Genomic DNA, 144179 nt, shown 5'->3' with positions numbered 1-144179 from the left:
ATTCTGCAGGCCATCTTTTCACTACCTTGATGATGTCCTTTGAACCACAAAAGTCGTTAATTTTAAAGCACAATCTATCTCTTTTATGACTTCCACTTTAGGTGCCATATCTAAGAGATTGTTGCCAAACGCAGTTTTGTATACATTTTCTAAAGCACGAAAAAACCCCTATGTAAGCATGTGTTTTTTCTTTTCTAAAGATTCACAAAAATGTTAATAGTGGTTAACTTTGTGAAGAAGGATAAGGGGAAGGAGAGAGAATTTTATGCTTTACATTATTCATGTGTATGGTAGAAATATTTTATTTATTTATTTTTTAAATGTGAGAACTTAGTCTTTAATTTTTTTAAGATTTTATTTATTTATTCATAACAGACACACACAGAGAGAGAGAGAGGCAGAGACACAGGCAGAGGGAGAAGCAAGCTCCATGCAGGGAGCCCGACGCAGGATTCGATCCTGGGTCTCCAGGATTGCGCCCTGGGCCAAAGGCAGGCATCAAACCGCTGCTGCCACCCAGGGATCCCTGGTAGAAATATTTTATCATATTTATGTATCACTTCTATTTTAAAGACTTTTTTTAAAAATTGAGATTGAATACTAATAAATAGCAATTGACTACTGTCGACACTTTAGAAGGACTAATAAATGACAATCCTGTTCTTCTGCCTAAATTCAGAACTGACTGAGATACAGATACAGTCATTAGATAAATGGAAGTCATAATGTCAACCTGATTTCTAATAAAGCAGTGGCTTACTGTAAGAACCAACTGTTAAAACATCCTGCCCCAACCTTCCCCCTGGTTTATATCATGAAACAGCCTACCTAAGAACAAGTTTGAGTCGGGGGTCCTGGATGGGTGGCTCAGTTGGTTAAGCATCCAACTCTTGATTTCAGCTCAGGTCATGATCTCAGGGTTGTGAGATGGAGCCCTGCATCATACTCCATGCATGCATGGAGCCAGCTTAAGATTCTCTTTCTCTCTCTCCCTCTGCTCCTTCCCCAACTCTCTCTCTAAAAAAACAAACAAACAAACAAACAAACAAACAAAAAACAGAGGCACCTGGGTGGCTCAGTGGTTAAGCATCTGCCTTGGTTCAAACCGTGATCCGGGGGTCATGGGATAGAGTCCCACATCGGGCTCCCTGTAAGGGAGCCTGCTTCTTCCTCTCCCTGTGTCTCTACCTCTCTCTGTGTGTCTCTCATGAATAAATAAATAAATAAAATCTCTCAAAAACAGAAGCAAAAGAACAATGGCAAAGAGTTTGAATCTAAGAATATATACACGTCATCAGGATCACTGCCTAGCACTCTTCAGGAGGAAAGAGAATAGCAACAAGAGAAAGCACCCTCCGTGCCTAAGAACTTTTTATATTAGTTTGACCCAATAGAAAGTTGTGAATTGATGCCTTTTATCTACCAAGTACTTAGCTCATCCCACCCACATGGCAAAAATTAATGTTTGAGGTAAGAGGCTTCAATACTTAAGAAAAGCCCTCTCCATAAACTACAGAGAATCAGGAAAATAGGCATCTCTCTTTAACAATTATCATAAAATTTTAAGCTATGGTAGATAGAACTTTGTACCTTGATATTGTGTATCCTTATATCTTGCTCCTGATGATCCCATTATAAAGTTGTTATGTACATGTAAGTAATTGGTAATTAGGTAGCAAACTGAGGAGCTAAACCACTTCGGAAACCCCAAGGCATCTGCACAGGCATCACATTTCCTGTGGAGGAAGTTTTTGGAAAGAAGCTTAAGATTTCAGAAGACTTAAAAAATAAATAAATAAATAAATAAATAAATAAATAAATAAATAAATAAATAAAATAAAAATAAAAATAAAAATAAAAACATTTCAGAAGACTTACACTCAAAAAACAAAAAGCAGAAAAAAAGCATTTAAATTTTAGAGCACAAGAATAGAGCTGGGAGGAGAAGTCTTTTCAATACAGGGGGTGAAAAATCAGCAGAACAGTTACTGACTATTCTCTGCTTATCGCCATGATGAGCCCTGAGTGAGGCCAGAGCTTTCCAACCTACTTGCTACCATATCTGGTGCTCTGAGAGATTGATGCTCTCAGCCCTCAGGAAAGATGGACAGAGCATGGAGTCTTTAGAACTCATTGGTTGGCCACTTCCAGACAAATTAGGCTTTTTCATTTCCGTGGTGTGTCACTGGAGGATCAGGATTCGTGGTGTTTGTCTTGACGTGAACAATGATGGGAAGCACTGTGACGTTAAGATACAGTTAAGACTAAGGTTTTTAGAAACCTCACCATTGAGTAAGTGAGAGAGACATTTAAGCAAATAACTATAGTTACTAAAGTACAATTTAATAAGTACTAATAAAAAATATGAACAGATGGCATTTGAGATCCCACAATAATAGTTTATCTTTGTTGAGAAATTACTATGTGTGAAACACTGTGGTAAGCAGTTTACAGACATCTTCATTGTGCATAAGAACCCTACTAGGTAGGTTCTATTATAATTTCCTTTTAAAGATGAAAAGATCAAGACACAGAAAGGTTAAGTAGCTTAGTTTCTATGTTCCTAAATATAGCAAGTAGGATGTGAACCCTGCTGTTTGAACCTGGAACCTATGTCCTTAAGCACTGACATAGACAACTTTGACCATCTGGTCATGGTCAAGAGGTATTTAATTTTTTTTAATTTTATTTATTCATGAGAGACACAGAGAGAGAGAGAGGCAGAGACACAGGCAGAGAGAGAAGCTGGCTCCATGCAGAGAGCCCGACGTGGGACTTGGTCCCAGGTCTCCAGGCTCAAGCCCTGGGCTGAAGGTGGCACTAAACCACTGAGCCACCAGGGGCTGCCCCAAGAGGTATTTAAACACAGTACTGAATGATGTCTTTCAAATGCCTTCTCACTGAATTCTTGGGACATCTGGTTTGAGTTGATCCTTGCTTAAAACCATCCACATGAATAAATAACACTATATTTTAAGGGTCTAAATAATGAATAAACAAGATAAAGTATCATATACATTTAAGTATATGGTTCACGGTTGAGCAGACCCCCATCTTCATGAGGACAAGGCAGGTACAGTGGCTTTCTCACTTCGGGTTCTTAGCACAGTATCTAGTGTAGATGAGGAATTCAATAATTCTTGTTGAAGAAATGAACAAATAAACAAATGAAAGCATAAATTAAAATAGTCGAGGGACACGCACCAAAAAATGACAACAGTACAGAGGAAATGACAACAGTACAGAGGAAAAATAAGGACATCTCATTATCCAAACAGAAATAGTAGTGCCTTCATGATCTCCAATGGAGACATATTTTTTATGTACCAGAAAGATGCTTAATACAATAGCTTTAAATACACAGTTTAACACAGTCAGTTTTGTTCAAATTAATTTCATGTTACAAAGAACCAAGAAGCGTGGAGGGGACCACTGCTGAGGTCAAAAGTAAGTCCCTAACCAGACTGGAAGGACACGGACTTCAAGGCCTCTCTCCATCCCACCTTCGGGAGCGGCCACACCTCTGGACGCTTAACACCAGTTAGGCACCTCCACACAGAAGGCAGCAGCATGGAGCCAGGGCCAAGGCCATCCAAGGGTCAGGATTCTGCGTCCCTACCCAAGGAGGACCCAGCCAAAAGGCACTGGAGCTCAGAACACAGGGAACTCTGTCACGGACAGGGTGGGGATGGTAGCCCTGGAGAACCAGCTCCACAGGCTGCTCTGGGTTCTAGTTTCCCCCTTACCCACCCACCCCCACGAGCTCAGTCTATGTTTATATACTCAACAAACACAACAAAATAATGCAACATGATCCTAAGTGTTTACTGTGAAACTTCTTAAAGAAAAGTCAAGCTTCCAGGAATATCCATCCCTCAGCCAGCCAATAATTCAGGTCTGGCTAAGTTTCATTCCTACATACCCAGATTTTTTTTTTTTTCTCATTTTTTCTCTCTCTCATCCTAATTCCCTTTCTCTGGTCTTAAGTTTTCCCATACTCAGTTTTCCATTCCAGGAGAACGAAGGGCCCCACACACCATAGGCTTAATCAGTACTATTGTAGAAAAATCAATCCAGGCTCAGAATATAAAAACAAGACTTTGCTATTTATATGAATTGCCCTGCAGGAAGTAAGAAGCAATGAAAGAAGGGACAGTGCTCCAGTTCCCTAACACTTCTACATGACAGGCTTTGGTTGATACTGAGCACAGATTTGCTTTGTGATCAGTATAGGAGTGGGGGGTGACATGACATTCAGTTAAGAAAAATGAGATCTCACGACATTCAATAGGAAAAGAAAGGCCAGGACACGTACAAAAGGACATTGCAGATTCTTAAAGGGGTCTCAATATCTGTCTAGGAGGATAAAATATTAAAGATCCCTGTTAGTTGAGAATTTTATCCTTTTGAAAATAAGACAAGAGTTTGTAGCTTGTAAATCCTATTTCTCTCTTCAATATGGAATAGGCTGTGAGTCTCATTTCTAAAGGGCAGCTTGTTCCTTTACCTCTCCCTAGAGGAGAAGATGTCAATGTGCACTACATTTGGAGCTGTTTTGTTCATGGTCTCAAGCTCCCCCCACTTTCCAGCCACAGGGGACTTTTAATGTTTTAATGTGGTCAGAGAGTCGTTTCAAACTGTCATGACTGAACTAAGGTCCTATTAAAAAACTTTTTCTATATATTTAATCTGGCTCTTTAAATTAAAATTGCTAAGGAATTGCTTCTCTAAGAAGTCATTTTTTGCCATTTAGTAATGAAACATAATGGCATGAATCATGTTAATTTATAACAATGAAACAATAAAATATTGATGAAATAAAAAGCCCCAGACTTCAGACATGAAAACAGGCATTTAAATCAATTCTCCACACAGCACCGAAGCAATCTTTCTAAAACACTAACCAGTTTGTAGTTCTTGCTTAAAACCCTTCACTAGCTTCCTGTCATTTGTAAAATAAAGTCCAAACTCATTAGTATGATAAAATATTTCCTTCTGTAGTTAGTTGATTCTTGCTTTTTGCTTATATCCCACCATGCAGATGCCATCTCTTTTGTTTCATACTACGGCAATACTAAGCTGCTCACGGTTCTCCAAATATACCAAACTATTTTATGCCTCCTTGCTTGCATGTTTATCATTCTAATGGGATTCCCTTCTGCAATGTCCACCCAGTAAAATCCCATTCATCCTTCACAATCCAGCCCAGATTTTACCTACTCCAAGAAATCCTTGTATTAGTGCTTCCCTGAATGTATCCATCACTCTTTCCTCTCTCTGCCAGTTTGGCATTTCATCCATATTTCTATATTTCTGTTGTTTTATTTAACCACAATGTCTTGTATATTCTTTGGGAACAAACTAATTTTTGTGTCACAGTACATAGGAACTCTATTGATACAAGCACTCCATAAAAATTTCAAATTGGACGACAGTTTAGATTATTTGATAAAAATAATCAAATTCATAGACTCTCCAAAATGGAAGCCAACACTAGTACTTCAGTGTTATATAGCTCAGCCTTGATCCTCACAGTAATCTTGTGAAGTGAGCAAAATAAATAGTTTTGCATCATCAACATGGAACAGCTAGTATGTGGAAATGCTAGAATCAGAATCTAAGACTTTTGACTCCTACATTGCCCAATGCTCTGCATACTACCTACTTTGACAGCAAAAAATTCATTCTCAGAGACTGGTCATTCTGCTCAGGTAGCCTGATGAAAGGGATTCCCCTGGGATGAATCTCTAACTATAGTGAGGAAATGAAGACAGAAAAGAGTATATACCATATGATACCATTTACATAAAATTCTAGAACAATGGGTCTCAGTCACAGTGAGTTTTGCCCCCTACGGGACATTTGGCAGTGTCTGGTGATATGTCTGTCTGTTGCCATGGGGGTAAGGGTGCTACACACAGTTGGTGGATGGAGACAAGGGATGCTGATAAACTCAATGCAATGCACATGACAGTCTTCTACAACAAAGAATTATCTGCTCCCAAATATCCATAGCACTGAGGCTGAGGTCGAGGTCATCTGCTACAGAAAATGCAAACTAGTCTATAATGACAGAAAGGAAATTAGTAGTTGCTTAGGGATGGGGGGGAGGTGGGAGCAAACAAGAATCGGAGGAAGAGATTACAAAAGACTACCAGGGGTGATGGATATATTCACTATCTTGATTTTATTTTTTTTAATTTTTTATTTATTTATGATAGTCACAGAGAGAGAGAGAGAGAGGCAGAGACACAGGCAGAAGGAGAAGCAGGCTCCATGCAGGGAGCCTGATGTGGGACCCCATCCCAGGTCTGCAGGATCAGGCCCTGGACTGAAGGTGACGCTAAACCGCCGAGCCACCCGGGCTGCCCACTATCTTGATTTTAGTGATCATTTCATGTGCATAAACACAGGTTAGCAATAATGAGTTTGTACACTTAAACACTACTTATCTATTCTGCCTCAATAAAGCTGCTCTTTAAAAAAGTTAAAAAGTTAAGTAATAGAACAACAATAAGAAAAAGTCTTCTCCTACATTGTACAGGTGCTGGTCTGTGTAACCAATCAAATACAGAAATTATGGAATGTCATTTTCAAGATTAATTATAAAAGGCATTCTGGCTTATATCATAGCCTCTCTCTCTCTCTCACTCTCTGTCTTTGATATGCTCCCTGGAGTAAGCCAGCTGCCACTTCATGTCCAGCATTACAGAGCACCCCATGTGGTAAGAAACTGAGGCTGATCCCCAAGAGCCAGCAAGAAACTGAGGCCTGACTACAGCCATGTGAGTGAGGATCCACCTGCCCCAGTCAAGCCTTCACATGATAACTACAACCTCATGAGAGATCCTGAGCCTGAACCACTCAGCTAAACTATTTCCTGAATTCCTGAGCCTCAGAAACTGAGTGAGATAACAATAAATGTTTGTTGTTTCAAGCTGATAAGTTGTGGAATAATCTTTTATACAGTAATAGGTAACTACTATACCAACCTTCTCCTCCAAGATGGGAGTTAGACATAAACTGACATTCAGTATGTATGTCTTAGGACGCCCACACCCTAACATAACAGTACCTTTAGAATGCCATCCCAGAGCCTACAAATGATCCAATATGTTCTTTGGACAATGGAAAGAAAGGAAAAGGATGTAGAGTGGTCAAGGGAGCAGATGTAATCTGATCTGGTCTCTCTGGGTCTATGTAAAGGAGCTGGAAAAAAGAAGGACATCTCTCTAATCCAAAACAATTACCTGAAGCTGCTTGGGAAGCACAACACGGAGATCTGAACAGAGGTCTTTCTAACCTGCCTGTTCCAGCAAACAGAGTAAGGGCTAGAATGTGATTCACAAATTAAGTAGAGACTTTGCAGCCAAACAATTCACTTAAAATCCGCCCTATTAAACCCACAGCTTTGGAGAGGAAAAAAGGCATTGTCTCCAGAAAACACTAATTAAAACATCACATGGCAGAAAAGCAAAAGCCCTCTTCCATTAATATTATAGTAGAAGAGGGGTTGATTAATAGTGGTTTTTTTTTTTCCAAAAAGTACAAAGAGGGGAAAATAAAGTAAAATAGGGACCAAGGTTGTTTCAACTGGAGTGCTATCAAGGGCTGTTGATTAAAAAAATAAACAATTACAATAACAAAACCACAAAAGCGATTCACAACCTTAGCTGCATAGAGGAATTACACAGAGGGCTTTAAAAAAACACTGATGCGCAGAACACACTCTAGATCTATTACTTCAGTATCTTTGAGGATGAGAAGCACTCAGCCATGTTATTTTTAAAAGCTCCCTGGATGATCCCAATATGTAGCCACGTTTAAGAACCACTGAGCTGTAGGATGTGAGACATCCAAGAACACTGAAAGAGTGAGAAGAGAAAGAAAAGCAGACCACTGAGTTCAATGCATTGGGCCCACCCCTTTCAAAGGCTAGTCTCCATGCTCTAGCTGCCACTACTTACTTGACGACATAAACTCATCAAGCTATCTCAGTATCGTATTCCTCATTTTTCACAGCACCCAGCATGCTGTTAACATTCCATAAATGTTAAATAATAACAATGGTTTGCTGTCAGATCTCTCTTTATAGTTGTCATTACTGCAGAGCTGGATGTCAGGCGAGAGGTTTTGTTCAGCACGTTCCAATTATTTGGACATCACAGCACTGGTCAAATCATAGTCTAGCATGGACCCCAGTCAGTGAAGGTTACACGTGGAATGTCAACAGAAGCAGGTCCTGGAATGTCACCTTATTTTTCCTACAGCCACGTGGCTCCATCGGCGTTCCAGAAAAATCTGGGTCTCTCTCATCCCTCATTTTGTAGCCATGCTCTATTTCTCCCCATAGGTAAGATGTGTTGTGACCTGGACCCAAAATCCAGCGGACTGTCTCCCAGAGAACTGGCCCTATGGGTCGGTCTTCTCTCTCTTCACAAAACATTTCCACAATCACCTGCTTTCAACATTCTGGGTAGTTGTTATAAAGAAACACTGAAGTATATTAAATCTGGGGAACCCTCCAGGTGTTGATAAGGAAAAAAACAATTAAGGATCAAAGCCTTAAGAAAATTACATTTTCAATGTCATAGTAAATGACCTTTAATTGTGAGTCGTTAAGAATTATTCCACATCCAGGCTCTCATGTGTCTATCTAGTATCTTTACATTACAAAATCCAAACTTCTGCTTTGTTTTAATAATGTCTTAAGCTTCCACTGGGAATTTCTTCAATACACAAAGTTGTTAATTGGTGAACAAGAAAAGTATTTGAAGGACTTCATGACCTACAATTATTCTTTGGGAGAGTCAGATTTTCGTTTTAACATATGAAAGAATATTTGTGCCTCCTCTTCTTAGGGAAAACCTGTAGCCATAATTCTATCAGCATGTGGCTATCATATGTTTTAGAATTATGAACAGGAGTTTCCTCTGTCAGAGGTAGCATTCTAAGACAACTTAATGAGAAAGTAAAGCAAGACAAATGCAATTCTCTTCTGAATGCAAATACCTAATTCAATGAATTACACAGTAGACGAAAAATGAGGAAAATGAAAACAAGATTCTGGATCTTCATTTATATGAGGAATTTTATTTATTTGTTTGCCTGCATGCATGCACGTGCACACACACACACACACACACACACAGGCTCAAAGGTTGAAGCTTTCTTTTTTTTTTTTCCTAATTGAGAGACCAAAGAAGTTCAAGAATCTAATTTATTTTCTTAGTAAAAAGTACTTTTACCATAATAATGCCATACATTATTATACAGAGCCCACTGAGAAGAGGTAAGGGTGTATTACAAAGCAGTGTTAATGTTTGGGGGTAATTTGTGTGTATGAAGTTTTTTTTATTATAATACTTTGAACCCAGGAGATGCAATTATTATATAGCAATAAAGGACAATTGCATTGAAGGCTTACTTGTTCATTACCTGGGTTTCGGGTACATTTTTATTGCTGCTTTGTGCAATTATATGATGGAACCGTGGCACATGAAAGCACAATGACATATATCCAAGGCTCTTGATTATAGCACTGTTTATAACTGTAAATAACTGGGAAAAAACTAAATATACATCAATAGGAAATATTTTAAATAAATGATGCTATATCTTTTCAGTAAAATGATGCTATATCTTTTCAGAAAAAATACTTTTCAGTAAGCAGCTGTTAAAACAATGTGATGATTTATGAAATTCTCTTTAATTAATTAATTTTAATTCTCTTTAAATTCTCTTTATACTTACATGAAAGTAAAAGGTGTGGTTTAGTATACATAATATGCAATCATTTGTGGGACTAAAGGAGGATTAGACATGTATATTTAACTCATATATGCATAGGCGAATAAGAAAAAATAATAATTATTATGGAGAAGAGGATTGAAAGAATAGGAATTAAGGGCAGAAAGAAATTTTTTACATTTTTGTTCTGTGCTGTATGTTATGTGTACTTTATTATTTTTAAAGATATTTATTTTTATTTATTTATTTATTTATTTATTTGGGACAGAGAGAGAGAGAGCACAAGTGGGGAGAAGGGTCAGAGGGAGAGGGAGAAGCAGACTCTTTGCTGAGCAAGGAGCCCAATGTAGGGCCCCCCATCTCAGGACCCAGAGATCATGACCTGAGCCAAAGGCAGAGGCTTAACCAACTGAGCCTCCCAGGCACCACTGTGCTTTTCCTTAAAAGACTTTAACATACATAATGTGACATATATGTGCACACTCACTATTTTAACTTATTCCTGTACCCGGGATGGGGAGGGGTTAGTTAATATTTGAAGTTCCTTAGCATTTAAATAATTATTAGTAATAGTTTTTAAAAGTGCTAATCAAAAAAATATATTTAAAAAAAAAAACAGTGCTAATCAAAAGCTCACAGTCCATAAATAGGCTAATACAGTCACATCATTAGCTTTTTTTTTGATCAATAACAAAGGTCATATTAGTTTAAAAATAGATTATATTGATTTATTCATGTATTTAACAAATATTTAGTGAGCAATTCTGTGAATACTAGTATTTGCAGCACTTTCTCTATATCAATGAACAAAAACAAATATCTGTATTCTTCTAGTGATCTAATACATTTTTTAAAGATTGTTTTCATTAATAAGATTAGTGGTTTTGACTTCTTTTTTCCAGCTATGATAGGTTAAATAGTCTGACTTTCCCCACAACACAATGAAGTAATTGTCGGCAGACACTGAAAAACAGAGAGGCCAGGAAAAACAGGGAGTCCAGGGAAACAAATAAAATGATTCCTACTTGTTGCCCTGATTTTCTGCCTAGAGACACCTTCCAGAAAGTAGTACAGAAATGGGGATCCCAAACAAACCATTGGTCTTGCTGATCACAGCTATGGAGGAATGAAATTTGCAGGAACTATGTTGAACTAAATTTCCAGTATATGCATACATTTCCATACCTTAATTTTCACCATGTTTAACAATGTATTATTGGAATTTTGTGTTGTTACACAGAGGCCTGCCGCCTTCTTTTTCACGTCTTCGTAGTCTTTCGTTTTAACACATGTTCCAAAATACGTAATTTATTCCGTCTTGACAGATATTTAAATAACCAACTGGCTAGTCTCTGTTTGCCTTTCTCACAGATTATGCTCTGTTCTTAACCTGATGTTCTCTATCCACGGAGGCTGACCCTTAACCAGCACCACCAGTGCTTAGCCAGTGGATTTGGGTGTGTGGAAAGAAATCATGGTCTTACTTTCCACTCCTTTCCTCTCTGAACTGCATGTTCTGGAAGTGACTGAACTCTTCCATAAAGATCGTTCCCCATGGATGGCTCTTTTCGCCAAGCCTCTGCCCCTGTTCTGCTAACATTACCTTCCTCTGCCTAAGGGTGATAATGGCTTCATGCTGTTGCTAATCTGCTGCCTCACCATCCCTTGCTGTTCCCCCAAACCAGTCGTGGGCTAAGAAATGTTTGGTGTTTGGCAATTTCTCTGGGTATAAATACTTCCACGACAACTGATTTCAAGATACCAACTTGAAATCGTTATTTATTTATTTGAGAAAGTGGGAGAGAGAGAGCTCATGCACACCAGCAGCTGATGGGCAGTGGGGGCCGCAGGGCAGACGGACAAGCAGACCTCCACTGAGTGCCCAATGTAGGGCTTGATCCCAGGACCCTAAGATCATGGCCTGAGGTGAAGTCAAATACTTAGTACTATGTTGAACAATAGTGGTGGGAGTGGATATCCCTGTCATGTTCCTGACGTTGGAGGAAAAGCTCTCAGTTTTTTCCTATTGAGGATGCTATTAGCTGTGGGTCATATATGGCCTTTATGATGCTGAGGTATGTTCCTTCTATCCCTACTCTGTGGAGGGTTTTTATCAAGAAGGGACACTATATTTTATCAAATGTTTCATCTGCATCTGTTGAAAGGATCATATGGTTCTTATTCTTTTTTTATTATTATTAATGTGATGTATCACACTGATTAATTTGCAGATGCTGAACCAATCTTGCAGCCCAGGAATAAATCCCACTTAGTCATGGTGAATAATCCTTTTAATGTACTATTGATCTGATCACCTAGTATCTTTTGAAAATTTTTTTATCCATAGTCATCAGGGATATTGGTCTGTAATTTTCCTTTTTAGTGGGGTTTTTGGTTTGGGGATCAAGGTAATGCTGGCCTCATAAAGTGAGTTTGGAAGTTTTACTTCCATTTCTATTTTTTTGAAACAGTTTCAGAAAGAATAGATATTAATTCTTCTTTAAATGTTTGGTTGAATTCCCCTGGGAAGCCATCTCACTCCAGACTCTTATTGTTGAGAGATTTTTGATTTCTGATTCAATTTCTTTCCTAGGTACGAAGTGGTTCAGATTTTCTATTTCTTTCTATTTCAGTTTTGGTAGTTTATATTTCTAGGAACTCATCAATTTTTTTTTTCCATATTGCCCAATATGTTGGCATATAATTGCTCATAGTGTTCTCTTGTCATTGTTTGTATTTCTCTGGTGCTGGTTGTGATCTCTCCCTTTCAGGTATGATTTTATTTATTTGGGTCCGTTCTCTTTTCTTTTTGATAAGTCTGTGTAAGTGTTTATCAATCTTGTTAATTTTTCAAAGAACAATCTCCTAGTCTCATTGATCTGTTCTACTGTCTTTTTTATTTCTATGTCATTGATTTCTACTCTAATCTTTATTATTTCCCTTTTCCTACTGGCTTTCAGCTTCATTTGCTGTTCTTTTTCTAGCGTCTTTAGGTGAAAGGTTAGGTTGTGTGTTTGAGAATTTTCTTGCTTCTTGAGAAAGGCCTATATTGCTACATGCTTCCCTCTTAAGACCACCTTGGATGGTTTTTGGACTGTCATGTCATCATCTTCATTTACTTCCACGTATTTTTTTAATCCCTCTTTAATTTCCTGGTTGGCCCATTAATTCTTTAGCCGAATGTTCTTTAACTTCCATGTATTTGTGGTCCTTCCAGATTTTTCTTGAGATTGACTTCAAGTTTCATAGGCTGAAAATATGCATGGTATGATCTCAATCTTTTTTACCACTTGAGGCCACATTTGTGACCCAGTATGTGATCTATTCTGGAGAATGTTCCGTGTGCACTTGAAAAGAACATATATTCTTCTGCTTTAGGATGAAATACTCTGAATATATCTATTAAGTCCACCTAGTCTAGTGTGTTATTTAAAGCCCTTGTTTCCTTGTTGATCTTCTGCTTAGATGATCTGTCCATTGCTGTGAGTGGGGTTTTAAAGTCCCCTACTATTATTATCAATGAGTTTCTTTAAGTTTGTTATTAATTGATTTATATCTTTGGCTGTTCCCAAGTTAGGGGTATAAATATTTACAATTGTTAGATCTTCTTGTTGGATAGACTCTTTTATTATGATATAGTGTCCTTCTTCATCTCTTATTACAGTCTCTGGTTTAAAATCTAGTTTGTCTGATATAAGTATGGCTACCCCAGCTTTCTATTGATATCCATTAGCATGATAAGTTGCTCCAAAAACTATAAGATACCTAGGAATAAACCTAACCAAAGTGGTAAAAGATCTGTACCCTGAAAACTCTAGAGCACTTATAAAAGAAATTGAGGAAGACACAAAGAAATGGAAAAACATTCCATGTTCATGGCTCAGAGGAACAAATACTGTCAAAATGTCTATACTGCCCAAAGCAATCTACACATTCAGTGCAATCTCTATCAAAATAATACCAGCATTTTTCAGAGAGCTGGAACAAATAATTCTGAAATGTATACAGAACCAGAAAAAAACTCCAAATAGCCAAAGGAATGTTGAAAAAAAGAAACCACCAAAGCTGGAGGCATCACAATTCTGGACTTCAAACTGTATTACAAAGCTGTAAGCATCAAGACAGCATAGTACTGGCATAAAAACAGACACATAGATCCATGAAACAGAATTGAGAACCCAGAAATAGACCCTCAACTATGTGGTAAATTCATCTTTGACAAAGCAAGAAAGAATATCCAATTGAAAAGAAGAGTGTCTTCAACAAATGGTGTTGGGAAAACTGGACAGCAACATGCAGAAGAATGAAACTAGGCCACATTTTTACACCATACACAAAAATCAATTCAAAGTGAATGAAAGACCTAAATATGATACAGGAATCCATCAGAATCCTAGAGCAGAACTCAGGAGATAACAGACACTGGCAAGGATGCAGAGAAAGGGGAACCCTCCTATACTGTTGGTGGGAATGCAAGTTGGTGTGTCCACTCTGGAAAATAATATGGAGGTTCCTCAAAAAGTTAAAAATAGAACTACTCTTCAACTCAACAATTGCACTTATTAGGTATTTATCCAAAGGACACAAAAATAGTGTGCACACACACCCCAATGTTTATCCAGCAAGGTACACAATAGCCAAAATATGGAAAGAGCTCAGATGTCCATCGACAGATGAATCAATAAAGAAGTTGCCATTTGCAATGACATGGATGGAACTAGAGGCTATTATGCTGAGCAAAATAAGTCAGAGAAACACAAATACCAAATGATTTCACTCATGTGGAATTTACCAAGCAAACTGATGGACATAGGGGAAGGGAAGGAAAAACAAAATAAAAAGATAAAAACAGAGAAGGAGGCAAACTATAAGAAACTCTTAACTATAGGCAACAAACTCAGAGTTGCTGGAGGGGAAGTTGGGGGTAAGAGTGGAATAATTGGGTGATGGGCATTACTGGAGGGCATTTGACCTAATTAGCACTGGCTGTTAAATGCAACTGATGAATCACTAAATACTACCCCTGAAACTAATAATACACAATATGCTAACTAACTTGAATTTGAATAAAATTAATAATAATAATAATGTTAAGCTAGTCTTAAGGTAAGGACTACACAAAACTCACTTCAACAAAGATTAAGAATAAGCCTCAAAAGTATCACACTATCTCATCTGCCTGACAAACAAAATTTAACATTCTTTCTAAAAAAGACAACAACTGACTTATTTCAGTAATATTACATTATCTGGCATCCCATTGATAATTACTAGACATGTAAAAAAAAGCAGAAAAATGTAATCCATACTGAGCAAAAAAAAAAATCAATCAAATGAAAAAGTCACAAAATGTCAGAGACAAGAAAATTAGTATACAAAAACTTTAAAACATTTATTATAAATATATTCTAATATTTAAAGAAAAATATAAACAAAATGAAGAAATGGAACCTATAATAAAGAGGGACTTCTAAAAGTAAAAAGTAGAGTACCTGAAATTAAAACATACAGCATTTACTTAATATCAAATTAAACACTACACTGACTTGAAGATACAGCAAAAGAAACCACCAAACTAAATCACAAAAAAAGAAAAAAAATGAATAAAATTAGCCAACAGTTATTTATGAAACCAAGTTATTTACGGTTCCAAGAGTTCTAATATATGTGAAATTAAAGGACTAAAATCCAGTAAGAGATTGAAGAGGATAAAAGTTTTAATGGATACAATTTTTCAAATTTGTTGAAAACTGTAAACTTACAGAGATCTAATTAGTTCAACAAGCTCCAAGCAGAAGCACCTAGGTGGCTCAGTGGGTGAGTCTGCCTTCGGCTCAGTCTCACTCTTGTGATCCTGGGGTCCTGGGATCGAGTCCCACATCGGGCTCCCCACAGGGAGCCTGCTTCTCCCTCAGCCTGTGTCTCTGCCTCTTTCTCTCTGTCTCTCATGAATAAATAAAGTCTTAAAAAAAAAAAAAAAACAAGGAGGCACATCATAATCAAAATGCTGAAAGCTGGTGATGAAAAGACAGTCTTAAAAGCAGTCAAAGACACATTACTTAAAAGAAAGGGAAAGGGAAATACACTGACTGATCATCAGAAATAACTGAAGCCAAAAAGACAATAGGACAGCACCTTGAAAATGAAGGGGGGAAAAAAAAAAGAAAATGAAGGGGAAAAAACTACCAATCTCAAATTCTATACTCAGTGAAATTATAATTTAAAGATAAAGGGAAAATAAAGGCTTTTATTAGACAACCAAACAGCAAGAGAGAGAGAGGAATGTCACTATTAAAAGAAATTCTTCAGATGGAAATAAAAGGACACCTCATAGTAACTCAAATCTATGTAATAGAATGAAGAGAGCTGGACATGGCTAGTATGTAAATAATATATGACTTGTATTTTCTAACTTTTTAAACTTTATTCAAAATAATAATATATTGTGGGGTTTATAATATATGAAGAAATGTGATAACAATGATAGCAAGAGGAACAGGAGGGACAAGTAGAAATACACTGTGAAATGTTCTTACATATGAAGCAAAGTATTAAGGCAGAGCTGCTAAGATAAAATAATGAAATTATCAAGCTACAATAGCCAATAAGAAATTCAAAAAGAGGTAACTCCAAAAAGCTAACTATGGTGATAAAATGAAATAACTACTCTATAACTTATGTATTTAGATGACCTATGGATGTGCATAATATATGAAGAAATGTCCAAAGAGTCAGGCAGGATAGGACATTATTTGTCTGAATTTTGTTGTTTGTGGTATCTGTGAGCTCCACAAAAAGGTGTGATTTGTGTGTGTGAGTGTGATTTCTCCTCTCTCTCTAAATACCCACTGTTATCCCTAGTTTTGTACTTGGAATTCGGTGTTATTTTTTTCCTAAAGAGAGCTCTCAGAATTATTTAAGCTTTAGTCCACACAAGACCTGTAGGTAAAGTACTCAGAGGGCCTGTGAGAACAAAGAGCTGGCTCGCCCTCCAGCTTCCAGAACAGGCTGTCTGACTGTTTTTGTGCCTGCCTTGCTAATAAAAGTTTTTATATGTGACTAGAATGGGGTCTAAAACTGGTTTCCAATGTAATCTACTACCCAGCACGGAGGTTGTTGGGGAGGAGACCAATGCAGAGTAGCCCTACAATTTATCATTCAAGTGAGATGTGCTCAACCACTGACTGAATGGGGCACCATGACAACAGGAACAAATAGAGTCTGGTCCAAGCAAACTGAACTGGCCTCCCTTTGCCTCCTTTAACTACCGGATGCTACAGAAAGCCTCCAAAAGAGAACTTGTAACAGACCAAATGGCTTCGTTTGGTTTGTAAGTTAGGATATATATGTGTATGTATATATAGATGCATGAATTTATATGTGTACATGTATACCTATATGCACATGCCTGTATATCTGTGCACATACACTTACATATGCATGATGTACGCATGTGTATCTGCAAGTGTAGATGTGTGTGCATGTTTGTATAGATGCACATGTATTACAAATTCAAACTGTTTTTTTTGTTTATGTGTATATATATACAAATATATGTGTATATACATGTATGTGTGTGCGTGTACGTATATATAGATGTACACCTATTTTAATTTTTCAAAAATAAAAGCCAAATTGGCTGATTTTTTTAAGATAATTTGACCTCTTTGGGGTCAAGATTTAAGATGTTTTTAGTGTCACTTTGTACTCAAAAGACGCAGATACCCAAAACCAAAATTAGGGACTTTTTAAAGGAAGAATAATTCTATTACTTGCATTATTTGTCTTCTTAGGAAAGCCAATTCTCCATTATTAGCACAGTAGGAAAACTGCAGGTGTCAATGCTTTCTCAGAACTCCATCAAGGCAGAGGTGAGAGTGGGAGATAAAGGAGATATTTAAAGGGCTCTAAATGTAAGAGCTACATTAGGTGTTGATGCGTGTCTGTTCTCTCTGTATCCCGTCCCCAAGCCTCCCTCTTTTTATTCAACTATCCCCCAAAGAATATGCTTCAGGAGCAGCATCTCAGGAAGTAAGGAAATATGGCTAGAGTTCTCATAATCCTGTATCTGATATGATTTCCTTAGACTCTAGAATTTGAAGCCAGACATTGCCATAAAAAAATCATCAGAATCTTGGCATATGGTTTTTAAGTTTTTGAAAATCTCAAATATCACCGGCTGATTCTCTGGGTCAATATCCTATTTGGAAAGTAATCTATCATCTCACATTTCCCAAAACAGTCACAAATGGGCTTCATAAGAAGAGGTTCTCGACACACATGTCAGTCAATGCAGGTTTCCAAATGCAAGGTGACAGCAGAGTCATTAGGAGAAAATATACACTTGGTATGACTTCACATTTGAGGGGCTTTTCAGTTTCTCATTTGACAGTATGTTAAAGGCAGTGAAAAGTTAAGGTGTGCAACAGAGAAAACAAAACTGTTCAATCCTTACTGTCCATGACTAGATCAACATTTAGATTAAGAATAGATTTTTGGGGTTTTTCTTAGACTCTTTTGAGGACACCAGGCAGTTCAGTGACTGGAGCATGGACTCTTCATCTCGGAGTTATAAGTTTGAGCCCCACGTTGAGTGTGGAGATTACTTAAAAATAAAATCTTTAGGGGTGCCTGGGTGGCTCAGTTAAACGACGAACTCAATTTCAACTCAGGTCATGATCTCAGGGTGGTGGGATTGAGCCCCACATCAGGCTCTGCACTCAGCAGAGTGCTTGTCCCTCTCCCTGACCTTGCCTTCTCTCTCTCTCTCTTAAATAGATAAAATCTTTTTTAAAAAATAAAAATTAATTTTTTTTAAAAATTAGACTCTTCTGCCTATGACTGTCATGAAAAACAAATTCAAGACCAGTTTTTTGTGTGTTTTACAAAATTTCACAAATGACATTAGATTTATTTTTTTTAATTAATTTTTATTGGTGTTCAATTTACCAACATACTGAAAAACACCCAGTGCTCATCCCGTCAAGTGTCCGCCTCAGTGCCCGTCACCCATTCCCCTCCACCCCCCGCCCTCCTCCCCATCTACCACCCCTAGTTCGTTTCCCAGAGTTAGGGGTCTTTATGTTCTGTCTCCCTTCCTGATATTTCCCAACATTTCTTTTCTCTTCCTTTATATTCCCTTTCACTATTTTTTATATTCCCCAAATGAATGAGAACATACACTGTTTGTCCTTCTCCGATTGACTTACTTCACTCAGCATAATACCCCCCAGTTCCATCTACGTTGAAGCAAATGGTGGGTATTTGTCGTTTCTAATTGCTGAGTAATATTCCATTGTATGCATAAACCACATCTTCTTTATCCATTTATCTTTTGATGGACACCGAGGCTCCTTCCACAGTCTGGCTATTGTGTACATTGCTGCTAGAAACATCGGGGTGCAGGTGTCCCGGCGTTTCATTGCATCTGAATCTTTGGGGTAAATCCCCAACAGTGCAATTGCTGGGTCCTAGGGTAGGTCTATTTTTAACTCTTTGAGGAACCTCCACACAGTTTTCCAGAGTGGCTGCACCAGTTCACATTCCCACCAACAGTGTAAGAACAATGGAACAGAATAGAGAACCCAGAAGTGGAACCTGAAATGTATGGTCAACTAATATTCGATAAAGGAGGAAAGACTATCCATTGGAAGAAAGACAGTCTCTTCAATAAATGGTGCTGGGAAAATTGGACATCCACATGCAGAAGAATGAAATTGGACCACTCTCTTTCACCAGACACAAAGATAAACTCAAAATGGATGAGAGATCTAAATGTGAGACAAGAGTCCATCAAAATCATAGAAGAGAACACAGGCAACACCCTTTTTGAACTTGGCCACAGTAACTTCTTGCAAGATACATCCACAAAGAAAAACAAAAGCAAAAATGAACTATTGGGACTTCATCAAGATAAGAAGCTTTTGCACAGCAAAGGATACAGTCAACAAAACTCAAAGACAACCTACAGAATGGGAGAAGATATTTGCAACTGACATATCAGATAAAGGGCTAGTTTCCAAAATCTATAAAGAACTTATTAAACTCAACACCAAAGAAACAAACAATCCAATCATGAAATGGGCAAAAGACCATCTCACACCAGTGAGAATGGGGAAAATTAACAAGGCAGGAAACAACAAATGTTGGAGAGGATGCGGAGAAAAGGGAACCCTCTTACAATGACATTAGATTTAGATTTAAATCCCACTCTTATTAGCTTTTCTTTCTTTTTTTTTTTTTACTTATACCGTTCTTGAGTTCTCTAATAACATTGTTATTTTTTAATCTAGCTTATTAATTCTGATAGCAATATAGTAATGCACCATGTAGTTGCACCATAGTTTAGGTCCCATTCCCTTAGAGACCATCATCTATCAAGAATCAAATTTTGCCCAATAAGAATGCTGCTATGAGTTTCCACAAACACTTCTTCAAACTCTCTTTAGGGGTTTGGGCCAGAGTTTCTCTGAGATATATACACAGGAATTTGTGAGCTCTAAGGGTACATTCATATTTAATGTCATGATGCACCTTCAAGATAGATATTCCTCAGACGACTATATATAAGAATTCCTGCCACCATGAGCTCCCTATCCTCATCATGACTTTCTCACTTTTAATGTTTGGCAAAATTAGTGTTGTTCATAAATTTAATTTTCATTTCTCTAATTATTAAAAAATTGAACATCTCTCTATATACTTCTTAGCCATTTAATTTCCCATTCTCTGAATTACCTGTTCTTTACCTTTGCCCAATTTTCTATTGGGTTTTCTTTTTTTCCTTGTGAATTTATAGATGTGTCCTCTATATTCTAGGTATTAATCTCTTCTTATATTTTTTTTTAAGATTTTATTTATTTATTAATGAGAGACACAGAGAGAGAGAGAGCAGCAGAGACACAGGCAGAGGGAGAATCAGGCTCCATGCAAAGAGCCCGACATGGGACTCCATCCCTGTTCTCCAGGATCATGCCCTGGGCTGAAGGTGGCGCTAAACCACTGAGCCACCGGGGCTGCCCTCTTCTTGTATTTTAGAAACTGCAAATATCTTGTATCAATCTAGCATCATATTTTAACTTGTTTATGGTAAATTTTGTTTAATAAAAAAGTTAATTTGTGGTAAAATTCAAGCACATGAAGTGTTATCTGATGGTTTGTGCTTTGGGAAATTTGATTTTTTTAAACCCTTTCACAACCCGAGGTCATAAAGATATTCTCATATATTGTATTATATTTATCTTTATAATTTTGGCCTTATAAGTCTAAATCTTTAACTCATCTGAGATCCTACGGTATTAGTGATCCAATTTTATTTTTTTTTCTCTCCATAAAGTTTATCCAAGAACATCTATTAATCATCTATCATATGCCTATTGATTTACATTGCTATAACTATCATATCCCAAATTCCCATTTATGTGTGGGTTTATTTATGGGCTCTTTGTATTCTTTCATTAGTCAATTCTCTTTTTCTGTGCCAGTACCATCTTGTTTTTCTATCTCTGTAATATATCCCAGTGTTTGATAAGAGTTTATGTTTATTCATGGACTTTTATTTTTTTCACCCAAATTTTGGAAAACCATATTCTCAAATTTCATCAAAGAATCCTTTAGGAATTCTAACTGGAATTGCATTGAGTTTAAGATTAATTTGGAGGGAGAAATACATCTTACTGTGTTATATGATCTCGTCCTTGAATATACTATACCTCTTAACCTTATTTATTAGGTTTTCTTTTACTAACCTATAACTTTAAAAAATGTTCTACTTGAAGATCTTGTACATTCTATTAGGATTACTGGACATTTTATAATTTCTGTTGCTATAATATTTTCTTATATGTTCTAATTAGTTTTTATTATATTTTTGCAGGAGAATGCTATTGACTTCTATATGTGAAACTTGTATCTACCAATATTGATTTAGGTAATTTCTCCCTTCCATGAACCCTTTTTTTCTCTTTCTGGCATTAATACCAAAGAGTCATTGACAAAAGTGCATGGGTGGCTCAGTCAGTTGAATGTCCAACTCTGTTTTCAGCTCTGGTCCTGATCTCAGGATCATGATATCAGCTCCAACTCCATGTTGGGCTCCACTCCAACTCCATGTTGGGAGTCCGCTTAAGATTCTCTCTCCCTCAGCCTCTCCCTCACTCATGTTCTTGCTTTCTCTAAAATAAATAAATCTTTAAAAAAAAAAAAGAGTTATTGACATTTCTACATCTAGCCTTCATATTTCTTAATTTCTCTTTCATTCTTCCCATTTATTATCCTTTTCTGATGTCTACAGATTCCCTCAATCTGATTTCCCAATTTGTTATTCTTACTTCATCTATATTCATTCTTCACTCTAACTCATCTACTGAGTTACTTCAAAAGCTTAAATGTAAACTGAAGTCCACTGAGTAAATGATGGCACATAATGTAAAAGAATCACCTAGGAGATCTCTGCTCAAATTCCTGATGCACAAAATTGTATTATAATAAAATAACTTCTTTAAGATTTCATAAGTTTGGCACAGTTTGTCACACAGCTGATAACCAGTTCATCATGAGTTGGTGGTAAATAAAGTTGTTACTTTGAGAGACAGATGAGTCAAATCCACTGTAGAATTTGAAAAGAAAATTAAAATAACCTAAAGCTTGTTTAGACTTTAAAAAGAAAATAAAAGTCAGCCCAGACTGATCACCATGCAGATGGATCTCTTCTGGGCTCTAAACTCTCAATAGTGTCATAAGAGTAATGGCATCCTAGAAATGTCAAGCCCCAGGGACCTTACACATCACTAGACTCATCTGTGTGGATCATTTGTGGGGTACTTCTGTTCTTAGTACTATAGCCTATTTATTAACTGAAGTAGCTAGCCTCATTATGAATACATCAAAATGTGCTTGTGCTTGCTCTTTGGATTCTCAGAGTGATTTTTAAAACACCTTTTTGATATGCTAAGAGCCTCTAATGAGGACAGAAGCCATCAATTCAAAAAAGGAAACATTAGGCTGCAAAAAGAATAGCTAACTATATTTTTCGCTATTATTTGACAGTCCACATATAGAGGTCAAACAATGGACTGTCATTTGTCAATAGGCCCCACTAAACAAGACAACCTACTACTGACCTTGAAGAAAACAAACATGTATTTGCCTCTGATGTCTGGATTATGTAAACTTCAAAGCCAGTTGCCCAGGAGAGAGCAGGGATGTAAGGAGAGGTGAGGTAGAGATGCCCAGACCACTGCACTGTGTGGAAGGAGTAGAAAGGTCCTGGAGAAAATTGTTTTTTTTTTTTTCTCTGCTTAACCTTAGTTTCCTCATCCATGAAAGGAAGATAACAATATCCATTGTCAGGGCCAGTGCGAGAATTTAGTGAGAGTTTATATCTAAACCGCCTGAGAAGCACTCAATAAATAGTAACTGCCACTTTTATTATTACCAACATAACAATCAGTAAGAAGAAAGGATGAATCTCAGTCATTCAGAACAGGGCTAAAACCTAGAGACACCACAGAAAGAAAAGCTTTTGTCAAGATGTCATTCCCAAAACAGTGAAGTTTGGGATTATCCAGAAAAACACCAGAAATACCATGACTAAGTTACTTGGAAGCACCAAACCAGAATCTGGGAAGTCAGCTCCCAGATGGTTACTCAAATGATGTCAAGAGGATGAAGAGCTTGTAGAGAGTTGACTCATACAGCCTATCCCGCTCTCTGACATTTTGAAAGGACAATTTACCTTGATTAATTCCTACTATAATATTCAAGAGCAGGGAAATCATTTTGGTGAAGGGGTAATAAAAATAAAATAGGAAAGAGAAATGTTGTCTCCAAGAGATCCTCTTCAAGAGAATATTCACTTTGGAAAGAATACTTTGATAGGGATAGCAGACACTGGTGGTGCTCAGCCTAAATCTTCTTGGATCCTTCTTCCTATTTCTTTGTGCCATTCTGTGCAGCTTCCATGTGTACTTGCCTCTTGTGGCCCACAGGGGTATCTTCTTTTTTTTGCTGGATGGGCCTCATAATGTAAAAGAATCACCTAGGAGATCTCTGCTCAAATTCCTGATGCACAAAATTGTATTATAATAAAATAACCTCTTTAAGATTTCATAACTTTGGCACAGTTTGTTACACAGCTCAAGTCCTTAGCCTGCACATACACAGAATCTCAAGTACATGAGAGTTTATTACCCTTCAGGTTGGCCCTTGGTCAATGATTGATGGTACCAGAACATGGAAGCCCAACCTTCTTACCTCAAGGCACAAACTATGAGGTGCAATTTATACTCCATAAGACCAGGCCAAGTCCAGGACTTCACCTGTGGTTCCACCTTTGCTTGGCTTCTTCCCTTTTGTGTTTTATATTTCTCACTCCTTTCCTAGTTTCCTCTGGGAACACCTTAAATAAATTACTTACACTAAAATTTTTATCTAATGGTTTGCCTCTGGGAACCCAACTCATCAATGAGCCACTTAGGTACAGGCTGCAACCACAAAGGCATGCATCAGTAACAAAAGATAATTGCTACCTCCCTTCTAAAATTGGTAGGTCCCATTAATCAGAAAGCCCTGTGTTTCAGTGGGTTTGAGAATATAAATTTAGTAGTAGTTACTGAGACAGAGCTGGTGACTCATGTGACAGAATCACTCTTCACCACTACCCCCCCCCCACATATATATGCAAATCATCTCCTCTATGAAATGTCAAGTAATGTCTATGTCATACTCTAAGATGTTCATACACAAATGGATTCTTCTGAAGAATTGGACCAAGTTCTGAGGTCTTCACTGGGATGGGTAAAAAGCAAAAACAGAAATTGTCCTTGTGCACTACACAGGGCCAGGGAACTAGGGCACATTTCACTCTGGTTACACATAGAAAAGACAAGATTTTATGTTGTGATCAACAACATGGAATGGAAAAATAGCAGTAATACTATTAGCCTAACTCTAATCTAGTGGTTCTCTTTCATTAATCCTTTAGAAATCTACTCTTCCCATTTTAACCAAGTTCCACTCTTCTCTGCATTCTCCTCGTTCATCTCGCCAATGCAAGTAATGCAGATATAGTAACATTTCAAAATATTTAAACCATTTGTTCCACATTTCACATTCTGTTATCAAAAGTCCAACATAATCAAAATATTTGCTTCCCTCCTTCTTTCGGTGATCAAAGACTGTGCTCCTAACCTGTCACCTCTTCAGCAGCTCTTTTCCTGTCTTTCCATGTCTCCTTCCTTTGAGTGTCCTCCTACCTTCCTATAATTGAAAGCTGATGTCATCTTGAAAGAACATGCACTCTCTATTTTCAGAGGCTCTGTCATCAATGCAGCTGTCTGGCATCCTGTCATTGCCCATCTCTGTCAGTTAATACAGGAACACAAACCTTCGGTGACATTATGCAAATGTGTAACCTTCCCTGGAGACTTTTTGCCTGGATGCCAATTTCTAAGTTGCACTGAAATAACACATTGTCCATTTAGACAGCTGTAATCTACTCTAATGTGTGTCAGAAAAACAAAGAAAAATTATCTTGATCTCATCTGCTAAGGGAATCTATAATTTCTAGAGTGGAGTAGTATCTTAGACCAAAAATCCCACAAGAAAAAATACCTTTGGGATACCATGATCCAATCTATCTAGGAGGAGCCCTCAAAAGAGGTATAATTTAAAATAAAAATACTTGAGCAGGGGCAGCCTGCTGGTTCAGCTGGAAGAGTCTGCAATTCTTGATCTCGGGTCATAAATTCAAGCTCCACATTAGGTGTAGAAATTATTTGAATGAATGAATGATGAATGAATGAATGAATAAATAAATAAATAAAATAAACTTAAAATTCATTGGAGAAAATTGCCTCTTCTGCTACTCCAATAGGCAATGTGGGATTTCCATGATCCATACCATATCCAAACAGAAGGGAAAACAGAGGAAATCCATTCTTCTCGTTTTAACCAAGTTCTCCTCTTCTCTCTTCTCTCTTTTCCTCTCCCATAGGTTTATCAGGCCAATGCAAGTAATCAAGATACACTAACATTTTGAGATATCAAAGCATATAAACTATTGTCATTCCCTACAATTGCTCCTCATAGCCATGTTAGCCACCAATATCCTTAGTCTTCCCTTTTATCCCTTTTTCCTGGCACTCAAAAAATATTTCTGAACTATTAACTGTTTTCAAACACTTAATAATTCCTGGGAAAAATACAACATTGAATCATAAAGGACCAGTTCTCATTAAGCTTGCATTCTAGTACAAGAACTAAGATATGAAATCAGTGAGAGATCGTACATTGTTTTGACGACCAGAAGTGTTTCAAGAAGGTAGCATTTATAAGCAAAGATAAAGAAGATTATAATAATTTTCTTGTTGCCACTGTAACAAGTTATCACAAACTTAGTTGCTTATACAACACAAATTTACTCTCCTACAGTTCTGGAGGTGAGAAGCCTAACCTAAGTCTTAGGTAGCAAAACCAAAAGTGTCAGCAGGGCTGGCACCTTCTCAAGGTGCTAGGGGATAATCCAATCTTTGCGTATCCCAGCTTCTAAAGGTTACCTTGGCGGTCCTTAACTCACAACCATTTAACTCCAATCTCTGCTTCTGTCTTCATATAACCTTCTCCCAATCTGATCTCCTGCATCTCTTACAAGGATCCTTGTGATTACATCAAGCCCACCTGGATAACAATAAACAGAATAATCTCTCTCAAGATTGTTAACTAAACTGCAACTATAAGTCCCCCTTTTGCCATGTAAGGTAAGATATTCACAGATTCCAGGGATTAGGATATGACATGTCCAAAACAGACACTGTTCAGCCAACCCCAAAGGTGTTGTAGGTCATGAAAGTTTTCTAGTTAAAGGCATCATTTGCCTTTAACTAGAAACAGGTGACGATATCATCATTTGAGGAATGACAAGGTGAAGGATATCATCATTTGAGGAATGGCAAGGTGAAGGATATCATCATTTGAGGAATGGCAAGGTGAAGGGTTTATGCAATGGAGGGAAGGAATCTCCATGTATGTAGTGGGACAAAATGCTACCAAGGAGACTATAAACTTTATTTAAAGACAACTAGAAGTACTTAAAAGTGTGGAGAAGAATGTTTTTAAAAATTAATATGGCAGCAATGTACCGAATTATTTGGAATAGAAGTCTCAAATATATGCTACAGGAGCCAAGCAGATACCTTAATGATCGAGATGCTGTTAGTATAAAAAGAACATAGTCCTGGGAGAACAAAGGAGGACAAAGAGGACATAGGCTCCATTCTAAAAAAGGCCAGCCCTGGGCAGCCCAGCCAATTGCTACCCCAGAGAATGTAAGCCCATTGGTATCACAGCATTAGATTTTTCAAAAGAAGAAATCAGATTTTTATATATCAGCTCCTAACATTTCAATATTAATAACTTTTCAAAAAATTTTAAACATTGTAAGAAACATGAAAGAAAGCCTACCTGTGAACTCAGCCCACAGATGACCATTTGCAGCCTCTGGATTAGGGGAAGGCAAGACCAGCCAGCTGACCTCCCCTTATGCTTTCTCCATGGCATCCTGACTACCTTTTGTTTCATTTCATTTTGTCTTTTTTTTTTTTTTTCACAATTGTCTCTCTTTTTTTTTCACAATTTTATTTATAACAATATGTGTGTCAGTTAGTTGTAAAGGAATTCAGCTTGACTACATTTTTTAATGCATGATTCTGAGTTAAAAAGTATAAAATTCTCTCTATATTTGCTGATAAATATATAAATTATTTTCTGTTGGCAAGTGTATCATTTCCAGTCATCCTACAATATTATTTTCTCCAAGTGCTCATGTTGTATGAAAGTCCACTGTTGTTTTAAGAAGCTTACATGTATTTAGAGGGAAATACTACAAAGTATAACTGCTAAATAACTTTCAAACTCACAGATAAACTTAATACTATGAATACTTAATACCATTTCACAGGTTAAAATGCAATCTATTTAATGACTTCTTTACAAAAATACTACTGTAGCAGGGCCTACTGAATTACATTCTTAGGGAATTTAACCAGTACGAGGTAGATGCTTGCTCAGAAAGTAATGCCTCAAAAAAAAAAAAAAAAAAAAAAAAAAAAAAAAGTAATGCTTCAAGTATCTTATATACAGGTGTGCATTTGAGTTTTTTATAATGTAAAAAATTATATTTGTATTTCCAGATATATTATCCTACTGCCCTGGATTAGTGGTTCTCAATATTTTTTTCAGCTTTGACACCTATGATGGGAGATGTTCACATGTCTACATTTCCATGGTTAGGCAGATTGTGCTGCAACAAAGACATAACTGGGACCTGAAGCATTTTTAAACAATCCCAGGGATGTAAAGTAGACTTAGGTCTCACAATCTTATTTACACTTTCCTTATTCTCACTTTCTTCCTCCTTATAAATGTACTCATTTGGTAAACTTTTTAAAAAAATAATTAAAATTGCTACTTACACATACTTAAATGATTCACAATCCCTCATGTATTACCAGCATATTAATAACAGTTGCATTCGAAAGACAAGGTTGGAAATTATATGTGATTTCCATCCAGATAATGAATTACAATTCAACACTTTTTGTCCCATATCAGAAAGCAAGTGAGAGATATAGGTTTGGGTCCACTTTAATTTTTAACAGAAAGTAATTCATTTATAAACTTTGGTACTCTTGTTAGTAACAAATGACCTATACTGAGGTTCACCACTCATTTTATCACAGTTATATAAATGTGGCTTGACATCATTTTGAGAACTGCTAGCCTGTTAAATGCAAACTAATGTGTGTTTGCAAAGAAAAAATTCAATTTCATATGTTTGTGCTTTAAGTGGGGGGATAAAAGGAACGTGCCCGGCATAGTAATTCTGGATCATCATAGAACGTGCATTTGGAGACCAGGGTCAGTGCATATTCATAATTTTTACTCTTTTCTATCTCCTAAAGTCACTATATTCATTCTACCTTTGGATCAAAGTTTAATGAAAATATGAAATGTTATTATAGAAGAAACTGCATAAGAAAATTCATTCACCATGCAGACCCTATGCAGATTTTAAAAATCTCATTATGGCCTTAATATGCAATTTCTAATGTTCTTCGTGCCTGGTGATACACAATGGTGTGGTGTGGGAGCCCAGGGGTGGCAGGGAAGAAGTGGCTGAAAGGACTTAGCAGTTTTGAGTTGATAGCACAGCTCAATATGAGTCAACAGTGGCAGGAGGCAATCGAAAAATCTCACACATTCTTTATTAGAAATATAATGTTCACAGTGAGTTCTCTTCTCTGACTCTCAGACTATGCCTGGATTAATATGTGTTGTTTGGGACTCACCTGCTTGAGTAGGATATGGACAAACAGAAGGGAATTCAGAGGAGTAAGAGAGGAGGTGAGGCGGCCTGAAATCCTGCTGTAAAAGAACTGCTTGACAGCATTATTCTAGGTGACATAAGCCTTCCACAAAAAGACAAATATCATATGACTCCATTTAAATGAGGTACTTAGAAGAGTCAAATTCATTGAGTCAGAAAGTAGAAATATTGCCAGGGGCTTGGAGGAAGGGGCAATGGGGAGTTGTTTTCTAGGCTTCAGTTTTGCAAGATGAAGAGGTCTAGAGATTGGTTGCACAATAATCTGATTGTACTTAACACTACTGAACTGTTCACTTAAAAATAGTTAAGACAGTAAATTTTATATTGTGTGTATTTTACCATAACTAAAAATTCAAAAAGAAATCTGCTGAGAGGAGGAAAAGAGAAAGACTTATGAGTCAAAAGATTAAAAAACAAAGAGGGCAAATCTGTTAATTAAGGGTCACTATTTGAAAAATATATAAACTTATTTTTATTACTTTAAGAAAAAGTCAACACCAACCAGTATTATTACTGGGCTATAGGTTTTAGCTCAACATAAATACAAATGATTCAACAGTCAGAATTTAAGACATAAATATAAAATGAACGATCAATATTTGTGGTCCATGATATTAGTTACCCTGAAATAATTCATGCTTCAAGAACCAGTCAGTAGCACAAAACCAGTTGGTAATAGTGATGTAGTATGAAAGAAAGAGCATTAGGGGAAAAGAGTCAGAAAATCTACATGTAAGTCTACTTTTGTCATTTATTACCTATGTTACTGTCTTAACATACTGTACCTTACTGTACCTTGTAATATACCCTAATGTCCTTATTTTTAAATCAAAGACCTGGAAAGGATTTCCAGGTTAAATAACATTTAACTCCACTCCACCAGATTTCTATTCAAATAATCAATTGGGGAAAAAATTGTGTGGCAATGTCAGAAACTAGAAAATTGGGGCAGAGATAGAACACATTGGTCAGAGCAAAGGAAGATACCAAGATGCTATCCACAACTCTACTGGTGAGAGGGCATCTCAGGAGAAAGGCTCTTGGAGCATCACATTATCAAAATATCACATAGTCAAACCTGAATTCATGGCTCAGTCTGAGAAGAGATAGAAAACATCATTTGGAATCACTAGAGAGCAACGATAGATTAGATGTCCAAGATTGGAGTTTGACAGAGAATCTGCTCTGTCTCCTCACTTCACTGAACCCCACTCCAAAGACAGTGAAGGATAAAAGACCTCTAAGATAAAATGCAGGTCTTCAGCAGATGAGCTATTTCAACATATTTGTAGAAGAGAAAAACAGATGGAGGAATGTTGACAAATGAGACAAAATTGTGGAAGCTGTAGCCTAGAGTTTAAACAAAATGGATTCAATGCCACAGAGAACTAATCAAATCTCTAGACTTAAGACAAAGAACAAGTAAAACAAAGGACAGAAGGGAAAGGGAGGTGGGGCAGAAAATAGGGCAACTGACTGTATAAGTCTGCGTATATACCAAAAAGCTGAGTCTTTTCTCACCCTACTGTCGTATCCCCATACTTGCATTGGTGATCTTGGATAGCTAATAACTAAGGATAGCTAGTGAGTGTGTTCATGTCCTTGAGTGTAACTCTCCTGATTCTGACATTGTGATTGCTCCTTCAATCTAGTATTTTCACTATGTATATTTTTTTCACTCTGGAAAAAAAAATTAAAAGCAAAAAAAAAAAAAAAAATTAAAAGCCTGGTGTTACTAACCTTGACTGTACACGTAGAGCTTTCACCCATTAGTCCTTCTTTCTAGACTTTGACTGAATATCCAAGGTCAACATCCAGAAGCTGAGAAAAATCTGTAATATTAAAGATAAAAACCAAGATAAATGATCCCAGATAAAAGGGAAGTTATTTTTGTATCTTCAAAGATATTCAAGGGGATATTGCATGCAGAGAATAAGAACAAAATTGGAATGATGATTTTTAAGAATCTTAGCATTTTAGTAATAGAACGGCAAAGACATTTTCTTCACTACAATTTTAAAGTCAGGAATATTCTCTAGGGTTCCAAATTTATATGTATTTTTTCCTCATCATTGTTTTAAATATCCTACAGCTTCCAGGAAATATTTCTAGGTCTAGATAACCCATAGCCATGCTAATTCTAAACAAATCTAATGTACCACTTGAGAAGACAAAAAGGGGGGAAAAGAACATAAACTGGTAATGTTTAGAAAACAAGAGCACTCAAAAATTAATGTTTTTGAAATAAACTTTTCAATAGATAAATTGGAAATAAGGCAGGGAAATCTCCAGAAGGCAGACTAATAGACAAAGGTATGAAATTTTTCAGAAGGAAGGAAGGAAAGGAAGGAAGGAAGGAAGGAAGGAAGGAAGGAAGGACGGACCCAGATGTTCAAAGAAATCATTTGGACTGATAGGCATATCAAGAAGAGGGAGGAAAAAATATACAGAAAATGTATATATTCTGGCTGCTATTTTAAAAATACTTGCCTATGCAACCTTATACTCAAAAATTCTGATTCAGGGTATCAAAGATATTACCCTGGCAACTGTAATTTTACAAGTGCCTCAGATTTTTTTTTTTATTTTAGTGCAATTGCTGAGGAAAGCTATTGCTGTTTGGAGTTATCTTCATTTGGAAGGTTGGGTAGAAGTAAATGTACAGAAGAAAAGGAAACATAACCAGAAGAGCTAATGAGGACTCTTACCAAAAGCATTTCCCCCATCTCCCATTCTTTTTTTTTTTTTTAATTTTTTTATGATAGTCACAGAGAGAGAGAGAGAGAGGCAGAGACATAGGCAGAGGGAGAAGCAGGCTCCATGCACCGGGAGCCCGATGTGGGATTCGATCCCGGGTCTCCAGGATCACGCCCTGGGCCAAAGGCAGGCGCCAAACCGCTGCGCCACCCAGGGATCCCAGCCATCTCCCATTCTTAAAGGATATACAGTTGTAGCGGTGGGGAAACATAAATGCTTATATTTTACCTTAAGGCTGAACAGAAGGTCCAATGCGACTTTATGTTTTGATTTTCTGACAAAGGCCTCTTTGCAAAAGAATAAGACTTGAGAAATTAGAGAAGATGCAGAATTCCAATAGTGAGAAAATCAAAATACTGTGAAGATATTGGCTAGGGAAAAGACCAGAGGAAGTGAGCCCTGCTAGAACTATACAAGGATACATCCTTTCCATTAAAGGTAACCCAAATCTTCTGCAGGACCATTGACTGCCCTGTGCTTGACAAACAAAGAGGAATCAGGCTCTATGAAGTTTACAAAACTCTTTTCAAGACAAAAAAAAAAATTCTAGCTCCTTCCATTATGGTATACTATCCACTTGGAAGAAATTCATATATATATATATATATATATATATATATATATATATACACACACATACACAGAGATATATAGACATATATATATAGACAGACATATATATATATATATAGAGAGAGAGAGAGAGAGGGAGGGAGTTTCTTCAAGAAAAGCTACAAATGTTACTGGTACCATGTAGAAATTCTTTTAAAAATATTAGAAGGTGGGGCACCTGGGTGGCTCAGTGGTTGAGCAGCTGCCTTTGGCTCAGGTGTGATCCTGGGGTCCTGGGATCAAGTCCCACATCAGGCTCCCCATGAGGAGCCTACTTTTCCCTCTGCCTATATGTCTGTGTCTCTCATGAATAAATAAATAAGATCTTTTTAAAAGAAATTTTTTAAATATTAGAAGGCTAGGTTCCAGCTCATACCTTTATTGGAAAAAATTATATATTTCCATGAATTGTGGCAAATAATAGCAATAAGAAAAATAATAGTTAATGCTTCTGAACACTTTGTGTTAGGCACTGTCCAAGCACTCTATACGTGTCTATGTAACCAAGCTCTCGGTAACCTAATGAGTTGGGTTTTAAGAGGTGAAGTGACTTCCTCCTGTTTTTGCAGTTGGGGTCAGACACAGAGCAAGAATTTGAAGCTAAGAGTTTAGCTTCAAAATCCACCCTCTTAACCACTTTAAGTTTTAAGCTGACAATGGCAATGGAGATAATACCATCACAATATGACAATGAGATGATGGAGAGGTCAATAGCTATGGCAAAAAGAATAAAAATAGAAGAATGAAAAGGATTAAGTGATAAGAACAATCATTTTAACCTCAAATATACTGGAACAAAACATGGGGAAAATGGAGACACAATTGTAGAGCAAAATTATGCATTTATCTTAGGTATCTCCAAGATAAAGGACATGGAAACTGTGGCTAAAATGTTGATAATGCAACAATACGATCAAATAGAGAAAAGAGCTATATGTGAAGAAGATATCAAACACTTTAAAAATCAACACATTTGAGAGGAGGATCATTTGATGGAGAACATTTTGGTAAGAATTAAAGGAAAGAGAAACAAGTGAGAGTTTTGAGAAAGAAGAGAACAGGTTGTACAGCCTGGCTATGGCTGGTATAGTCCTAATGCTTATTGTAAAACCCCCAAATGTAATCAGGATAGGTCATTCCCTTTGCCTCTTGGGAGGAAGATACAGTGGAAAGGATATGAGACCAAACATGTCACAAAAGTGGGTTCAAATCCCAGATACATAATTATGGAAACTTTATTTAAAATTTCTGAGTCTCATATGTAAAATAGAAACAATTTTCCCTACCACATGGTTTTGGAATAATTTAAAATAACACAAAACATAACAAGTCTATTAAATTTCAGATCTTTTCTACTGAAATTCCTGTTATGCTGAAAGTAGAAGATCTAATAAATATTTGACTTTCTTTGCTGTCTTCATTACTCCCTCAAGATGGAGAAGAAAAAAACTGCTATATTTCACTGATTGCTGAACAGTCAGGAAAACTGGGATCAAATTAGAAGAAATAAAGACTGAAAACATGATAAAACCTTGAAAAGAAATAGCCATACCATCTTGGAATATATAATACATCTTGCATATGTACCATCTTGGTACATATGCAAGATGAATATGAGCAATGGCATGTTCTATTAATTGCAAGTAATGTTTTTAAGGTAGGATCTGCTTCATACTATAAATTATTAAAATTTGTATTTGACATTTATTTTTCCCTTCTTTGTCTTGTAAACTGGCATCAAGAATATATATTTTCAAAAAAAAAAGAATATATATTTTCCTAAATAGCCAATGGATTGATAAAAGAAATAACAAGGGAAATTATAAAAGACTTTTATATTAATAAAAATGAAAACATAATGTACCAAAATTTATATGATACAACAAAGCAGTGCTTAGAAGGAAATTCATAGCTCTAAATTTTTATATTAAAAAGATTTTGAATCAATAACTTCCCTTACACATTAAGAAACTAGAAAAAAGAAAGCAAACTAAACCAAAGCAAGCAAAAGGAAAGAAATAATAAATATCAGAATAGGTATTTTGAGACAATAGAAAAGTGAGTAAATCAAGAAACCCAAAAGTTGGTCCTTTGAAAAGATCAACAAAAGTGGCAAAACTTTCCTTAGACTGACCAATAAAAAAAGAGAGAAGACTGAAATGACTAAAATCAGAAATGAAAGAGGGGACATTACTACTGAGTTTACAGAAATAAAAATGATTTAAAGAGAATACTAGGAATAATTCTATGCCAAACAAACAAACAAACAAACAAACCCTAAGTGAAATGGGCAAATTCCTATAAAGATAAAAACTGAAACTAATTCATGAAGAAAATTTCTAAAAATATAAACAGATCCATAATGAGAAAAAGAGATTGAATTAGTAACCAAAAAATTTCCCACAAAGAAAAAGCCCAGGCACAGATAGCTTCACTGGCGAATCCTACCCAACATTTAGAGAACAATTAATACCAATCTTTCATCAACGCTCCCCCCAAAAAAGTAGTAAATTTTTCCAACTTCTCTATAAAGCTAGGATCACCCTAATACCAAAACCAAAGACATCACACAAAAAAAGAAAATTGTAGGCTAATATCCTCTGTGAATATAGTCATAAAATTTATCAACACAATATAACAGAAGGAATCCAGAAATATATAAAAAGGATTATTTACCACGACCAAGTAGAATTTATTCCAGGAATGAAAGGGTCTTGTAATAAATAATATTACTAGAATAAGAATAAACATCACATGGTCAATTCTATAGATGGAAAAAATTTTTGACAAAATCAAAATCCTTTCATTACAAAAATGCAAGGAAAACTAGGAATAAATGTGAATTTCTTCAACCTGATAAGGAACATTTATTAAATATCTGCAGCTAACATCACACTTATTGTTGAAAGACTGGTTTCCCTCTATGATCAAGATAAGGGTGTCCACTCTAGCCACTTCAATTCAACACTGTAATAGAGTTACTAGCAAGGACAATTAGGTAATCAATCAATCAATATAAAAATTAAAAACATCCAGATGGAAAGGAATAAGTAAAACTATCTCTATTCATACAGGCATTATCTTATGTACAGATAATTATAACAAATCCACAGAAAAACCATTAAATCTAATAAATGGGTTCAACAAGGTTGCAAAATACAAGCGCACTATACAGAAGTCAGTTGTATTTATATACATTAACAATAAAAAATCAAAAAAGGAAGTTAAGAAAAGAATTACATTTCCATAACACTAAAAGGAAAAAAAAACTACTTAAAAATAAATTTAGAAAAAGATGTGTAAGGCTTGTACTTCCCCCCAAAAAACTATAAAACATCATTGAAGTAAGTTAGAGAAGAACTAAATAAATGAAAGACACATCCCATGTTCATGAGTTGGGAGATGTAATATTATTAAGATGAGAACACTCCCCAAACTTATCTGAAGGTTTTATACGATTCTCACCAAAATTCCAGCTATCTTTTTTTGCATAAGTAGACAAGCTGATCCTAAAATTCACATAGGAATATATAAGACACAGAATAGCCAAAGCAGTCTTGAAAAAGAAAAGCAAAGTTGGAGACCTCACACTTTTCAATTTCAAAATTTACTAGAACTCCACAGTAATTAAGATAGTGTGGCTTGCACAGGCTAGCCTTTTAGATTAAGGAATAGAATTAAGAGTCCAAGAATAAATCTTTACTTTTATGATCAGTTGATTTTTGATGAGTGTGCCAAGAAATCAATGGGAAAAGAATAATCTTGGGACACCTGGGCGGCTCAGTGCTTTGGTGCCTGCCTTTGATCCAGGGCATGATCCTGGGGTCCCACGTCGGGCTCCCAGCATGGAGCCTGCTTCTCCCTCTGCTTGTGTCTCTGCTTCTCTCTCTCTCTCTCTCTCTCTCTCTCGCTGTCTCTCTCTCTCTCTCCCTCTTTCTGTATCTCTCATGAATAAATAAATAAAATCTTTTTTTAAAAAAAGAATAATCTTTCCAACAAATGGTGCTGGAACTGGATATCCACACACATAAGAATGAAGCAGAATACTTATCTAACACCATACATAAAAATCAACTCAATGGATCAAAGACCTAAGTGTAAAAGTAAAAAGTGTAAAACTCTTAAAAGGTGACATAGAAATAAATCTTCATAACTTTGGATTAGGTAATGATTTCTTAGATTCGACAATATAAACACAAGTGGCAAAAGAAAAAAATAGATTAATCAAATACCATCGGTTGTTTTTGGTTTTTTTTTTTTTCAAAAGACACCAACAATGAAGTAAAAAGACAATCACAGAATGGAAGAAAATATTTGCAAATTATATATTTGATAAGGGACTTGCATCTAGAAGTTGTAAAAAAAAAAAACTCTTACAACTCAATAATAAAAAGACAACTGAATAAAAAAATAGACAGACGTAATCAATAAATACTTCTCCAAAGGCAATGTGCAAATAGCCAATAAGGACATGAAAAGATGTTCCGTATCATTAGTAATCAGGGAAATGCCAATCAAAACCCAAATGAGTTGTCATTGTACAGGCCCTAGGATATCTAGAATCAAAAAGTCAGGTAATAACAAGTGTTATGGAGAATGTGGAAACTCAGAACCCTCATGTACTGCTGCTAGCAATGTAAAATGGTACAACCTATATGGGAAACAGTCTACAAGTTCTGAAAATGATTAAACATTGAGCTACCATAACCAGCAATTTCACTCCTAGGTATACCCAAGAGAAATGAAAACATATATCTACTCAAAAACTCATATACAGATATTTATAGCATCATTATTCATAGTAGCCCAAATGGGGAAACAACTCAAATATCCATGTGCTGATGATAAACAAAACATGGTAGATCTGAATAATGGAAATTATTCACCCATAAAAAAGAGTGAAGTACCCATAAATGCTACAGTATGGATAAATGTTGAAAGCATTATGCTAAGTGAAAGAAACCAGTTACAAAAGGCCACATTATATATTCCACATATATGAAATGATTGGAATAGGCGAATCTATAGAAACAAAGAGTAGATTAATGTTCCGTAGGGGCAGGAGGTAGGGCTAAATAGGAAATGAAAGGGTTATGTAATGTTCGTAGGGTTATGAAAGTGTTTGGAAATTAGATAGTGGTGATGGTCCCACAACTCTGTGGACATACTAAAACCCAGTGAATTGTACGTTTAAAATAGTGAATTTTGTGGCATATGAATTAAATTTGTCTCAAAAAGTCTGTTATTTTTTTTTAAGTAGGCACTATAAGCATAAAAATACAATTCAAATGAAAAAAATAAACTTTCAGGATTGTATTTAAATATTTCTATTGAGACGGTGCATACAAACTGTTGCTGGCCTTCCAGGGCACCTTCTTCCCAGATTTAATATGGCAACTGGGTTTGTAAGGGAAATGCTGGCGTCTTCCCGGAACTTTCTGCTCCACCAAAGTCAGTGCCCATAAGACCCCTCCTGCCGGGACCACTTCGTGCTAGAGGTCCCACTGGTGCAAAACTCAACATGATGGTGACCACTGTGCCCTTGCTTCTCCCCAGCAGCCTTCTACTCATCCTAGAGTTTACTCTGGAGTTCAAGACCAAGGGTGTCATCAAGGAGTGCTCTAGGGACGGTTACCAGTTTGGGCACTGGCTTACCTACTGTAAAACAAATCCAATGCACGAGCAGAGAAAGATGTAAGTCCTTTCACTGTAAAATTATGTGTAAAATTGCATCACTCATTGAGGAAAGTACCCCCTTACTGAAAGAAAAATAAAATTTAAACACTGCCTTTGAAAAAAATTCTATTTACATAAAAATATTGCATAATTTTCTTTGTATCAAACATTGATTATATGTTAGTTGTATTTTACTTTCTCTTTAATTTTAGTTAGATGTACTCATTTTCTGCTTGGGACTCTCAGTAGTGCTCTAATATTCAAAACAAAAAATATAAAACAATCAACTTTCTTTGCTATAGTCTTTGGCAAATTATGACTTGGCAAACAACAATCAGAATATTATCTGAGGTCAGCCTTAAAGTTTTCTTAATTTTTCTTGCATATAAATGAGCGTGTATACACACAATGTTTCTTTCATTGCAGTCACCAAACTAGTGCCTGGGCCCAAAAGAAAACAAAAGAAACACACAAAAACACAAGAGTCATGTTCCACATCACCCATAGAAAAGATATTTATCAACATTGACTCAATTTTCATTGAGTTTAAATCTGAGATAGAGGATTTGCTTAGCAGATAAATCAAGTGGGATTAAGCTTGGCTCCTCATAACAACAAAAACAAAAATCTAAAACAGAAGTAGCTTATACAAAAAAATACAAGTTTATCTCGCATAAAAGAAATTCTGCAGTTGGCAGTCCTGAACTGGTGTAGGCTCTCCACAATGTCATCAGGGAGCCAGAGTTGTTTTGGCTTCCCACTTCATGATATCTGGGTATGATCCTTGTCTAGCAAATCTATCCAGTTTGAACAGTAAAATGAAAGTAGACGTGAAGGTTCTTCTTCACTGAACACATCTTGTGACTGACCATTAGCATTTAATCACATAGTTAACTGCACTGGACATCTGGAAATGTAGTCTTCTAGTTAGATTATAAATACAGATTATAAATCTATACTAAAGAATGAGGAGAGAAAGAATAATAGGCAAAAAAATGAAAATCTATACGATGATGAGTGGATATAACAATGATCAGGGCAGCCCTGGTGGCCCAGTGGTTTAGCGCCACCTTCAGCCCAGGGCGTGATCCTGGAGACCCTGGATCAAGTCCCACATCCGGCTCCCTGCATGGAGCCTGCTTCTCTCTCTCTGGGTCTCTCATGAATAAATAAATAAAATCTTTAAAAAACAAAACAATGATCAAAATTTATGTTGGCCCATCAAATTTAACCCAACAATGAGCATAAACAATATGTTTTTTCTTCTATTTTTATGTGCTGACCGTAAATGTTCTGCGGCTATTTTACACATATTTTTCCAAAGCTACGTGCCAGATCAAAATGTTTATTTGGAGAGTGCAAGTGAGCGGAGGAGCAGAGGGAGAGGGAGAATCTCGAGCAAACTGTGCTGAGTATGGAGCCTGGCAGCAGGGCTTGATCTCATGACCCTGAGATCATGATGTGAGTGGAAATCAAGAGTCATATGCTTAACTGACTGAACCACTCAGGCACCCCCCCCCCCCAAAAAAGTCACAATGTTCTATGTATATAATAAACTCTGTCTTGAATCAATAAGCAATGAAGAAGGATGCTTAGAAAAAGCAAGTAATCATCTAAGTAATGGTAGAATCTGAAACTATGTTTAGGGTGTCATGACAATTTCTTACCAAACATGGAGAACTATCTCCCTGCGGTGGATTAAAGATGACTACATTCTCCAATCCATCCTTCCATTGAGATGTGTGCTTTATTTCCACTCCCCTGGACCTGGGCTGACCCTATGATATGCTTCAATCAATAGAATTCATCACAAGTGATAATGTGTAACTACTGAGACCAGGCTTCAAGAGATTTTGGCTCAAAAGCATTTTCATCCTTTGCTGCTTGAAATACGACTTTTTGGAAGTCCGTTGGAAGGTTCTCAGAAGTCTAACCCAAGTCTAAATTGAGAGGCCCCATGGAGAAGAACCAAGACACAAGGTGGTTGTGTAGCCAATGCCAACTGTCAGTCACATGACCAACATGAATTAAATGACTCAACCCAGTCAAATCTACAGATGTCTGCAATCTCAGCTGAATACAATCAAGCCACAGCCTCATGAATCAGATGAATCCAATCAAGCCATAGCTTCATGAAATATGACTCATTTTTAAGCCCATAGTTTTGTTATGGTGATATGTAACTGACACACATACACCCTCCTGTGTTAGATAAGTGATAAAATATAATTTGGCTTTGTCTTAGATATTAAAATTTAATTTACCTTTTAAAATGATTCTTAAATTTGTTTAAATCAGGAAAATTTAGCCTCATGAATCAAAAACTATGTCTTCTCACCTTGAATTGCACAGAGCCTATATATGACTAGTAGTAGACTTGGTCTTCAGTAAATGTTTACTTAAGAAGCAATGTTTTTTGACAGATACACATTTATAGTATAAAAAGTAGGGTGTAAAAAGTAAAGACTTTTTGATAAGCAGTGTAAAAATTTCAGAGAGACAAAAGAATAAGTATTTTTTTGAAAATTATTTTGAGCATTTTGAGGATAATGATGTTTATAGATAGGATGATTTCCTCCAATAGAGAATGACAAAGGAAGAGAGAGAGAGAAAGAGAGAGAGAATGAACAAACTAGGAAGGAAAAAAAGAAAAACATTCTTGGTAATCATCATCTCTTTGTTAGTCATCCTGAATTGACATTTGATTTCTGACTACTTTTTAGAACATATTTCCTGAAATGTTATATAGTTTTGCAAGTTTACAAATTCAGAGCGAAGTTCTGATTTCACGTATTTTTATTTTGCTGTAAAGAACAAAACATCAGACTACAGATATTTTATAGATAACTATTATATGATTACTTTGTGAACTTAATAGTCTATACCACTTAAAGTCCTCTTTCTAATTCTTGAAGGAGATACTACTGAATCTATGCATGATTGAAAATCCAATTACAAGATTAATCTTGATTGCAATTTATGATTCTCCTATACCACTAAGATTATGTAATTATGAATAGCTCAAGAAGATATCCTTTATGTTCTTTCTTTAAAAATTATGAGGTTTAGAAATAAAACATTTGCATTGTGCACCCCGATGTTTCTATCAGCAATGGCCACAATAGCCAAACTGTGGAAGGAGCCTCGGTGTCCATCGAAAGATGAATGGATAAAGAAGATGTGGTTTATGTATACAATGGAATATTACTCAGCCATTAGAAACAACAAATACCCACCATTTGCTTCAACGTGGATGGAACTGGAGGGTATTATGCTGAGTGAAATAAGTCAAACGGAGAAGGACAGTGTATGTTCTCATTCATTTGGGGAATATGAATAATAGTGAAAGGGAATATAAAGGAAGGGAAAAGAAATGTTGGGAAATATCAGGAAGGGAGACAGAACATAAAGACTCCTAACTCGGGGAAACGAACTAGGGGTGGTGGAAGGGGAGGAGGGCGGGTGTTGGAGGGGAATGGGTGACGGGCACTGAGGTGGACACTTGACGGGATGAGCACTGGGTGTTTTTCTGTATGTTGGTAAATTGAACACCAATAAAAATTAATTAAAAAGAAAAAAAAGAAAAAAAAACATTTGCATTGAATAATACCTACTTACTTAAAAATATAAACTTTTTCAAGAAATAACTCACTAAAAATCATATGAAGGAAGAATAAATAATTTATGCTATTATCAAAACTACGTTATAGTTATATTCTTGGTGTACAAAAGTATCCCATAATTTTAATAGAGAAGGCATCTATTAAAAATATCATTCATTTTATTTACCTTTGATTACATGGCATATATAAAATATTTCAAATTTAGATAAGTTGTAAATAATACAATTGGTGCAATTCTATATCTCACAACTGGAGAGCTTCTAGAGATGCTATTCACCTCTAAAGTATAAGACTTTTTTTGATGTATAAAACACTTCCGATTTCTCTTGACAGCCAATAACTTTGTCTGCCTTGGTCAAGTACATCTATCAGCTATTCCCTCCCCCTCCCCCACCCCGGATAAAATAAGCCCTGAATTTAGAAAAGCTAGTATGTTGTCAGAAGCCTCCAAAATTATCTACAGAGGACCTAACAATTTAAACATGCATTATTACTTGATATACAAAGCCACTGTGGGATAGTAAAAGATTATTATTTTTTGACATGGGTCAAAAAAATGAGACTCTGAAAAGCCTTGTCCTGGTTGATAGTAAATGGTCCAGTGGGAACTCAATCCAGAACTTCCGACTCCTGGTCTCATGCTCTTGCTACTCTATCATGCTGCTTCAAACCACACAATATACTTTAACTTGAGGGATTGATAGCAGAACCTACAACTGCTGACTTGAAGAGGAAAGAGTAAATTTATTTTATGTGGTATTAGAAATTACAGAATATTGTAAAGGACAGGGACATAAAGTGTGGTTATTGCCAAAAAGAGCCTTTGCAAAAATAGCGCTCAGAAGAACATATATTTCCTTCCCATGTGTCTTCTGATTCACGTCTGCTTAGTGTACTCAGAAAAAATAAATTTTTTACTACCTCCTCCTCTGCAGAACCAATATTGCTACAGAAGAGCAAAACACATGCTATTCTTTCTCATGAATCAAAAATATTACAAAATTCTGATTTCAGAGTCACCACAGTTGACAGTGATACACAAGTCAAAAGGAACTCCTTTGTTAAAAAATGTTTTCAAGGCTATGTTCTTAATATATAAAATAAACATAAATATTTGGCAAAGTATTCTATTTGAACCCTGATTCAGACATACTTAAATTTGCTCTGATAGAGACAGAAATGCTTGACATCTTCAGTTGTGGATATAAGAGTGTGCTCTGATGTAAGAGCGGCAATCACCAATCTTATTATCAGGAGATGGGTGATTTAATTTAATACATCCTTGACTTTTATGTGGCAGAAATATGTAGCAAAGCTCCAAGAAATTGAGAAACATTGTACTGGCCCAACCATGCCTAGCAGTGATTTGAAATTAGGTAGAGAAGAATTCTTCAAGCCATAGAGTACATCTACATAAATATCAGGAGCTTCTGTATGATTGCATCAGCTCTTATCTTGAAAATAGCAAAAACCCAGCAGCTGAAGCCAGCTAACTCCATCAATGCCACAGTGAAACTGGCTGTACTCATAACTGCAGAAAAAACAAATATGCCTATTTTCCTCCAAGGGCGATGACAACTCAAGCCTATAACATTAAAGACTCAGTTTTGGGTTTTTGGCAAAATCCTGACAGCCCAGCGCTTAAATATTTCTCCAAATTTTTTAATGTTCTTTTTTCACTAGATGGGACAAATTTTGCCTCTTTTGTTACTAGTATATTTTACCTAATAAGCAAGAATCTTCTCTGAAATGACCTATATTAAAAAATGAATTTTATCAGATCAAAGGCAAAAGAAATGTATACAGGCCACTGTCTCTTCTCAAAAGTGGGCATATTAAAATCACATTACTTTCATATTTTAAAGCAGATGGCGGAAAACCATACTTATCTTTTTCAGCCAGACCATTTCCTAGCAGTATAAGAAATTTGCCATTAGCTGTGAACCTGGACATTATTCTACCCGGGCTATATTTCTATCTGTTTCATCCATCTTGCATTGGAACTCTTGAAGATTCTTTTATCACTTAACCTCTCGGAGCCTGCCCCATTTTTAAAATGGGACAAAGATAGTACTGAGGAAATGAAAGCTGTTGTGAGAATTATTTTGCACATATGAAGCAACCAAAGTGATGTCTGGTCATGGTAGGGTATGCAGCAAGAAAGCATTCGCTGCTGTGATCACTACATAGCCCTAGCTTTAAGGAGGTCATATAAATTAGATCACAGTTTCTGTGATAACAGTCAAAGGATTGTTGACTTTCTCCAGTAACAAAATAAAAATTTTGGTAATTGATTGATAGCTACATTGAGTAAATGTTGAAGTAAAAGCAAAATTCTGGCGGGGGGAGGGGTGTGTGTGTGTGTAAAGAAGATAGATTTTTTTTTTTTTAAGTAGTATTCCATTTACTGAAGTAGGGGAACTTCTGATGGCTTTACAAAAGTAGACAATTCCAAGAGTCCTGTGAAACATATTTTCCTCTTGGATGACAAAGCTAGAAAATCACTGTAGTGAAGATCAGATATTTGAAACTGAACACCATTGAATAGGCAACAAGGGGTATAAATACAGAGCAAAGTAGAAGAATGGTAGTACCAAGGTAAATGAAAGTCTGGCAGAAGCAAAAAAAAAAAAAAAAAAAGTGTGGGGGGAGAGATGGAGGCAGATAGATAGCTTACAGTAAGAAAAAAACTATTAAAAATATATGGTGACAAAATTGGCAAGAAGAAAATGCCCAAATATAAAATGGGGAAGAAGGAATATCTAATAATTGGGAGGGAAAAACTCTGAGCTTCGGTTCTGTAACCTTTTTGCTTACATGTGACGCAACATTTTAAACAAAACAACTGAAGCAGTATGCTATTTTTGGAGATCCTGAAGATCACCTACAAATGGAAATGATTTATAAAGGAACAAAATTTTGGTAAAGGTTCAAAACAAAAGAAGGAAATGGCTCAGGATCAAGATTCTAATTCACGATTTCCCGACACTCAAGCACACGCTGATGGTTTTGGTAGAGATGGTCGCATTAAAGACACGTTTAACATTTAAATTCCTCTTTTGTGTTCTATGGATTCCTTTCCTTCAAAAATTATTATATGATATTTAAGGCATTCCACAGAGGTAACCACCTGAATCTGATATTTCTATGTATAGAAATAATTCAGATTATTCACTACCCAACGTAGGTTCAGTGGCTTATTGCCTCTAACTTCCCCAAGATATTCAACATATATTGCAATTGAATGACTGTATTTTCTTATAGGTGAAAAGCCACAAGATGACAAGCATACCTTTCAGTGAACAGGCTTATTTTAGCTGCCAATTCTTTCTTTTTTAAGAGGTATAATTGACATACATTATATTAGTTTTAGGTGTACAACATGATGATTCGAAACACACACACACACACACACACACAAAACACATATATACACACTGAGAAATGATCACCACAGTAAATCAAGTTACCATCCTTCTTCATATGGTTATACCCTTTTTTTTCTTGTGATGAGAATTTTTAAGATATACTTTCTGGGCAACTTATAAATATTTACTACAATATTGTTGACTATAGTCCCTATGCTACACATTACAAGCCCATGACATTTATTTCATAACTGGAAGTTGTAACCTCTTCACCCGTGTCATCAGCCCCCAAACGCACTCCCCTCTGGCAACCACCATTTTGCTTTCTGTATCCACGAGTTTTGTTTGTTTTCCAACTCCATATATAAGTGAATTCATGCAGTATTTGTCTTTCTGACTTAGTTCACTTAGCAGTGAATACCTTTCAAGGTCCAACCATGTTATCACAAATTGTAAGATGCCCTTCTTTTTCATGACTTAAGTTTATATATATAGCCATTGATGTGTCTCTATATCCTAACAATTAGCTATTAGAGAAATTAAGAAAGCAATCTCATTTATAATTATATCAAAGAGAATAAAATGCCTAGGAATAAATTTAATCAAGGAAGTGAAAGACCTGTACACTGTAAATTATAAGACATCAACAGAAGAAATTGAAGAAGATGCAAGAAATTGAAGAAAAGGAAAGACTTTGTACTCATGGATTGGAAATATTAATATTGTTAAGATGTCCATATTGATCAAAGCAATCTATAGATGTAATGCTGCCCATATTGGAATTCCAAAAGCATTTTTCACAGAAATAGAACAAATAAACCTAAAATTTGTATAGAGCCATGAATCACCTCAAATAGCCAAAGCAATCTTGAGAAAGAAAGCTTCAAGGTCCAACCATGTTATCACAAATTGTAAGATGCCATTGTTTTTCATGACTTAAATTTATATATAGAGCCATTGATGGACCCTTAGGTTGTTTCCAAATCTTGGCTATTGTAAATAATGCTGCAATGAACTTAGGGGTGCATGTATCTTTCCAAAGATATGTTTTCACTTTCTTTAGATAAATAGCCAAAAGTAGAATTGCTGTATCATATAGTAGTTCTATTTTTAATTCTTTGAGGAATCTCCATATTGTTTTCCATGGTGGCTGCTCTAATTTGCATTTCTACCAACGATGCACGAGGGTTTCTTTTTCTCTACAACACTTGTTATTTCATGTCTTTTTGAGAAAAGCCATTCTAACAGATGTGATGGGATATCTCATTGTGGTTTTGATTTGCATTTTCCTGATCATTAGTGATGTTGAATATCTTTTCATGTGCCTGGTGGCCATCTGTAGGTCTTCTTTGGCAGAATGTCTGCTCAGATCCTCTACCTTTTTTTTTTTTATCTTTTTTTTTTTTTTGACTTTTTGCTGTTGAGTTGTAGGCGTTCTTTGCGTATTTTGGATGTTAACTCCTTATCAGATATATGATTTGTGCTTATTTTCAACCATCTCGTAGGTTGTCTTTTCACTTTGTTGATGGTTTCCTTTGCTGTGCAGACGCTTTTGTTTGATGTAGTCCTGCTTGTTTATTTTTGCTTTTGTTGTCTTTGCTTTTAGAGTTAGATCCAAAAAATCATTGCCAAAGCCAATGTCAAGGAACTCACCACTTATTTTTCGTTTTTGTTTTTTTTTTTGAAGAGTTTTATGTTTACAGATCTTGCATTCAAGTTTTTAATCCATTTGGAGGTAATTTTTGTGTATGACATAGTAGTCTAATTTTATTCCGTTGCATATGGCTGCCCAGTTTTTCCGACACCATTTATTAAAGTGACTGTAATTTCCCCATTGTATATTCTTAGTTTCTGTCATAAACTTGTTGACCATACATGTGCGGGCTCATTTCTGGACTCTCTTTTCTGTCCATTGACCTATGTGTCTGTTTTTATGCCCATGCCATACTGTTTTTGATTACTAAGGCTTTCTAGTACAATTTAAAATGAGAGAACACAGATGCCTTTAGCTTTCTTTCAAGATTGCTTTGGCTATTTGAGGTGATTCATGGCTCTATACAAATTTTAGGTTTATTTGTTCTATTTCTGTGAAAAATGCTTTTGGAATTCCAATATGGGCAGCATTACATCTATAGATTGCTTTGATCAATATGGACATCTTAACAATATTAATATTTCCAATCCATGAGTACAAAGTCTTTCCTTTTCTTCAATTTCTTGCATCTTCTTCAATTTCTTCTGTTGATGTCTTATAATTTACAGTGTACAGGTCTTTCACTTCCTTGATTAAATTTATTCCTAGGCATTTTATTCTCTTTGATATAATTATAAATGAGATTGCTTTCTTAATTTCTCTAATAGCTAATTGTTAGGATATAGAGACACAACAGATTCTTGCATAGTGATTTTGTACTTGGAAAATTTACTAAATTTATTAGTTCTCACAGTTTTGGGAGGAAGTCCTTAAGATTTTCTCTATACAAAAATCATGTCATCTGCAAACATTGACAGTTTTACTTCCTCTCCAATTTGGATGTCTTGTCTTTTTCTTGTCTAAGTGCTCTGACTGGGATTTCCAATACTATGCTAAATAAAAGTGGTGAGAATGGACATCCTTGTCTTGTTGCTGATCTTAGAGGAAAAGTTTTCAGCTTTTCACCATTGAGTATGAGTTAGGTGTGGGGCTTGTCATATACGGCCTTTATTATGTTGAGGTACATTCTCTTTATAGTCACATTGTTGAATTTTTATCATAATGTTGATGTAGCTAAGGGACATTTTAAGTACCCTGGGTGTCTTTTTTCTCTAGGACTAGCAGAAAAGGAAATGATGCCTATGTCTTTCTGGAATTTTACTCAACATATTTCCCCTGGTCTCAGTAAAAAGGACTGGGACCCACTGTCAGGGCTTATGTATTTTCCATAACTTTGATGATTTCAACAGGGATGACCTCATCATCACATTCAGAGCTACTTTCCCCTCCAAACCCAAGGGGAGGTCCACCCTTAGTTAAATCCATCCCAGGGACTGCCATAGAAACTTCTGGAGAGCTAAGGAAGGGGATGGGATGGGCTACAAGCTGCTGTATATTATGCAGGCAGGTGTATGGCTTCTCACTGTCTCCCTCTTCCTCCTGTGAAGGGGGCAAAGGAGGAGACTTAGGCAAGACATCCCCCATGCCCCCAGAATGTACCTTCCAGAGTACCCTGGCACAGTCCTCACATGAGAAATATGACATCTCAAATCCTCCACCTTTTTTCCAAACTGAGAAGCAGCAGTGACAGCCAGGGCACAAGCACATTCCCCTCACTTTCTCCTTATCTAAGAGAGATTGCAGGGGGAAACTGCAGTAAAAGCTCGACTTCCCCTCCAGAGATTTTAAAGTCCTTTTGTATTTCATGAGAAGTTGTTTTTAGGGGGAACAGGAGGTCGGGAAAGCTGCATTTCAGAAATGCTGTCGTAATGGTTTTCAACACCTTTTATTCATCTTACTGGTGCTATTTTGTAGGATAAGGAACAACGTTGACAGGTTTTGCAGGAAATTTTTATACACTTTTTTTTTAAATCACAGACTTCTATTTTTATGTTTTTAACATTTTCATAAATTTTTTTTTTGTAACTGGAGCCACGTAACAAGTATGGGGGAAAATTGTGTCTTGTTTCAACAGTTTTTGCTAAATTTTAGACTGAAGATGACAGATGCTTAGAGCTTACCTTATGTTGAATTAAAATCAGTATTTCTCTTTTAAAAATGGGGGAAGGGCACCTGGTGGCTCAGTCAGTCAAGCAACTGCTCTTGACTTCAACTCAGGTCATGATCTCAGTGTTGTGAGACTGAGCCCCAGGTCAGGCTCCACGCTGGGCATGGAGGATGTTTGAGATTCTCTCTCTCCCTCACCTTCTTTTCCTTCTGTCCCTCCTCTCCACTCCTACCGGCATGCACACGTACCCATGGGCGCACACACACACACACATACATAAGTAAGGAATTTCATCAATCTTCTTTCCATCTATATAACTTTTATCCTTTATTTTGTTAACGTGGTGCATCACCTTGATTGATTTGTGGGTGTTGAATCGTTCTTGCATATCTGGAATAAAGTCACTTGATCATTATGTATGATTCTTTTAGTGTATTGTTGAGCTTAGTGTGCTAACATTCTGTTAAGACTTCTTGTGTCTATGTTCATCAAAAATAATGGCCTGAAATTTTCCTTTTGTTGCAATGTTTTGGTATATGGGTAATGTTGGCCTTGTAAAGTGAGTTTGGGAGAATTCCCCTCTCTTCCATTTTTTTGGAAAAATTTGAGGATAGGGATTAAATCTTTGAATGTTTGGTAGAATTTAACAGCAAAGCTGGTCCGGTCCTGGTCATTTGTTTGTTGAGAGGGTTTTGATTACTGATTCAATCTTCTTACAGGTAATTGGTCTATTTACATTTTGTATTTCTTTATGATTCAGTCTTGGACAATTATATGTTTCTAGGAATTTATTTCTAGGTTGTCGGATTACTGGTATATAATTGTTGAAAGTAATCTTTTATCATCTTTTGTATTTCTGTGGTTATCAGTTGTAACTTTTCCTCTTTCATCTATTTATTTGAACTCTCTTCTTGGTGAGTTTGGTGAAAGGTTTATTAATTTTATCTTTTCAAAGAACCAGCTCTTAATTTCATTGATCTACTCTACTGCCTTTTAAGTCTCTATTTCACTTATTTCCACTTTGATCTTTGTTATTTCCTTCCTTCTACTAACTTTGGGATTCGTTTGTTCTTTTTATAGTTCCTTTAGGTATAAAGTTAGATTGTTTCATATTTTTCTTTTTTTGTTTTTGTTTGAGATAGATTTGCATCCTGTGAACTTCCCTCTTTGAACTGCTGTCATAGAGATTTCAAACAAAAAAACCTTTGGGTATCCACATCTCATAGATTTTGGTATGTTGTATTTCCATTTTAATTTGTCTTAAGGAATTTTTCTGATTTCTATTTTGATATCTTCATTGACCCATTGGTTGTTCAGTAGCACGTTGTTTAATCTCTACATATTTGTGATTTTTCCAGTTCTCTTATCATTGATTTCTAGCTCCATACCACTGTCGTCAGAAAAAAATGCTTAACATGATCTCAATCTTAAATTTCTTGAGTCTTGTTGTGTGGCCTATCATACAATCTATCCTAGAGAATGTTCCAAGTGCATTTGAGAGGTATGCATATTCTGTTGCTTCTGGATGGAATGTTATGTATGTATGCATTAAGTCCATCTGTCATTTAAGGCAAATGTTTCATTATTGATTTTCAGTCTGCATGACCTATTCATTAAGTGGGGTATTCAAGATCTCTACTATTATTGTATTACTGTCAATTTCTCCCTGTAAGTCTGCTAAAATTTGCTTTATTTGATGCTCTTATGTTTGAATATGTAAATATTTACAAATATCATATCCTCTTGTTTGACCCCTTTATTATTAATGCCTTTGTCTCTTATTATAGTCTGTTTTAAGGTCCACTTTGTCAGGGAGTGCGTGGGTAGCTCAGTTGGTTAAGCATCTGTCTTTGGCTCAGGTCACTCTGCCAAAGTCCTGGGATAGAGTCCCCACATCAGGCTCTTTGCTCAATAGGTGAGTCTGCTTCTCCCTTTCCCTCTGCCCCTGCTCATGTTCTCTCGTTCTGTCTCAAATAAGTAAAATCTTTAAAAAAATAAAATTAAATAAAGTCCAACTTTGTCTTATGTAAGTATAGCTACCTCAGCTTTTTGTCTTCATTTGCATGGAATATTTTTTTCTATCCCTTCACTTTGCCTGTGTTTCCTTACATCTGAAGTGAGTCTTTTACAGGCAACATAAACATGAGTCTTGTTTTTTGTTTTTTTAGCCATTCAGCTACTCTGTGTCTTTGGATCAGAGAATATAGTCCATTTACATTAAAAATAATCATTGATAGGTATGTACTTATTGCCATTTTTATTGTTTTATAGTTCCTCTCTTTTCCTTTCTTCTTCTCTTGTTTTCTTCCCTTCTGGTTTGATTTCTTTAGGGCTATGCTTGGGTTCCTTTCTCATTATCTTTTTTGTATCTGCTATAGGTTTCTGCTTTGTGGTAATCATGAGGCTCACATATAAGAGCCTATCTATACAATAGTCAATAGCAATTTAGTTTTCATGAAGGAGCTGCTCAGCTAGTTTTCAGCTCTTTTTCAGAGGGAACTGACCCATGTGTAGCTGTAGATTCAGTGCGTTCCCAGGAGGAGCTGAGTTCAGGATCTTGCCAGGCTGCCATCTTGGACCACCCCTTCCACATTCTGGATACCTGCCAATTCTTAAGAAATTATCATTGTGTAACATAAGATACAAAGCAATTATTCTAAATACTTTAGAATAATTTAGAAAATATTCTCAATATTTTAATTTGTCCTTTCTTCCTCTTTCCTCAACCATGGTTATAGAAGATTAATAGGTTTTTCACTTGATATTCTACCCTCCAATATGCCCAGTTGGTCATCATTAAATGGCTTTATCTTTTTTTGTGTTATCATTGTAGCTGTTTCTTAGGTTTTTAAAAAAAATCTCCATTATCACCCCTACATCTAGAGGACTTCCATCTGCCTTTTATTTTTTTTCCATCTGCCTTTTAGAAGACCTATCATCAATACTGCCTTTACTTTTAGGTTACAAGATTTATAAATCTCAATTTATAAATCTAAAGAAAAAAAGTACCTAAGAAATGTTAGAATGAAAGGCTTGTGGCTAAAAAGACTATTCACAATGTACTGATATTTTGCATATAAAATACTACAAATAGAATCAGTGGGCTTATCTGTGCAGGAAATGATTCAATCATTCAAAATTATCATTCAAGGGCTCAAATCTAATTTAGAAAAGAAACTGTTTATACATTGTTAGTAAGTTGCCTAAGCCCTGCATGACTAACCTGTCTTTTTTTGTGAAACATTACTCTCAAAGGGCCAGATTGCACGATTTTAAACAAGAGCATTCCCAATTATTTACAAATGGCAGAAGTAATCCAAAGCATCCTTTTATTAACTATATGTAAAAGGCATAGTTACCTATAAGTATACATAAAAGGTATTTGAAAGAATGAGTACAGACGTTAAAATCTGCTTTATGTTGGTCCATTGCCTACACCCTTCTCTGGCTGAAAACCACTGAATAATTTGACGTAACCCTCAACACAACATATGGTAGGTGAAAATGACTTCTAGGTGGGAGGAAGGTCAAAACCAAGTGCCTGCAGATGGTCATAGACAAGAAGGGAGATGCTGATCACTCTTCAAACCCCACTCTGAGGGAAAACAGTTGGCATCTAAGAATTATTTGTCAAAGCAAAGTCACAGGCGATAGCAGAATTAAAACATTTTTCAGCCAATATATGTACAAACTGTATTCTCTCTCAAGTTGTTGGAGGATATGCTTAATTATGATTAAGGTATAAAGCAGTAAACAGGGACTCTCCCCTCCCCCATTATGAAAGAGAAGCAAAGGGGTTTCCTGAGATCTGGGAAAGCAGGAAAGTGACAGGATAAAAGCTTTGCAGTAGATTTCACTGTCAAGCAGTCCACACTGGAGAGAGAAGACAGAAACCTTTAGTAGGTGTTTCCAGGAAAAACAAGCAGTCTGTTACCTCGTTTGGTCTTGGGGAAAAATTACATTGTGCGACTTTTTTTCAAAGACATCAGAAAGTAGTTGAAGTTGTAGACAAAGGTTCAAACCTTTAGATATTTAAAAACTAAAATTTGTAAAAAAAAAAAAAAAAAAAAAAAAAACTAACCTAAAATTTAAGAAAAACAAAAAGGTTCATACAAAGGACATGCAATCACTATAAAAAACTTGGAAGAGCAGGGACTATGTCCATAGTCATCATTGTGAAAGCCTTGAGAAGAAATTTATGGGCTTGGAAAGATTTGAAAAGGAAAAAGGAATCTCAGAATGAAAAAAAAAAAAATCAGCTACCATAATAGTAAATCACAGATATCTAAAATAGATTATTCAAAAGAATGCAGCACACCCATACTTATTTATGTAGAAGGCAAATACCAAGGTAAAGTACTAAAACAGTATAAAGTGATTGTTTCTAAGCAGACAGAAAGAGATATAGGAGACATGCATTTTGGTCTAAATATTTTAGCACTATTTCACTTTTTAAACTACGTACACAAATGACTTTGCTATACAATGGAAAATTGCAAAATACTAACAATTCACTTAAAAACATAAAAAAAAAGTCTTCCAACATCTGAATTCATAGAAAACCAGGATGAATATTAAAATCATGCATTTTTTTGAAAAGGTAAATGAAATAAATCTGGATAGCTTTAACTACTATTTAAATTATCTTGAGATTAAACTTGCTAACTTAGCAAATAAAACACTGAGAGCAAAAAAAAAAAAAACCTCATTTCCTATTCATGGCTTCAGCAAGCCGCATTTCCTATTTCTGACGCGTCTTCCTAATTAAAAGAAAAAATAAACATAAATAAAATCCCCTAATAAAATATGATAAAATGTCATTCTCTTCTCTTGCAAAAGACAAGTATCACTCAAGGGGAATCAAAAAATGCTTAGTGACTATCATGGTAAATATTAAGTCATCTGATCCTAAGAATGAGTCCCAGGTATCCTTCCAAATATTATGTCCAGAGCAAACATGGGTTTGCTTCTTCTGTCAAGGGGGCAAGGCAGACTTCTAGAAGTATGTCCTGACGCAGTAAAAGGCCATCAGCATTCAGGTCTCCATCAACACGTCCCTCTTGCACAGGTCAGGGTCTGCCCCACCGAGAACAATGCCTGTTCAATCTTTACTTTCTCCTTTACTTGCTTGGCTTTCCTGCTAGAGCATGAGTTCCTTGAGGGCTGTAGCCATGGGCTTTTATTCACCTTAGTTATTCCAAGTGACCCATACAGCTTCTATCTAGTAGTTTCTCAATAAATACCCAATGAGTCAATGTACATATTTGTAAGTCAGGATCAGACTCCTTTGAAAATGTGAAACCAGATCTATATATTTCTTAAAAAAAAAAAAAAAAAGACAAAACTCATAGGTTTAACTGCTAGGGCATCTTTGCGTAGCTCTTTAAATGTGGGGATACTTACTGAAAGTCAATTGCCTACGCTTGTGCTTCTGTCACTCTGCAAAAGGAAGATCAATAGGAAAAAATCTTTAGGCTTCATTTACTTTTCAGAATGTAATAATTCCCTTTTAAAATAAACATCACACTTGCTAATTGTTACTTCTCCTGCCCAGAAAAATAATCCGAACTTACTACCAGGTATCAGAACTTCAGCGCTCACAGCAAGGAAATGATTATTACAATGGGATTGCTGATGTTAAGGCACATGTGTCGCCACGTTCTACCTCAAACTCCACATGCCTCAGCCTCAGAAATGTAGGTCTTGAGGAATCAGACACATTATATACAAAATATATGGTCGCATTTAGACACACACACACACACACACTGCATTGCACTAGGTGCCTGAATCAGAAATACAATTTCACAAGGAAATTTCCAACAATAAATGGTGCCAAGCAGTACCTTGCAAGTGCGGTTAAGTGCAGGCATAACAATCACCCAGAAAGCGTTTTCAAATATTTTTCTCCTTCCTTACACTCTCCTTATCTTGGAGGGTTTTTTTCCTATTGTTTTTTGGGTTATTTATTTTTTAGCCCCTTTAACTCCCAACTAGGAGGACATGGCCTGCCAGTTGAAAATCATCTCTGTACTGAGCCACCATTATTGACTAGGGTATGTCCTATACTTCTGGCACGTTGTGGGGAAAGCAACAAACATACAATGATCACTTAAGTTTTTAACGTGGTTCGCTTTGAGGACAGTAAATACATCCTAGCTAATAAACCAAATTCACCAATTGGTTGTGGCTGCCTGAAACAAAAGCTGAAAAAGACTTTAAGACGCTCTTTGGTCTCAGAAACAGATGCAGTAATTAGTAATGTCTGCAGAGATGAAGTGGAGGCTACAGCATTTTTGGGATGGATGCCACCTTCCCTTCTAGATGTCACAGGCCAGCCCAATATGTTCTTTCATAAGTAAAAGGTCACAGGCTCCTTTTAATAGCAGATGCTTCCAATTCACTTAAAGAAGCGGGAGGAAAGAACTCACGTGCTTTGTCTGGGCCTTGCCAATAACAAGCTGCATGTTCTAGAGTTCTCTGGGCCGGTTTCCTCATCTTAACACAGGCAAGGTGATTTCCAAGGTCTCTACTGAAAGGCCAGAGTCCTTTCTTTCCCTTCCTTTTCCTGGTTAGTTTCTAACCCAGAAAGCAGAAGAGTTTTGAACCTTACAAGCAGTCTCATCAATTCATGAAAGTCATAGCAATCACTTAAGGCTCATTTTCGAATTTTTGTATTTTAAGAATAAATAGAGGTCTTAATTTAAATATGTGGGGTATGCACTGCATTTTGTAGAGATGGTAACAACGACTTAGTTTAAAAAATAAAAACCAAAAAATAAAAAAATAAAAAAATAAAAAAAAACCCAATGACTTAGTTTGACATTTTTTTAAAAAACCACCTCCTTTCCCCAGGACCAAAATTTATCATAACAATATTTATACAGATTTATCTGTGACTGAAATAATCCAAATACAAAATAGCGGGGATTTAGTTAAATTATCATACATCTTGTTGATAGGCTACCATATGAACAGGGAAATCACATTCAAGAATATTTAATTACATGGGAAAACAGGCAAAGTAAAAATATATTAGGGGTTTAATTACTTAGTTACAAAAGCTCCATGTGTGTGCACTTCAAGAGAGAGAAAAAAAAAAAAAAAGAATGTCAATAGCTGTTTTTCTGGGTTGTAGATGAACTCTGTAATGTTCCAAGCCCAAGTAAATGAATAAAGGGGTGTGTATTTCAAGTGTGTAGGCCTAAACAGGCCCGGTATCCAAAATAAATGTATTCATGAACCAAATGTTAGCTGAATGGGGACACTGCACTCAGAGATGGGGAGAGAAGTCAGAGGTGAGAAATTAGACAGGCTGGGTCCTAGCTGTTGTTAAGACCAAGCCCAGCAAAGTGAAGACAGGACAGCCTGAAGTTGAGCAGGGGGTTGGGGACAACAGCCAGGACTCTTCAGGACTGAGATGAGCTGTGCCACCAAAAGTCACCTTTGAATAAGCTGCTTTCAGAGAGGTCTCATCCATATTGCTCACCAAGGTTTTGGAAGGTGATCCTGTGAATACCAAAAACAAGGTGTTCGATGCTTTAATCCATCTTTACACCCATGTGAGATGGACAGTGTTTTTCCCACTTTATAACTGTAGACATAGGTTAGCAAAATGAGTAAAGAGATGATAAACAAACCCAGGTACAACTGAATCCAAAACCTGCACATCCTGCCACTCTCCTCCTCCTTCCCCCCACCCCCATGTATTTAATCCAATCTCCAAGTCTGACTGGCTTACTGACCTTCTGGACCTGGCCTACACAGGCACATAGGGAGTTAGTCAACCACCTTTGAAGCCAGTTCAGGGGAAAAAAAGGTCTAGTGCCTTCCCCAACTTCTCCTACCTTGCTATTCTAATAACAACATCCAGTTACCCAACGGTATAGTATATGTGCCTTAGAAAGCTACACAATCAACAATCCTTAATTCATAAGGTAGTATTCAACTAAGCAGCCACAGTATGTATTAAGTTGACTGAAGAAACATTGGAAATGCTTAGTTTTCATTTATTAGGTGATTTGATTATAAAAACATACATGAGGGACACCTGGGTGGCTTAGTCAGTTAAATGTCTGCCTTAGGCTCAGGTCATGATCCCAGGATCCTGGGATTGGGGAGGACCGCATCAGGCTCTCCCCACCCTGCTCAGGCTCTCTCCCTCTCTCAAATAAATAAAATCTTTAAAAATATATATATACATTAAGTTCACAATTTGTAGTTCAAACGAAATAGTGGCTTGTACTTATTAAAATAAGCACAATTTCCCGCCATTTTTATGTGTTTAGGTTGGAGAACAGAATACACATTCGTGGTTGTGATGAGATCCATGAACCTTCAGATCACAACGGACTTTTCTGCCCCAACCAAGGAGGTAATTACAGCTAATGTGTGATGTGACTGCCCTGCATGCACTTCCCTGCATTTTCTTATTCCCACAGAAACATTAAACCTCACAAAACACACTCTTCACCTATGCAGGGGTCAATCACCAAACTCACAGAGCAGGCTCAGAAGAAATCAAGACAGGTAAAATAAATGGTAAATATTTTCTACAAAAATGCTAACCATCTCTTAGGGGAATCACCAAAACCCTCACACATTGCTTATTTATCCTCATAATTCAAAAATGGTTCGTGCCTGGTTTTTATTCCTTAGCAAGTCAAAAGAAAAAAAAAGTAATTAGGGTAAAATATTAATGGAAATAGATAAGTAGGGGGCACCTGGGTGGCTCAGTCGGTTAAGTAGCTGCCTTGGGCTCAGGTCATGATCTCAGGGTCCTGGGAAGGAGTCCTGAATGGGGCTCCCTGCTCAGTGGGGGGTCTGCTTCTCCCTCTGCCCCCTCCCCCTGCCCATTGCTCTCTCTCAATACTTTCTCTCTCAAATAAATAACATTAAAAAAAAATTTTTTTTTAAGGAAATAGATAAGTAGCTGCAAAGTAGTGGCTGCCAAGGGAAGAAACTACAAAAATGAAGGCAGAAGTAGAAAGCAGCCCTGGGTGATACTACAGACAAGCTGCTGACCCTCTGGCTTTAATGGAACCATGAAGGAGTCACTGTGTCATCGATTAATGACCCTCCTAATGACAATTTCAAACTATCAAGGTTACACTCTGTTCAGACGTATTTATTTAAGGTAATAAAGCATCTAATATACTTTAGAGAGATTTCTATCCAAAGTTAATTATATGTGTTAGTGTTCCAAAAGACAGGCTTTGTTCGCTGAAAGGTTTCCTCCCAGGTCTTGCGGAGTCTCACGCTTCAAGAGCACGCAGTAAGTAAGCTACTTCTAGAAGATATAGAGATACAGATACACAAATAACTTTAATGACTTATACTCAATAAAAAGGAAGCTTGAATCTATGATTGAAAAATGAAACGTTACAAGTATTATCTATGCAGAAATTGCAAGGCTTAGAAGCTTAACATCAACCAACTTCTATCAAAATAAATACTTAAAAGAACCAAAAATAAAACCGCTTAATAGTGGGGGACAAAATATGACAAAGAGGGAGGGTGGGTGGGGACAAACCAAGAAAATGAATGAAGCAGAGTGGGCAACCCCTAAAGTGGTTTTACAAAAAGGGATTCAAATCCGAAGGAGACACAAAGCTGTCTAGGAATGTGACCGATGAGGCAATAGAAAGTGACCACAAGTCCGTCATAAATCAAAAATGACAAGTGAAATCCCAGAGTGTCCCAAATTATTTAATCCAGACATTATCTAACCCCTCAGATTTGCGTGGTGCTGTGCTCTTCATCATTCTCCATAACAACAAAATGTGGGATAAGCACATGGCTGGTCGGTCAGCGCTGGGGAGCTAATTCATCCGTGAAGGTCAGGGTCCGCAGTGTATCACCGCGTTTACATAATGTGTTTCTTTATATGGAAAAGTGCCGTGTCAAAGAGGGAATTACAATAAGATTTATTTTGAAATAATCAGCAGAATCTCAAACACACAAATAAATGCATCTTAGTATGTTCGTTCGCTTCAGACTCTCAGTATTGTCATCCACAGCTTGACCATCTCCAGCGCATCAGAGACCAAACCTGGCAGGTCCCACAGTGTCTCCCCTCCCCTGTCTTTCATATTAGAAGTATGTTCAGTTTCTAGGAAGACTTACTAAAGAATTCTGCTTCTTACAAATAATCCCCAACTTCTGCCTCCACAGCAATCTAAAAGGGGTAAATAAAAAAATCTTACAAAAGAAATTAAGACCTTCAAAACAATTATTTTAGCAATATGTAGTGAGGTCTACCAGAAGAAGAACTGGCTCCTAATTTAATTTATTAACATTTGATTGACAATTCACTCATCTGGTGAGACTAAATGTGTGAGAGAAAATGCTCTACGTATATACACATACACTGTAGTCACAGTCGCAAATTGATAGTTAGCAATAAGCAAGTATATATAATAAAAATACGTACCAGGTGCCCAGTGTTGATTTTCACCACCAAAGAATGCTGCTATGGTTTAAATCATGATTTCTTGATGAATACATAAGATAAAAGAAGGGATAAAAACAGAGGAACTGACAATCCCCATGAATTATAAGAAATGAAACGTAAGATGAAGACAATTGTAAACAGAAGAATTTAACACCTATGGTGGTACATTCAGACCAGGTACTGTATTACAATAAAGCCAGAATCAATTATTTGACAATATTTTTCGTTTACTAAGCATGGGAAGCATTTTTGCTGGTGGCAAAGTGTGGATTTTTTCATCAAAGAACATTAAAAGGCTGAGATAATAACCATACTGCTTGTATATTTAACCAATAGTTCTGATACTCTCATTAATCTTTGATAGCTGATAATTTGAATAAAAAGACATGATGAATCAAAGCATACACCAGATTTAAAAAGGAAAAATCCATCAAAACAATCTCAGCATCTAAATGGTAAACACCAAGAGTTCCTAATCTGGCATAAGGTGTTTTTTTGTTTGTTTGTTTGTTTCTTAAATTTAAGGAAAAAATACGTATGAATGAGTCTACCTATTTTTAAAAATGTGAATGATCACAACAGTGCAATGGCTGGGTTCTCACACCGTGTAAGTTCAATCTGTAAGTTCAATCTGAAATGTTCATCTGGTGTAATATTCAGCTGTCAAGAGGGAGCAACTCAAAGGACATCACACAATCTATAAACCAGCTGGAAGGAGCCATCCAGACTTTGCCCTGCCGAACCCTCTTTGAGTGATGATTAGACAAATCTTCGTAGATGATATACTGTGTGCAGAAGCGCTGATCGGAATCTGGTCTCGCGTGGTACGCAACCGTATTGATGGTCTGAGTCACGTCACTGTCTGGCTTGGGCTTTCGACTGAGGACCTGGCCCCCAGCAGCAGTGACAAGCTTAATAAGGTTGTCCTTGGGATGGTGTTTGAAGGTTCCCCCAAAATAGAAGTAGCATCCGTCAAACAGCTTTGGCAGCTGAAATAACAAGAAAAAGCTTGTTAAAAGCAGATCAAAATATTTTAAAACACTGCATATGAATGAGGAAAATAAAGATAAATAGTCATGAGCAGTTAAGAAGCTGCTTAAATGAAGTGCTAGGATAAGCTGTATTTCAAGTAAGCTATTTGGGTCAAGAAATATACTTATGTATTTATAGGTTTCCTATTTACAATTTTTTCCTAAAACTCAGTCACCATCTAAGGAACCTCATTCTCCTCAGATTAGGTGTGCTTTGTGTGTATGCATGTGTCTCTGTACACACACACATACATGTTTTTAAAAAGCAAACAGGGGGATCCCTGGGTGGCGCAGCGGTTTGGCGCCTGCCTTTGGCCCAGGGCACAATCCTGGAGACCTGGGATCGAATCCCACGTCGGGCTCCCGGTGCATGGAGCCTGCTTCTCCCTCTGCCTCTCTCTCTCTCTCTGTGTGACTATCATAAATAAAGACTTAAAAAAGATTTAAAAAAAAAAAAAAAAAAAAAAGCAAACAGGGATCCCTGGGTGGCTCAGCGGTTTAGCGCCTGCTTTTGGCCCAGGGCATGATCCTGGAATCCCAGGATCGAGTCCCACATCGAGCTTCCTGCATGGGGCCTGCTTTTCCCTCTGCCTGTGTCCCTGCCTCTCTCTCTCTCTGTGTTTCTCATGAATAAATAAATAAAATCTTAAAAAAAAAAAAAAAAAAAGCAAACAAAAACTGCTCAGCGAACTTCTTTTATCAGAATGTTATTTACATTTGGTGGGACATAAAGTCCCAAGAACTCCCAACGGTATCTGAAATGTGCTTCAGGGATACCAGGTTATGCTTTAAAAAAAAATTATACAATAACATCATTTCTGTGGATCTTGACTCAGTTCCCTATGTTACCAACCTTGGGTCTCTAGAACAGCCTCGGTGGGAGTGTGGCCTCCAGGGTTCCAGATACATATTCCTTGGGGCACAATACATTATGAAGCTATGGCTAGGCATCCATTTAGCTCTGAAACACACCTCTCCTTGTGCATTATGAAAAAAAAAATTTCACAATTGCCCTCTATGAAAATTTTTCTTTGTCACTTCTAATATATACATACACAGGATAATGGAATATTATCCATTAAAACTGCAATACGTGGCAATAAAGACATATGGGAACTAAATCCGAGCAGCGGCCATAAGTCTTCTTTCAAGTTACTCTGTCTCTGAGACTAACCTCAGATTCTGAAAGGTTTATGGGAATGTTCAAGATGCCAACAATCCATTAACAGTATGAAATTATCACCTTCTGGGTTTTACTGCTCATTGTGATCATCTCTCAGAATCCAGTGCTTGAAACAAGCGCAATTAAAATTTTAATCAGTCACCTGTACTTGTTGAAAGGGCAAGAGAAGTTTTTCCTGATGGTGATAATATTAAGTTATAATAAGAACAATGAAAGTGGTATCAAAAGACAAATACCAGCTGTTCCTTGTTGAGCCTGCTTCGATGGGGTCCCTCAGGTATCTCATATTTTTCCTCTTGTTCACATGCTTTTCTCTGTAGACATGCTTTCACCCCTAACAAAAAACAAGGATAACAGCAAAATAAGTATCGAGTATTTATTTCTCACTGAAACAAGTAGTTTATCTATGTGCTTTTTCTTCTCCCTCGTTGTTTTAAGTATTGTTCTGAAACAGAAATAGAAACCTTACTTAGGTAAAACAAAATGTAATAAAAATGGTTTTCCATATAAAGAAAATAGAAGAAATCTTTCCTTCAGAGAACTGAGCAATGAAGTGTACTGAACACTAATTTTAGTTTCTTTTCTGAAAAACCTAAATCAATACACTATTTCACATGCAATTATAAAAACCTGAATTTTTATTCATAGCAATTACCAAAATGAAGGTGGATAAAAAGTCCCTGATCATGATTTGAACTTGAGGGCTTTTCACCTGCACTGCTCATTTCTACAGTCCTATGTTTAACCTCCTGTTAGACTCTTAGATGATCTGGTATTAAGGAAAGTGCTTTTGTCCACAGCACCTAGGTCAGATGGCCACCCAGCAGAAGCACGACAGCACTTGTCACAAGGTAAGCAGAACTTGGCAAATTTTGGGAATTTGACAGGTACACAACTCAAGTCCCCAGTCTAAAGATAACTTGGTGAATATTTCAAATGCTTTAGAGCTGCTTCAATAGCGATGTCCTAAGATACTGCTTAATATATAAAAGTCAGAGGATTTTAACAACTGGATTCTCCAACTCTCCAAAAGCAGAGCTTTGTTAAGAGACTGGATTTTTTTAACTTGGGACTGTCAGTGAATATTGATATTCAACACTCAACCTTGGAATATCTATAATTCCCTATCATGTGATTCTTAATTTGTTAATTTTGCTTATGCTGGGTCCCCTGGCTGGCTCAGTTGGTTAAGTGCCGGCCTTCGGCCCAAGTCATAATCCCAGCATCCTGGGATTGAGCCCCATGTTGAGCCTTCCTGCTCAGTGTGGAGCCTGCTCTTGTGCTCTCTCTCACTCACTCTCTCTCTCTCTCTCCAGCCCAAATAAATAAAAGCTCTGAAGGAAAAAAAAAAAAGGAAATGAGTCTCAATATTTTTGACTAGGTCAAAGTATCATAGAAATAACGCCAGTGTGCTTAAATTATATCACATACTGTTTCTATATTAAAAACCAACCTAAATAACGTGAGCAATCTAGCTAAATCATGGACTTACCTTAAACTCATTATTCTACATGTAAGTTATTTTCTTTTTATCACTTAAGCATGTATTCCTCTTCTTAAATCTCCTTTCCTAATGACACTTGCAGAGCAGTCAGACCAGTATCTTTAGATGAATGAACATGAGAGCATATAAAGCCAACAACTGAATACTCCTAGAATAACTACTGGTACAAATGAAAAGTAAATGTCTTAAATACAGAAATAAATAAATGGACTGTGCCTATGCTTGCTATTTATCCATTTTACAAATTCACTTAGTTGATTATTTAAATGGTCAAAAAAGCATATTAAAATGGTTATCTATTGATCCTGGCAACATGCTGGTATTAGTTTCAATCACCAGATATGAGAATGAGGGAAGTGTAGCATCTAGCGGTCACAAATAGGGCAGCACAGCAGTTCAGTGGGAAGACACCAGTGCTTCTAGAGTATGAAAACGCCTTAAGCCATAAAATTTACAGCTTTAGAGCAGTTGCTCAATAAATTTCTACAGAGTAAGAGAGAGAAATCCAATGCTCTAATTAGTGAGTTGAATCAAGAGTACATTCTTCTGACATTCTCTTATTCTAAGCAACAATCTGCCAATTCTCTGTATCACTTAATTATCAAGAAGAAAGAAAATAAAGCACTCCCTGCACCCCCCGCCCCGAAAATTGAGGAACAGCATATAGGTCTTTAATAATATGCTTACATGGTGACTAAGTATTCTGTTAGTTGCGGTCATAGCATAGAAAACATCAAGAATTTTTTGAAAATTAAGAATGACATCTAGCCTAAGGGTTGCAACTTGACCACCTACAAGGGCCAATCAGACTACGTAAAGTTTTAAGGAATAATGTAACGGCATTAAGGGGCAGGAAGTTGTGGAGACTGTAACCAATAGGAAAGTGGATATCATACATCAAGATGCAAAACTTAAATGGTTATGCTGGACTGAGTTGTTCACTCAGTCTACCTTGGCCCTTAGACTGACAATTTGAAATGCATGATGCTTTGTCTAATCAATCTTTTCATTTCAGATAGACAAATTTAAGCCTTTTTTTTTTTAAGGTTTTATTTCTTTATGAGAGAGTAGGTGAGTGCACGAGCCGAGCAAGTGGCAGAGGAAGAGGGAGAAGCATACTCCCCACTGAGCAGGGAGCCCAATTCCGCTCTATCCCAGGATCCTGAGATCATGACCTGAACCAAAAACGGACTGAGACACCCAGGCACCCTGATGCTTAAGTCTTAAGAGATTTAAGCAGTTTCTCAGAGACATAACCAAGAATGAGAACTCAGAGATCTTCCAACTCCTAGATCAGTTGTTTGATTTTTATCATTTAATTAAAAAATAAAGTATCTAAGGAAATGCCAGGCATTCTCTACGCAGATTTAACATACTTCTCTTAAAGTAAGTCATAAAACCTCTTAATAGATGTCTAAATAGGACGATCTTCATTTTTAAGAGAGTAGCAAAAAAGTAAACCAAATGGCAAAAACTGCTACTACCCTGGGAGTGGGGGTGTAGGGAGACCATGCATTTGGCTTTGTCTTTAGTGAATCAATGAGTTATTTGACTGATGCCAAAGCTGCTACTCTTTCTCAACATTTACTTACCGACATTTAAGATAATTACATACCAATTTGTATCAATTTTCTAGTAAACCTCTTTTGAGATAAACCAACTAACCTGATTTACTAACAAGTAAAAAATAAATAAATAAGGTACTTTAAAATAAACTTTCAGCAATTTAAATAGTGACATATTAACATCATCAATAAAATGGAAGAATCTACCAGCCTAAATACTACCTAATTAACAGAGACATTGGATAATATTTTAAGTTTGTTTGTTTGTTTATTTATCTATCTATCTATCTATCTATTTATTTATTTATTTATTTATTTATGATAGTCACACACAGAGAGAGAGAGAGGCAGAGACACAGGCAGAGGGAGAAGCAGGCTCCATGCACCGGGAGCCCAACGTGGGACTCGATCCCGGCTCTCCAGGATCGCGCCCTGAGCCAAAGGCAGGCGCTAAACCGCTGCGCCACCAAGTGATCCCTATTTTAAGATTTTATTTACTCAATGAAAGTTAAGCAAACTGCAGCAAGAATTCCTAAACCTATCCTCCATGTTAAACAAAATATCAGACCTTTCGTAACATTCACTGGCATAAAGTCATCCTAAGTACAATATATACTGTAATCCTAATTATCTATATATACATCAAGATTTTAAAATAGGCCATTTTCCATTCATTAAAAGATATTTCTAAAAACTTAACCAAAAGAGGTTTTATTTTCGTAACATGTACTTAGTAAAGTTGGTATTATCCCATCATCTGATACTAAAAGATTTTGGCAGAAAGATGGAGACTTAGCCTCTTTTTTTTTGTTGTTTAAGATTTTATTTATTTACTCATGGGAGACACAGAGAGAGAGGCAGAGACATAGGTAGAGGGGGAAGCAGGCTCCCTGCAGAGAGCCCGATGCGGAACTCGATCCCAGGACACTGGGACCACAACCTGAGCCGAAGGTAGATGCTCAACTGCTAAGTCTTCCAGGCATCTCACTTAGACTTTTTTTTTTAAGAAATAAGACGTATATGTAAGACCACTTATTAGCTTTCTCAGCTAACAATTTCCAAACTGAAATGATTTTACATGAACAAGCTGTTTTATTTATATAAACAGATTTCTAAATATGCCAAAATGATATATGTAGCTTAAAATGTGTGAGCCCAATATCCTCAAAAAAAGTTTATATCCTTTCCTTCTTTATACATGTTCCATTATGTTTCAAGATGTGACTAAAGCTATCATTTTGCATAAATATAGGAATGAATTACTTATTTTATTATAACTCAGATTTTTTTAGCCCACATATATTCCTGATCCTGTTTACCATTTCAGGTAAGCTTTCCTTTGGCCCTGACTTACTACTTCTTTACATATAGGTAAGCAGCCCAATTCCCAAAGTACTACTTAATTCAAAGTCATTAACTCAAAATCATTAAGGTAGCTCTGGCTACCTTAGCAAAGCCTGGAACCTTTGCAGACTAATGCAGCTTATGAATTCTGTGCTATAATAAGTTTTTTAAAAGAAGTCTGTACTATATACGAAAGGTATTCCTTTATCTTAAATCTCTAGTAACCACTCTTATCTCCTATACCTCATAACAGCACATAATGAATGTACATTTTTATGAACTGCTGATGATGTTTGCAAATCTATACTAAACTTAATCATTTTCCTAGTTTTAGAAAGGAAAAATCTAGCTTTAAATCATGGAAGTGGGAAGGAGTAAGAAAAAAGGGGAGGGAGCTGTTCCTGAATCCACAGCTATATACAAGTGATTATAGAATACAACAAAGATGGAATAAACAAATTATTTTATTTGTACAGCTTTTCTACTAGGCTTTTTAGGCAAGAGGCTATGATATCGCTAAACTTTAGAAAAAAGGAAATCATCACTGGAAACCTTTCACAACAGTGACAAAAAAAAAAAAAGGAAGAACAACATCCATTCTCCCTGCAATTTCTGAAAACCTGCATGTTTGGTACAAGAAGAAATAAGCTCAGTATTATGAAATGTCACAGAATAGGGTGGAAGGACAATGAAATGAAGGCTGAAAATATAAAATAAAAGCTAAATGTTCCACTCATGCCATCATAAACATCTAGACTTGGGATATCACAGAAAATGGTACCACAGATCATTAGATTTTGTAATTCTACATAAATACCATTTAACAACTTATTTCTGGCACTTTTTAAGCTAGTATTCCAATTACAAAAACATATTTATACATGAAAACATTTTTCTTCATAGGACAATATGCTGAAAATGTTTCACATGTGTATTGAAAAGCAGGTCAAATTCTATCACAAAAATATATCACATCCTGTACTGGGGTGCCTGGGTGGCTCAGCTGGTTGGCTGAGCCTGATTCTTGGTTTCAACTCAGGTCATGATCTCAGGGTCAGGAGATCAAGCCCTGCCTTGGGCTCTGTGCTCAGCAGGAGTCTGCTTGAGATTCTCTCTCCCTCTCCCTTTCCCCTGGCTCACACTCTCTAAAATAAATATATCTTTGTATCTTTATATTTATATATATATACAAATATATATACATATATATATATAATCATGCTACATGCTATATCACAAAATTTTATTAGGCAAAATTTGCATATCATTTCTAAAACCTTGTATTATTAATATCAAAATAATCCCCTTTTTAGAGCTGTGGTTAAAAACCAAGCTTTTTTCTTTTTTCAAACATCTAAAATTTTTTCTAAATAATTCATACCTGGTATTCTTTTTTAGTCATATAGTTTAAATATGTACATAAGAATTTCCATTTTGACTGGCAGGTCTACAGAAGTGATATAAGAGATCTGGTATATCTGACTGCAGCAATATACACACACAAGTTCTAATTTCCCTGATTAAGACTGAAGCCCGCCCTTTCCTGCCCAACTAATCTTTGGAAAGCTGAAAAAGAAGATAAACTTTTTAATTGTCATGAGAACTTAAGAAGCTGAATTTCTTCTGACAGCACTTGGATTTCATCTAAAAGACACATATTGGATTTGTTTTTTTGTTTTTCAGAGAGAGAGAGTGACCATGTATGCACGGGGCAGGGAGGGAGTTGGAGGGCGAAAGAATCCCAAGTAGGCTCCACACTCAAGCCAAAATCAAAAGTCAGATGTTTAACTGACAAAGCCACCCAGACACATATTGTTTTTAGAACTGTTACCAACAGGCCTCCACCTACGGATTCACCAATGTTTCCTTTTGATTGTTTCTTTGCCTGTATGTATTTACACATTTATATATTGTTAAAAGTGAAGATGTAATTGTTTTATGCTTTTTTAAACACTTCAACAATCCTGTTCTTTATAATACTTTGTCTTAATAATAATCACATAAGAATACAAACTTTTTCAGAGAATTTATTTAACCTTTTCTTAATTATTTCATATTTAATGCTATTCCCCTTAGGCCTTGTTATTGGAAATAACAATGAAAGTAAGTTTTTCTTTCTTCTGTATTTCTTGCTAAGGACAAATTCTCAGAAGTGGGACTATCAGATCAAAAGATTTTTTTTAATAATTCTTACAGAATCTCTGGTGGATGATTTCTGTTAAGCATGAAGCTGCCTACCAATTTTAGTTGATAGAAATGCTTTGGTTTGTTTATTTTTGGAAATTAGCAAAGTTTAAATAGAACTAAATAGATTCCATTCTATTTTATTGAATAGAATAAAATTTGAAGAGACAAATTTTAAATAGAAAAGTTTATTAAACTGATTGTGAGGTCATTTATACTATGATGGTATAATGATCATCTTTTAGGTTCCATCCTCCTCAACTAAAACACCCTTTTCGGTGCCTCCTCACCTGACAGACACCAGTCTAGGGTAAAAGGTTTGGTACATTCCCATAGCAATGCCCTCAGGTGCTAAGGACTTTCAAAACTTCTCCTGCAACTAAACTTAGAGGACAGGGAGAGGGAGAGATTATTAAAGAAAAGATGACAGCCATCTGCTCTCTTCACATTGAGAGGAGACATGAAAAGGCAGAATTAATTTTTTTGAAAAAAGTTCGGTCTAGAGGAAATTTTGAAAGAAGTGTACTCAAAAGACAAGTCAATAAAAGATATTTCCTCTTTTTGAAGACTAGTTTACATCTTTAGGATGTAGCTCCATCTTACAGCCTATATGGTGAATAAAAATCACTTATTCATGCATTTTATATTTTTTTATTCTAGTCATGTCTTTAATTACCAAAATCCACCCTCGTACGATAATGGCTCTGAGTTGCCTATAAAGAATTTGCCAGAACCAAGACTTGAGCAGGAGTTTAGCCATAAATATAATCTTAAAGGAATTTTCCTATATGTATCTCCCATTTCTGCAAAATATCTACAAAACAAATATGATGAGACAAATGGCTGACACAATAGTATAACTTTGGCCTAGTCTCAGAATCTCTGTCAGTATAGTCATTAACTGTGGCACTGTAATATACTCTACATACATAAAGTGGGAAAATAAGATCATAATCAATTAAGACAAAATATAGTTAAATAGGAAATTTTCAATAGCTAAATTTGGAGAGTTAGAATTTTTTTTGTTAATTTGTTTAAATTCATTTAATCTGTTACATTATTTTGGTAATTATCTAGAGAAAAGTTCAGATAGAATTTCCTCTTGAATCTAGTCAGTTTATGGAAAATCCCATAAAGATAATATTGAAGTTTCCATACATTAAAGAAGATTTTGTTTACCAGCAAGTTCATGGATATCTTCAACCACAAGACCTACTTTTCATAAGTCATAAATCTCTACAATTAATTTTGAAAGCTTTGGTCCATCTCCTCTTTCTCCAATATACATGTTTGTTTCAGAGAGTTTTCAACATATTTGAACATTTTAAAAAATCAAATTGATAGATATGTCTGACACAAAAAAACAATGTAGTGAGAAATATATATATTAGTACAGAAGGTATTTGCAGTTTCTTGGCTTCTCTTGATAAACTCAGTGACTGTTTACAATAATTGTCCCAAACCCTGACCCTATTTCTCTTTGACTCTTTGTTAGAAAGTACAAGGATATAAACTTCAGTTAAGAGGTTCCATGCAATCAGGGTGCCTAAGTGGCTCATTGCATTAAACATCTGCCTTCAGTTCAGGCTGTTATCTCAGGGTCCTGTGATAAAGCCCTGCATCAGGCTCCCCGCTCAGCAGCGAGTCTGCTTCTCCCTCTCTGAATGCCCCTCCTCCCATCCCTACTTGTATTCTCTCTCAAATAAATAAATATAATCGTAAATAACTGATTCCATACATCCTTTATCCTACAGAACCATTGACATTCAAGTGTGTTATTCACCACTATGAGACTCACCAAATAACACACTATTGAGTCAGCTTGAGTCCATCGTGATTCCTTTATAAAAATGACATGACCAAGTCATTAAAATTATACAACTTCCATTTCTTAAAGAAGGCAGATTTTATGGAAATGAATCATGTAGCCTGTTTATTTAACCAGAAGCAAGTTGAGAATATTCACAAGAAAAAGACTTAAACCAGCAATGCCTTTTCAAAATTTCACATGGTTTCTTTATTATCAAGACCTTGTTATTACAAAACTCTGTTCCTTCCTATAACCACTGGCAAAGCTTCTGGAGCAGGTTCAGTAAAACAGCATCTACAATCATGAAACCAAATGTTTTAAACACTATGGTCCATTAAGACTTGCCACAGATTTAAAAGGGAAAAGAAGTTCAAAAATAAAAGTGAGGCAGAAAGAGAAATTTTTTTTTCTATGTACATTATCAATCAGTCCAACTGCTTATCATACTTCTTAAACTGGTCATACCCAGGACAGAGAATAACAGATATGGATGAGAATAGACGAGTCACAGTGCTGGTCATAGCCTTAGCCGGATCTGACCTATCAGTGGAGACTATGATCACAAGGACAATGGGAGCTGCATTTAAAAAGGACATGAATACCAATTGCTAAAGAGAAACTGTTCTACAAACCAAATTAATTTCAAACTACAGATTTGAAATTTCAACACAGATTTGCTGTGTTGTTACCAATACATGTAAGACAACAGATTAAATTAATAATAATCCAGATCTTGATAAATCAAGCATTCCTACTATAAAATCTTCAAAGCACAAAGCTATAACAAAGTTTTTTAAAACAAATTCTAATCCATAATTTGCTTCATAAAAAGAAAGTTTCATTAAAAATACTATCTTTTTAAAACTTTTTAATCTGAAATAATTACAGATTCATTGGAGGATACACAGAAATGTACAGTGGAGCTCCATGAGTCCTAAGGGAATCCAAGAGTAAGAAAACGAACAAGTGCAAGCAGGGAAGGTGAAAGGCAATTCTGAAGGCGGTGTGCTTGACCACCAACAAGAAGCAGATAAGGATGATACTTCTTCATCAGAGGTTTGGATAATAGCTGGTATTAATTGCCTCAAATCAGGTAGTACAAGGCAGTCTAAAGTTCTCATAGCTCCCAAAAATATACTGGATCAGCTAAGAAAGCATACATAGTTTTTAGACATCTTAATATGAGGGGCGCCTGGTGGCTCATCAATTAAGCATCTGACTCGTGCTTTCAGCTCAGGTTATGATCTCAGGGTTGTGAGGTCGAGCCCCATGTCTAGCTCCACACTGGGTATGGAGCCTGCTTAAAATTCTCTCCCCATCACCCCCTGTCCCTCCCCAACCCCTAAAGAAAATCATAAAACAAAAGCAATAAATTATTTAATGTCATGGTAGTATATTTAAAACAGGTGTTTATTATAAAGTTAAATATACCATGAGAGTGATATGGATAACTTAAGCTTAAAATTCTACCATATATTCATTCACTCTTCATTAAAATATTTCATAGTGTAGAAAAAAAGAAATTAAAAAAAGACTAAAATAAACACTTCTGTGGACATTCATCAAGAACATCTAAATGATATCATTAATATAAGAAGCTTTGTTTAAAAAAAAAAGCATTAAGTTCCTTAAATAATTATTGGCAGTAGAGCACCATAAAAAATGAAATTCGTCAACTTAATTCATTTTGTAGTTCTCCCACATCCAGTACTTACATTCAAATTTTAAGATCCAACATCCATTGAGAATCCCAAGCATACATTTCAGGGTACTTTGAACTGTATCCCCAGGAACAATGACATGAGTTACTAGAATATAAAAAAAAAGAGGAGAAACAGAGATTTAAACCAAAATAATTCTTTAACTATTATACCAGCTAGTCTGTGCTTCATAACCGGAATCTTCTTCAAAAGAAACAATTTTGGGGACACCTGGGTGGCTCAGTCGGTTAAAAGTCTGCCTTCGGCTCGGGCTGTGATCCCAGGGTACCAGGATCAGGCTCCCTGCCCAGGGGGGCATCCGCTTGTCCCTCTCCCTTTGCCCTTCAACCCTGCTTATAATCTCTCTCTCCCTGTGCTCTCTCTCAAATAAATAAAATTTTTAAAAGACAAAAAGCAACACTTTTTACACTTAAATATTAGACTTTTTTAAAGTTAGTATCATTCTCCATCCTGGTCAACAACATGAAAAATCAGACCATAAACCCTGTATCTGAAAGCCACATTAGCAAACATTATTTTTATTTTCAAACTATAACTAAAGAATTAAAGCACTACATTGCACACAATTTATTTGTCATTAGTGAACTCTTAAGTTTGCCCTTCTGACAACTATTCAGTCCTAAAACATGTGCAAAGCTTTAAACTTAACATTTCCTGACTAAATTAGGCCTGCAAGTAGTTTATAAACACATTTTCAATGTATTACAAAATTCAAAGTATACTGCTAATCCCCAATGGTTAAAACATAAATTATCAAGGGAGGTCTACAAAGGGATTATCTATTTAAAAAAATTTTTGAACCAAAAATAAATATATAAAAATCCTCACCTGTATTGTCAAATTCAGCACATTTTTTAGCCTTAAGAATTGCTGCAAGCTCACTGAGCATTTTCTGTTGTTCTGAAGAAAGCCCACTGCCTATAAGCACAAGAGGTCCATCCCTACGCTGACCAGTGTTTGGCTATTAAGAAAGGGGAGATACAACAGTGTTAAAATCACTTAAAGACTAGAAAAAGATATAAACTGGCTTTCACTTGATAGAAGCTTAAGTCTCAGTATTTAGCTTCCTCTCTACCTAGTAATTCCCCACCATCTCCATTGAATCGTCACTCAAAGCCTTAATGCTCAATGCATTTAAAGAGTTATTTTATTAGTCCTTTATTTTCCCCCCAATAAAACACTATTTGGAATAGCAATCTAAACCCAGAGCTCTTGTTTCCTTGATTCTAAATTGGATCTCTCTAGGATTTTACAACTTAATTCTGTCACCAGTAAGCTTTTTTTTTTTTTTTTAAGTAACCCAAAACATCCATTTAAAAAAAATAATTATCAATTCCCTATGTCCCCTCTACTAACTTACTTCACAAAAGTTAAATCCAGTTTGGCCTTATTTTAAACTGAGGTTATGTGAAAAATGAACACTAAAGCTTCTAACAGCACTCAGCTCAAAAATAGAAAACAAACTCAACATCAAAACAGCTACCTATCAAAACCAAGAAAATTAAAAAAGACAAGAGAATACAAAACTTAGATCCACTAACAGTAATAACTCAATGTAGCTCATGAAAAGGAAAGAATTGCTTTAACAAAGACCAGTATTTTCACTTGAACAGAAAGACACAGAACTTACAGAAGATCAAAACAAAATAAAGAGAAGACACGAATGGATAGCATTCGAGATTAGAAATGAAAGATTCAAAGAAACAATAAAATAATGCCTCCAACAGCAGCCAACAGAACTTCACAAATAGAATTGGAATGAGTTAGCTACAAGCTACCTGATAAAAGATAAACAATGACCCAGCAAAAAAAAAAAAAAAGGAAAAAAGCAAATCGGCATCACTGTATAAAGGACACTGTATTAGAGGACAAAATTAGAGGACAAAAATTACCAAACACAGTATGGTAATTTCCAAATATAAGACACAGGGCCCTCTGACATGTGACTTTATATGCAGAGGATTTCTGGGTTCTCAAAAGCCCCAAAGAACACAAGTAAAACACTGAAAGTATGATCACCAGTACAGTTCAGCACTAGATTCGAGAAAGTTAGTATTTAAATATTCACTTCATATATCAGAGTAGTGATAATTCAAGCAGTCTGATACCTGACAATGTAACATCTAAATTGTTAGCTACATCTATAAACAGAGCTCATTCATTCAAATCTACTGAATGGATTCTACTATGTATTAAACAAGTATATATACAAGATTTAAAAAAAAAAGATTTCTATAAAAAGTTTTTTAATCACAATATACAGCAGTTAAAATCAGTTTCCTAAATTATTCATCTAAGGTTCAAACTGCAAAGGTTTCCCTGGACAAGCTACACACATCACATACACATTTATATCACATTTCTATATATGTGTCTTTCCTATTCACTAAGTTATAAGGTGATGTAACCATGTCTAACCTAAACAGTGTAAATATTCTGTTAAATGAAAATAATGCAGGATACTTTATGATCAATTACTAAATAATAGTAAAAAACAGTCATTCAAAAATTACTGTGTTATACAAATAAGTGCCACAAAAATAGCTCTAAATGGAACACATTACTTTCCAATTTATATAACTCCACTTCAGCTAAATGAGTTCTCTGCACAAAATACAAGAGTGAAAAGATATCAATTCTAAATATAGCATATGATACTATTTCCATCAACCCAAGAAAAGCACCAAAGTGGGTCAAGCATTTTCCTATCATAGTTTTAAAATTTGAATAAAGAATAGAAACTGGCACTAATTTCTCATAGTTAAGGAATACTATTTAAAAAGAAAAAAGATAAAGCAAACAGCCACCAAAGCTATACATTTGATTTGGAACAGGAGGTGAGGGGTAGGGGAGGCATTTGGTTTGAATAAGCAGAGGTCTTAAAATCATGAAGTTCAAAAAATGCTCAGAAAACATCCCAAGGGTTCAATATCCTGATTTTATAGGTATGAGTCACTATATTACAACAGCATTAAACTTATTTAAAGAGTTAATCAGACATGAAAATTTGTCTTAAACAAATTATTCTTAATTAATGAGTTTATTTAAAAAAATAGGGTTTAAAAACTACGAAAAGAAGAAAAAGGGTAAATGCGCTGCTTGAAGGGATCATGGGCAGAGAAGTAACAAAATAAAGAAGGCAAGCAGCTTTTCAAGTCATTAGAGACAGCTTTTCAATTTTAAAACTGTGTTTTCCAACAACCAGGAAACAAAAGTTCTAAATGGGAAGTAGAGACACTCAAACCCCACCCACTTCTCACCTCTTTCCCCCAACATGATGCTCTTCCTGAAGCAGCTCCTGGGACAGCTTGGAAACCGCATACTTAGCACACACTATTTGCACACACTGTTCAAAAACTGGGATTACTACAGTAACAAAAGAGGCAAGTCCCTGACCTCACAGTTTACATTCTAGTTGGGAGGAGGGTAAAAACCCGATAAAATAAAAATATATTTTGGCAAATGATTAGTGGTACAGGAAAATAAAGCTGGGTTTGGGGGCTAGGAAGCACTGGAAGGTTGCTATGTTCAGATCCCATAGTACGGAGCCCTCTCGGATAGGACTACACCAGAGCGGGACTTGAAGGGGGTGACGCAGCTCCCTACAACTGCTCCTGGCAGAGAAAATTGCCAGTGCAGAGGATCTGAAATGGGAGCATGTTTGGTGGATTCAAGGAACAGTAGGCAGCCCAATGTGGCTAAAGAAGAAGGAGTAAAAAGGGAGTCTGGCAGCAGCTGAGAAGCCAGATTCCAGAAAGAGACAACCATTTCAACCTCGAACTTAGATCTAAGGCTCTTTTCCTTAGCCAAAAATCTACCACTAAGATAAGTAAATAATGACATTCTGAGGCCATGTCCATGTGACATGCAGAAAGTGTAAGTTTCTCACATTTAATAAAAATAAACGGGAAACGGACAGCAGAATTGAGAGGAGAATAACCGATGCCCTCTTCTCTGACGGACAGCACCACTTTCACACTCCAAGAATACCGTAAACGCAGCCTTATTTTTGACACATTTAAAATACCCTGTCTCCAGCTTGGAGGAACACTGGCAAATGACCACTTGGTTCTTAGTTCTGTGTTCTGCTGGGAGGGTTCAAGTCCAAACGAATAAGATAAATGGCAATTCATAGTTCGTAAGTATGGTGGGACTGAAGGAGTACTGACCTAAGATCTAAGAAATTCAAGTTCTAATTGATCTCTTAAAATAAAAAAAAAATTAAAAAAAAAAAACCCCTGACTTCCCTCCCCTTTTTTTGGTAATTGCTCCTTAACCATAAGCAAATCATACTACGTTTCAGCTTTCTCATTTGTGAACCAAGAAAATTAAACTGCTGATTTCTACTTTTCCCTTCATTATCAAAATTACAGCTTGGGGCACACTTGCCGGGCTGACGTCCAGAAGGCAGGAGACAGAGTTCTCAGAGCCCAAGAGTAACTAACCCGTGACAGCACCTATGACCCTCTCAAGTGCCTTAGGTCACCTCCTCATCTTCAGCAAGAGATCAATCACCGTGCCGCTGCCCTCACTAGACAAGAAGGGCAGGACCTCTGGTCGTAGACCTCAACTCATCTCTTTCTCTCCTCCTCCTCCACCTGGGCAGTTGCAATGTGTCCACCACACTCCTCTTCTCTCCCTGCCCACACACCCCACCATTTCACATCAGAGCTCGGTCTACCACATGGTCTCTCAAACAGTCTCTGGTCTCAGCCCACTCTGAGCTGTCCTCTGTACTAACAGCACTGACGATGCCCCCTTGAGTAGGGCAGTAATGTCTACACTCATCCTCAGGGGATTCAAAGCCCTTACAATCTGATTCCAATCTCACTCCTGACCTCTGGTTTCTCTCTAATAATAATACACTCTGCACTCCACCCACATTAAACTTAGTTTTTCAGATTTCGAAAGTTCTTTGCACCTCCTCGCCTTTGAGCTATTGTTCCCTAGATTTGGGCTTCCGTTCCCACTCTGTATACCTTGGGGGGCGGGGGGGGGGAGAGCGGCAATGCTCACTGAATCCACGCCTTACTTCCTCCACACTAAGAGATCCCAATTTTTACAGATACCCACTCTTTGAGGACTGATTGTGTCTTCAACCACAAGGTATGTCAATACCAATTGTGTGACCAGTTCTGACCAGTAAGACATAGGGCGAAGTTCACTGGAAAGCTTCTGGGAAAGGTTTTAGCCCCTCTTTTAACACTGGACACTGTCACATCGACAATTGTAGCAATCATCCTACAACCATGCAGGGGAGATGAGGGAGGACAGAGCCAACAAGTCAAGGATGGAATTGTACAAAAACAAAGAATTTGGGTTTCTGGTGCAGCCATTTAATTGCTGAACTCACCAACGAAATCCATCTATACTGAGATGATCTTTATATAAAATAATATACTGCCTTTAGGCATTCAGCTAAATATTTTGTTATTTGCAGCCAACAGCATTCTATTAGGTATCTTGCTAAAACTTTTACCTTATAAGTTTACATGACTTCTTTGTCACCCTCTCTGTGAAGCTCTGCTGATCAGGCCTGAAGTTGGCTTCTTCCTTCCCTATGAATCTACTGTACATTTTTATGGCTTCTATTATAAATTTATTATAGTATGTAATTAACTTTTTAACATCTATATTTTTCACTAAACCACGAATTCCTAAAGAATAAGCATTCTTTCCACTTTCTCTAGCTTATAGTTCTTTCCTAAGCTACAGGTTCAACAGGTTTCCTGCCTTACAGATACAAAATTGGCAGAGAATTAATTATTTCCTTCTCCATATCAGGAAATGGTACCACCATTTACCTCCGCATTGCTAAAGTCACACTAATTCTAGTATGTGTCCACACTTCATATATAATCCATCAGAAAGTTTGTTGCCATTAACTCAAAAATATCACTAATCATTATTTCTTATAATCTCCACTGCTATTACTTTAATCCAGGTGATCTTACCTGGATGAAACCTCCTCAGTAATCTCCCTGCTTCTGTTTTTGTCCCACCCCTCTCTATTACAAAGCAGCCGGAGTGAACTTTCTAGAATATAAATCATGTTATTCCCTTAATTTAAATCCTTTCAGTGGTTACCACTATTCTTAGATTAGACACTGACATCGCCAGCAATTATGACCTTCTTCTCTCTACCCTTCAAGCATGCCAAGCTCATCCACTGAAAGACCCACACAACATTTGCTATTTCCTCTGCTTAGAACACTTGTCCTCCAGATAATGGATGCCTACTCGTCCTCCTCATTCAAGTTTCTTTTTTTTTTTTTAAGATTTTTTATTTATTTATTCATAGAGACACAGAGAGAATGAGAGGCAGAGACACAGGCAGAGATAGAAGCAGGCTCCATGCAGAGAGCCCGACGGGAGACTCGATCCAGGGTCTCCAGGATCACGCCCTGGACTGCAGGCGGCGCTAAACGGCTGCGCCACCGGGGCTGCCCCTCATTCAAGTTTCAAACAAACATCAGCTTTCTGGAGACCCTCCTCAATGACACTGCTAAAGTAGTGCCTTTTCTGGAGTCCTCAACTGCCACTCAATCACATACTACAAAATCTTTAAACCACGTATTTATAAGTTCCTGAAATTATTTCATTTATATTAGTTGACATATTTATAATTTCTCTCTTTCCTATCTCTCATTAGAATGTTAGCTCCTTGAGAATAAGAGTTCCACCTGTCACATTGGTTGCAGTATGAATGCTCCCTAAAATATATGGGGGAGATAAAAAAAAAACCCCACTTGTTGTTAGACTTATTCTAACAGTCTTTGAATTAACAATACCTAATACAAAGGAAGTGTTCAATAATTGTGTGGTGATTGAAAGCAATTTGCTAACTGGAAATTTTCCTATTATATTCCTTTCAATAAAAGACAGAAATTCCCCAAAGCCTAATCCATACTTACTACTGAGCAATGGCGAGTTGATGATGATTCATTCTTCTCTGGTAGCAGCAATAGTGATTTCATATTTTCATTGTCTGCATAATCCACAGGCCGCAAACCAAATATGTTACTGGTGAAATAAGTGCAGATGGGTTTAAGCAAATAGAATGTGTGACTTGATTTTTAACTAAATGCACCAGGGGAAGATTTTTTCCAACTTCCTTAATAATATACAACTTTAGTAAAATAAATGACTCATAATTCACATAAAGCCTAAGGATCAAGTATCACAAGCTGCTGAATTCAATGAAAAAAAGGATGCAAAATTTCAATTTGACATCAACCATTTCTAGGGAGTATTTTTAATTGAATATGTTGTTACTTACACATGAATTTTTTCACAACTCTGTATTCTTCTGTATTCATATTCATATTTTTAATATAGCTTCATAATCATTAATCACCAAGGGCAAGATGCTTTCAAATGCAAATAAAAATAATTTACCATAGCTATCATAGGCTCTACATAAACAAACACAGAAATTAGATAAATACATAGGACAGGCATTCAGATCTGCTAGAAAGAAAACCATGCCACATGACAAACAAATGAATAAAGCAGTGAATGGGGCACTTTTAAAATTAACTTTAATATGTATGTACATTATATAGTAATCACAGCCATCTAAAAGAATCAACTGGTGGTTTAGGAAACAAGATAACACAGACTTCTCAGAATGTACTAATTCACAAGTCGGAGATTCTATTACACTGGAAGAGAATTCAGAAATAGTAGAAATCTGTTATTTCATAGATAAGAAAACAAAGAGAACAAGGTTCCAATGACGATGAAGGTTGTGCTTTCCTCGTTTATTCCAATAACAGGCAATATTGCCCATCATTAGTTTTTTAATTATAAGTAAATTGTTAAAAATATACACTTAGTCTACTCTTCCACTTATGTGTGGTTTCCAAATAATTTTAATATATTGTATTATGACAAAAAAAGTTTCCTAAAATGAGCATTCTTTTTATATGCTTTCAGGGTTTTTAAGATTATGGTATATCCAAGTAATGGCCACTGAAGTGCACATGAAAATGCAATGATTTCAACAGGACACAAAACGATACACATGATACAATACCAGTTTTTAAAACTGTACTGAATGTACAGAAAAGATCTAGAAGATCTAGAAACAGAGTGGAAGGAAGAGGAAGGTGTCAACTCTAAAGCTGCGTGAAGGGCACACAGATGAGGGATAGAAGCACCGATCTGGTTTGGAGACAAGGTCATTATGAATGACCCTGGAGAAAGTAGTTTTGATAGCAAAGCAGGAAAAGATAGCCAATGCATTAAGAAATGAACCCCAGTAACCATTTCTCTAATGACTGCCACTCATGACTCAGGTTCATTCGCTCCTCTTGCAATGTACCCATAAACATTGATAAATTTGTACTCTCAGATTTCCGTTTAGACCTAGGCTCAATAGTTTGCAATCTTTCTCTGGCAACGGTCTTTCTCCAGCCAAGAATCATACTGTGTTTCTGCTTTCTGATTTACAACCAAGTGACAAGCCATTGCACTGGATTTTGGGTCTTTCTGAATCCACATACATTTATAGCAGATGATTTCAGTTTACTGCAAAAGGTAGCGAATTTCATCCACTATACTTGATATTTCTTCATTTCATTCTTTTAAATTACTGTACTCACATACCAAATAAACAATCTCCTCACACATATACTCTCTAAGTATGACAATCAAAAACTAGGAATCTGAGATAATGAATGAATATTCTAGGTCTTAAACCACCAAGTACAAAAATGAATAAACAAAAAAATGGGTCATGTGTCACATCCTATGCCATCAAAAACAAAAAACAAAAACAAAAACAAAAACAAAAACTGTACACCACCAGAGGATGTTTTTGAGAAGACAACTGTAAATTTAAAAAAGACAACTTCAAAGAAATAAAATGTGAAAGCCTAAGAAATAAACTTTAATAAATAGTAACTATAGTATAGTTGTTTTATACAAATATGAATTTAAGTCCACTCTGATAACAGAAAATAATGTTAATGGAAATACTTCCCAAAAGTACTACCATCAGCCAGTGGTCTGCAAACAAAAAGTAACCAGTAAAACAATTGTCTGAACAAGTAAGATGCTTATACTGTCTAAAGTTCTCCTTCATAAAATGACTGGCATGATTCTAATTTACATTTACAGTCCTTACTACACAAAGCTCACTATCTCATATGGTCTTTAAACATGCACTTGGATTATGGATGCTTCTGCTTATACACAGTTCACTAAACCCTTAGCTCTCTTGTATTGCTAATGAACTGGCAAATGGTACATACAAATGCTACAGATTGAAAGATAATCAGTTAAACCTCAGTCCTGCATCATGGGAGATGGAGCCTATTAAATCCTGTCATGTTTCTGCTTTGTCGTGGATCACTGACATTTGAAATTAAAATCAAGTTTTAATAATGTGGCACCTTCAAACCAGGCATAGGTAAGATTTCTCCTTTATCACATGGACACAAAAAAGTCATACAACTTTTCCCCCCATAATGATATATTTAAATGCACTAATATTTTCTTTAGACTTAGTGTAAAAAATCAGTTTCAAATGTACAAAATTAGGGGTGTCTGAGTGGTTCAGTCAGTTAAATGTCTACCTTGTGATTTCAGCTCCTATCATGATCTCATGGGTCGTGAGATCAAGCCCCGTGTCTGTCTCTAAGATCAGTGGAGAGTCTGCTTAAGATTCTCTCCCTCTTCTCATCTACACCCACTCTCTCTCTCCCTCTCTCTAAAATACATAAATCTCTAAATAAATACATAAATAAAATGTACAGTTAGATATATCTTCTTTTTGGAAAAAAAAAAGTAACACTTGGAAGAAAAATCACAAAAGACTACCAATGTGACCGATTATTAATTGAAGACAGTGAGAATAACTTTCCTCACTAGGATTCCTTTTGATCACGAAGACTGATGACAACGAAGTTACTAAAGAGTTGAACTGCTGTATTTAACAGTGCAGCCTTACCCCACAGGCAAGAGTTCAGAATACAGTATAGCCCTTTAGTGTCCTTTCCACTCAAGAATATACTAGAACCTGTCCACAACTAGGCCCAAGAGAAGGTGCACCACTCAAAAAAAGAGAGGAGAGATGCGCAAATTCAAACTTGAACTTACACATACAGGTCTTTCAGTCCCAAACACTCATGCCGAAAGGCATTTTAACTAATACTAAACCTATCATGCGTGACAGGCTACCAAGACAGTGTCCATGAATGAAATCCTTTATGAATCCTATAAAATTGCAAACACATACATTTTAATTTTCAAGTCCCTGGCTGGCTGTGGAGCAGGAAAAGGCACAGAAATTCAAAAGAGCAACATTCCTTTTTTAAATTATAAAACATAAATTATCTGTTATAGAAGATTATTTTTATAGAAGATTAATTTTTTAAAAATTAACTAGGGCAGAGGACAATTAATAGGTCCAATGGTCCATGCACTATTTTCTAATTATGAATTCTACACCCCTGCAGGGGAAACTGTGTTAATGGCAGACCAAGTACCAAATCCTACACTTTATATATCTCTTTAAAAAAAAAAAAAAAAAAAAAAAAAAAAGGCATATGCTATTCTCCATACACTCAAAATGGTTCTGATATAATGAAGAGCTTTTATTTTAGGTTCACACCGGATGCACTGAAGGTAGTGGGAAAGAAGGATAGCCACTGAGGTTTTGACTAGTCATCAATATAAATATTCTCAGGCAACAATGAAGCATGGAAGATATGGACCTTTTTATCTGAGGTTGAAAGAGAAGTTAATTTTCCCTCTTGGGTAATGGACTCTTATTTTAGTGCCTAAGATGTAAATTTCTCATGCAAAACATAAGTAAAATCAGAGTTAAATGAATCAATACTGTATTTAAACGCAAAAATGTATTTTTAAAAGTGGCAAAGTTTGCATAGCAAAAGTCCAAATCACATAAGTATTCTAAGTAAAATGTGATGTAAAAAACAGTGTTAGATTAAATCTAAACAAAAGATAAAGTCTGAAGTATATATATATATATATTTAAAGGTTATATATATATATATATATAAAACCTTCTACTATATAGAAGTAGATATATATATATTTAAAGGTTTTATATATATATATATATATATATATATATATATATATATATATATATATATAACACCTTCTACTATATACATATTCCCTCCACAATAATAAAGACTTATAGCCCCAAAACCTTGCAGCATAAAATTCATAGTTGAGGATTACAGCCTTCACGAGGAAATAAAGGACTGGGAAATTTCACTGAACGTATAAAAGTTTCTGTATTTTTTAAATTAAACAATGAAGACAATAGATGAAGAGCATCAATGATAGTACTGCATATAGTTATTTCCTAATTACCTTATCTTGACTGACATTTCAAGATTTTCCTCCACCAGTATTCAGTAAGATGGTTTTAAATTTATTTAGCTTTGTGATAAATCATGTTCCATTCTTTCTTTACCTGTATCTGGTCTTCCATAGATGCTCAATGCCTAATTATATTTCTTAGTTGTTGACTCTCTCTACCTCCTGGACTATAAAAAGATTCTGTTATTATCACATTTTTAAAGTATTAACTAAAAAAGTTAGTTCTTGAGCCTTCTCCCCAAAACTTAAAGTCACATGGTCTTAACACCATTTATGACAATTTAATACCAGAACCTATTAGAATATAGAACTTTTAAAAAAAATATTTTATTTATTTATTCATGAGACACACAGAGAGAGAGACACAGAGACATAGGCAGAGGGAGAAGCAGGCTCCATGCAGGGAGCCTGATGTGGGACTTGATCGCGGGACTCAAGGATCACAACCTGAGTCAAAGGCAGACACTCAACCACTGAGCCAACCAGGCATCCCTAGAATATAGAACTTTTAACTTGGATCCCTTGGCTCTTATATATGAGCTTTGCTCCCTTCTAAAGACATCCAAAAATAACTAAGGTTGATTTTTTTTTTTTTTAAAGGCTGGATTTTGTCTCAGGGTTTCTTCTCCCTATCAGGGCTAAGTTACAAAAAATCTTTACTTCTCTCTACAAGTTTGCTTTACAGACAACTGAAATAATTTAAGTTAAATTCTTACAGTAGCAGACAAGGTTTATTTTAGTACCTGTATTCTACTATGAATATATTACTATTTGAGAGCGATTAACTACTAGTAACAGAATTGGAGAAATCTTCACATATTACATACTATGCAAATTATAAAATTGACAATGATGTGCCAAATGGAGAGTTTATTTCTATAACATACTCCATTCATGTTCCAGTGACCAGAGAAGGTAGAAAGCATCCTTGATTATCTTCAAGAAGATGAGCAGAAGTTGGAAGATGGTGGAGTAGGAGGACCCTAAGATCACCCTGTCCCAAGGATAGGGCTAAAAAATACTCCTGTCAGTGAGTAGACTGGCAGAACAAATCCCACAGTGAAGACAGAAAAGAGGCCACACTGAAGAGGGTAGGAAGGGCAGAGACATGTGGGAAGCTAATCAGAAAATGGCATCCCTGAGAGGGAGGGAGCTGGGGGCACAGAGAAGGGAGGAAAAAACAGAACATTACCAGGGAGCTTGCATGGGGAAGACAATTCCCCAGAACATTTGGGTTTGAAAATGAGAGGAGCTGAATTTCATAAATTCTTACAACCAGAAGGAGTTAAAACTTAAAAAATTAGCCAGCTTGGTTCTGGGAGAGCCCAGAGGGCATCAGGAGGTAGAGTTCCCACCCTTAAAGAAAGTTCGACAAGAGCCAGATATAGTATAGAAGCAGCAGTTTAAAAACATCTGGGAGATACCAAAGAGTTATTTACTCCTCTCAGAGTGAGGGGGGAGGTTTCTCCGGGAGATTCCACCAGGAACAAAGGAGCCAGCTGGCACCATTTCCCCCCCCATGCTGCCAGGCACAAACGAATGGCCCCACGTGGCATGGCCTTTGGGGAAACAGCACAGTGCCAACATTCACTAACTTGCTTATACTAAGCTCCACCTCCTCCAGCCCATCTTGCCTCAGTCCCAGCTCCCTAGAAGACCTGTGCAAGCCATGCCAACACCAAGTCTCCCTACCTGCACATATTGCAGGGCCTTGGTCTCAGCAGTGGCAGAGGCCCCCCAAAGAATACCCTGCACACTGTTAAAACTATGCACCCACCCTAGGCAGGGACCCAACACTGCCCACAACTGGCAAAGGAAATCACTGCAGACAACTAGGTTAAGGGAAAAGGCAGCCAGGACACAACAGCAGGGCTCATGCAATGTAAGAGACAATTCTGAAGTGCCAGGCTCTGGTAAACAGTGCAGGTGTTCTGCACTGCAGAACACCACAGGAGGCCATTACTTCTTCTTTCTAAGGCCATTACTTCTAAGAGCAAGAGACATATAGCTGACTTTCCTAGCACAAACAGACACACAGAGAGTTAGACAAAATGAGAACACACAGAAATACATCCCAAATAAAAAACAGGACAAAACCAGAGCAAGAGACATAAACAAAACAGATATAAGTAATATACCTGATAGAGAATTTAAAGTAACAATCATAAAGATACTCACTGGCATTGAGAAAAGAGTGAAGGACATCAGTGAAACCCTTAACAAAAAGATAAAAAAAGAACCAATCAGAGGTGAAGAATATAATAAATGAAGTGAAAAATACACTAGGTGGAATAAATAGCAAGCTTGAGAAAGCAGAAGAATGTATTAGCAACTGGAAGGACAGGGTGATGGAAAGTAATCAAGCCGAGCAGGTGAGAGAAAAAAATTATATAAAATGAGAATAATCTAAGGGAAGCTCAGCAACTCCAACACATCAAGTGTGATAACATTTGTATTATAAACACTTTAAAAGAAAAAGAGAAAAAAGGAGGCAGAAAATGTATTTCAAGAAATAATTGCTGAAAACCTCCCTATTGTGGCAAAGGAAACAGATATTAAGATCCAAGAGTCACAGAGATTTTCCAACACACCAAGATACATAGTAATTAAAATGGCTGAAAGTGGGGTGCCTGGGTGGCTTAGTCAGTGAAGCAGCTGAACCCTACTCTTAATTTCACCTTAAGTCGTCATCTTAGGGATGTGAGATTGAGCCCCCAGTCTAGCTTGGGACTCAGTGAGGAGTCTGAGATTCTCTCCCTCTCCTACTGCCCCCTCCCCTTGCTTGTGCTAAATAAATAAATACAATCTTTAAAATAAAATAAAATAAAATAAAATGGCAAAAAGTAGAGAAATTTTGAAAAGCAGCAAGAGAAAAGAAGATAGTTACATACAAGAGAAAACCCCATATGGCATCAGCAGATTTTTTTCTTTTTTGGCAGAAACCTTGCAGGCTAGAAAAGAATGGCATGATAAATTCAAAGTGCTGAAAGACAAAAACTTTGAAGCCGAGAAGACTCTATCCAGCAAGGCTATTATTCAGAATAGGAGAGAAAAGAAGAGATTCCTAGACAAATGAAAGGTAAAGGAGTTCCTAACCAATAAACCAGCCCTATAAAAAATGTTAAAGGGAATCTTTTGAGTGGAAAGGAAAGACCATAAGTAAGGGTAAGAAAAGTAGGAAGCACAAAAGCAGTAAAAATAAATCAGTCAAGGGAATTAGGAAATAAGAGGATATAAAGTATGACACCATATACCCAAATGTTGGTGGGGAGAGGAGTAAAGAACAGATTCAAATTTAAATGACCATCAACTTCATACAGATTGTTATTTACAGAAGATGTTATTTACAAACCTAATGGTAGCTACAAATGAAAAACCAGTAATAGACATGCAAAATAAAGAAGGGAATCCCAGTGTACAAAGGAAAACCATGAGAGAAGAAAGCAAGAGAAAAAAGGATCAGAAAAGAACTACAAAAACAACCACAAACAAGTAATACAATGGCAATAATATATATGTGCCTATCAATAATTAGAATATAAATGGAAAATAAACTAAATTCTCCAATCAAAAGACATAGGATGATAACGGAATAGTTAAAAAAACAAGACCCATCTATATGCTGCTGACAAAGAGTCACTTCAAACCTAAAGACACATGCAGATTGAAAGTGAGGGGAGAGAAACATTTATCATGTAAATGGATATCAAAAGAAAGCTGGGGCAGCAATACTTGTATCAAAATAGACTCTGAAACAAAGACTGTAACAAAAGACAACCCTGTATAGTCATTAAGGGGATAATCCAACAAGAAGATACAACAATCTTAAGTATTTATGCACCCAACATGGGAGTACCCAAATACATAAAACAGTTAATAACTCTAAAGGAACTAATCAATAGTGATATAATACTAGGGGACTTTAACACCTCACTTACATAAATGGACACATGATCGAAACGGAAAGTCAACAAAGAAACAATGAGTGACACACTGAACCAGATGGACTTAAGATATTTCATCCTAAAGCAGAATACACATTCCTATCAAGTGCACAAGGAACATTCCCAGAATAGATCACACAGGTCACAAACCTCAACAAATTCAAAAGAATCAAAGTTATACCATGCATCTTTTCTGACTGTAACACAATGAAACTAGAAATCAACCATAAGAAAAAAATCAAGCGTAAATACAAGGAATTAAATAACATGCTACTAAACAATGACTATGTCAACCAAGAAATCAAACAAGGAATCAAAATACAAATGGAGACAAATGACAATGAAAACACAATAGTCTAAAATCTTTCTGATGCAGCAAAAGTAGTTCTAGGATAGAAGTTTCTAAGCAACACATGACTACCTCCAGAAGTAAGAAAAATCTCAAATAAAGAACCTAACACCTTACACCTAAAGGAGCTAGAAAAAGAAGGATAAATAAAATACAAACCAGCAGAAGGAAAGAAATCATATAAAAATTAAGCAGAAATAAATGACACAGAAACAAAAACGAAAGACAAAGAAAAATAGAAAAAAAAGATGAGGCCAATGAAACCAAAATGGTTCTTCGAAAAGATCAACAAAGCTAATAAACTTCTAGGCAGACTCATCAAGAAAAATAAAGGACTCCAAAAAACAAAATCAATAATGAAAGAGGAGAAATAACAAAGGATACCACAGAGATACTAAGGATTATAAGAGAATATTGTGGAAAATCATATGCCAAGCTAGAAGAAATGAATAAATTCCTAGAAACATATAATGTACAAAACTAAAGCAGGAGGAAATATAAAATCTGAACTTGGGGCACCTGGGTGACTCAGTCACTTAAGCATCTCTACCTTCAGCTCAGGCCATGATCCCAGGGTCATGAGATCAAGCCTGGTATTGAGCTCCCTGCTCAGCAGAAAGTCTCCTTCTCCCTCTCCCTCTGCCCCTTCCCTAACCCCACTCATGCGCGTGCGCTCTTTCTCTCTCTCTCTCAAATAAATAAAATCTTTAAAATATATATATACGTATGTGTATATACATACACATATGTGTACGTGTATATACACATATATACTTATTTTAAAGATTTTATGTGTATATACACATATACATTTATACATATATATATATATATATATATATATATATATATATATAATCTAAACAGACCAATTTACCAGCAACAACATTGAATAAGTAATCCATCAACTCCAAACAAAAGTCTAGGATCAATAAGTTTCACAGATGAACTCTACCAAATATTTAAATAAAGGCCTTACATGAAAAACCCATAGTGAACATCATATTCAGTGGGAGAAACAGAGCTTTTCCCCTAAAATCAGGAATAAGCTAAGCATGCCTACTCTCCCCACTTGTATTCAACATAGTACTAGAAGTCCGAGCCTCAGCAGACAACAGAAAGAAATAAAAGGCATCCACATTGGTAAAGAAGTGAAACTTTCACTATTTGCATACAACATGATACTACATACAGAAAACCCAAAAGAATCCACCGGAAAAACTACCAGAACTGATAAATGAATTAAGTAAGGTCAAAGGATACAAAAGCAATGTGCAGAAATCTGCTACATTTCTATACACTAATAATGAAGCAGCAGAAAGGGAAATTAAGAAAAGAATCCCATTTATAATTGCATCCAAAATAGTAAGATACCTAGGAATAAACCTAACCAAAGAGGTGAAAGACATGTACTCTGAAAACTCTAAATGTTGATAAAAAAAATTGATGACACAAATGCATAGAAAGACATTCCATGCTCACAGATTGAAAGAATAAATATTCTTAAATTAAAATGTCTATACTAGCTACCCAAAGTAATCTGTAGATTTAATGCAATCCCTATCAAAATACCAACAGTATTTTTCACAGAACTAAAACAAACCATCCTAAAATCTGTATGGAACCATAAAAGACCCAAATAGCCAAAGCAACCTTGAAAAGAAAAAACTAAGCTGGAGGCATCACAATTCCAGACTTCAAGTTATAGGACAAAGCTGTAGTGATCAAGAGTATGGTACTGGCACAAAATCTATGTGTCATAGATCAATGGAATAAAATATGTAAAATAAATAAATAAATCCACAATTATATGGTCAATCTTAAAATATTAACAAAGCAGGAAAGAATATGCAATGAGAAAAAGTCTCTTCAACAAATGGTGTTGGGAAAAGAGGACAGCCACATGCAGAAGATGAAACTGGACCACTTTCTTTCACCATATACAAAACTGAACTTAAAATAGATTAACGATGTAAATGTGAGACCTGAAGCCATAAAAATTCCTTAAGAAACCACAGGCAATAATGTCTCTGACATTGGCCAGAGCAACGTATTTCTAAATATGTCTCCTGAGGCAAGGGAAACAAAAGCAAAAATAAACTACTGGGACTACATAAAAATAAAAATCTTCTACATAGCAAAGGAAACAATCCACAAAACTAAAATACATTCTACTGAATGGGAGAAGATAATTTGCAAATAACATAGCTGATGCAGGGTTAGTATCCAAAATATATAAAGAACTTATACAATTCAACACCAAAAAAATCCAAATAATCCCATTAAATATGGGCAGAAGACACGAACAGACATTTCTCCAACGAAGATATACAGATATCCAACAGACACATGAAAAGATAATCACCATCAATCACCTGGGAAATGCAAAACTACTAAATAAAATCCTAGCAAACCGATGTAAAGCATTTGTTTAAAAAATAGCACACTACATTAAATCAAGTTTATCACAAGAATATAATATGGTTTAGTATTTTTAAATGTATTAATGACACAACAGGCAAAAGGTTTAAGATCATCTCAGTACAAACTAAGATTCATTTAATAAATAGTAAAAATAGTAAAATAACAAGATGTTTATTTTTCATATTGATTTTAACACTGGCTCTAAACCTACAGTAAATTATTTTTTTTAAATGACAATAAAATAAGGATGCCAACTATCATATTATTTTACAATACTGTCCTAGAAAATCAGATAAATGCGGTAAGAAGTTAAAGTTAATAAATGATAACCAGATCCTTAGAATTAGGTATTGGCTAGATATAAGAGAAATGTACTAAAATGAACAGTTTCCTATATATCAAAGTAAAAAGTTGTATTTATTAACAGAACATCCAGTTCACCAGAATAAAAAAAGAATCAAATATCTAGGGAACCTCAATAAATATCAAGTGCACACATAAACATACATATGTAAGATCACATATGTGTAACAGATGAAAAACTTTACTAAGATATGTAGCAGAAGGCTTAAATAAATGGAGAAACATGCTATGTTCCTGAATGAAAAATCAAGCTTATTAAATCCATTATAATCCATACCCTTAGTCAATTTCAACGTCAACTCTAGTAAGATTACTTCTTAACACAGTGTATTAGACTTTGAGTGACCTAAGAAGCTGATAAAGAGAGAGAAATCCATCGGTCCTTCCCCTGCCCCTGCCACCACTGTCCCGGTCACTACTTTAGCTCAGACTCACCTCCCTGGGTTATTGGACAGAGTTCTCCACTGAGCTCCCAGCCGTGTGCAGAAAGAAGTTTTCAATGTAAAATTTGAACCCTCTGGCACACAAGGTCTCGTTCTGCCTCTATCAACTTCTCCAGCCTCTTATGCGGTCATCCTCCTCCCCTTCATACTAGCTGACATCACTAACCAAAGCTCCTAGAACTGAATTGATAAGACGACGTCTTGAAGGCAATGTCCCTTAGTACCCATCAGCCCCTTCTAAAAAGCCCATCCTCCTACTCCTCTTCTTTAAAAGTCAATGGAAGTGCTCCTTCCTCTAGAAAGGCTTTTATGAGTTCCTCTAGTCATAAAATTACAGCCCCTAATCTAGATTTTCACAGAATCTTGTGAAGTGACCCATGAAGGCATGTGTCACACAGCTCTGTAATCACTGGCCTGTCTATTCACTCCACTAAAACACAGCAAGCAGATAAAATGATTGGAGGATGAGGAAGTAAAGTAGCAGTGGCAAGAATATGAGAAAACCTAACAGGATGTTACTGAAGACCCAGGAAATGAAGGCATTCGAGTAAGAAAACTTCAATCTCAAAAGAATGAAGAAGACTGCCAAAATGTCTGTTATAGAGCTGAAGATTGCCATTCAGAAACTCAGAAAAAGCAGATAGACCCTACCTACCTACAGCTTCGCTTAGTCAAAGTACCAAGGCATAAAAAGGGAAGGACACTGGTTCCAACCCTCTTCCTTCTTCCAGGAATAGAAAAGTCTAGTCCCGGTTATCGAGAGAAGAGTTCCATTAAGAGCAAAAGAGACATAATAAATATATATAAAAATATAAGCAGAGAAAATAAAAGTAATACGCCTGCCAACTCAGAGCCAGAGATATTAATGGTTTAAGGAACAAGAGCTTTAGGCAAAAAAAAAAAAAAAAAAAAAAAAAGGTAGTAAAAACTCCATCTAGTCCCCATGGTCCCCCTCCCCATGCTCTAAATGGAGAAAGTCAAGGAATTAATTCTCATCTATGGTCACCTGTCAGTACATAACTCAAAAAGACAATACACAGAACACTGGCAGAAAAAAAACAGATCTTAAAAATGTGAAGGCAATAGATTCCTATTGGGAAGCCACGAACCTACAAAAGGTAACATACTATGGATGCCCACCAATGGAGAAGAGACTAAGAATTCCCCCAGGGAGCACACATCATGTCCACTAACATCTACCAGGAACCAGTTCCACGACCCCAGAAAAGGGGCAGCTTATAGAAACTAGGTTTTAGACTTTTCACACCACACTTAAAGTCAATCTGGGAGCAGAGAGGCAATTGCTATTGTCATCAGATCTCTTTTTCAAAAGAGAGGAAAAAATATATCATCTTCTCATGCATTCAAATACTTACTCATTTCTACTACAAATAAATGTGGGTATAGACTATGTTAGGCACTTGGCAGGACCAGAACAGGCATGATTTAGAAAGGCTGGTATAAAAAATGCAGAAGAGAAAAAAAAAAAAAAAAAAAAGCTGAAGGCAAAGGGAACAGGAGGAAGATTATTAGCAAGAGGAGGCTGGAGACGTAAGTGGTGCCACACAATCCAGGGCCTTATGAACCATACCTTGAAGTTTATTTTAAAAACATGAAGAGGTACCAGTGAAGGGTTTTAAGCAAGTAAAGTGATTTGGCCAGACTTCTACTTTTATTTAAAAGTTCTCGGGCTACAGTGTGAGGAATGAACGAAGAAAAGTAATCTGAAAAGGAGGAGACCAGTTAGGAAACTGATAAATCCAATCAGGTGAACAAGAACTACTATGAAAACATCCCGAGATGAGCACTGGCTGGTATTCTATACGTTGGCAAATTGAATTTAAATAAAATATAAAAAATTTAAAAACTAAAACTAAAATAAAATAAAATAGAAAAGCAAAAAACATAGCAAATACTAAAGTATGATGACCACCAGTCTGGAAAAAAAGAAGTAACAATATTTAGAATTAGCTACCCCACACTTATACCCTAGATGAATCTACCACTGTATTTGCACCATAGCTGACTTACCGTCCTCTACTCAACGTTATCCTCACCTCTCTCACCAAATAAATCTTGCCTCTGTCCTAATTGTATCAACCAGTTGTCCAATCCAGTAGCTACTTGGCCCACGTGGCTATTTAAATTAATTAAAATACATTTTCAAATTTAGTTTCTCGAAATAAATCTTTAAAAAAGGGGGGGGGATCCCTGGGTGGCTCAGCGGTTTGGCGCCTGCCTTTGGCCCAGGGCGCGATCCTGGAGACCCGGGATCGAATCCCACGTCGGGCTCCCCATGCATGGAGCCTGCTTCTCCCTCCTCCTGTGTCTCTGCCTCTCTCTCTCTCTCTCTCTGTCTATCATAAATAAATAAATAAATCTTTTTTTAAAAAAAATTTAGTTTCTCGGTGGCAACAGCCACATTTCAAGTCTTCAACAGCAGCAGATGACTACTGGCTACTGCGTGCCCGGCACAGACATAGAGCACTTCCATCATTGCAGAAAGATCTATCGGATAGTGCTGGGCTACAGATATACCTACATCTGCCACTTCACTAGGTAAGCCTATTTAAAAACAACACATTTATCTGAGAGGCACCTGTGAAGGCAGACTCAGCTCACTGTCTCATGCCCACACCTTGTATATTAATAAGCTTCACCGTGTAGTGAAGAATCATGGTGTACAAACCACCAGACAGGCCCTGTGTTTTGGCTCATTAATCCTCACTATACTCTGAAGAAATAGAAAAGCAGCAGGCATCACCCATGTTTTATAGGTGAGGACACCAAGGCACAGAAATTAACCTGCCTGAGGCTATAAAGTCAATAATGGAGTCGCAAATAAAAGCTGAATTCCCTAACGCCCTGACCAGTGCTCCATTCATTAAAGTAGTCATGGCTGATTTAAGAACCCAAGGATGGAAACTATTCAGTTTCACCTGACCCAAGCAACCATTTGCTTTATCAAATGGCTGGCTATACCCACAGGAGGGTCATATCTGTTAGGACCACGTATTTGTGTGTGTGCACGCACACGCGTGTGCACATGCACACCAGAAAAATAAAAGTACATAAAAATAGGTATCCCTTGAGCTTGCCTTAACTATCTCATCACATGTGACAAAAAATAAAGGATATTAGACACACTTACTGAAACTAAAACCTCAAGGTATGGTACACTCTTGCATTATTAATTTTTTTTTAATTATGCTATAAAAAATGACAACTTAGAAGCTCTGCATTTTGTAATTCTTGTTTGCCTCTGTAGCCAAAGTAAGCATGACTTTTGTGTGCTCTTTCTAAACCTATACAAGCAATGGGGATAGGAAGAGGCAGTTCTTCTATTTCCATTTCAACTCCCTCATTAACTGAAAAGAGTAAAATAATATATAGGGGGACACGAACCAAGTTATAGATTAAAGATATAAAATCCACATATGGCAATTGCTTGTGACACTCTTGACAATAGCAATTTGAAAATGCAGCCGCCAGCATTCACTAATGCATCTCTGTGCCCTGACACTGCAAAACAATTTACCGAGAGCTTCATTTGAATGATGTGAAAAGTCTAAGAAATAACTCAACAGCACTTGCCCAACATCTAAATTCTTATCTATTTTAACTAAATATGCAGAAAAAGTGTAACATAATAGAATTTTCAAAACAAATCCTGAAGGACCGGGAAGCATCCAAAATTGCTATTTCTACGTTTCTAATTCCTTTCTAATTAATAAGTATGACCCAACCTAAAGAAGGTAACTATGTGAACTTAACCAGGAAAGTCAAAGCTTCTGAAATTAATTTGGCAATCGCTTCTGAATTAAAGGAGCAAACCTCCCTCAAATATGTAAGCGTCACAAAAGGAAGAGGGCACGAATGTTGATATTAAATACAGAATATAATGGTCACGTCTAACCTCGGTTGTGAAAGACAAGGGAGCCATCAGCTGGGGTCTCATAGTGTGTGCTCCATCAGTCTGGACTCAGGAATACAAGTAAAACAACAGTGTTGAACTACTCACACGGCATCCCTGGAGGCTCCAGAGGCGAGTAAGAGCTTGACTATCTCCAAGTGCCCATTCCTGGCAGCATCGTGAAGCGGGGAGTCGTTCTGATAGCCAGGAGTGTTCACCAACGCCTGGTGCTGCAGCAACAACTCCACTACCTTCAGGTGCCCGTGATTGCAGGCTTCGTGCTAAGTGATAAGAGAAGAAGGGAGAAAAGTGATGATGCATAACAACACAGTGCATCATATTGTAGTGAAATTGCACCTTAGGAAAATAAATGTGAACTTTAGTCAGTAAATTGGTTCTTAACCTACTCACATAGACCTTAAGTGCTGACCCAGAGTAAAGCCCTGTTAATAATTCACGATTATTAACATGATGATCAAGATCTATGCAATTCATGGAAAAAGAAGTTATTTACCTGAGCCTTTGATCAACTACTCTTTTTTTAAGAAAAATGTAGTTGACCAACTCTACATATGGTATAAACCAACTCCAGCTCCTCAACTGTTCCACCGTAAAAAAAAAAAAAAATCACAAACAACAAAAATTCAGAGTATTTAACAACTAGATCATGCATAAAAAGTGAATTTCCCCACGGCTGAAGAGAATTCACTAAATCAGGTTCTTAGTGCACATATACTTAAGTGGTGCACCCACATATACACAATCACCCCACAAAATGAATATCCCCGAGAGAGTATTTAAAAGACAAACCTCTTTTTTTGGTGAAGTTACAAGTTGCTGTACAGCTGGTGTTGATGGTAACAAATATAGAGGTAAGTGCTCAAAAAGAATGAATGATTTAACAATGCAATGTTCAAAGATGCAAATCTTTCCTTATGTGGAATGAACTGTTAACAATGCCACTATGTTTAACTCCAATAAATCTCTGTGGCATACACTGTTTTTTGAGTACATCTATTCAATTTATAAGCAATATCACACTAAATGTCTGTGGGTCTATTTCTAGGAGAAAGGAAGCCAAATTAGACATCAGGTCCTCTAATAAATCACTCACCAAACTTTACTACAATTTGCCTTACTGGCTTTAAAAAAAATTTTTTTTGACCTTTCTGACCTTTCTTTGAAAAGGTTAGCTAGCCTGCGGAGTCAAAACAACAAAGTGACTCCAATCCAGGCTAACCCTTCCCAGCTTAAAAACTTGGTGAGAATTATATATCACTTTAAACCTTTTTTATACCTGGCCTAATGAGAATCTCCTAATTTCTGTGATAACTTTCCAGCTCACAGGATAAGGGCTTCCACTTTCTTTGTTGATACCTCTACGGCTATCAGGCAGTCCATACAGCGCTTGTTACCATGTATTTGTGCCATTCCTTTTCCAGGCTATACTTCACATTGCATTTTTAGTAATAATAATAAAGATTTTTTAAATTGTGTAATGTCGGGATCCCTGGGTGGCGCAGCGGTTTGGCGCCTGCCTTTGGCCTAGGGCGCGATCCTGGAGACCCGGGATCGAATCCCACGTCGGGCTCCCGGTGCATGGAGCCTGCTTCTCCCTCTGCCTATGTCTCTGCCTCTCTCTCTCTCTCTCTGTGACTATCATAAATAAAAAAAAAAATTAAAAATAAAACTATTAAATTGTGTAATGTCTGCCAAGATCTTCTACTACTTCTACACATTTGCAATTAGGTAGGGTTTAAATGAGGCTATAATAGACCCTCAGTAAGAAGCACTGCCTTGTGATAGAATCCTATACCCTGTTCCTCTGCATGTTCCAAGAAATCTGGTTCTAATGACATGCAATGTGGCAAAAGGGAGCCTGATGTACATTGTAGTAGGTACCTGCACACAGTGGCTATATTCAGCAACATAGTAGATAGCAATAACTAGATTCCTAAATCTAAAGGTAGTCAGTGAAAAGGTAGCCAATTTCTTGCCTGTCACAATTGGAAAGTCAGATGAAAAAAATCATTTTCCCTTACTTGGTGAAAATACAAGTTCTTCAGGTTAAAAGGAGAGTGTATATTGCAGAGAATAATATAGATGACTATATAACATAAAAGTATAGTAAGTATAAAACATAAACAAAATGAGAATAAAAAACAAATAGATAACTACCAATGGTGTCCATCCAGCATGGTCTTTAACATTTGGGTCGCTTCCATTTTGTAAGAGGTACTCAACAGAAGGTACGTCACCCTAGTAGAACAATGAAAAAATAAAAAGAAATTAAAAATCATCAAGAAAAGAAGATAATTAGGTTTTCGTTTTCTTTCTTTTTTTTTAATTCTGTCTCCTCAAAGATAGAATCAAATTTACATCTTTTCTTTAAAGCCTACTGCTCATGAATAATAAATAAGTAATGTATAGATGAACTGTGGTGAGGTACCAAGTCATGAAGTTATATTGTCCATCCCTGAATATCAAGCACAAAATGCCTGAGATTAGCAACCCTTATCAAAAGTCATTTCAAAATACCAAATAAAGGGCACTAGCCCAAAATCAACTGGTGATAATGAAGTATTTAAAGTCATCGCTTCATTTGTGAAAAACATCCTTTTCAAGCATGCATTAAAATGAATTCCAAGTACCATTAAAGGCAAAATTAATGCTAAGAAGGCTGCTAAGTTAAAACTGCCAAAAAATTGGGGTGCCTGGGTGACTCGGACTGTTGAGTGTCTGCCTTGGGCTAGAGTCATGATCCCAGGGTCCTCTGGGCTCTCTGCTCAGTGGAGAGTTGGCCTCTCCCTCTCTGTCTCTCCCCCAGTTCATGCTCTACCTCTCTCTCTCTCTCTCTCTTTCAAATAAATAAAAATCTAAAACAAAAGAAAACTTACCAAAAATTGCTTTATTTTTGACAGTTATCCACTTATCCCTTAATACATTAATTTACTCTATATTTACCTTATTTGCTCTAAGATTTTTTTTTTTTTTTTTAGGCAAAAGCAAGGCTTATTTTCTCCAAATAATTACTGACAGAGCTCACTCTGAAAAAGGCTGAATAAATAAAAGTTACATATGGCAAAAGTACCTATGAAAAAGTTGTGTTCAACTGGTTTTGTGAAGAGCTTCTTTAGGGAGAAGGAAACCTCTCCTCTCCCACGCCCAATCCCAATATTCTGAAAGGAGTTTTTCCCCTATTGGTTTGATTATGTAGGAGTCACTAAGTTTCCCAATACTTCCATTTATTTGCTTGTTTTGAGGCACCTCTCAAACACAGCAAATCTTAAGGTGGTACCTTACTTAGCTTTCTTAAAAAAAAAAATACTGCAACACACATCTTTATGCTCCTGAAATAACAAAATGACCCAATCAAATCAACTGTCCCAGTTCCAATTTAAAAAAAAAAAAAATTCCCATAGTTACTTAAGGGTGCAAACTCTATACCTCTAGTACAAGTTAACATTTATTTAGCAACATTTGCTCTATATTCAAGTCAGTTCCAAATAAAACCAGGAACATCTGAACATCTGTCGAGATACAAATTTGAATTTTTTAAAACAATCCCATGAATACTGAAGGCAGATGAACTGCCAGAACCACATACATTTCCAACCTTCAACATGAAAGTATCTAAAATAAACAAACCAAACCACCACTACAAAAAGCCTTCTGAAAGACTCCCTCATTCTAATTCTACATAGTAATCACAGACATATTCACCTAACGCAGCCCATAAAATAATATAAACATAACTGGAATGAAGAGTCACACAGGAACAGTCACATAGAAACAGTGACAATCTAAAGACGAAAAGCAGACTCTCTTGTAAGGTTGCTAGACGGTGGTACTTTTCTTTCACGTCACCTCATTAGACTATCAAAGTGTCTTCTGGTAACAAACCATCCCTAGACTTCCCCAAAATACATACCCAATTTGCAAAGTGCTTGTTTTTTATACCAAATCTACTTTCTCCTCCTTCCCTAGTCCTTAAAAGTTTGCCATAATTTCATTGTTCTTCTTTATGTAAATTTAATGTCATGCACATAAATAAAATTATGAAAATTAGAGTCCACAGTAACTGAGTAAACTTGAACCAATATGGAGTTTCTGGGAAATAAATTAATTTCTGCTTCTCATTTCTTTAAATTACATTCTTTACTAACAATATTTTCTGAGTAATAAGCACTCACTTTTAGACTCCCCACAACTTAAAAGATTGAAATTTTCTAAAACCACAGCAAGAAAATAAAAACAGTCTAAGCAAAGTTTTTACCAAGGCTTATATGAAATCTTAAATGCATTTGATATTTTCAAGTAATACCTAAAAGGCTGAAAATAAAGGGAGCATGTATACCACACAATGAATTTTCTTATTGCTAACCTTTCATTCAAAGAGATTCTTCACATATCCACGTTTCAGCAGTATAAATTAACTTCCCAAACACACACACTTTTCCCTTATTATAAATATTAGCTTTTCTAAAATATAAGAATATTATTTGATAAATATGGTACAAACATTATAATAATAACTTACCTAAATGGTTAAGCTTTTCCACATAAATGAACTAATCAGCTACCTAAAACCTCTTTTGGCAACTAGATATTGTTAAATTCTTTTTTTTTAGTTATCCAGAATGAAGCTCTAAAATAGATTAAACACTTCCCTGGCTTCTCAGACTTGACTGAATACAATAGTTTCACAGATGATTCTGGTATTAAGAAGGTTCAGTATTATAAAAGTGGTGGGTGACAGAGGGAAAAATGGATACTGAGTCCAAGAGATGTTCTAGAAATTAAAATCTTGAAGATATCATAGATGCTAGTTTGCTCCGCTACTTTCTCAGGAAGCTACTATGAAGGACATGTAGTAACATAACTTTACACACATGACCACCTTAAACTATAATGAATTACAAAGTCAAACCCTAAAGGAGACTCCTCACAAGGGATGTTCTCTCCACCCAGGAGATTCCCATCACCTTTGTTACGTTAAGTACATCATGCTTTGTAAGTTGTCTTCAAAATACGATTCATTATGTCTGCATCAAATGCATCTCATGACATGCCAAGCTCAGGTCTTTCTTCTATTTCATGATACGTTCAATGCTGTGGCATGAATTACGAGTAATCATTACCATTTTAAGAATCTGTGCTAGAAATTTGAGGACGTTTATTCCAGCAACTAAGAATCTTCCAGCAAAGGTAACATAATAAGTAACAAATCAAAATTTTCTGTCTAAATAAGTATCAAACTAAGCTAAATTTTTAAAAATTACATCAGAAGAATAAATAGTGAGTATTTATCTTAGTTTTTAATTAGGTATAACGCTTTCTCATAAAATTTCACATTTATAACATAATGTTCTCAGTAGCATTTTAACCATAGGTGACCTTCACATCCAAATACAAATAGAAACATGGGCAATAAAGAGAACCAACTGGATCTCAATTTTTGATCTGGTTAAATGAGAATATGCACAACATCCAAGACATCATATTAATGAATATTCTGCTTGAAATTCCACAGTGTAATAAAATGAAAGTATAAGTAAGGAATTCAAGAATAATCCTGTGTAGGGTTTGCATTCAAATAGTGCTGAATGTTCAAAACCTAGATGGCTCATCTGTAAATCCATGATCCTGAGGGAAAAAAGGATTTGAGAACTGAGAATACTAACAATATCTGCCAGTGATACAGTAGCTGTTTACATTCAGGCAGCCTGAATTTAGGTAGTGTGGATATTTAATACGACCCTTCTATTGTCAAGTATGGAGGTTATCAAGATAAATAAGGTAACAGATGCTTTACATTAACCCAGAAGTCCACTTCTAGGAATTTATCCTACACCTGCTCAGATATGAAACAAAGATTGCTTACTACAGCACTGTTTATAAAAGCAAAAGAATAGAAACAAAAAGGCATCCACCAGTAAGGGACTAGTTAAATAATGAAAATTCATGGAAAGCAATACTACTATGAAAATATACAGAAAGCTGTGTGCCAATATAAAAGCATTTGCTTATAAATACATAAAGAAATTCACAAGGGACACACAAGGAAGGAAGGTGGTTAGCAAAAAGGGCTTGTCAGTAATAGGGTAGCAAGGGGCAGAAATGGGAGTGAGGTTTTCTACGATAAATACTATTATTCTTATTTTTGAAACATGCAGTTATTACTCAAATTTCAAAATTAAATTTTAAATGAAAAATATACTCTGGATAACCACAATATCTAACTGAGAAATGTAATAAACAAAAATCTAAATGAATATAAATGCAAACAAAATAATGTCATCATAGAGAAGAAACTATCTCTGGGAATTCTGAGAAAGATTTACTAAGAAGGTAGGATGTAAACTGGATTCTGAAGGTTAGGTACAAAGAGCCAGGAAGGAAGACAGAAGCATGGAGAGGAAAGAATTTCAGAGTCAGAAAAAAGAACACATGAAAAGTATTGGCAGCATTAATGAACGTACCTGAGTAAGTCATAATATTAAATCTCAGTGTGACAGGAGAATGGGGTTCAGCCCATGACCGAGTAGAAAATTTGCTCATTTATTCATCAAATTCATCTGTTATGTTCCAGGCAATGTTCTACATCCTGAAGACATGACAGTGAACAAACAGAATTCTTGCTCTCATTCTAAAGAGAGGCAAGAAACTAAGAGATCTACACTCATAATGTCAGGAAATAAAAGGAAGAAAAACAAAACAAGCAGGGCTGCTAGTTCAGGTAAGCTAGGAAGTCTCTCTGAAGAAGTGGCATCTGAGCAGAAGCCTCAAGGGAAAGGATCACATCAGGCTGTGTAGACCATGAGAAGCACTGTGGATTTTACTTTAAGTGGGCCAGGAAGTTACTGGTAGGGGAACAGAGAATGACAAATTCTAACTTAGGTCAGATTACTCTGGCTGCCATGTAGAGAACTGATTGCAGGAAGTGTGTAGAAAAGCAGGGTGAGAACTTAGGAAGCTACCTCAGGGGTTGTTGTTAGAATACTCACCCTGTCCCCCAAAATGTCTGTGCCCTAATCCCCAGAACTTGTGACTATGTTATGCCTTATATGACAAAAGGGATTTTGTAATGTGCTACGGTTTCTACTACACTTTAGGGTACTGAGCTTCGATGGGGAGATTATCCTGCGTTGACCAGGTGGCCCCAGTCTAATCATGGGAGTCTTTAAAAGCATCTGCTGCTGCAAGTTTAAAGACCGGGCCATCAACTAAAGAACATGAGAATGGGAGCGCCTGGCTGGCTGGCACAGTCAATGGAGCATCCAACTCTTGATCTCGGGGTTGTGAGTTTGGGCCCATGCTGGGTGTAGAGATTACTTAAAAATAAAATCTTTAAAAAAACAAATATGAAAATGGCCCTCAGTAGAAGGTCAGCCAGAAAACAGGATCTCAGTCCTCCAACCACAAGGAACTATCCAGTTCTGTGCAACATCCCAGATAAGCAAGGAAACAGGTTCTCTCTTAGAGCATAAGAGCTGTAACACAGCTGACAAACTGCTTTTAGTCCAGTGAGACCCATACTGGCCTTCTAACCTATAGAACTGTAAAAAAAAATAATAATAATAATTTGTCTTAAGTCACTACATTTATGGTGACTTGCTATGGCAGCAACAGGAAACTAACACATAGGGTCAGGGCAAGAAAAGGTAAGGAACTTCCACCTGGATAGTAGCTATGGAAAAGTTATGGCCAAGAAAGACGCCATGGGCTAGGTGTGCAGCAATATATTAAAGAATTTTGTTAATACCATTACCAAGATCGGAGATCATTCTGTAAAGCCATAACTGCAGTAAGAGAAGCTGAAGAGAACTAGCCCAATGTAACTGCTGGGTGGGGGGTGGAATCTCTACCCTCAGAGCCCACACACCAAGCATGTATGGTGCAACCATGCACTCTCAAAATCCGATTGGACAATGGAAATGGCAAGTCTACCAAGTCACTTTGGGGAAAAACAAGCACAACAAAAATCTACCTTTTACGACAGAAAACCTGGTACCTCCCCTTATTTGGTGGGGCTGCCTGACTGGTCATCAGATCTACATTCCATTCAGCCACAGCAACTCTTTCTCTCTCTTTCCCTGCTCCCTGTTCCATTTTTAGTATTTTAAATTCAGAGCCACCTCAAATCTTTTTCTAAACTGGGTGGGCACAAAACATAAATTAAGATAGCAGAATCACAATATTTGGTTTTCTAGTACACACAGATTATTCACTGTTGACCGCAAATGAGAATATTAGGGCAGAAAACAAAACGAATACTATTCATAAAAAGATAAATCTCCTGATAAATCTACTGTTTTTGTTTTCTCAAGTATTGGTTCTACTAAAATCAACCTGGGTGAAGGGTTTCATTCAACTCATAACAAATATTTAAAAGAGTGCATTTTTGTTAAATAGTGATTTAAAAAAAAATACAGAAATCAATTAGCTTTTCTTAAATGTACTATGTATCAGAATCTGCCAACTAATGACAATAACAGTATTTAATAAGTTCAAGAGAGTCAAATGGGCAATTTTAATACTGACAAGACTCTTCCTAGGTAAACTAACAATCTGACAAAACTTGTATGAAGCAATTTTCAATGGAGAAAATTCACAGGGCAGTATATTGTTTTCCTGGTCTTAAGATTGTGTCTTTTTTCCCACTGACGAGGTTAAGGGTTGGCAAACGATGGCCCACAGGCCAGGTGCATGATGTGATATGTCAAATTTTATTGATTTACATAACTGTCAACGGCTGCTTTTGAGCTACAAGCAGACATGAATAGTTGTAGAGACAATATGGCCTGCGAAGCTGAAAATATTTGCTCCTTTAAAAGCTGGTCAAACCATGGCCTAGCTCTTAGAATTTTTATTAGTAAAGATAAATTATTATTATGGTTAAAAGAAAAATTCTCTACCAACGTAAACAAAGGCTTGCCTGGTGGTCTGAAAGTAATTACCAGAAAGGAAAGTGTAGAAACTACAGCAGTCCTCATTCCCATGTATTAGTCAGAAAAACAAACAAAAAAATTATTATTATGCTAGCTACTTAAGTTTAATGAAACATTTATAACATTATAAAGTTAGATTATGTGCATGTATATTAAAAATATAACAAATAGGACAAAAAATAAAAAAAAAAAAAACAAATAGGACAAAAATATATGGTCTGCTTTTTTTAAACCAATGCTTTGCAAAAAATAAACTAAAATATAACCAGGACAAACTCTGAACATTCAAGTTGTTCAAAGGATGTGTATGTAGAAACTAGCATGTCATCATGTTGCAGTTTCCCTCCTCCCTGGAATCAGACATAGAGTATTCTACATTCATCATTTAGCAGAAGACAAAACAAGAAAAAAAATAAAAATAAAACCCTAACAGTTGGGGAAACTCATTTTTGTGCTTTTCCCTTTCTCTATACAAAAATACAGGAATGCCTGGACTCAATGTCTACTCCCTGTTCTTCCCAAATATTTCATGTTGCTCACCAAGCCCTGTGTCTGAGGGCCTCCATCTGAGGGCCTCCAATGGCTCCCAGATCTACCAAAGTTCTCCATTCACGTAAAAGACCATAAGAGCTATCCTAATTTCATCCTAAGCATGCCTATATTTTATTTTGATAACACTCACATGAAATCAGAGTCTTTAAAGCTGTGATGCTAAGTGCTCCCTATATGTGCCGTTCTTGAGTCAATTGCAAAGATTAACCCTTGCAAGTACAACTCATGCTTGACAAATAGGCTAGGTTCCAAAAAACTTACACTGCCACACCCCCAGTGTTGAGCAGTAAACAAAGAGAGGTAACTTGAATCACAGCTAGTAAAAGAAACGGCTGGCCTTAGGATATAGACAAGCTCCTTCATGGTCTGTCATGGGAGCCATTTCTGATAATCACATTTCCAGGTCATTGGAAAGATGTACAGACCACATCTTTCAACCCTGCAAATTCTGGCAGTGCCCACTACAAGTGACCAACATACAGAAGCCTGTCCCCTCCCACACTGTCCCTAGCTCTTTGGCCAGGTAAAGACATACTGCCTGCAGTAACCTGGCAATTGTCTGTATTCATAAAGCATGAGAAAGTGGTAAAAACTGAACAAAACTCTCATGGAACAAACTAAAGCCCCTGGCAAAGTAGAAGCTGGAATATTGAAATATTAGTTTTCTCCTGCAAGATCATGCTCCTCGGGCCCAGGGGCCACGACTCTAACTGAGGTGGGGATGCAGTCCCTATGAATTTTCTTCTCTAGTTCACAGGAACTATGACATGGGGTATGCTAATTATCTAAGCCATCTTATGTCATTGTTCATAAGCCCCACAGAAACTGTTTTATATATAGTTGGTCTCATTCCAAAATTGTGTTTCAGAGTAAGCATCCTACCTTAATTGAAGCAATATGGAGCAGAGTCTCTCCTCTATGATTTCTCTTCACAGCCGTAAGGCTATTGGGTGACAGCTTTGTTGCTGAGGGGCTAGACATCATCCGTCTGTAACTTGGGCTATTCAGCGCAGAAGGCGGTGTACCTGGTGAAAGGGTCATGGACTCAACTGATAGATTACTGTTTTTCCTCCTTAATGTGTCACCAATTTTAAGTTTGCCTGAAGGTGGTGAAGAGCAGCCAGGCAATGGCTTGTTTTCTGAAAGCACTATGTGCTGGCTACTGGTGCCAGGAATGCTGCTTCTGCATCTCTTAGAAATGGGACTGGACCGGCCGCTGCACTGCCCACGCCGCCCACGCCGTCCACTGTGACCTGATGGCAAGGACTGCTTAGGTGGAAGAGGATTCTCACAGAGATTCTTCTGGGGAGTCAATTCTTCATTCCTGCTCTCCAATTCTGGAGACTCTATTTGCTCAGCTAATGGTAAAGAGACTTCAGCTAAGCTGCTAAAACACTGTGATTCTGTGACAGAGCCACTTGCAAGTAAGTCTATTTCACCATTTGCCTGAGGACTAGGGTTAACAGACGGTTGGCTACAGAAAGACACCAGCTTCTCCTTAAATTCCTCTTTGGAGTCAAGTTCATCATCTTCTTTTTCTGCTTCTAAATTCCATTTTTGGTTGATTTCGGTTAAAGTTTTCTTTTTTTGCTTTTTTCTAGATCTTGTACGAGCCTTTTTAGCCCTCTCCGAAACATTTGTTGGAGGACTTGTAGAAACAAATTCGTACATTGAAGCCTGCCGAGCATTCTCATCACTTATGACTTGAGGATGGGTTTGCACTGAAACTTTACTCACAACATATCTGACCTTCTTACTTCGAGGACTGAACCACATTTTTATTGAATTCTTCTTATTTTCTACATCATTAAATAAATTTACCCTAGATGTGTCTTCTTTCAAATCTGACAGAGAAAAGGAAAAGAAATCTGTTACATGAACTTAATCTCCCCCATCTTGAGCTCTCAAAGAATTGTGCTTGTAGTTCTCCTAAGTTGAATCACATTTCATTTCTGTACCTCTTTTTCCTCTTCTGGACTATGATCTCCTTGAGAGCAGATATTTACTTACTGAACAAATACTTATAGAATCCTACTTTAATTCCAGACAACATTCTACAGACTGGAGATACAACAGAGAACAAAAAATGGAACTTAATTTCCACTGGAGATGGACAGAATATTCAAATAAATAAGTAGAACACAGAGCATCCCGACAATAATAAGAGCCATGGAGAAAGATATACTAGATCGACCAATCAATGGATAGACAGGCAGGCAAATATGGGATTTAATTAGCAGTAGTCAAAAAAGTAAGACTTGTTACACAATGCTTAATTTTTAAAAAAGATTTCTGAAAAACAATCAATACACTACAATAATCAATAATTAGGGGATCCCTGGGGCAGCCTGGGTGGCTCAGCGGTTTAGCACCGCCTTCAGCCCAGGGTGTGTGATCCTGGAGACCCGGGATCGAGTCCCACGTTGGGCTCCCTGCATGGAGCCTGCTTCTCCCTCTGCCAGTGTCTTTGCCTCTCTTTCTGTCTGTCTCTCTTATGAATGGATAAATAAAATCTTAAAAAAAAAAAAAATTAGGGGATCCCTAGGTGGCTCAGCGGTTTAGCACCTGCCTTTGGCCCAGGGCGTGATCCTGGAGTCCCGGGATTGAGTCCCACATCGGGCTCCCTGCATGGAGCCTGCTTCTCCCTCTGCCTGTGTCTCTGCCTCTCTCTCTCTTTCTCTCTCTCATGAATAAATAAATAAAATCTTTAAAAAAAAAAAATTCACCTCAACAATTCACTGCATGGCCAAATTGAAGGAAAACCATATGATTTTGTCAACAGACACAGGAAGCAAAATGACAAAATCCAATATCCATTTATGATTTTTTTTAATTTTTTTAAGATTTTATTTATTTATTCATGAGAGACAGGGGGTGGGGCAGAGACCCAGGCAGAGGGAGAAGCAGGCTCCACGCAGGGGGCCCGATGTGGGACTCGATCCCGGGTCTCCAGCATCAGGCCCTGAGCCCAAGGCAAGCACCAAACCGCTGAGCCACCCCAGGGATCCCCTCCATTTATGATTTTAAAAAGGAATCAGCAAATTAGGGATAGAAAGTAACTTCTTCAACCTGATGAAGGCATCTACAAAAATATACACAGCTAATATCCTCCTTAATGGTAAAAGACTCGAACTGCCATTTTATTCCTATTAGGGACAAGGCAAATAGGTCTGTTCTCACCACTCTGATTCAGCGTCATACTGAAAGGTTTAGATAGCACAGCAAGGTAAGATATAAAAGGCACACAGATTATACAATATATAAAACTGTATCTATTTACAATTGACTTAAATCACTATATAGATATGCCAAAGAATTTTTTTTTAAAAATTGATGAAACTAACAACTTTAACTTACCAAGACCGTAGAAAACAAGGTCAACATACCAAGTCAACTCCAACTATATTTCTATGTAATAACAATGAACAAATGTAGAATGAAATTTTTAAAAATTTGGTAAATTCTAATAGTATAAAAAAAATACTTAAGGTAAATCTAGCGAAGTATGTACAAGGTCTGAAAATTATAAAATACTTATGAAAGAAATCCGTACAAATGGAAAAACATACCATGTCCATGAATAGGAAGACTCAAAAACTGTTAAGATGTCAATTCTTCCCAGTAGGTCTACAGACTATAATATAGTCCAATGAAAATTCCAGGCTTTTTTGTAAAGATAGACAAGTGGATCCTAAAATCTACATGAGAAAGCAAAGGAACTAATATAGAAAGGCAAAAGGCCTACAATGGCCAAATCAACACTGAAGAACAAAATTGGAGGACTCACACTACCTGACTTCAATTTACTTCAGACAAAATGAATGTAGGGATTAAAGATCATAGTCAGAACTCTTTAGGTGCCATGTAATATAACCTCAAGCTACGTATGCCAGAAACTAATGCAAGTGAGTGAACTACAGAAGTCAGACACAAAAGAATACATAATAACAGCCAAAACTAATCTGATGTGTTAAGTCAAAATAGTGATTATCCAATAATTCTGGAGAACAGAGTTAGTGACTGAAAAGGGGCAACAAGTGGAGCTTCTAGAATAGAATACTTCTATTCTCCTGGGTGATTTCATTTGTGAAAAGTCATCAAGCTATATAAGTATAATGTGTATACTATAAGAATTTTCTTAACTTTTTATTAATAGTCAGATTTTAAAGACGAAGATTCAGTAGAGTTTAAAAAAGAAAAGAATCACTGTCACTAAGTAGATCAGGTGCCACAGTCTGTGGGTGAGTACTCTGGTACAAACACCTTGCTTCGTTAGCTAAGGTCATTAAGGAAGGTCTCCCTGGGAAGCTCACTTTTGATTTGAGACCTCGTGACAAATGACAAAATGGAAGCAGCCATGCAAGTATGTAGGAAAGTGGAGCCCAAGAAGGAAGAGCAGGTGCCAAGTTCCTACACTGGAAATGAGTTTAGCACATTCAATGGATTGAAAGCCGCGATGGCTGGAGCTTGGAGAAGGAGCAGAAAATTAAGCAAACAGGGACGCAGAAGTATTCTATGGAGCAGAGCACTCTTGAGCTCAGCCTCAAGTTTAACTGCTGGTATTCCTCATTCCATCAATCTCTGAAGTGGGAGGGCTTGGGACTTCTTCATCTGCAATCAGTCCCTTGGTAACCTTATATCTATCTACCTACCTACCTACCTACCTACCTACCTACCTATCTTTCCATCCACTAGCAACCTCAAACGTGTATGTACAGCCCAGACCTCTTCCATGAACTCCAGACTAATGTTTGCCTACTAAACAGCTCTTATAAGCAAGTCTACTTCTAATAAGTATCTCACGTTGAACGTGACTAAAACTGAACTCCTGATCCAAATCCTCCCAAACCTGTTCCTCCTACAGTTGCCCCCATCTCAGTAATGAAACATCATCAATCCAGTAGCTCAGAACAAACATTTTAGAATCAAACCTGCCTCTATCTCTTTCGTATCCTATATGCAAAATACAAGTTCTATAATTCCTGCAAAATACATACAAAATCTGACCACTTCTTACTGCCTCCATGCCTGCCAGTATGGTATAAAACACCATTTTGCACTAGATTATAATAACCTCCTAAATCATCTCCCTGATTATGTACTTGCTTCCTCCCCCATGAGTGTATGTATGTATGTATGTATTCTCAACACAGCAGTCAGTGATCCTTTTATAACTGGTCAAACTATATCACTAACACCCTTCAGACTTCCGTTCTGGGCTCTGAATCTTCATAAGTCATCTAACAGGTGAGGAACAGCCTGATCTTCCATTACCTTCCTCATCTCCTCTCCTGTTCTCTCCTTACTCTCTCCAGCTACTGGGTCTCCTTGGTGTTGTTCCTCAAACCAATAAAATGTTTTATAAAAGTCAGAAAGCAGGACTACATCTGTGTTTTATAAAATCAGTCCTAGCTGGAGAGAAAACAGATTCGAAGAAGGCAATGCTTATGAGGTCAAAGTAGAAGTACAAGTAGAAGGTAACAGACTGGGGAGGTGGTGAAAGGGGAAAAAATAAAAAGAGAACTCTTTGAAAAGTATTTAGGAGATAAAATTTACGGAATTTGGTGAAGTGAATACAAGAAGGCAGCAACAAGGATGATTCACATGTTTGTGGCTTACACCACTGAAGGCACCTAGAAACACGGATGTGGGAGGACACAAGCTGCCAGGGATCCTCCGCATCCTGCAGGAAGGCAAGGCCCTGGCTGCTCTCTACTCAGACCATTTCTGAGGACTGGGTTCATGGCAATCATCTCTGAGGGATGTGGTAGGGTCTCCTTGTGGTGAAAAAAAAAAAGGCAGGCCTATTTCTGCTTACTATGAAAAGTCTATTCCCCAAGCTTAGGGTTCATTTCCTATATTGCAACCCACTGTGTGTGTGAGAATCCATGATGAGGCCTTTGCCAGTTATGCTCAAAGATGCAAAACTGCTAAATACAACATAAGCCTATCAAATCCAGAATTTCAAAGGCAATATGGTAAAATATTTGCAAATTTTAAATGTATACACCCTCTCACAAAGCAATTTCACCTCTAGTCATCTTTCTTACCAAATAGAGAAAAATCCATGCAGGTACCTGCAAATGTGAATGCTTAAGAATGTTAACTGCAGCAGTATTTGGAATAGCATAAATTAAGGAAAAAAGAAAATCAGTGTTCAGCGATCAGCCAACTTTGAAAGATTTGGACTACAAAGTCTTAATGTGGTCACTACATACATCAATGGACATGCAAAGATCTTCAAGTCACTTGTAAGTGTAGCACAATCCCATTTATGTCCTAAAAGTTCTATTGCATTTACATCCAAATATTTTCAAAAATTCACAAAAGATAAAGTAGAAAACAGTGCCTCTGTAAAAGAAAGGGATTTTCTACTTTTCAGCTGAGAGAAAGGATAGAGGATGACTTTCACGCTTTATACAATTTTATGTAGCTTAATTGGTTATAGAAAAGAATGCTTTCTTATATTTCTTATACAAATTAAACAAACAGAAAGCCAAATTTAAGGTTATAAGCCTAGTTGCTAAAAGACCTGGCATTTGAACTCATACCTGACTTTACTAAATAAAACGACAACTTTTCACCAAGTACACACTTTATGCAATACTGTAATTTAAGAAAACATATATGGTGTCTTCATCTGTTGTTCCTAGTACATAAGTTCAAAAACCCTTGTGATTTAGATTTTTAAAAAATTGATCTAAATGAGAAAACTAAAAAAAAGAAAAGAAAAGAATGCATAGGGGCATCTTTTGTTATAAATATTTAGTCATGTTTCCAGTTCCAAAAACAGTTCCAGAGTTATAAAGAGGAAATGGGCATCTCCTGTTATTCATCACTTCTCTCAACCACACCTGAACATGTTAATGCAGTGACTTTGGAGTCCCTCTAAGAATGGGGGCCGGTTGCCAGGGGAACCAATCAAGATTAGAGTTAGAACTCACAGTCTCACCCATAAACTTCAAGAGGGGAGAGGAGCTACACATTGCATCAATCCCCAATGGCCAAAGACTTAGTTGTGTCAATGTAATGAAGCCTTTAAAAGAATAACCTAAAAGGAAGGGTTTGGAGAGCTTCCAAACTGGTGAACACATGGAGGTCTTGGGAGAGTGGCACACCCAGAGAGGGCATACAAGCTTCACACCTCTTCCCACGCTCCTTGGCCTATGTGAATCTCTTCTCTCTGGCTGTTTGTGAGTTATATCCATTTATAATGAACAGTCATCTAGTAAGTAAAACATCTTCCTGAGTTCTGTGAGTCACTTTAGCAAATTAATAGAGCCCAAGGAGGTCATGGGAACCTCTAATGTTCACAGCCAGTCAGGCTCTGAAGGCCAGTAGGTTGGGGCAGACTTGTAGGACTAAGCTCTTAGCCTGTGGCTCTGATGTTATCTGCAGGCAGACAGTGTCAGAAAGAATTGAGTGAAAGAAACTGTAGGATGCCCACCCGGTGTCACAGAATGGCTTAATGTGTGGAAAACCTACTCTTCTGCTATCAGAGTGAAATAGAGAAAAACACACAGGCAAAATGAGTTTTTCTTCATACTATATATATATATATACACACATATATATATATACACACATATATATATATATAATTCTAGTATTAAAAATAGTATTATGGTATTATATATATTATAGTATTACAGTATATATATATATACACACACTGTACTACAGTATATATATACTATATATTATCTATGTATAATGTATTTTTTTAGACCTATCAATCTTGCTCATTAACAGATGCTTAAGACCTAGTCAGTGGGTAAGACATATAGTGATCTACTTTCCGACTCTGTCATGATCCCTCTTCAAGTTGTCTTATTTTGTTTTTTGCCTTTAAGCCCACTCATTTTTCCTTAAAAAGCATTCCCTCAAAAATCTTTCCTTTAATCCTACGCAGACAGGTAAAGGCAACCGAGGTCAGCCCGGCACAGGGGTGAGCACCCTCAATGGTGCTCAAAAACATACGGATAAATAAATTATTTGATACCTGCGCTTAAATCTTCACAAGTATTTATACAAGAGGTTAGAATCTAAGGGCTAGAAGATAACTTGAGAGCCACACATCCAATTCTCTCATGTAAAGACGAGGAATTAAAGTTAGAAAGGCAAAGGAGGGAGGTCGCCCAGTGCAGCACTCTTCTCCACTGAGAACAGGATTACCGAGAGGCTGCTTCAGGTAAAAGAACCCAGGAAAGGCAGGGAAAATGGAAAATCATCACCACCACCAGACAGGTTTCAGTGCCTCACAAATCAGTTCGTACTGCCTGATACTCATTCTCCAAATTAACAGAGACGTAATCTCCTAAGACCAACCAGAGTACTTGGACTATGTTTGATTTGTCCTATTTTTAAAAAGAAGAAAGAAGGAAAGCTCTCTGATTACGTGTCTCTCCTCAGAAGTCACTCTTCATTCAAGATGAGAATTCTTCATAAGCCTTCTCTTACATTACAGAATCTAAAGCAAAGTTTTAACAAACTGAGTTCTAAAACTAAGTTACTTTATGAAGAAAACCAATGGCATCTTACTTCTAAGAACCGGTAGCATCTGCTGTGTAGGAAATAAATGTCTGATGCTACTAAGGTGTTATACAAAATTGCCAAGTGTGCCTATTCCTGAAAAGCTTTAATACTTAAGAGAGAAAACATAATTTTAGTTTCATTTTTCTTATTTGTTTCTGAGAATACATTTCTTCTCAACATTCTCATGTCTTAAAATACAAGCAAGGGAAAAGGAAATTATTAAATATTATTTTTGAATTCCTTTTAGGTATTTTTATTCACACAGAACACTATTATTTTATCCATTTAAAATTATTGATACACCAGAGGATTAGTAAACTAAAATCTCTCAAATCTCTTAAGTTCAAAATTGATTCTTCTATTCCTCTTTCACCTCATATTTCTGGAGTATAAAACTCCTTTATAAATAGATCTGCCAAGATAGCACTTTAAACAGGTAAGAAAAAAATGAAAAACAGTGGATTATAAAAAACAATTCATATTTAACCATGTAGAAATTTCACAGACCCTCTCTCTGCCTAGCAAAGAAATTCAGTCCAACTCCATTCTACTCCAAAGAAGCCATCCCTTCCTCCTCATGCAAATGGAAGCATCCCAACTGTGGAGACAGTAAGACAACAAACCCAGCTGGAAGCAGGAGGGTGTATCTGAATAACATCAGACTCTCTGGCACCCTTCTTACATCCCAGCTGAATATCAGTTGATCCAAAGTGTTATTTTGGTCAGGATCTTGGAAATAAAAACAATCAGAATGAGGTATCCACTCAACACAGAGACTGTACGTCTAATTTCTAACAAGGTCTTTTCTCTGCAGTAATAGGCAGATTTCAAAAAACAAGTCATTTGCGATATAATCTCAAGTCTAGAGGAAAGGTCAACATGAAATGTTATCAAGGATTGCTTTTTTAAGACTCAGGATTACAAAGACTGAAAGGTTAATCCTCTGGTAGTCTGTAAAAACGTATTTGATGTGCTAAAATTTATTTTAAAGATAGGGGATGACATTTTCAATTAAAAATAAGTCAAATGCTAAAGTCCTTAATACTTACAAAATTTACAAAATTAGGCACTTAAGGGAAAATTAAGGCTGGTAAGTAGTAGCAACACACTCAACTGACCAAAAAAAAAAAAAAATCTACATCTAAGATTTAAGACAACAATTTCATACTCAGGTGTACCTATCCCTTAATTTATAAAGAAGTAAATGAAAAGAGTCTATGTGCATGTAATTTATATGTACACAATAATTTAATAATCATCCAGTAACAATACATACACTCAGGAAGATTTCATGTTGATCTTTCCTTTAGACTTGAGATTTTATCACAAATGACTTGCTTTTGAAATTATACATCTTGTCCTAAGTAAGGACCACAATAGCAAACGTGACTGTAAATCCTGGATTTTATACAGCATATCTAAGTTGAGACTGTAAAAAGCAAAACCACCACCCCTGCTGGAACATAAATCATATTACTAACAGCAACAATTTTTATGAGTGAATGCTTCTAAGCACAATAAATTGTCATATTCATTTCATGAAGAAAAATACTGGTCCCTTCCTCTACATAGTAAATTTCTTAATGATGACGTTTTTAAAAATTCTATTCTCTGAATATAAATATTTCTGAGAAAACCACAAAACATCGAGGAACAGAGATGCACATGTTGGTAAGGAGCAGCTTACGCAAGTTTTTTCTTAAAATTTAATAATAAACTATAGAAAAAGGAGGCAATTAGAAAATGTGATTTAGCTATCATTAATCTACATCAAAGGATTATAATGATGTACATTGTGTGCCTTTCAAATTATTCTCTATTATAGGTTTCACAACAGAAGTTGAGAAATCTCTTTGACAAACTAGTCCCTTATTAAAAATCAAAGGAAAGTACTTTGCTACCATCTGTGCAACATTAACGCCTTCACTAAAGAATGATTATTTTGGAAGTTAAGAAGTATTCAGTTCCATTTAAAAAAAAACAACAGCAACACAGCTATTCAAATGTTCATCTTCATCTATTATAAAAAAGTCATAACATATATGAAACACTATGTAATTCACTCCAGAAAGACAAGCATCTATCTCTCCGGAAGCCATTTCTGGAGAGAAAAGGAAATTGTGATCCACTGAAAGCATAATCAAAGTGCTGCTTTTTTTTTTTTTTTTTTTTTTTTTTTTTTTGGTGGCACCACCAACACCAACAAATGCTTCACAGAGCCTGACCAGCACCTGCAAGGTCTGATTTAATATGATGGGAAGCAATATAAAAGACAAACTCTTAAATTTAACTCTATTAGTAGAAAGCAGATTATGTTATAAAGAATAAGGTAAAATTAATCCATAAATGGTTGTCAGAAAAATTTGTGACACACCATCTTTTCTCTTTAAAGTACACTGAACCGAGGAAAATCTGTTCGAGTATTTAGAAGCTCATTTTAAAAAGTATTACTATAAATCAGGCTTCTTTATCTCCAGCATATCATATACCATGTCCATGATTTGACAAGTTCTTCCTAATTACCCACCTTAATTATGGTAATTATATATTTTATAGTAAATGAAAGTAACAAGGTTCATTTGAAAGATAAATCGTGAACTACAGGGTTTAAAAAAAAATACAGATGTAGGAGATATCCAACCATCCTGCTTAATTCATCATCCTCAACACTAATTTAACAGAACCATATAATTTTCAAGCTAGACCTTATGGATCACTTAATTTAATACCCTTATTTTATGAGATCCATTTCCAATTTCTTCATTATAAAGAAGATAAACCATTATTTGTCCCCAACTGTTTGCTCCCTCTACCTGTTCATCTAGTACATCTTATACAGCATGAGTTTTGGAAGTACTTGCTACATAAACTAACACAAATTCTACACAAGACATTTAATGCACTATAAAGAAAGAGAAATACCCTCAAACTCAAATACCCTCTGAGGCTAGTTTATTTTGGAAACCTCAGGAGGAAAAGGTGATGACAATGCAACTGCTAAGTAGAAAAGGCTCAGCACCATGTAATTTATAGATCTAGACAGAGATTTTTATTTCAATACGCTTATACTCGAGATTTATCATTTTCTATAAAGGGAGCAAAGGAGAATAATAATCCGTTATAAAATGAATTGCTGAAACCAAAACCAAAGAATCTGTTTTAAAACTGTTTAAGTCTTTGGGATATGAATTAATAATAGCACTCGCAATTTGTCTCCAATTCAATTCAACAAATATAATGAAGACCTACACTCCTCCTGACAGCACTGAGCTAAATGATAAAACAGTAAACAAGAAAACTTACAGCATGACCTCCTTGCATAACCTAAGGCCTCAATTTCCTCACCCACAGAATAAGGAATTCAAGATGACCTTCCTGCTCCTAATATTCTGATTGTATGTTATCCAAACTGAAATTTCAACTCCTCTTAAAATAAGTAATGTTGAAGCCAGCACTGCTCAGTCTGGTCAGGACAAAAGTAGTTATTACTATAATAAGGAAAATGAACACAAAATGGCTTTCAAAAAATTAATCACCAGAATTCTCTCCCCAAACTCCACATCTACTTTTTGATGAGATTCTGAAAGACCTCAGACCCCACACAAAAACTGTTCTAAACTCAATGATTTTCCTAAATATCTTTAGTAATAATAAAATGTGGAGACACTTCATAGAGTCCACAAATATGAAAACCATACTAAAGACTCAAACACTACCAACCACAGTAAAATTTCAGAAGAAGTACGCTAGCTTATTCTTCTCAGCACCCTAAAGAACCATACCAATACCACCATTATGCCATAGTTCACTACCCATCAAGAGTTCCCTTTTTATCAACATTAAAAATGTCACATTAAAAAAAATAGGGATCCCTGGGTGGCGCAGCGGTTTGGCACCTGCCTTTGGCCCAGGGCACGATCCTAGAGACCCGGGATCGAATCCCACGTCGGGCTCCCAGTGCATGGAGCCTGCTTCTCCCTCTGCCTGTGTCTCTGCCTCTCTCTCTCTCTCTCTCTGTGACTATCATAAATAAATTAAAAATAAAAATTAAAATTAAAAAAAATAGTCACGTTCCTATCCCAGGTTAAATTGTTTCCCTCACAAATTCATATATCCAAGTCCTACTCCCAGTACCTCAGGAGATGACCTTACTTTTGTAAAGAGTCATTATAAATATAATTAGTAAAAATGAGTAGAGTGGGACTCTGTAATGCAATACATCTTACAACCTTATAAAAAGGGGAAATCTGGGACGCCTGGGTGGCTCAGTGGTTGAGTGTCTGGTCTGCCTTTGGCTCAAGGGCGAGATCCTGAAGACCCGGGATGAATGAGTCCCACATCAGGCTCCCTGCAGGGAGCCTGCTTCTCTCTCTGCCTGTCTCTGCCTTTCTCTCTCATGAATAAATAAAATCTTTAAAAAAAAGGGGGGGGGGGGGATCTGACACAAGCACTCAGACAGGGAGAACACCACAGGAACACAAAGACAAACCAAGCAGAGAGGCCCTTCCTTCACAGACATCTTTCCCTCACAGTCCTTGAAAGCACCAACCATACCAACACCTCAATTTAAAACTCCTAGACTCCCAAACTGGAAGAAAATACACTTGTATTTCTTAAGCCATCAGCTTACTACCACAGCCTGAGTATGCTAATATATCACCATACAGCTGGAGACTGGACTTGGATATATGAATTTGTGAGGGACTGGAGAATCAAATCAAAACCTCCTGACGGAATTCTCAGAGTAGCACCCAAATGGCACGGCCAATAATCCTAACAGACCACATGTCTTTAAGAATCTGATGAAGGCCACTTTGATTCAGACATGAACATTTTTCATACTGTACACTTAAGAGTTTAGGGGCACCTGGCTGGCTCAGTTGGTGGAACATGTGACTCGTGATCTTGGGATTTTAAGTTTGTGCCCCACATTGGGTGCAGAAATTACTTAAAAATAAAAAAAATATTAAAAATTTAATCCTCCCCCTCCACCCCGAACATGGCCAAAGATACATGGACTCTCTCTAATCAGCAATAGCTGTAGGGGTGGGGCGGGGGGCGGGGGGGGGGGGGAGGCAGCTCATACACTAATCTTTTTAATTAGAAAATTAACACTATCAGCCCTACCTCTGAGTAAGAAAGAAAAAAAAGACAGATGGACTAATCATGAAACTTTTCCTCACTCTTAAAAACATTTACAAACACAGAATTATTTTTTCAAAAAGGGAAGTGCTTTTTGAAATCTGTATCTGTGTATAATTACATCTGCAAATAAGTAAAACTTAATTACTACAGCACATTTTATCCTAAAAAAGAGTCTGATAAAATGATCAATAGAGTCTGATCATTTTATTTATCTAAACTTTTCATAGGTAGACTATGATTTAAATTCTTCTTAAAAAATATAGACCTGGTCAATAAGACTCAAAGTATTTGTCTTCTTTTTTTTTTTTTTAAGATTTTATTTATTTATTCACGAGAGACAGAGAGAGACAGACAGACAGACAGACAGACACAGGCAGAGGGAGAAGCAGGGAACCTGACGTGGGACTCGATCCCAGGACTCCAGGATCAGGCCCTGGGCCGAAGGCAGGTGCTAAACCACTGAGCCACCCAGGATCCCCTGCCTTGTTTACCTTGTCTAATCAACTTCACCTTTGGTAGCTGACAATAACACACTGTGTCAGAAATCTAAGGTCAAAAGCTTTAAAAAAGAAATTCAACCATTTTATATGAATATTATCAATCATTCACAGCACCCTGCCAGTCAAGAGAAGGTTATCCTATAAACATAAGCTAAAATGACACGATCTGGTCAATAAAAAGATAATTCCAATATCTAATTATGAAGATTAAAAACCCTTTACTTTCTTTCCCCAGCTAATTAGTTCTCAGCAGAAAGCACAATGGGAAGATATATAGTTAATACAGAGTCTAAGAACAATCTGAAAAACATTAACCCCCGTTTAAACAGAAAAGAAAATGAATATTAGATTTTTGCTCTTTCAAAATGTGCTCATCTAATTAATTCAGTCTGGAAAAGTGATTCACAGAAGGTTGTATTCTATCTTGTAAAAGTGTATTTAAATGAATTTAAGGACAAAATCACTTTTTCCATATATATTATACAGAAATTATATTAACTGTAAAAAGCAAGCAGTGTATGTGGTGAAAAGCGTCTGGACTGACATTCAGAAAAAATGGGCTTTATTTCTCCTGTTTCTGGTACTAACTACACATGTGACTCTAGGCAAGATCATTTAACCTCTCTGGACCTTGGTTTCTCTAAGTTATCTCTAAATTATCTGTCACTTCTCAAAATAACTGCAAACACTATAACTCTTAAAAATCTGAAATATGTCATCAGAATTCCTGAGAGATGTTTACATACTTTATGTGACCAATATGAATTCATCAGTTATTTAATGAAGAGAGACAGTGATATTTCTTCTCACCTGAAAGCTTATCATCATGTAGCAAATTCCGAAGCTTACTACAAAGCTGGATCATGCTGTCCAATTGTCTATTTATCTTCACATCTTGTATCCACGCTGGGGTGTAACACACTGGGCAGCCAGTTCCAATACAGTCACTTACACAATTACTTTAAAAAGGATTAAAAGAAAAAAAAAAAAATATATATATATATATCAGTGCATTCAGCAGAACCTTAATTCTAAGATACAGAGTTTGAACAGAATAAATGAAGTAAAGGTTGTTTTAACAAGCAATGAGTAAACATAAAATATCTGTTAAAATAATGTTTCTGAAAGAGTATAATACACACACATAAAATCTAAATCTAAAGTTGCTTAGGTAATTTGATATGAAGAGACTTTACTTTAGCCAGACATGAGTCTGCATAATTTTTCATGCAAATAAATCTATAGCTTCAGTAGGAGTACAGAGAGGGACATAAATAAATATATTTGATACTAAATGCTTAACAGCCATGCATCTCAACATTTTTTGTATGCACTGTGCTTCATAGAAAATTATTGCAGAGACTGGGAAAGGTATTTTTTTTGTTTTGTTACTGACAATTGTCTAAAGGCTTTAACATAGTTTCTGAGAAAAGATACTTGGTTCTTTCCGATACTTTTATAACCTGCAGATTCAAATTACCTCAGGTTATCTGTCTGGGAGTGAAAGTCTCATAGTTGGGGGCAGTGGGTTCCTTGACTTTAGCGGTTACAAATCCTTAGCAAATCTGATGAAGATATAAAGAAGCTCTTGTAAAAAAAAAAAAGGGAGGGGGGGCAGGGCTCACAACTCCCCCTCCAAAGCTTATCTGTGGGTTAAGAAACCTAAAAAATCCACTCCTTCCTTAGCCTCACCAGAGGAGCTCCAGCAAGACTAAGCTAACAGTGATGCTAACAGTGATGAAAACCACATCAATCTCCCCCAAACACATTCCTTTCCATGTGACCCACTCATCTATAGGGACAGAGGATTCTTACAATATGAGTGCTCCTTCCAGAAAAAGCCTGTGGCATTTCTATTCTTTGCATCTTAGATTCTGATGCAAAGTAACTCAATAAATGTTATAAAACAAATCTGTAAACCACACTACAGCTAGGAAAGACCTTCCAGATCACCGCACTGCACTCAACAAATGTCAATTTTTTTTTTTTTTTTTTTTTTTTTTGAGAGCGTGCATGTGAGTTGGAGGTTTGGGGCTAGAGGGCAGAGGGAGGAGGAATCTTTTTTTTATTTTTTCTTGAGAGAAAGAATCTTAAGCAGATCCCACACTCAGCACAGAGCCCAACATGGGGCTCAATCTCACAACCCTAAGATCATGAAATGTTAAATTTCTGTAGCAAAGAAAGGAAGTTCTTGAGAGTTTCTTTGCTTGTAGTTAGAGCTCTTAACTTAAAACCCCAACACATAAAAAGAGGAAACTGATTCCACAGGGGATTTAAATTATCAATTATAGTGTAATACTTAAGTATTGGAGGAACACCAGTGACAAGAGTCACAATCCACTCATCAAGAATCCTTACCTTATTTTCAGATGAAGAAAATGAAATCCAGTTAGGTAAGACACTTAGGTTAGTAAGATACCCAGATCAGTCTATTTTATACATTCTATAATGTTCATCTTCTAACTGTTCTCAAATTAGTTTGCAAACATAAATATAGAATTCTGGGGAAAGAGGCTATTTCTCAATAGATCTGTGCAACATAGTAAGTCAATATTTTCCAAATGACCTCCTAAGCATCATGTCAGAAAATCATGCTGGGTAAGAGACCCATTCAAAGCACATGATAAACCAATGATATTTAATGTAACAGAATACAAAAAGTTCATTGTTATCCTTCTAGATTCCACACTGTAATAAATCTAAAGAAACTAGCACTTGCCAAGTAATAGTGTAGTATCAAAAAAAGAATATCCATAATTATCTAAACAGGCTACTTAAAAATCCTTCCTTTTTCCAACTATGCACATGTGTAATACAAGACTTCCCTCACATACTGCAATCAAAGCAATGTATCACAACAGATTGATTACATAAGCAGGTATGAGAACCTACTGTCTTCTATTCAGCAAAACATAAAAGAGATTTGCATAAATAGAACAGTCTCACTCTTCCCACTAGTTTTTCTTTGGTTTAGAAAATGGTTATTTTTTTCTTAAAAAACGTGTTCTTTATGTTACCACGTAATAAGTTTATTATTGTTATTTTTAAGTGAATAGTATGTTTTAAATGTCTCGGTTTTACATGGTAAATACACACACACACACACACACTGTTTTACATGGTAAATACACACACACACACACACACACAAAACTGCTTTGGGGTCCTCAATTTTTAAGGGTATAAAATGATCCAAAGTCAGAAAGTTTGCATATGTCTGCCATATGTTTTAAATGATCTATTATCTTAAGGAGAATACACGGCCTACTTTTTATCAGGGATTGGCATGAAACTACCTTGAAACCACCACAGTGCTGTCAATAACATAAAAATATGTGCCCTTCCAACCATCCCCCTCCTCACCCCACTTCTAAGCTTCAGCTAAATTGGTATATATCAAACCATCTTTTAAAACTGCATGATATTTACAGCATTGCTCAACAGTTTTAGACAGCTTCAAATCTGCAAAACCCTAATTCTTGGCATCACATAATCAAAATGAACCAAAACTGCACTGTATCTATTCTTTCCTGTGTTCGTGTCATTTACAGATGACCACTTTCTCTTTTAAGAAGTTCCCATGCCTATCTTAATTTTTCACTGACCATTTTAAGCCACAGACCGCTTTAGAACCCAATTAAAAGTATAGGTCTCTCTCACACTCAACACACACACACACACACACACACACACACACACACTTGCTTTACATATAATTTCAGGGAGTTTGTTATGCTCCAGCAGATTTGTCACTCATATATTATATACAGTGAGTACATCAGCTGAAACAAATCTGCTTCCTATCAAGTAAGGACAGGAAGTAGCATCATTTTGTGAAGGGATCATTAGAGGCCTTTTGAAGGAGGTGACATCTGGGCTGAAATGTAACTAATGAAAAGTCAGCCTTACAAAAATGTGGCAGTAAATTCTAGATGGAAGAAATAGCCAGTGCAAAAGTCCTGGGGCACTGTTGAGTTTGGTGTGTTTAATGAACTAAAAGGAGAAGGTGAGTAGAACAGTGTGAGCTAAGCGAGAAGCGTGGCTGTAGAGGCAGGTAGGAATTGGGTCCTGTACAGGAGGGTCTTCTGGGCCTTAGAGTGAAGAGTCTAAGGCCTAGAGTTCATTCTAACTGTAAAAGCCACTAGAGGAATTTAAGGAGGGTAATGATAGGGATGTGATGTACCTTTTTTTAAAGATCGCTGATAAGAATGAAGAAAATGGGAAGGGGGTCAGTTTTGAACTTATTAGGAGGAGATACGGTAATAGGATCATGGCTTGGACCAAAGTGGCAATGGTAATAAATACAGAGAAAGTGGGAAAATTCAAGATTCAAGGCACATTTTGAGGTGGAACTAACAGAACTTCATGATGTGATAAGGAAGAAAAAGAGCAATTGGGTATTACTTGTGGTTTTTGCCTTAAGCAACACTGCTATGGGTGGTACCCTTTATTGCCGTGAAGATCACCGAGACAGGCACAGCAGAAGGAAGAGTGGCCGACAGGCATGTTCTGCACACGTCAAGTCTGAAATCCCGTCATCATCCATATGGAGTTATCAGGTAGGCAACAGGTACTACTTCCTATCCAGCTGGTGGGTCCCATATATCAGATCCCTATTTCCAGAAAGAAAATCGGGACCCCAAGCATAATTGCTTCCCACACATCCCAGCCCGGCAGTCATATAGTAAATTATTTTCATATGTGCTTAAACCTCGTCTTGCAGGTGTTCATGCCAGATAGTCATAGTCATAACTGAAATCATTAAAAAACTACTCAAAGGAGGCTACGTTAACCCTGTCTCAGACAATTAAACTAAGACATTCGGTCCTTGAATTTATTTCTCCAAAATAAGAAATAGAATGACATGAAAATCTGGTATTCTAATCCATAAGCCAGAGTTCTCATACTATAACATGGATATAATTTCACATAACTATTATTATTTGAATTGTGCCCCCCAAAAAAATGTTGAGGTCTTTACCCCAGTACCTAAGAATGGGATCTTACTTGGAAATAGGGTCTTTCTAGATGATCAAATTAATATGAGACCATCGAGGTAAGGCTTAATCCCATATAACTAGTATCCTTACAAAAAGAGGAAGTTTGGACAGAGACAAATATGCACACAAGAGAGAATGCCATGTGAACATAAAGGTCAAAATCAGAGTGATATATCTACAAGCCAAGGAATGCCAAAAACTGCCAGAAGACAAAGCTGCTCCACCAGAAGATGGAAGAGAATCATGGAATAGTCTTCCTCACAGCCCTGCTTGACACCTTGCTCTCAGACTTCTAGCTTCCAGAACTGTGGGACAAAAAATTTCTGTTATTCTAAAGGACTCAGTCTTGGGCAATTTCGCACAGCAGCCCTAGAAAACTAATCTAACAACTGTAAGAACTAGATTTTTATAATTTGGAAAGTCTAGACTCAAAACTAACTGGAAGGAAAAAGAGACATACTTCAACAACACAACAGATTTTTCTCCCCAACCTTAGCAGCAAAACTACTTACTAAAGCTTTGCAACTTTGGACAAGCCATCCCCTTTGAGCTTTGATGCTCTTATTTGTAAATTAAGACAGTTCTAAAAATCAAAATGAGAGAATATACAGTAAATTACCTGCAATGTATGAGAGCTACCCAAACATAAGGTAATGTCAATATTATTGATTACATGATGATGACCTAGTAAAAAATACCATTACGCTAAGAATCAAGCCGTAATTACTTACCTACAGAAGATGTGCTCACACCCTCCTAAACACACAGGCTCCCTCAGAATATTAGAGCTGTTTGAAGAAAAGGAAAACAATCAAGACTTAGGTCATTGTTAGATCGATATTTTAAACCCAACATTTCATAAATCCAAGGCCTAACACTACCATATTTCTCTTTCTCAAAGCAGAAGATACTAAGGATGTATTTATTTGAAAGGCTGTTACTACCTCATTAAATATTGTATCATCACACATCTGCTGGATTCAAATAGCTACTATCAAACTCAGTACAAACTGTAACAATTTTTATAATGCACATACTGGGAAATCACAGACAGAAGCAACTCTGTGCTGGTATCTCTATATCCCTTACAGGCAAAACCAACCACTGGCTGCTTCTTTCAACTACTAAAACATAAAACACATCGTCACCTAATGACTCAAAAGTATAGACCATAAATTTCAAAATAAGACTTAAAAATAAAATGACCATATATTTTCCATATAAGAACATTTCTGAGAGGGATGTCTGAGTGGCTCAGCAGTTAAACATCTGCCTTTGGCTGAGGGTGTGATCCTGGAGTCCCGGGAACGGGTCCCACATCGGGCTCCCTGCATGGAGCCTGCTTCTCCCTCTGCCTGTGTCTCTCATTAATAAATAAATAAAATCTTTTTTTTTAAAAAAAAAAAAAAAAAGAACATTTCTGAGAATGAAGGGATGTGGTAACTGAATAGGACACTGGGACAGCAGGTGTAAACCAGGGCTGACCTAGGAAAATCAGGACATCTAATCACTTTGATCCTAAGAATTCATGGTTTCCCACAGCAATAAATACCCTGTTTTCTGACCATTGTTAAGTGGCTATTTACATTTCATCAATGCCCTGTCAAAAACCCAGCCATTCTTTCAGTTCACAATTAGTTGACTATTTTCTACTTTAAGCAACTGCAAATAGGAATCATCAGGTTGACATTCTGCAGACGGAATGAGATTCATGGCATTGGGAGAGGAGAGACAGAAACACAATTATTGTCTATGGAAATACCTGCTACATTTGATAATCCTCAGAAAATAACAGTACTTACTTCTTAATAAACACATCAAGTCATTATTTTCAGAGGGTGTAATGTAGTGAGAGCAGACAGGAGAAATAAAGCTTTCAAAGGATGAACATTTTTTGTGCTTGGTTTATCACAGTAACCTTAGGACCTTTAGGTATTTACACCATTATTATCCAATTACCTCTGTATACATACTACATATCAATAAAAACAGTTTTCCACATTTCTTAAAAGATCAAAAGTATCACACTGCACATTTTAATAGATATGAACATTAAAGTGAAATTGAGCTTTCAGAAAGAATGCTAAAAACAGAGTACACACCTACAATGTTATCCTCAAAATACCACAATCGGTGCTCATTGACATTATAAAACCCATTACTTTTCAAAGACTCACAATATCTGATTTTTCTATCACACTACACAGATCACAGTGATAAATATATGACTTGTGACATGCCAGCCACTTTTGTGATTCTAGCAATTAAGATAATATCTGCTACAACAATCATGCTCCTCCTGTAATTTTTGTTCATGATTTCATCTACCAAACCTAATCTCTTATCTCCTAATCAACGTATTAAATTCTACTTCATTACAAGCTCTGCTCTAAGATCTCTGAAGTGGTGGTAGTTCACATCCTCTATCACAATATACTCCCTATGTCTCTTTTATTCTATCACTGACCAAGCCTCCACCTTCAGGTTGCTCTCTACCTTGAGAGAATACCATTCAGTTCATTAGCTCCTTGGATTCCCTGGGCCACAGTTAACTACTTCACAGCCACCTTCACCATCACCCTATTTCCACTAACCTCTTAGACACTCACGGATGCCAATCTGTAATGCCAGACAGGCCTGACAGTCCACTCCTTCCTCACCTACTCTCAGGCTATGACTAACTATCATAAAAAGACAGAGAGATAGGAGTGTCTAGATGGCTCAGTCAGTTAAGCATTGGACTCTTGATCTCAGGGTCCTGAGAGCAAGCCCCATGTCAGGGCCCCCCGCAGAGTGTGGAGTCTGCCTAAGATTCTCCCTCTCTGTCCGCCCCTCCCCAGGCTCGCTCACTCTCTCTCAAAAAAAAAAAAAAAGATACGTAAGTATGTCTTTATAAATTTACTTGATAGTTTCTTCACCTATGTATCTCTACCAAAGTGGCATATTATATTTTCAATGAGTAAATAAATGAATAGATGGCTATTCCTAACAATCTCTATGCTCTGAAATACCATTAACCTGACTGAAGATGAACTGTGTGAGCTTCTTACCACCTGGACCCTTTCCTAACCTTTTCACCCATAATTTTATCCCTCCCTCCAGGTTCAGAGGACATCTCCTGCAGTCATTCTTTTTTTCTTATAATGCACTGCTCTATCTCTCCCTATGTCCCTTATCTTCTCTGTCCCCTAATATAATCTATTCTCATCATCATTTTAGTCACCTTTCTTCCTCTATCTGCCTAAAAATGCACAGGTAGGTACTCTCTCCTCCACTCAAAAAAGGGTGGGTGGGCACTCTCTTTAGATCCTGCTTCTCACTCTACTTTCAACCCCAGCTCTTCTCTACAGATGTAAGGTCCTAACTTAGAGCTCTAGAGCAGTCACTGTCTCCTTATCTCCCTAGCTTTAACTCCCAGCACTCTGTTGAAAATTGCTCCCAAAAAACACTTTTAGGCCTCATTCCCCCTGACCTTTCTGTGAAGTAACACTGGCCTCAACTTCTTTCTTGAAAGTTTTCCTTCTGTTGAGTTTTGAATTTCCTTAGAGCACATTTACCTGCCTGTTTCAGCATTTTGTTAATGCCTCTTTCTTGTCTCTCAACCCAGGATGCAGTCCACAGCATTCAATGGTTTTCTATGGCAGCATTCAACTCAATGCCTTGATTCTGTTTCTAAACTTAAATGTCCTAAGATGACTCTGAACACTTTATCTATGGTTCTGACCCTTCACCCCAGTAATGAGAAGCTATAGTGTGATTAGCAATGAATCTAAGATCTATGAACAATTGATCAATTGTATTAATTATTCTAATTACTGAGCTAGAATATATTTTGTTGTTAACAGATGAGGAAAGACACTGGGGACGCCTGGGTGGCTCAGTGGTTGAGCGTCTGCCTTCCACTCATGGCATGATGATGGGTCTAGGGATAGAGCCCTGCACCCAGCTCCCCGTGAGGAGCCTGCTTCTCTCTCTGCCTATGTCTCTGTCTCCCTCTCTCTCTGTGTCTCTAATGAATAAATAAAATATCTTTTAAAATTTTAAAAAGACATTGGAGGAATGACTGAGAAGTATGGGTATGCGTGCATAAGGGAAGGAGAAGGGAGAGGGGTGTTACAACCAAGGCTAGGGGGGATGAGGTCAAGTTCAAAAGAAGGTTAGTGAAGAGTTCAAAGAGCAAATACAGACAGAAGATGGCACAGATCCAAGTCAAAGCCAGGCTTTCTGACAATGCCCAGAGCTTAGCTGAGAAGACACTCAGGAATAAAACAATTTCTATTATAATCAGTATTTATCAAAATTTTAAATGTACCCACTTTTAATTCAACTATTCCCCTGCCAGGAATTTTATCTTTTAGAGATATGTGCTTATAAAACTGAAACTTCAAAACACAAAAAATATCTCCCTAGACAGGAGATATCTCACCAAGAGAGTCCAGAGATTAAGGAATAATAAAACTAAAACGTCATATATATATATATATATATATACTCAAAATATATATATATATTCAAAAAAAAATATATATATATATATATATTCAAAATTGCCTAAGACATCTCAAGGGTAACAAGGGATGCCTGGCCTTCAAAATAATGATTGAAAATTATTTTGTATTTCATCTTCCATATTAGAAAGTTAATAGATAATAAGAAAACTCATCTTTTAGAGTAGGAAGTTAGAAAGTGAACAATGTCTAAAATGGAAAAATTCAAGAAGTAGCAACAGAAACTGATCATTTGGAAATATAGGTGTAAATCTTCAAGAACTAAAATAAAGAAGTTGTATGTGGAGTATAGATGAAGCAAAACAATGTTTTCATATGTCTTTGCCTTACTTTGTTGACTATGTTCATGTATAATTTTAATAAAATATTTTTAAATGTAAAGGCCAGGGGACAAAGATATTCCCTCCCGCACAGCTTATTACAGCAAAAGACCAGAAACAACACAAGGTCACCTGCAATATAATATATACCCTAAGGGGATTATAATCTAAATAGGTAATTATAATCTAAATAGGTAATCTATTATTTAATCTAAATAGGTAATTTCATAAGCAAAGTTACTATCTGACTTAAGAGAAGTACAAAATGCTCTAAAGTCCCAGAGAGATGGCATCTAGTTGGGGCTCGGGAAATCAATGCTGAAAGCGAAATATTTTGTATTGTATTCGCTTGATTCCCTCATCTCCAAATAGATTGTAGCCCTACAAACAAGAGGTCTTGACTTTTATGTTTTCTGAGCTCCCCAACACACTATTAACCTCCCTAGCATGGTGCTATGTGAGCGGCAGGATTCTGATAAATCCTTAGTGAATGAAGCAAATGGAAAACTACATGCAAAAATGAATTTATATTAACAATTCTATTTTATCCTTACCCTATTCTTTGTTTGATATACATATATATTAGAAAGAAAAAAATCCAGAAGAATAAGAAAAGACATTTGCATGGTAACAGGATTTCCGTACCTTGAAAATTCGGCTACTCTACTTTTTCCCATCTGCAGTCATATTTCTGTTACTTTACATGAAATTGATTTGGAAAGATTGGCAAAGTCAGAGGATTATAACTTAGGGAAGGACTAAGTAGTGAGAACAATTTTTTTTTTAAAAAAAAAAAGGTCCTATTGATATAAAAATGTCTTTGCAAAGAAGAAAAGGAAAGTAAATTCAGCTGAGATTATAATACTGAGGCAGACCCATTTCTTAACAGAATGGCTCCCTAAGCTTCTATGAGATAAACTGTTATTTAACATTAGGCAACATAGCTAGCTACCACAGTGCTCTTACATTTTAGAAAACTGCCCAGTTATTTTAAGTGTGCACCAACACAATTGGTTAACAGGCTCTCCAAGCCAATCAAACAATTTCTTGTATTTATCTTCAAAATAAACAAAATTGTTAACAAGTAAGGGACATGAATAATGACACAAACGCATCTTTTTCTGTGTATTTTGTATGCCAGATTCAAGTAAGTCACATGGTAAAATTTTTTTAAAAATCATGTCTAATTGTTTAGTGTTAATAAACACTGAATAAGATCAATGAGCCAATACACCAAAAGCCAAATGGGCAATAGACTCCTATCTATTAACGACTAATTAAAATAGGATCTGCTGTTATGAGACAGGTAAGTCACAGAGAATATCACGTATATCTGACTCAAATAGCACTCACTGGTTTATTCTGTCCTGTATTCTCTTTCTTCCAAAGCAAAACAGTACCTAGGTAACTGTTCTTAAAGCTCCACCTCTTCCACCTTATATTCAAATGTTGAGTTTCAAGGCTCATTCATCTTTGTATTCCCTTCCCTGCTCACTTCCAGAAGTATGCCTTCAATTACTATCTACATGCAGGTGTCTGTCAAAAGTGCACTCCCGGCCTCTTCTGTAAGTCCCAGACCCAACTAATAATAAGTCCACTTGTAAGACCATCCCCTATACTCTAGGAAACAGATGCTCAATGTCTAAGTTTCTCTGGCAGTCCCAAGCCTGTATAGCACTAGGTGTGTGTAGGCCTGTAGTGGGTCTGTGCCAGTTACAGTTCTAGCTCTAACCCCCAGAGGTAAAGACCTTTGCCTTCTACATCTACTCTAAGACCACAGTCATTACTTACTACAGGTAGTAAACCCCAGGAACCTATGAAGGATTCTTGGTGAGGCAAGTTAACCAGGTCCTTCTGGTTATTTCCACCTGCAAACGCTTCTCAAATGTGATCCTAACCTAAATTCTTTTATCCATTAATTTAACAAACACGAAGAAATGTTGTGTCCAGCACTGTGGCTACAAATGCGAACCTGTCTTTATGAAATGTGTAGTATTACTTAAGGCTACGAGTATCAAAAAAATCAAAACACCAAAAGTTAGGAGGGAATCTGATACATACTGAACACCAATGCCCTTGTGCCCTTTTCTAGATGTACGTTAAACTTCAATAGCAAGTTTTACACAACAGAGGCACCTGGGTGGCTCAGTTGGTTAAGCCCCTCTGCCTCTGGCTCAGGTCGTGATCCCAGAGTCCTGGGATTGAGCCCCTGGGTCAGACTCCCTGCTGGGCAGCGGGGAGCCTGCTTCTCCCTCTCCCTCTGCAGCCCCCCCTGCTTGTGCTCTCTCACTCTCAAATAAATAAATGGGTAAGATCTTTAAAAAAAAAAAAAAAGTTTTAAACAACAATGTGCATCCAATGGAAACTAATATTATAGAACCTACAAACTGGAAGGAGCCTTAGAAAGCACTTGGTCCACTTTCCTCATTTTATAGATGGGGACACCAGAGTCCCAGGAAAGGTACATAAATTGCTTCTCCTTAGGAACTATGTGAACCAAATGAATAGTCTGTTGTTGGGCCACTAATTGCTTTCTGATTTTTTTTTAATATTTTATTTATTTATTCATGATAGACATAGAAAGAGAGGGAGAGAGGCAGAGACACAGGCAAAAGGAGAAGCAGGCTCCATGTCGGGAGCCCGACGTGGGACTCGATCCTGGGGCTCCAGGATCACGCCCTGGGCCAAAGGCAGGCGCCAAACCGCTGAGCCACCCAGGGATGGATCCCTGCTTTCTGATCTGACCCACCTGACTCACACTTCCTATTTATTCTACTGTACCTTTTAACATTGTAATTAGCACATTCCACCTGTCTCCATCTGTGAAAATCTTTCCAAAGCCCAATTCAAAAGCCATAAAACTTTCCTCTACTGGCACCATCCAAAGTATTCTCCTTTGTATCTCTTTGGCCTTCATCATAATTTACTCCAAACTCTGTGTACATTTTATCCCTTATAGTTAAGCATGCTCCTTACAGGTTGAAAATGTCTCACCACATAGCACCACTAATGTACTGCCTCAGAGATGGCTTGTGGTCCTAATCAGCACCAGAGCAAGCCAAAGGAGTAATCATTCCATTTAAGGATCATTGGCCTATTAAAATGCTTCTGAACATTCAAAACTAATGAAGGCAAAAGCTTAATGCTGGGGTCAGGAAATCCATCCTGTATTTTACAAACATTCATATAGCACTTAAAACATAATGGGCACTGCTGTAAGTATCTTATAAATATTAACTCATTTAATTCCCATAGCCAACTTATAAGATAGAAACGACTACTAACTCATTTTGCAAATGAGAAAAGCATACAAAGATAAAATAATTTACCCAAAACCACTAAGCCACGATTTGAAGCCAACGTTCAAAATCAATGCTCGTAATAGCTAAGCTGTGCAATAAGAGAAAACAATCTTGATCGCCTTTACGATGACAAAAGACAATTTAGAAAAAAATCACCTATCCTAAAAATCACAAGATTACTTTTTTACTTTTGACTAAAAGTTAATTTAAAACATGCTACAGCTCCAAATTACATTGTAAGTAGAGGTCAAAGCCCCTTGCTCTAACCGTCAAGAGGTACCTAATTATTTTAATTCACAAAACAGTGTCATATGACACTTGGGTTTTTACATTACAGCTCCTAATATTTTTTTCCTACTTCCTTTAGGATCACATTATTATTATGCTTTCTGCCAGCCTCTCAAACGATATGGTCTTCCTGTCTCATTTGTCCAAATCTTTAAATAGCTTCTATCTCGTTGTGAGGCTTGGACCTAACACAAATGTCACATCTGGCCTCTTGAAAAATTTCATAAGCTTCACCTTGGAGCCACACTTATGTTAAAGGTCAAGAAAGGATGCCCTGTAATGTAGCCAATCCACCTGCACGCGCAAGTAATGCTTCCTGCAAAATAGATTCAATGTGCTACACGAGACAGGTGACACCTGGGAACACAATATAGATGACAGCTGCAAGCTGAATGTGAGGGTAATCGGGGTAATCACTAGCCCACTGGGTAGAACTTTGAAACTCTGTAAAAGGGCATTCTGACACAATTTCAAATAATATGACACAGCTCTGAATGGTGGGTCGCAAAAGCAAGAAGCAGACCATTGGAGTTGCTCCTTTCAAGCAATGATGTCAGGCAGCTACTAGGAAAAGGCAGAGGTGGAAAGAATGTTTTTTCATCCCCCATGGGTAAGGAGCAACTAGCCACGCTATTCACTCGGACAGTACCAAAACACAGAGACATCGAGAACAAGACAAAATCATTTCTAAATATTGTGATATAAAATTTTAGAGAGAAGGATTTTTAAACTTAAGACTGTACCTGTTAAAACAGTTTGGCAAACTACAGCCTGTGCACCAAATCAAGTCAGTAGACTGTCTTTGTACAGCCTCGAGCTATGAATACTTTTTGCTTTTAATGGTTGTAAAAAACAAAAATAATAAAGAACAGATACCGTGGCCAGCAAAGTCTACAGTACCTACTATGTGACTTTTTATAGAAAGTTTGCAGACCCCTATACTAAAATATGCAAAGAAACAGGTGAAATTTAGCTATTCTGTCAGTGGTTCATATATTATTTTTTTTAAGAAAAATCACTGCAGCTCACCATTACTGTCCAGTCAAAAGAACAACTTGTATTAGAAGTCTGGACCTAGCTACTGGTGTCCACTTTCAGTCCTTTGGCTCTTATTTTCTGCTCACTTCAGTTAAAAACTGGAAAAATCGTTGGTAGAGGATAAAAAGTGAAATTGGCTGCAATAGATTTCAGGACAACCTATAGATTAGTCTTACAAATCACCTATTTTGTCTTCCTCGAAACCATTCAGCAAGCAGGCTATACTTCTTTGTGTTTTTATAAGACAGCTATTATTTATCACTTATTCTATGACAACCACCCATACTCAACACTCTGCATGTACAATTTCATTTAGTTTCTTCCTACAGAATGTTAGTTTCATGAGGATTGATGGTTTTGTCTGCTTTGTTCACTAACGAAATGAATCCCCAATGCCAAAATAGCACTTTGCAGGTGCTCAGTAATATCTTTATTACTAACGAATCCTCATAGGTGGATGAGCGGAGTGATATTATCACTCAGACGGGGAAACTGAGGCAGAGAATTTGAATGACCCGGGCCACAGTGTCAAAGCTGGAACCTGACTCCACCACAGTCTAAGTGAAGCACTATGCTGCTGCCCTAGTGCCTTCCATACAGAAATGTGCCAACTGAATGTCTAACTTTTGTTGAACTAGGAAGGTGTAATTATAATCGCTTCTATTATAGCAACTAGCAGAGCCAGTTTTAAATTTCTTATACTCAAATAAAAATAAATAAAAATTAAAAAAATAAATTTCTTATTCTCAGATGGATGGCCCCTGTGTTACGAAAAACACACACAACTCAGAGTGTCTCCATGAATTCTAGCAAAAGTGCCACTTTTCTAAGGAGTGCAATGACTTTGTAAAGGTTTTACAAAACTAAAGTGCAGAAGTCTCTGACAGTTAAGCCCATTTCTTTTTTTTTTTTTTTTTTTAAGATTCATTTGAGAGTGAGAGAGAAGAGCGATGGGGGGGGGCGGGGTGGGAAGCAGGGAGAAGTGCAGAGGAAGAGGGAGGACCTGAAGCAGACTCTCCACCCAGGGCTGGAGCTCAGGACCTCAGGTGCCAGCCAGAACCAAGAGTTCCACGCTTACCCCCCCCCAGGCGCCCCACAGTGAAGTCCATTTCATTTTTAAAGAAAAAGCTGCTGTGTTACTTGTACTTTATGTACATCTAAGTTCTGCAGGTTGGAAATCGGAGGGGGGGGTGGGGTGGGGGGACAAATCAAAACAAAGTCCAAGAAAGATAAATACTGGGCTACAAGCAGAGAGAAAACCCGCCCGAGTGATACCGATGCAGAAACACGGAGCTGTGCACGCAGCAGGTGCTCAATCATTGCTTTTGCACGAAACGAAAAAGGGCGGCAAAGCCCTTCCCGCGTGTTAGAGACCTCCCTGCCTCCCGGGACGGGAAGAGCTCCAGGAGCAGCAGCACGGAGCACCGGTCACGGCAACGGGTCTTCAGAGACAACGAAAGCCTGGAAGTGAGCAGCCTCCCGCGGTGCCACAGCACGAAGGAAAACAAGAAGCAAAAAAAAAGTGACACTAAACAGCATCCGTAAGGGCTGGAGCCCGCAGCCGCACAGCCTGTGGGCTGAACCGAGGAAACGAGACCCTGAAGCGGCTCGGCGGAGCCCGTGCCCCGCCCTCAGAGGAACCCAAACCCTCGGTCCCGAGAGAAGCGGTCGAGGGGCGGGCGCAGCCCCGGGCGGGGGGCGGGGGCGGGGGCGGGGCGGGTCGCCGGGGTCCCGCCCGCGCCGCCGCCTCAGCGCGCACCTCCCGCGGGGGCGGGGCCTGGGAGGCGGGGCGGGGCCTGGGAGGCGCGGCGAGGCCGAGGCCACGCCCCCGCCCGCCGGGCCGCCGAGGTTCCGGAACTGCCGTCGCGGCTGGGGTAGGGGAGGGAGGAGCGGCCGGAGCGCCGCGCGGAGGGGCTGCGAGCCGGCCGGGAAGGACGCGCGGGGGCCTGCGAAGGGGATGCCCGCGCCTCCGCCCCCGTCCCCGCCCGCGCCCGCCCGCCCGGGTCCGTCCTTACCAACGCGAGCAGCGCAGCAGCTCCTCCAGCCGGTCGAGCGCGGCGCGGCTGTGGGCCCAGGCCCCGCGCCCGGACGGCTCCATGGCGGGCGCGGGACGAGGCTGGTTCCCGGAGCGGACCCTCGGCCGCCGGCCCCCCGGCATCGCCCCGCCTGGCCAGGGGCCCTCCCCGAGCGGGAGCCGCGGCGGGCGGGCGGGCGGACGTGCCCGGGCAACGACAGAGACGCCGCAGGCCTGGCGCCCGACCCCCGCCCGAGTGGTCCCGCGTCGGGGCCGGCGGGACGCTGGGGGCGGGGCCTGTGGGGGCGGGGCCGGGGGCGGGGCCTCCGAAGCGCGCCAAAGCCCAGGCTCGCGGGCCGGGGGGCGGGGCCTGCGGGGTGGGAAAGGGGGCGGGGCCTCAGGAGCGCGCCAAAGCCTGGGCGCACGGGCCGGGCGGCGGAAGGGGGCGGGGCCGCCGAAATGAGCCAAAGCCCGGGCGCGCGAGTCGGGGGCGGGGCCTGTGGTGGGCGGGGCCTGTGGTGGGCGGGGGAAGGGGCGGGGCCAGGCCGCCCCGAGGGATGCGGAGGGCAAGACGAGCCCAGCCCTGGGCTGCGCAGACCCGCCGGCCCTCGGTGGGACTCCGCGGATGGAAAGTCACAAACCGAAGAACTTTGCGCGGAGAGTAATCCCTAAGGAGCGCTGTTTAGAGTGCCGTAAAGTTTGGAAGAGCTTTGATCGTGACCCTGAACATACATCTTCTCTACTCCTAAAAAAGTAACTTTCTCCCCCACCACCACCTTTTCCAGGCTTTTTGTTTTGTTTGCTCAAGATGCGCCTACCGGCCACCTAAGAATCCTTGTTGATGACCTCATTAAAGGGGCAACACCTACTGCGCACCCTCCCACCTCCCCATCCAGTCCGCGCCAAACCTCTGCAGCCCCGCCCCCACCCGGGTCACTCGGCCCCCCCCAGGCCCGGAGTGTCCCGTAGGCTCCTGGCTGTGATCCCAGTGTCCACTCCAGCGCCCTCCAACCCTCCGCCCACACTGTAGCCATCGAAAACCTTTCCAAATAAACACCTGGTTAGCAGAAGCAGAATGGATAAAGCCTAAGTAAGATCTTACAGGGTGTGATGTAGTTTGGAGAATATAGGTGAGGTTTGGTGGGGTGACATCCGGAGGCCACGACCAGGGAAGAATTCTTGAGGCGTCTTTGATGCAAAATGGTGATTTTTATTAAACCTTACCCAGGGCTGGACCGGGGGGGGCAGGAAGAGCTGCTGCCCTGGGCTCCTGAGAGGGAGGCTCAGTATATACTTGGGAGTTGGGGGAGGTAAGGAAAAGGTTTTCAAAAGAATTTTTCTTTTTAAGATTTTATTTATTTATTCGTGAGAGACTCGGAGAGAGGCAGAGACACAGGCAGAGGGAGAAGCAGGCTCCATGCAGGGAGCCCGATGCGGGACTCGATCCCGGGTCACCCCGGGGTCACACCCTGGGCCCAAGGCGGGCGCTCAACCTCTGAGCCACCCAGGCGTCCCTCAGAAGAATTTTTGTATAGTAAAGAGGACCCACAAGATATTGGAGGCCTTGCCATTGTCAAGTTGAGGTTTTTCCCTCCAGGAAAGCATTAACATTAAAATAGTTGGGAGTTTCCTTCCAGAAGAAGTTAGGTCGTTGATAAGATGGTTTTTCTCTTGCAAATCACTAAGACATTTTGTAAACTGAGGGAGACTCAGTCTATAGGACTATAATCTCCGTGAATTAACATACTTGTTTTTCCTTTCCCTGACCCTAGAGCAGCCGGGAGTGCCTGAGGAAGGTCACAGACCTCCCACCCGAGGAGGGGGGGCGTCATTTGTGGGGGTCGGTTTGTGCTTCATCCTCCGCTAACCTTCGGTTCCTTCATCAGGTGTTTTAACTGACCTATAATCGCAGAGTAAACATACCAAATTTTTTTCTTAAACTCGCAGGTAGTCAAGAAATTGAAGTCTTCTGGACATTAGTGTCCGTAAAGTGGGAATAATATTTATTCTGTACATCTAGGGGATTATTAAATGAGATCAATGTAAAATCACCTTCATCATAAGGACTCAATCAATGGGGGCAACCCAGGTGGCCCAGCAGTTTAGCGCTGCCTTCAGCCCAGGGTGTGATCCTGGAGACCCTGGATCGAGTCCCACATCCGGCTCCCTGCATGGAGCCTGCTTCTGCCTCTGCCTGTGTCTCTGCCTTTCTCTCTCTTTCTGTCTGTCATGAATAAATAAATAAAAATCTTAAAAATAAAAAAAAAAGGACTCCACTCAATCAATGGTACCTAACATAAAGATGATTATACCCAGTTCTGTTAATGCTTTATTTACCAAAAATAGCACTGAATATGTTTATCAGATGCTTTTTTAATTAGGACATAATGGAACTGATGAGAGTAAATGCAAACTCCCTATTTTGGTAAAATGCTGTAAGGACACTGTCACTGGCCTATTGGTACAGTGTTGCTAATGAATTGCGATGCAGGGACGATGAGGCATTCCTCCCATTAGTTTCCTTTTCTTCCCTCTGCCGTTGCCCCATTACTCTCACCAAATCTCATGAAATTCCCAGCAGCCGTTTGATGGTGGCCATAATAAACTCATCAAGAGAATAAGCAAGGTTTTCCACTTTTTCCTCCCTGCCTGCTCTGTTACGGTGCAAGTGGCTGATGCTTTGCTTTTTCTTTTTAATTCCAGTATACTTAGCACAGTGTTACATTAGTTCCAGGTATATAATATAGTGATTCAACGATTCTATACATGGCTCAGTGCTCATCACAATGAATATTCTCTTAATCTCCTTCATTTATTTCACCCATCCATCTACGCACACCCCTTTGGTAACCACCAGTTCTCTATATATATGTAAGAGTCTGTCTCATGGTTTGTCTCTTTTTTTTCTGTGTTCATTTGCTTTGTTTCTGAAATTGCACATATGAGTAAAACCATATAGTATTTGTCTTTCTCTGACATACTTATTACACTTAGCATTATACGCTCTAGATCATCCATGCTGTTGCAGATTGCAAGATTTCATTGTTTATGGCTGAGTAATACTCTAGTGTGTGTGTACACATCTTCTTCATACTTTCATCTATGGATGGTCACTTGAGTTGCTTCCATATTTTAGCTGTTGAAAATAATGCAGCAACAAACAGCAGGTTGCATTTATCTTTTCTAATTAGTGTTTTTGTATTCTTTGGGTTAAATATCCAGTAGTGGAATTACTGGAGCATATGATAATTCTATTTTTAACATTTTGAGGAACCTTCATACTGTTCTCCATGATGGCTGCGTTGCAGGAATGAAGGGGTTTTGTCTCACAACAGAGTCAAAGAATGAAGTCTCATGAAGGGTGAAGTAAAAGTTTATTAACTAAAGGTGAGGGCAGCCCGGGGTGCTCAGTGGTTTAGCACCACCTTCAGCCCAGGGCATGATCCTGGAGACCCGGGATTGAGTCCCACATCGGGCTCCCTGCTTGGAGCCTGCTTCTCCCTCTGCCTGTGTTTCTGCCTCTCTCTCTCTCTCTCTCTCTGTCTCTCATGAATAAATAAAATCTTAAAAAAAAAAAAGGTGAGAGCAGAAAGGAAAGAAAAAAGCTCTCTAGAGTAAGAGGAGACCTGAATGGGTTGCCACTGAGGGCTTTTAGTTGCAGTCTTTGATTGAGAACTGATTGGGAAGCTTGTGGCCTTGAAATTCTTGAGCCATCTTGGTTTGCCCCTTTATCTCTTGTTCTGCTGTGCCTCGGTGTCTCCACCTGCCAGGAATCGTTTCAGAGCCTGGTCAGGGGAACCAGAGGCCCCTATCTCTGTTGCCTATACCCTTACCTATTCACAGGACAGGACCTGGGAGCAGAAAGAGCTATGTTGGGATTGTGAGGAGTGACCAGATACTTTTTAATTAGTGGGGGTTAGGGATAGTGCAAGACTCCAAGGAATCTGGAAGCAAGGTTTTCAGGACCTTGAGGGGCCAGGTGCTACCAGGATAAGGTTACTTTTATTTATTTTCTTAAAGAGCTTATTTATTTATTCTTGAGAGACAGAGAGAAAGCAGAGACATAGGCAGAGGGAGAAGGATCACGACCTGAGCCAAAGGCAGACGTTCAACCACTGAGCCACGCAGGTGCTCTGGATAAGGTTACGTTTAAACATGAAGGCACTGAGGCAGCCACGAGCTCTTTGAGGAAGATCATGCTCTTCATGTTTCAGGAATCTTTCAGTGGGCTGCAAGCTGTAAAGAGGTTTTAATTGAAGCTATATTTCCTTTGCCTTTGCTTCTCCCATCGGTTGCATCCGTTTGCATTCCCACCAACAGTGCCCGAGAGCTCCTTTTCTCCACGTCCTGGCCAACACTTGTTGTTTGTTGTGTTTTTTATTTTAGCCATTCCAACTGAGGTGAAGATATGGGATCTGTGCTTTTGAATCAACTCTTCCTCTACACCCTGGATCCTGAGTTTCAAGAGCCAATTCTTTCTCTTGTGTGCATGTATGTGTGTCCATAAAAGATGGGCAACCAATCCAAGATGAGGTACAAGAATGAGGTACAAATCTGGGATGCCTGGGTAGCTCAGTGGTTGAGCGCGGCCTTTGGCTCAGGGCGTGATCCTAGGGTCTTGGGATCGAGTCCCACATCGGACTCCCTGCGAGGAGCCTGCTTCTCCTTCTGCCTGTGTCTCTGCCTCTGTGTGTGTGTGTCTTTCATGAATAAATAAATAAATCTTTTTTAAAGATGCATAAAATCCTGAAACTGCTTCCAGAAAAAAACTTCCCAGGAAAATCCAGTCCATCTATAGGGTCTTGGTAAAGCCTTAGCTTAGGCACTTGCAGTATCTTGTCTTCACTTTAAAAGGGGCTAAATGTCTTAATTCCTTTTCTGTGTCCCTGCAAGGACCTCGTGAATACATCAGGGTATAGGTTTATTGCTCCATTTTGCTCCCAGTCTCCTCTCTCCAGCTAAGTAGTATTCCCCAGTACCATAGACTCCTCCAAAATTATTCAGCCTACCTAGTATAACACTCGGGTCCTACAGGCATTCTGAGGCAGATAAATTGGCTTGCTTTAGCCTGTTTACCTATCCTTCTCTCTTCATGCCCTTCCTCACTGCACTGATTACCATCTGTAGCGCTCCTATGCTCCAAAGGCATCTGGGTTTGGTCTCTTTCCTGATCTGCAGGCTCAATGTAACAGTTTGTTGAAAACAGTCTAAATGCTAATTTTTTTTCTTCTGTTGTGTTGCGAAGGATTTCACAAAGTAGTAAATCTTCCTCATATTCACTTGGATAAACATATTTAACAAGCAAAATGGGACAAACATAATACCAAGGCTCTCCTCCCAAGACATGTGAAGCTATCTCCTAAATTCAGCATGTACACTAATTCTTCTCTGGCTTTTAATTATGGGGTGAGGGAGCGGAATCACTCGCTTTGACTCCGGGTGCATTTGACTCTTGAGTGCATTCTCTTTGTCAGATATAAATTTTGTTTGCAAGGACCTCTATGAAACCTAGACTCCTCCCAAAAACTGCAGTTTGAGAGCAATTAATAAAGAACAATTGAATGCAGTAATTGATGGAATGGAACAAACCTCCACAGCACCCAGGAGTGTGGTCTGTGCTCTCTACATCTGACTGAGCTAGCCTTCCTAACGTGAAAGTGCTCTTAACCTAAGTTAAAGTCATAAGCTCGGTGCTATTTTTCCTGGAATCCAATGTGGCATAATGATTAAGTGCATAGAGCTCTGTAGTGAAGCAGAACTGGGTTATAAACCAAGCCCTGCCATTTCTTAGGATTATACCCTGGACCCTTGTTTTAACCTATTTTGGAACTTAGTTTCATCTTTTGTAAATTTAGAATTAACATATACCAACCTCACACGTACATGGTTGTGAAAAAGGAATTACAAATTGTGGAAAATGTTCCAAATCAATAGTGCAGCACAACCAATGGAAATCCCTTCACAATGGACTGAACTATGCTAAATACATATATTAAAGCTTAATTCACAATAAGCACTCCATACATATTCCCAATTTTAGGACTAGTTCTAGCATTTTTGTCTTTTTTTTTTTTTTAATTTTTATTTATTTATGATAGTCACAGAGAGAGAGAGAGAGAGAGAGAGAGAGAGAGAGAGATAGGCAGAGACATAGGCAGAGGGAGAAGCAGGCTCCATGCACCAGAAGCCCGACGTGGGATTCGATCCCGGGTCTCCAGGATCGCGCCCTGGGCCAAAGGCAGGCGCCAAACTGCTACGCCACCCAGGGATCCCTAGTTCTAGCATTTTTGAGTTGCACTAAGCCAGTTATACTTGCTTTAAGAATTCTCCTAAGAAAGAGTACATATTCTGAGTAAGAAGGAGTCACAAATTTCATGACTATTGGAGCAGAGATACTTGCTGTAGCAATTCCTTTGCAAATATGACACAATAACTCTGAAAAGCAGCTTGAATTTTGTTTAATGACCATAATCTCTTTAGTATTATCTCAATGAAGTATCCACTGGACTCCTAACACCATTCATGACATGATGTTAGGACCAGATTGGAGAGCTTTTATTTACAACATTTTGTTCATCCTTTATAAGCCAAAAATCCTCAGTAATAAAAAGAGTAATTTTGTTGTGTGTACTATAGACAGCTTATATGAACTAAATAAAAAAGGATCGCCCAAACTAATCAGTAGCTACCAGTCATAGATGCCATAAATACCAACGTGGATCTTTTCTTGATTGGTACAGTTGTGCATATATCTAGTGATCAAGTTATTGGCTGCAGTGGACTAAAATGAACTGTGTTGATATGCTGCTGTCTCTGACTTGCACATGAGGACACAGTCTCAGTATCACGTAGACCTTGGCATTTACTGAAATATTACCCAAGTCTCTAGAAGCATCTAGATATTTTGAGACAGTGTTTGAAAGAATGTTAACTCCATTCTTGTGAGCATCTGCCAAATTCCTGTCAAAGGATCAAAAGTAACTAGTCTAAGGACATAGTTACATTAAATGCCCCTACAGCAGTGGTTTTAAAGATTTGGGTATCTTCTGTATTTCCTGATCATTTATCAAATTCAGCCTGACACAGATATTTCACTGGTCATTGTTTTTTGTTCAATAGACTTCAGAGTTCAGCCCATTCCACTGCCTTTTATTGCTTGCTATTTTTAAGAAGACACCTCAGTAGAAACCCCCTTTTTCTGTACAGTGTAATTACTGAAGCACATAAAGCGGTTATAGCAGGAATTTATCACTTTCAGGTGGAAATACTCCCAGCCAAATAAAAGATAGAGTAGGAATGCCAGGAGCAATTTATAACAGGCTCACTGACATTTTGTGTTGAGAAGCTCTACCACTGAATAAGCATCAAGTCATAAATCTCTGTAAACGTGATTAAAGCAAGCAAGTTATTCTTTGAGGGGACACTATAATAAAAAAAAAAAAAAAAACGCTGTGATGCAAAGCAGGAAAATTCTGTTGACAAAAATCACCAAAAACAGCTGTCAGTAAAATTTACAAACAGCTTGTTTTAAATTCTGTTGAATTCCAGCAGCTGTTTGTTTGCACATAAAATGTTCATTTAGGAAATGAGCATTGGCCCTCGTTTGGGTTCCATTGTGTTTCAAAATTTAGTAATCAGCTTAATCAAAATTCATACAATAATCTAAATTTCTTTCAATGGACAAGAGGTAACTAGTATATTTAAGTATGCCTCGTATACAGTATGTGTTCAATAAAAAGAAGAAATGAGTGAATGACTATATACCCTTATCCCTGGAAGCAGTGGTCATTACAAAGCTTTATTTTTTTCTTCCATCTTTATATACTGCTTTGGAAATTATGTCTTGTTCATATCGGATTCACTTTACCAGTATTGGTAATAACCCTTCATAGCCCTTCAGCAATACATTCTAGAATTTTAGAAAGCTGAATTAAAATTTAGTTACTGTTGTAAAGTCACTCTCTGTGAGAGATTGTTCATTAAATCTCTCCTCGTATTTTTGCAAATGCCTTCATTTAGTGACTTTTCTCACTATCTCAAAAAAATAGAGTATATATTTTTTTCATATGTGAAATAGGAATAGAAAATACTTCACTGCTGTTGTATGGATACAATAAGCTAATACACTTAGCAAAGTTGTTAGAACATAGTGAGTTCTTAACAAATGCTAGCAAATTATTACTGTACAAAAAACTCTAGGTTTGTGAGTATTAAAAATGATAAGAATTTTATTCTTAAGTAATTAGAACCACAGTATCCTTACATATATTCAACTACACAGGAATCCAGTGTGTTTCAACTTCTAAAAGTATCTGTGATCTCCATTCCCCCAACATCAATCTATCTATCCACCCATCTATCTGTGCCATTTTTAGGTATTTTAGGTATCAGTTTGACCTCTCAGTTTGAGAGATTGGAAAGTTGAATCAAACCAAAAAGTATTACCTAAAAAATAACTGTAACATTACTTTTCATTCTTAAGCCAGACATATATAATGATAATCTTACCTTTCCCTGAATTACTCAAAGCATTAAGAAAAGTAGATTATATTCATTTTAAACTTCCAGAAAAGAGTCTATGTAATCCAGATCTATCGTATAACCCTAACATCACCTGATGATGTTGACATCATTATCTCTCCACTTATGTGACAGAGGAGGGCATCTTGAAACAGGCTTCAAGTTGTTGAGTAACTATCCCAAGGATATACAGCTTATAATTGGAAGAGCAAGGAAATAACTCCAAAGTGCAAGTTTTAAACCCCTGTATAAACCTAGTTTTAATTAAGTTCAACTTTGAAGGATGTTGTTTAAGTCAAAACCAGTTGAAATAGCAGAGGACATACTCATTTTCAGCACAATTGTGCATCAAAAGGCTACAGAATAAGTTTAACTTCTAGTTTCTCCTTTCAGAGGATTGACTGTCTATTTTCAGACAAGCCTAATGTGAGAAACAATACAAATTATACATGTCCAATTATGTGGTGTACATATAAGTATCACGAAAGGTCAGGGGAGACAATGCTTAAAATTGGTTAATGAAGATTCAAGCGATCGTGGCTGTTTGTGGAAGAGGTGAAAGTAGGAGTTAAGTCCTGGAAGATAAGAGGTTTGAAGTAGCAAGAGGGAGGAGAAAGATTATTTCAGATGTGAAAAATGGCATGACCACAGAGGCAGGTGACAAGGAAACATCGGCATCAATTTGACTAAAGGAAAGATATTTGATTGAAGCATATGAAATTACTGTTTTTTCTAGGTCAAAAATGGTTGGAGAACAGCGATTCCATCTGGCTCAACCTAATACATATTAGATAGTAGTGATTATAGATAGTACCTAGCTAAATGCAATAAAGAACTCCTAGAATTTAGGGAGTCATCAGTGAAAAGTCACCTTTTGAGTGGAAAGCTAGTGGGAATCAGCAACTAATGGCTGAGATTATTGTCTGCTCATTGATGTACCCTAAGAGACTTGGAAATCTGTTGCTTAGATATTCAAAGAAATCAAAACAAACAATCCAATCAAAGCAAACAAAGTAAAATTAAAGGGCTAAGGCATTTTATTT

The 144179-nt window shown here is 37.3% G+C and overlaps 1 protein-coding gene across 2 annotated transcripts; it reads right to left on the bottom strand.

Moving 5' to 3' along the window:
• Positions 1 to 57977: 57977 nt before the first annotated feature.
• On the bottom strand, positions 57978 to 134876 carry BARD1 (BRCA1 associated RING domain 1). Of its 2 annotated transcripts, XM_072742951.1 has the most exons (11): positions 134618 to 134876; positions 123878 to 123934; positions 118957 to 119105; positions 104849 to 105810; positions 96642 to 96722; positions 94572 to 94744; positions 78581 to 78689; positions 72495 to 72627; positions 71661 to 71753; positions 61775 to 61872; positions 57978 to 60313 (listed from the first exon to the last, which is right to left on the bottom strand). In XM_072742951.1, exons 1-11 carry the CDS (start codon positions 134758 to 134760, stop codon positions 59981 to 59983), a joined length of 2331 nt encoding a protein of 776 aa, XP_072599052.1. In that variant the 5' UTR covers positions 134761 to 134876; the 3' UTR covers positions 57978 to 59980. The 2 variants fall into 2 exon arrangements, with proteins under 2 accessions (XP_072599052.1, XP_072599053.1); XM_072742952.1 differs by lacking the exons at positions 118957 to 119105; positions 134618 to 134876 and having other exon boundaries at positions 123878 to 123933.
• Positions 134877 to 144179: the final 9303 nt, after the last annotated feature.

The sequence above is a fragment of the Vulpes vulpes genome, chromosome 16 (genome assembly GCF_048418805.1).
Source record: "Vulpes vulpes isolate BD-2025 chromosome 16, VulVul3, whole genome shotgun sequence".
NCBI classification, from domain to species: domain Eukaryota; kingdom Metazoa; phylum Chordata; class Mammalia; order Carnivora; family Canidae; genus Vulpes; species Vulpes vulpes.
Note: the sequence above shows the minus strand (reverse complement) of the source record. Positions and strands in the feature narration are given on the sequence as shown.

What these genes read in the sequence shown, in the direction of transcription:
- BARD1 (XM_072742951.1), bottom strand. Translation starts at nt 134,760, where the DNA reads ATGCCGGGGGGCCGGCGGCCGAGGGTCCGCTCCGGGAACCAGCCTCGT. An exon ending in GGAGCCTCCAGGGATGCCGT is followed by an intron (nt 78,690 to 94,571) that starts GTGAGTAGTTCA and finishes TTATTTCACCAG; the next exon opens with TAACATATTTGGTTTGCGGC. An exon ending in TGCTGAATTTGACAATACAG is followed by an intron (nt 71,754 to 72,494) that starts GTGAGGATTTTT and finishes TTTATATTCTAG; the next exon opens with TAACTCATGTCATTGTTCCT.